This window comes from Urocitellus parryii, chromosome 2 (genome assembly GCF_045843805.1).
Source record: "Urocitellus parryii isolate mUroPar1 chromosome 2, mUroPar1.hap1, whole genome shotgun sequence".
In the NCBI taxonomy this organism is placed as follows: Eukaryota; Metazoa; Chordata; class Mammalia; order Rodentia; family Sciuridae; genus Urocitellus; species Urocitellus parryii.
In genome coordinates, this window is record NC_135532.1 from 68,715,073 (window position 1) to 68,859,251 (window position 144,179).

Sequence of the window (144,179 nt, forward strand, 5' to 3'; positions counted from 1 at the left end):
AGGAAACTTTAAGACATTTGTCCTCCTTAGAAAGAAATTCATGCTTCTTTATGGTTCTTTGTGCACATTACAGACTATTTTCCAAAAATGTTTATGCTTCAGGATTGTTTCTCTGGCTTGATGCTGAATGTAATACCAAGCCCCAAGGAAATGCTGAACTCCCAGCAACCCTGGCCAGGGGTCACTGTAGGTTCTGCCTGATAACCTTGTCCAGGGAACAGACCTGACCTTGGCTGTGGATACTGGCCAGAGACCTGAAAGGAAATCTACCTTCTAAGAGATTGTGGAAGCTCACTGCAGGACGTCTAATTCTACTGATAAGTTAACTTTAAAATAACATGGTTGACAGGAGAGAGCTCTATCAAGTCCCAGAGTCTCTCTGTCCATATCCTGTGCCCAAACTTGGAGAGCTATGAGAGAGGAGGAAAAAGGAATATTGGGACGAAGTTGTTGAGGATGGGTGAATTTCAACAGCTATTCTTCCTCCAATGAATCATATACTTGTTAAAATAAAACCTTTTTCTAAATTATTATTTTATTTCTTTAAAGGTAAATATCCATACGATTCAAAAATCAAATTATACAGAAATTACACAAAGGAATGTCTTACTCTTACCTTGTCCCCATATATCTTCTTCATTTCTTATGAAACCTCTAGAAGTTCTCAAATCAAATGTAAGCACAATAGAAAACACTGCCTTACTTTCTTCCTCTGTTATATAAAGGCCCACCATTTTTTTTTAAATGACATAGCTGATTAAGCCAACTCCAGGAATTTTTTTAAATAACATTGCTTTAGATTGAATTGAACAGAGGTACAAAGAAATCTCCTGCCCAGCATCACTGCCAAACTTGCCAAGTGATGAGGTTTATGGTTGTGGGAAGGAGGAAGGGGTGGAGCAGTTTTCTGCATCGTCTTTGACTTAACTGTATGTTAAGTCATGTTCAGCAAGGGCCTGGAAGGACACTTCATAAATTATATCCTACTCTTCATTAAATACCAGGGTAGGCCCATGCTGTTACTTTTTGATTACTGCTTATTGCAATTTTCTTTTCTGCTTTTCCTTTTATGACCCAACTGATGAGTCAGTAGAAATCTCACAAATACTTTAACACTTGAGTGAATGTTGTCAAATTCTGTCAAATATATTGAACAACTATTTAATATGTTTCCAACAGTGAGCTGTGGTACAATAGTGGTCATTTTATAAAGTTCAGAGGAACAAGGGGGCTGTTGTTTGAAATTCGGTTCTTTGATGCAGAACAGATGCTAATGACTTACCAGAAAATAATTCAACTCCTGCCCAGGTAACTCAAATTCCTTTAAATAAGTATGCATGTTAATCTTATTCCTTTTTTTATCTTGAACAATGGTAACCAGGAAATAACCTTTCTAATCAATGAACACCAACAATCTAAAGTGTGACAAATCTAGATTTCTGACTAAACTTACTGAGAGGTCTCATTATCAGACTATAGAAAAGAATAATATGTTTTACATTATTGATGTGTTAATAAATCTTTTTATATGCATGTGTACATTAATCATCAGTAAATACAGAGTCTAAATGCCTTCTAAGTCAATATATAAAAATTCTATCCCATTATCATATCTCCAGTGCTTATATTAATTAGTCTTTATAGTTCAAGCATGCCTCTGTTCTCAAAAAAAATGCAGACAATAAAATTGATATGTACTATTTTAGGTATCCCTGTCATTTGTAAAGAATGTATTTTGGCTAATGTTGTTCTTCTGTCAAACTTATTATCTATATAGAACTTTACTATAGGATTGGGTCCTCTTTTACTTATAGAGTATCTGAAACTTCCAACAATATTTAAAAGGCAGTAAAGGTAATGATACCTTGCATAACTGATGTCAATATTCATGTATAAAGGGTGGTGGCCATAATTATTATGATCTCTCATAATTAAGATGCCCATCAGAGAGATTTCTCATCAATTATACTAATACATGTTATCTACTGTTGGGACACGTATCCTTAGAGGAAACAAAGATAGGTCTTTGACCTTTGGAGAACTCACAGGCTAGTAAGAATACAAAATAAATATGGCAATACTGAACAACAGCGACAACTGAAGACCAGGAGTTGGGTTTGCTATAATTCTAATCTAGGGTTTTCCTCAATGTGATTTTAGCACAATATTTAATCTCTTCAGACCAGGTTCATATTCTAAAAATGAAAAGACTGGATTAGATGACTGCTTAGAGCTTTTAGAGTTCTCAAACGTCGGTGGCTTTAGATAACAACATAAGTATCTAAATCAGATAACTCATGCTAGGTGTGGAATATCTACAGATATTAAGTACTAAGGAAGTTCAGAGGAAGGGTCAGTCGCCAGGGCCCAGCTGGAGAAGACTTCTGGAAGGGAAGCCTGAATGATGGCAGCTGGACGGGTCAGACTTGAGGCTTCAACCCACCTACAGTGTAGGGTAGCAGCAGATTCTGAGAGCTAAGGACAACCCAGCTGAGAAACAACAGTGACCTGGTGGTCAGCCAGCAGCCCTTAAGCTTAATCTGGCCATGATCAGTCTCTGCCCAGACTCATGCTAAGGGAACCAGTGACCCCAGCCAAAGGGAAAGGAGAATTATAGAAGCTGAGCTCCATCTGCTCTTAAAGGGTTATTTCCATCATATCATAAATGAGTTAAAGCAACATAATTTTAAAGAGTATAAATAAAAAGAAAACTTCAATTTCACAACAGAGTATAAAACCTTCACTTCCTATTTAAGCAGTTAAACTATATTCTTCTTATTAGGTAACTGACAAAAATACATAACATTCAGGGAAAAATACTGATTTAGATATTAGATTCAGGATCTAAGGAAACAGAATATCTTTTTCCAGGCCCAAATAATCCCCCTGAAAAGCTGAGAATATGAATTGAATATCAGATTCAGTTCAAGGTTCTGTACTAATAGGAAATTTCATCCAGGATTTCTGAGTCTCTAAGCATAACACACTAGCTTGCATACAACCACACTCTACTCAAGGAAAAGTCTGGAAATTTTCCAAGCTGCATGCTTATGCCTAGCCAGTCCTGCAGGTAATAAGCAAGCCCTGCCATGCATAAGACCTTTAGCCCCACCCTCGTCTGTATGCACTGTGAATGTTATCCAGTTTATCCAAGTAGAACTTTGAGTATCTCTTTGGCTCCAAGCTATAGGCTTATGTTTAACTCTACTGTGTGTACCTAGTTCTTGTGATGGGGCTTCTTCTCTTGCCCTAGCTGGCACTTGCATCCCCATGCAGAGTCCTGAATTTTACCCTAAACTCCAGCTTGCCTGTCAGGAGCCACACTTAACCTAATCACTGGCAATCCTGTATTTCTAGAAATAGTGATATGAAAGCCTAGAAATTTCCAATTTAAAAGGTCTCTTCAACCTATATCCATTGCTTCCAGTGACAGCTGCTGTCAATATGTTTATTCTGGTACTATCAGGCAGGAGCCCTGAGCAAGGCTCAAGGGTGGCTTCAGGTGCCCATTAACAGCACAGCAAATTCCTGAATTGTCCCTTAGCTCTCAGCAGCTGCCAGAATCTGTTTCCACTGTCAGTCATAGCCTGTCCCCAAACTCTGATTGTGTCATAACTCTTGCAGGGTAGAGAATCCAAATGCCATTTAAGAATACCTCTGAATTCTTAACATGAACTCTAGAGAGTACCTTACAGCACTCAATACTTTTCTCTATTAGTTTTCTTTTGCTGTATTTAAAAATTGCCCACAACCTTAGTCATTCAATACAACACCATTTATTATGCCATAGTCAAAAGTCTGGGGCCCTCAGCTGGGCTCTCAGTATAGGCTGAAATAAAGAAAAAACACAATCTGAAGAGACAAAGTAATCATCAAAACTAGATGAAGATAAGACAGAGCTATTGAAATTATCAGAGGGGGAATTTAAAATAACTACAGGTTAAGGGCTCTAATAGAAAAAGTAAACACCATATAAGCAAGAACAAATGGGTCTTATAAGCAGAGGTATGGAAACTCAAAGAATCAAAAGGAAATAAAGTCCAACACACTGTAATAGAAGTGAAGGATGACTTCACGGTCTCATAAATCACTGGAAATGGCAATAAAAGAGTCAGTGAACTTCGAGATCTGTCAGTAGAATTTAAAAGCCACCACAAGAACAGATTATCCAGGAGCTATAAGGCAATATGAAAAGGTATGACATATACATAACTGGAATTCTGGAAAAATAAGAAAGGAATGAACATAACAGAAATCATTGAAGTGACAAATAATACAATCATAAACATTCTTGGGCTTGTCTCTTGGTTCACAGGCACATGCATATCTGTTGGAGTTGTAGAACTTTGACTTTAAAAGATAATGCCAAATTGTATTTCAGGGTTTACTGTAACCCTTTACAGTTCCCACCACATGGTAGAAGTTTCATTCCTTCTATATCCTCATCAAATCTGCTATTCTCAGTCTTCTTGATTATAAACTTTCTGGTAGCTCTGTGATGCTACTAAGTTTGGATATCTTATTTTGCAAAGTAACTATTCAACTCTTTTGCTTTCTATTTCATGGTCTGTCTTGAGCTTCTCAATTGAAGGAGTTCTTTATATATTGTTCTTTATATATTCTAGCTATAAATGCAGATTCAGTATTCTTGTTCACACTTACCTTTGATTCCAGCTTTGTCCCTTGGTCCCATGAAGCTGTGAAAAATGCTTTCATGCTTCTCAGCCTCTCTGCTACTTCTTTCATAATCAACCGTTAAGCTTTAGAAGGAAAACTGGTTCAGGAGCTGAGCTCATCCCTCTAGTCCTTTTCCAGAATCCCATCATTCTTTACTACCCTATTAGTTCACTAATGCTATCAAGCAGATATTTTAATGTTTTCCTAACTTTTCTAATTACTCTCAGTGGTAGAGCTGCACTGAATTATCTTATTGCCATTACTGGAACTGAAAGTCTCAGTCAAATGATATCTATTCACACCTCTTAACCTCTTTCCACTCAGTTATGAAGAATCTGAGAGCATACTCTTGGCTCAACATACAGACATAGCATAGTGAACGTGACACAAGTGTTTACTCCTTTTTTATATTAAGCTACAACATTTTTTCATACATTGTACTTCAACCACATTCATTTTACCCTCTAAAAACCCTCAATTACTACTTAATTGTATTATATACAGTATTGTTCTGAATTGGGTAGACCTAATCTTATCAATGAAAGTCTGCTTTTCTTTCAGCAATTTAAGCAACTGAAACACTTTTCCAACTGCATAAGTGTGGGCAATATTCAACCACTTGGGGCCTTATGTTACTCTTCTTTGAAGTTCAAGTTTACTCTCATATAATATCAAAAGTTTCTTCCTATTTTATGATTCTGTACTTCTGACTAAGGATAAAAAGCATATTTTAATAAAAGCATCCACAGACAAGAATAAAAATAAGCTCATTTAAAAGTCATATCCTGCATATCAGTGACATTGGTTAAGAGTAATGTGGTCTTATTTGTGGTGGATCCGATGGAAGGAAGTAAAAGTAGAATATAAATAAATCTAATAGAAAATAATATTAGTGGAAAAAATGCAAATGGCTAGGAAAAGGGAATTTTTTTAATTTAAGAGATGAAGCCATTGTCTCATTGCTTGCTTAATCTATAACCAACCTGATGCCATAAGCATAATGGATAAGTTCCATAATTAGACTGGACACATTTTGTTAGTCACTGTTCCCTTTCGGACCTGTTGTATACCACACCCAAGACTCAGCCAGACAGCAAAGGCTTTGTGGGCACAGCACTTCAGCACTCTGTAGCCTCCAACAAACTACTTAACCTTGCAGAGGTCATTCTTGTCCACAGAGGCCAATATCTCGTCATTGTTGTAAGGATTTAATGATGTTGGTTGTTGTTGAGTCATAATGTAATACTTGGAAGTTGGGAGGCATGAACAGATGACAACTATTATCAGAAAGTGCACCCTGATGCTAAAGTGCTCAGTATTTAATATAGAATGCAGAAAATGCCAAGGGATCATGTGTTCAGGTTGAAAATATGTGTTGCCTTACCAAAGAAAGTGGAGTGTGAGCTATTCTTGGTTCTGATATTCTATTAGCATACTATGATACAACCACTTCAATGGTTCTAGCAGCACAACTCACAATATAGTCAAGTTATGAAACTCATCAACAGATGAGTGAATAAAGGAAATACAGCATATATATCCAATGGAGTTTTATTCAGCCTCAAAGAAGAATGGCTTTATGGCATTTACCGATAAATGGACAGAACTGGAGAACATCATGCTACGTGAAATAAACGACTCAGAAAGTCAAGGATTGAATATTTTCCCTAATATACAGAAGCTAGAAAATAAGGAAAAATGGAAGGGATCCCATGAAAATGGAAGAAAGATCAGTGAAACAAAGGAAAGGAATTGGGGAGGGAGAGGAGATGGAAAGAGAGAGGAATGGTGGAATGAAACTGACCAAACTATGCTGAGTATGTGTGTGAATACACCTTGGTGAATTTCACCTTATGTGTATCTATAAAGCACTCATCTTAAACAATAACTATAAATAAAAAGAAGGAAGTGGAGGAGGAAGAGCTGGGTGGGAAGGGAAAGAAGGAGGGAAAGGGGAAATACTGGGGACTAAAGTGGAACAAATTCTATTCCATGCTTGTATGATTATGTCAAAACAAAACATGATATTATGAATAAATATAATGAACTAATAAAAAATAAAGAATCCAAACTCCAAGAAGACTCATGTGAATATTTCATTTGATGGTTTCTTATCTAAAAATGAGAAGCTGGGAAACTAGATACTTTCTTCACTATCAGAAATAATTCTGATTGTTAACCTTATTGTAGCTAAGTTATTGCTACAACAATAACTTAGTAACTCAGCCTACATAAAATTTATGCCCAAAGAGTTCTAAAATACAAGATTAAGATTTCTAGGAACAGGAGAGGTAAGAGTTTTGGTTCCAAGGAAATGATTTCTTTCTTTCCTTTTTTAAAAAAATTTTTGGTAAGACAGGGTTTCACTATGTAGCCAGGCTGGCCTTAAACTCCTGATTCTTCTGCTTCTTCCTCCTGAGTAACTACTATCTGAAATTATAGGTGAATGCCCCCATGCCTGGCTTGGGAATGATTTCTTGAACCACAAGACTATGAAAGTTATTAAAAATCATAAAAATACTTTCTTCTTCTTTAGTTGTAAAAAACACATTGCAAAACATTCTCATCTAAAGAAAAGGTAATATGACAAAAATAGTTCTTTAGTTTTATACAGTGGCAGTGATTTACTATAACTATATGAATATCTTCCTCCTTTACTGACACAGAATATGTATGCATCCCATTTGTCTTTTATCAAGCTGTTTGTTATAAATGAACCGACCTCATACTCTTTGAAGCAACCTATTTGACATCATTTGTATGATACAGCCACACAGAAAAAAAAAATTGCTATAGAAACAAGAGAACCACACATAATCTTCTATTACAAAAATCCATCTGAAAAGTGGAATTTTCAGTGAACAACTTTAATCAATTTTTAATCCTGATATATTGTAGCTATGAAGGATCTCAAGGATCATCCAAGTCAATCCCCTCATATGACAAATGAGGAATTGAACCCCAGAAAGGATAAGTGTGATATGCAAGGTCACATAACTAGTTAGAAACACAACAGGGACAAAAACCCAGACCTCCTGACTCCACATATGGTGCTCAGAACAGTGGGTGGGCAATCCACTTAAAGCAGATAGACCATGCTAACGAACTACAGATTCACAGAAGAACATCTTCATAATTATAAGGCAACTCAGTAAGCAAATAATCAGAATCTTAATGAAATCAGGATGAGCCTAATGAAAATTAAGAAGCCAGGCTAATGATGACAGGCAAAAATAAGTAAACAAATAGTTAATATATGATAATCATTTTCCCCCATTGTCTTTTTATTGGCTCACAGGGGAAATTGACATGGTATAAGAGTTATATATAGATGCCTCATCTCTTTCAGGTCAGGTCTTAGACATTCTGGAATAAAACCATGAACGTCAAGAAGCAGAAGGGGAAATAAATGAAAATACAAATGGGCAACCATATCAATTTGAGAAAACTTAGGCAAGAGCCCATGCACCAGAAATGATTTTGATAAGTAAGTGTTCTACAAACAGAAAAAATTAGCCCTTAAAATCCAATTTTTGTATTCTATTTTGTGTAAACCAGAGAAATTGTGTGCAAAGGAATTTGCAGTGAGATTATCTTTCATTTTGAGAACTTGTGTATTTATGCAAGACTCACAGGCAAAATCATGCCTAATATCATCATACTTCAAGAGGGTGCTGTCAATGCATTGGCCACAATAATAATTTTAATTCATTAAATATTGAGAAACATTTTAAGATATGAATTCTACTTCCCAAATTAAAAAAATCCTGTGGGATTGTGGTTGCAATAAAAGGAATGAAACTGGGCACTAAATGCCCCCAGTAGAAGAAGCCCAGGTACAAGTTCTAGTAATAATAATGTCCATGGCTACACTGATGTTGGGGTAAACTACATATGTTCCCCAAAAGCCAACAAAACTACTTCAGTACTGCCATGATCTATCTCTATGCATTTTAATTTTATTGTCACAACCTACAAAACCTGATTTCAAGAGTTATATATAAATTTGCAGATGTCAAGACAACATGGATGTTGCATATAAGTGGACATAAAAATAGAAAATCAAAATATAAAACTGCATATATGTACTGAGATTGGGGGAGGGGCGGTTATTGGTTTTCTTGTTTTATTCATTTATTTGTTGACCAAGGCACTGAGGGAATTCAATGGGGGGGGCATTTTTCAACAAATGGTACTGAATAACTGAATATCTATGTGGAAAAAAATAATTTTGACTTTTAGTTCACTTCACATATAAAAGTCACCTCCAAATAGAACATGACCTGAATATAAACCTTAAAAATATAGAACTTCTAAAAGAAAATGTAACCCTCGGTAACGCTGTGGCATGTAAAGAGTTCTTAAACATGACACCCAAAAAGAATCATTTTTAAGCCAGTGATTATTCAGATTTTAGAAAAATGTAAGTTTTGTCCTCAGAAACACCACTATAAAGTGAAAAAGCCAAACCAAAGACTAGGAAAGTTTTTTTGAGATATATATATATATATATATATATATATATATATATATATATATTTCCATTGAGAATACATAAAGAACTCTTACTATTCAATAAGAAGATAACCAAATTAAAAAATAATGTGGGCAAAGGATTACAACAAATACATCACAAAAAAAAGACTTGTGGGGTGGGGCTGGGGATGTGGCTCAAGCTGTAGCGCGGTCGCCTGGCACGCGTGCGACCCGGGTTCGATCCTCAGCACCACATACCAACAAAGATGTTGTGTCTGCCGAGAACTAAAAAATAAATAAAAACTCTCTCTCTCTCTCTCTCTCTCTCTCTCCTCTCTCACTCTCTCTTAAAAAAAAAAAAAGAGTTGTGGGGAGACATGGGGAAAATGGAGGAACTTTGGGCAAAGGGGAGAGAGTGTAGGGAGGAGGCGTGGGGGCAGGAAAGATGGTGAAATTAGATAGAATTCATTACCCTAGACACATGTAAGACTGCACATAGGGTGTGACACTATATCGTGTACAGCCAGAGAAATGAAAAGTTGTGCTGCAATTGTGTATGATGAATAAAAATGCATTTTGCTGTCATATAAATCTAATTAAAATAAATTTTTTAAAATTAATAAAAAAGAAGACAAGTGTATGGCTTATGAGTATGTGGAAAGGTGCTCAGTATTAGTAGTCACCAGGAAATGCTAATTAAAACAAAAATGACTATACTACTTCAAGACCACTATAACAGTTAACATTTAAAGACTGACAGCAGCAACTGTTGGTGTGACTGTGGAGGCACTAGAATGTTCATACATCTCTCTCAACCCCCTCTACTGTAAAACATTTCTTCCACAGTAGAGGGGGTTGAGAGAGAAGAGGGGAGGGGAGGGGAGGGGAGGGGAGGGGGGATAGTAGAGGTTAGGATAGAGAGCAGAATTCATCAGACACTAGAATGGCAATATGTAAATCAATGGAAATGTAATTGATGTAACTGATGTGATTCAGCAATCTGTATACGGGGTAAAAATGGGAGTTCATAACCCTTTTGAATCAAACTGTGAAATATGATACATCAAGTTAGATGTAATGTTTTGAACGACCAACAATAAAAAAAATAAAAAAATAAATAAATAGATTTTAACAAATCAAAAAAAAAAAAAAGAATGTTCATACATTACTCATGGTAGTGTTTCAGTCCACATCGGAGGATAGCTTGACCCTGAAGTTACACTTAGGGAATTATCAGAGAAAAAAGAAAACGTATTTTTACAAAGTCTTGCCATAAATATTCCCAAAAGCCTTATGCATAATAGCCAAGAAAAATTTTCACCAATAAAAAAAAATGAAAGGATAAGCGAACTGTGGTATATCATACAAGGGGACACTTCTCTACAATGAAAAGAATGGCCTGCTGAGACATACAGCAAGACAGCCAAATCCCAAAATCATTACACTAAGCAAATACATCAGAACCAAAGAAGACATACTGAAAGGTTGTATTTATATAAAACTTTATATTATGCAAAACTGATCCATAGTGACAGAATTCAAATTAGTGGCTGCCTAGGGCCAAGGGTCAGGAGCCCAAGCAAACTTTCAGGGATGATGAGGGTGTTCTATATCTTCATTGTGGTATTAATTACATCTTCCAAAACTTCAAAGTATAATAGAACTCCCATACTGATAATTGGCTAAAAAGAAAAGCCAACAATGTCAAAGAATGTAGGTAGGTACTTAACAGGTTCTGATTCCTATTTCACAGGACATTCTGATTTCTCTTCTGGGAAGAGACTGAGAAGGTTGGAGCAAGTTTTCTTCTAAGTGTTCCCTCCACAAAGAAGTCTTCCCTGGCTCCCTTATCTAAAGTAATCAAACACATCCCATTTACAATGATATGACTTGTATACATAGAAAACGTGCAAACAGATAAATTATTGGAATTAATGGAACATTATCAAGATTTCTGGGTTAAAACATAAATCTATAAAAATAAATTTTGTTTGTAAATAATAGATATGTAATTACAAAATACATTTTTTCCTAAAATAGCATTTATAACATCAAAGTATCAAATGCCTAGGAACAAATTGGTTCTAAAACTTATTAAGAGAAATTAAATAAGACCAAAAAAATAATCAAGGTGTATAATTACTTTAATAAGAATTTGCAACTCAACATCATAGAGGTGTCCATTCTTCAAAATTTGCCTGTGGATTAAAATTTCCACACCCCGCCCCCGTCAGAAACTGGCTATCTAAATACCATATTAAAATGCAAAGACCAAGAATTACCAGAACAAAGTAGGAGTACTTACTCAATTAGACAGACAACTATAGCATCTAAGGCGGTTTGCTGTTGCCTCCAGGATAGAGACCTAGACCAAAACAACCAAATAAAAAGCAGGGGAAGAAGGCTAGATATATAAAATCATTTAAGATAAAGGAGACCTTGCAGAGCACTACAGGAAAGGAAAGTATCAATAAATGGTTTTAGGCTAACTGAATATTCAAGTGAGGAAAAAATGAAACTAGATCCTTACACATCATTTAATATTTAAAAAATAAACTTTAGAAGAATATAAAGATTTAAATGTGAAATTCCAAAGTTCCTAGATGAAAATGTTTGCATATATCTTCAGGATAAGTTTGAATAAGTTTCAACAGAATACTAAAAATTTTAATGGAAAAGATTGATTAGGGCTGGGGATGTGGCTCAAGCGGTAGCGCGCTCCTGGCATGCGCGCGGCACCGGGTTGGATCCTCAGCACCACATACAAAGATGTTGTGTCCGCCAAAAGCTAAAAAATAAATATTAAAAAATTCTCTCTCTCTCTCTCTCTCTCTCTCTCTCTCTCTCTTAAAAAAAAAAAAAAGATTGATAAGTTGGGCTGGGGTTGTAACTCAGTGGTAGAACACTTGCCTAGCATATGTGAGGCACTAGGTTCAATCCTCAGCACCACATTAAAAAAATAATAATAAACAAATAAGATAAAGGTATTATGTCCATCTATAACTAAAAATATATTTTTAAAGAGTGATCAATTAAGTTACAGTAAAACTAAGAACCTCTATTAAAAATCCTCAATTTTTAAAAAAGTAAATAAATTACAGAATTGGAGAAAATATTTGCAACACTTATATCAATAAAAAATGCATGTACAGACTAAAGAGCTACTGCAAAACAATATTAAAAGGACAATCCTACAGACTTCAACATTCATTTTACCAAAAAAGATGACCAAATGGCCAATAAAATTATGAAAATTGTTCAACTTCAATAGTACATCAAGGAAATGCCAAGCTAAGATCACAAATTGGTATCACTGTAAACCCACCAGAATTTAAAAAATTAAAATGATTGACAATATCATCATGATAATTCACTAACCTGTATATTTATGACTTGAATATATACTGTCCTTCGTAATTAAAAATCAAACTAAATTTAATAATAAATAATCAAGGGGAGAAACCAATATTAGAAAGTCACTTAAGAAAGCAAGCAGGAGCTGGGCATAGTGGTGCACACCACTATGTAATCCCTGCAGCTCAGGAGGCTGAGGCAGGAGGATGGCAAGTTCACAGACAGTCTCAGCAATTTAACAAGGCCCTAAGCAACTTAGTGAGATACTGTCTTAAAATAAAAAGGGCCAAGAATATGGCTCAGTGGTTGAGCATCCTTGGGGTCAATTCCCTGTATCAAAAAAAAAAAAAAAAAAAGGAAGCAGAAATATTCTCATGAAGGCCCAAATATCCAAATACTGTTTACAAAATGTACAAGGTTTGTCAAAAATTCAACTCATCATGATAATTGAAATAACTGTCAATCTCAAAAACCCAAAGGCCAATGTTTTCTCTGATATGCAGATGCTAATTCACAATGTGGGGGTGTGGGGGGGATGATGGGAAGAATAGAGTTACTTTAGATTAGGAGAGTGAAGAAAAGCTTTGAAGATAGGAAAGATAATAGAATGAAACAGACATTATCTTATGAACATATATGATTGCATGACCAATGTGATTCTACAACATGGATAATAAGAAAAATAAGAAATTATACCCCAATTATGTCTGATATATCAAAGCGCATAAATGCATTCTACTGTCATGTATAACCAATTAAAACAAATTTTTAAATTATTTAAAAAATTCAACTCAACCAATATAAACCTATAATACCACATTATCTTGATGATTCTGTTCTTGTTTTTGAGGGAGAATGGAAAAAAAACTGTTTTAGGGTTATGAGATTTGAAAAAGTATCTACTACAGAAAAGAAAATTATAAAATTATGAACAAAAAAGAGAATGGTAAGGGCATATATATCTTATTAATTATTTAAATTAACCATAAAACTACTGTAATCAAAATGCTTTGGCATTGACACAGAAATAGACAAATGGATTTATAAACAAAATAGAGTCCAGAAATAAATCCACAAAAGCAGTATTTTAGTTCAGTGGGAAATAATTGGTTTGTTAATAAATGATCCTGGCATGGTTGGCTATCTGTCTGGAAGAAAACAAGCTAGATCATCTACCTCTCACCATATGCCAAAACAAATTCCAGATGGATAAAACAAATGCAAAAATATTTTTGAAGTTTTTAAAAATTAGAAAAATAAGATACTGTCATAACCACAAGGCAGAATAAAATTCCTTATATAAAACATAATTATCTGATGCCTTAAATTTTAAAAGAAATATATTTTGACTTCATAAAACTAAAATGTATACAATAAGCCCACTATAAACAAAGTAAAAACAAAAAAAAAAAAAAGACTAACAAGGAAAACATTTGTATATGACACAGGGCTTCTACATTTAATAGTCTAAAAGATTGCTTCTAATATAAAAACACGCAGGAAAAAATAGACAAAGCCTTAAAAGAAAAAAAAACTATTCACCAGAACATGAAATACAATTGGCCGATAAACAGGAAAAGATGTCCAGCCCCAAAACTGCCCGGAGAAATAGGAACCAAAGTTGTATTTTTCCCCCATATCAGCAAAAATTAAAATATTTACTACATTAGGAACTAATGAAGACATTGAAAATTGAGCAGTCTTTTATTTCATTGCTGAGGTGATGTGATGAGTTGCTCAAGATTCTTATAGTAAGCTTACATTAAGAGTTACTTTGAATTAGGCAGAGGGGAGTGAAGGGAAGGGAGGGGATATGAAGGTAGGAAGGGCAGTAGAATGAACTGGGCGTTATTACCCTATGTACATATATGACTACACGACCAATGTGGTTCTACATCATGTACAACCAGAAGCATGAGAAGTTATACTCCATTTATGTATAATGTGTCAAAGTGCATTCTACTCTCATGTATAACTAATTAGAACAAACTAAAAATGATTGGGAAAAAATTGCAACTAACACTCAAAATATGTGAGCCTTTGACCAAGCAATTTCACTTGGGAGAATCTACCCTAAAGGGACAAAAGCACCAGTGCATATGGATAAATGTAAGGATGATTGTTGAGATAATTTTCGGGAAGACAATGAAAAAGAAAAATACCCAGGAAATGAATGTCATTGATCCAGAAATGGTTAAAATAGATTGTGGAATATCCATTTTACAGGTGTAGCTCTTGAAAAAAAGAAAAAAGAAAGGGATGGGAGAGGAGGAGAGGAGAGGAAAGAAAATGAAGTAAAAGATAAGAAAGGAAAAAAAATGAATCCGTATTTATTCACCTTCAGGGATATCCAAGTTGCATTGCTAACTTGCGGGTGAATTGCCACGAGATCCTATATATGTGTGTATGTTTTCATGAACACTAAGAAAATCACAGAAGTTTAAGATTTAGCATGCATGTAATATTCATTTAAAACAACTGGGAATAGAAGGAAATAGGAAAAATTACCTTCCCAATGTGCCTTTGCATTGTTTGAGTAATTACAATCAGCATACATGTTGTAATTACAGACTTTTAGTAAAGGAATATGTTTTTCAGGAATATTTGTTGACTGAAAATGAAAATGAATGTTTGACTCTATTGACTCCACACATTCTAATATAAACTCTTCCCCAGTTTCTCTATAACTCTTCTTAGAGGTTTTGTTTTGGTTTAGTTTGTTTGGTTTGGTGTTTTTGCCCTTTTTCTAACCTTCTCCCCCAACCCACTCTCTCATTATCAGCACATTTTCCTCTCTCATTCTGGAAATAAACCTTCTCTCCTAATTCTTTCTCTCTGACGTTCCCATGGTCTCTTACTCGGTTACTTGTGGCACTGAATTCCTCTACAGATTCAGAGAAGTATAGGAGACAGACATGGAAGTAAAAAAATTTAAATTGGATGATAATCTTTATAATATAATACACACAGAATCCCTAGAGATAAATATGCAAAAGTATATTTTGAATATGAATAAATGACAAGTCACATGGGGCTAAAGCTTTGGAGCAGAGTTCTGGAGAAAGAGAAGTCACTTTGCCAGATGAACAGAGGGTCAGCATTTCTGACTCTGTAAACGGTAGTTGTATGTTGCCATTCATTCTTTCTTTTTTCCTAGAAATATTAAGTTTTTTTGATAAACTTCATAAATTGTAGATGACTGCCTGTGTTCGTCAGCTTTTCACTGCTGTGACCAAAACACTTAACAGAATAACTTAGTTTCAGAGGTTTCTATCCATGGTTGGCTAACTCCATTGCTCTGGGTCTGATAAGGCAGAGCATCATGGCAGAAGGGCATGATAGAGGAAAGCTGCTCAGCTCATGTCAGCCAGGAAGCAGACAGAGAGAAGAGCTCAGGACAGATATCACCCCCAGGGGCATGCCCCCAATGATTGACTTTCTCTAGCCACACCCACCTGCCTATGGTCAGTATAGAGTAGTCCATTCAAATTATTAAAACATCAAATGGATTAATCCACTGGTGAGGTTACAGCTCTCATAATCTAATCATTTCACTGTGAACATTCCTATATTAAAGATCATGCTTTCTAGTTTAAGTAAGTCCCATTTGTTGATTCTTGTTATTAACTCTTGTGCTATGGGTGTCCTATTAAGGAATTTGGAGCCTGACCCCACAATATGTAGATCGGAGCCAACTTTTTCTTCTATCAGACGCAGAGTCTCTGATTTGATATCAAGCTCCTTGATCCATTTTGAGTTAACTTTTGTGCATGCCGAGAGGAGGAGATTCAGTTTCATTTTGTTGCATATGGATTTCCAGTTTTCCCAGCACCATTTGTTGAAGATGCTATCCTTCCTCTATTGCATGCTTTTAGCCCCTTTATCAAATATAAGATAGTTGTAATTTTGTGGATTGGTCTCTGTGTCCTCTATTCTGTATCATTGGTCCACCCGCCTGTTTTGGTACCAGTACCATGCTGTTTTTGTTACTATTGCTCTGTTATATAGTTTGAAATCTGGTATCGCTATACTGCCTGATTCACACTTCCTGCTTAGAGTTGCTTTTGCTATTCTGGGTCTTTTATTTTTGCATATGAATCTCATGATTGCTTTATCTATTTCTACAAGAAATGCCACTGGGATTTTGATTGGCATTGCATTAAACCTGTAGAGAACTTTGGGTAATATAGCCATTTTGATGATGTTAGTTCTGCCTATCCATAAACAGGGTATATTTTTCCATCTTCTAATATCTTCTTCTATCTCTCTCTTTAGGGTTCTGTATAAATCTTTCACCTCTTTTGTTAGGTTGATTCCCAAGTATTTTTTTTTTTTTTGAGGATATTGTGAATGGAGTGGTTTTCCTCATTTCCATTTCAGAAGGTTTGTTGCTGATATACAGAAATGCCTTTGATTTATGCATGTTGATTTTATATCCTGCTACTTTGCTGAATTCATTTATTAGTTCTAGTGGTTTCTTTGTAGACCCTTTGGGTCTTCTAGGTATAGAATCATATCATCCGCAAATAGTGATAATTTAAGTTCTTCTTTTCCTATTTTTATGCCTTTAATTGCTTTCATCTAATTGCTCTGGCCACTGTTTCGAGAACTATATTGAATAGAAGTGATGATAAAGGGCATCCCTGTCTTGTTCAAGATTTTAGAGGGAATGCCTTCAATTTTTCTCCATTCAGAATGATGCTAGCCTGAGGCTTAGCATAGATAGCTTTTACAATGTTGAGGTAAGTTCTTGTTATACCTAGTTTTTCTAACGTTTTGAACATAAAGGGATGCTGTAGTTTGTCGAATGCTTTTTCTGCGTCTATGGAGATGATCATATGGTTCTTATCTTTAAGTCTATTGATGTGGTGAATAACATTTATTGATTTCCATATATTGAACCATCCTTGCATCCCAGGGATGAATCCTACTTGAGCAAGAGAAACAATAAGAGAGGTAAATAGGGAGCCTACATCATGGGAACAAATTTTTACTCCTCACACTTCAGATAGAGCCCTAATATCCAGAGTATACAAAGAACACAAAAAATTAGACAATAAGATAACAAATCACCCAATCAACAAATGGGCCAAGGACCTGAACAGACACTTCTCAGAGGAGAACATACAATCAATCAACAAGTACATGAAAAAATGCTCACCATCTCTAGCAGTCAGAGAAATGCAAATCAAAACCACCCTAAGATACCATCTCACTCCAGTAAGATTGGCAGCTATTATGAAGTCAAACAACAAGTGCTGGCGAGGATGTGGGGAAAAGGATACTCTTGTACATTGCTGGTGGGACTGCAAATTGGTGCGGCCAATTTGGAAAGCAGTATGGAGATTCCTGGGAAAGCTGGGAATGGAACCACCATTTGACCCAGCTATTGCCCTTCTCGGTCTATTCCCTGAAGACCTTAAAAGAGCATACTACAGGGATACTGCCACATCGATGTTCATAGCAGCACAATTCACAATGGCTAGACTGTGGAACCAACCCAGATGCCCTTCAGTAGATGAATGGATAAAAATAAATGTGGCATGTATACACAATGGGGTATTACACAGCACTAAAAAATGACAAAATAAAGGAATTTGCAGGGAAATGGATGGCACTAGAGCAGATTATGCTAAGTGAAGCTAGCCAATCCCTAAAAAACAAATGCCAAATGTCTTCTTTGATATAATGAGAGTAACTAAGAACAGAGCAGGGAGGAAGATCAGGAGGAAAAGATTAACATTAAACAGAGACATGAGGTGGGAGGGAAAGGGAGAGAAAAGGGAAATAGCATGGAAATGAAGGGAGACCCTCATTGCTATACAAAATTACATATAAGAGGTTGTGAGGGAAATGGGAAAAAAAACAAGGAGAGAAATGAATTACAGCAGATGGGGTAGAGAGAGAAGATGGGAGGGGAGGGGAGGGGGATAGTAGAGGATAGGAAAGGTAGCAGAATACAACAGTTACTAATATGGCATTATGTAAAAATGTGGATGTGTAACCGATGTGATTCTGCAATCTGTATTTGGGGTAAAAATGGGAGTTCATAACCCACTTGAATCTAATGTATGAAATATGATATGTCAAGAGCTTTGTAATGTTTTGAACAACCAATAAAAAAAATAAAATAAAGATCATGCTTTCCAAACACGAGTTTTACTGAGGACATTGCTAGATCCTAACCCCAACACTGCCTACTAGTCCTAAAACTGTGCTTAATATAAATGTCCTCTTCGGGGAAGCAAAGAGAAGTAAAGATATTACCTAGTTAGTAAAAATGGACAATAAAAAGAATGATGTTCGAATTCAAATTCAAGCTAGAAACAAAAACATTATATAGTGCTACCTTATTCTTTTCTAAATTATTGGTATATTCAGTTTTATTCATTCTACTAGAGAAATCCAGTCCCTGGCCTCCAAGACTCAAGTGCAGATAATGAACATAAATCAGAACATACACTTTTTATTCTTCAGTTTGGTTGATTGATTATAAAATATTTTCTTCTACTTGTTTATGTTCATGACTTATTTGGGGTAGTTTTTCTTCAAAGTTGGTTGGTTATTTTCCTTTAAGGAGAAACGAAGATGCTTAAATTGGGGTGAAAAGAGGTGGTGATACATGACTGCTACTTGCAATGGCTCTGTGGGGACAAAAGAACCTGGAAGACATCTGTTACCTCACCACAGAGCATGACTGCCTCAGAGACAGGAAATCAGGAAAGGGGAGAATGCATCAGCCTCTGGCAGATGAGCTTCTCTTGCTCTCTGGCTCTTCTTCTAGTGCATAGAAATTTATTTGCACAACATCGTAGAGAAAATTTTGTTATTTAGGAAAACAATTTGTCATGATGTAGGAGAATTATAGACCTGGATGGCAAAAAACTGGAAACTATCTTAGAAATCTGTCTCTCGGCATCCTCCCTTTACATATTAGATCAAAGCAGAACAATTAGATAAGATGCACAAGATATCACAGCTACCAAGTGACTTTCTCTTTATAATTCTACCTCCCTGATATCAACCCCTTAAAAAATCAACAATTTTTTTTTTTTTAGTTTCTGCAAGCATTTTAAGATCATTCTAAAAGTTTTACGAAAGAAATGCTACTTTTAAAACACAAGGTAAAGTTGCTATTAAAAGAAGCCATGAGAGGCTGGGGCTGTAGTTCAGTGGTACAGTGCCTCCCTAGCACGTGTGAGGCACTGGGTTCGATCCTCATTACCGCATAAAAATAAATATATTGTGCCCATCTACAACTAAAAAATATTTTTTTAAAAAGAAGCTATAAAATTAACTTTTAATATGCATTATAATAAACATTTAATACATAAAATGAACATTTTTTGCCAATATTAAGTTTGGATTTTTAATTACTATTATATTTTTCTGAGAAAAGGAAATGCTTGTATTATATTCTTAAACTATGACAATGAAAAATTCATGCTTTTACCAAGCTAGAGAAATCATTGCAATGACCCAATCAACTCCATCATTAGGTAATTATGGCAAAAAAGTATATAATATTTCTATTCCACTGCATAACATGCCCAAGTGTTTTTCAACAATAAAGAAATCTTGAAATTGTCCAACTTGTATATAACCAGCATTTTTAACTTAATTCAATTCCCCCTGGAAATCCTATTAGTTCTGATCTTCCTTTTGCTTCTCTGCCACCCATAGGTCTGTTTTCCCCACCCCAGGTTTGTAATTCATTGACTACATTGGCTTCAGGCCCCACCTGACTCTAAACCAGTGGTATTCGTGTCTGATAAATTGCTGAATAAATACTTGGGGACCTTCCTTTATAGTCCTTGTCAGCTTTTCCCAACTACATTTCCATTTTTAGTGCTTTTATTTCCAGTTGTGCCTATTTGAACAAAAGAATATTTAATTGTGGTCTGAGAAGAAGGCTCAATGTTTATAAAGGAGGATGAATGAAATTCTGTTATATTTTGGAGAAAGGATGTAAAATATCAAAGCACATATCTTTACCCAAGTTATCTGTTTTGCTTTCAGTGGTTACAGCTCAACTTCAACAACGCACTCACACCAATGCAACCTTTTATTTCAACAACTATTTTAGTGCCCAGTATGCTGCAGGTGCTGGAACATCACAGAAAAATGGGACATAGCCCTGTGCCCTAGGAGCACACAATCCAGCATAGCAGAGAGATGGTCCAGTTACCACGTGGTAGAGGTGGTTAGTGCTGTGTAATAGAGGCATTATCATATGATGGAAACTTTTAAGTTGCTCCTAAAATGAATATATGAAGTAAAATATGTGAATCATATATGGGTGAGAAATTAAATCCCGGAGGGAGGATAACACAGAGAGGGAGATGTTGCTTACCAGATGGTTTGGCTGTGGCTGTCTTTGGCCATTGAAGACAAAGTCTATTCTTGAATTAGGTTCCATCTTTGAACATCCCAAGGTGTTTAGGTTCCCTTCAAAAATCGAAACTACGTCTGCCCCACCCATAGGCCAGGCAGTTCATGTCACTTAGAAGTGCTTTGAGAGATATAGACAGAATCTTTTCTCCAAGTTCTTTGCTGTACTTCTCCCCAGCTATCCCACCTCAGAGTTTCTCCAGTCCTCATAGACTGTGCTCCCTTGCTCTCATCTCCAACTGGTTGCCAGAATTCGTGTTAGAATTTGGAACCAGAATGAATCACTGCTTTTACAGAATCCCATAGCACCTCCTCCGACACACCCCCACACAATAACGGACATTAGCAAAAAATAAGATAGCAGCATAGGAGATCGCAAACTCGGGGATGTGAAACCTACCAAAATAGAGATGAAAGAGATGGAAAAAAAAAGTAGAAAGAAAGAAGGAAGGGAAGAAAAGGGCAAGTCTATCAAGACAGGGCAGAAACAAGATTTCCAATAGACTAACCAAGTCTGAGTGGGCAGACTTTCATGGAGATCCCAAGGCCAGCCAGTTGATTGCATTTCTTTTCCCCTGATTTGGAGTTTTTGTTGGAGTTTGTCTTGTTTATATTTTATTTTGTTTTGAATGCCTCCAATAGCTTCTTCCCACATCTTGGTCACTCGCAAGGAAAACGATAGTTTTCTCATCATCCAGAAGCCACATGCAGCCACTTCCACCCACACACTCAGAGCCCTGAGATCCTGTCTGGAAGAGCCAAGGGCAGGAAAGAGGCAGGGCTCTGGCCCATCTGTGTGCAATCAGCCGCAGCAACCCAACAGGCACTTGAAAGAAGGAGGTTTCAGGCTTCATCATCTGAAGAAATCCCTCCAGCTTCCAAGGGTTGTTGATGAGAACCTTTCCTGAGTGGATTTCTGTGCTTTTCTGTGGATCTGGACTCTCCCTGGCTGGAACTCTGGGTCAAGAGCTTCTTCTGGGGCTTCCCATTTCAGCCTGAATTCTGGAACACACAACCTGGGTTCTTTTTTATTTATTTTTTTTCCTAGTTGTAGGTGAACACAACACCTTCATCTTACCCATTTATATGTGGTGCTGAGGATTGAACCCAGGGCCCCACAAATGCTAGGCAAGCACTCCTCCGCGGAGCCCCAACTCCAGCCCCACAACCTGGGTTCTTACTGTGGAAGAAGCTAGATCTTCCTTATTCCTTTTAGGCTCCCATTTGGTTACCCACTATTTTTCTTGAAAATGGAAACACATTTGGGATTAGACTATCTATGTGTTTTTTAAGCAAGGATTTAAGATTAGGTATTATTTAAAGGCAAGTTCTCCAGATTTGGGGACTCACAGAATATATAGGAATTTCAAACATCATCCAACCCGTTTGTTACCTTGGAATTTGCTTCCCAGCTGAAGCCTTATTTAATAATTGTTCAATATGACAATAATGTCTTTTTTTTTATTGGTCATTCATAACATTACATAGTTCTTAATACATCATATTACACGGTTTGATTCACGTGGATTATGAACTCCCCCTTTTACCCCGTATACAAATTGCTGTATCACATCAGTTTCCCTTCCATTGATTGACATATTGCCTTTCTAGTGTCTGATGTATTCTGATGTCTGTCCTATTCTCTACTATCCCCCCTCCCCTCCCCTCCCCTCCCCTCCCCTTTGTCTTGAGTTAAACTTGTGCCATAAACATAATACCTCATGAATATTAAACACTGAAACATTAAAAGGATGAGATAATTCAGGATTTTCCTCAGAAAGCCTCAACCTCTTGAATACTTTCAACATTTAAAATCTGAAAATGCTTACATGAGTCCTGTACGATTCATAAAAATTAAGGACTAATGTTGGTCAAAAAATTTCTTAAAAATGGGGCTGGAGTTGTGGCTCAGTGGTAGAATGCTTTCCTGGCATGTGTGAGGCTCTGAGTTTGATCCTCAGCACCACATATAAATAAGTGAAAATAAAGATCCATTGACAACTAAAAAATATTTTTTAAAAAAGTTTCTTGAAAATTAGTTGGAATTTAGTGAATTTCCTCGTGAACATAACAATATAAATTAAATTATGGGTACCAATCCTCATAAGCACATTTGATTCCCAAGGCATTCAGTCAGACACTGATTGTACTGTATCCATTATAGAAAATAGAAAACCTGCATGTACACACCTCTTCTTCACACACATTCTTGTCCCACTTCCAAGACTACATAAAGGGGGAAAATAACATTAGTATTTATTTGACAACTACTAGGGGCCCCAATAATGGAGTAAGTCTTACTTATTATCTTATTGACAAGACATTTGAAAATCCCATCATTAAAATCTGATTGAGTCAACAATTATAAAATCACATATTAATGCTGGAATCTTTGTAATTAATACAAAGAGAATTTCCTTACATTCCAATATAGAGATGAATAAGACATTGTTTCTACTCTCAGTGGAGGTTATACAAGAATATGCAAAGCATATGCCTAAGTAGACATGCCCTGTTAACAATACTGTATTCATACCTTGCTTCTAGAAGCAGCGTGGGTCTAATAATATTGACCAAGAGATTTGAAGTCAGAACCAGCTGTGGGAAACAGCTTCACCAAGTATTTCATGCTTGGTCGTAACACTTTCAAAAACCTAACTTCCACATTTATAATGAAGCTTCATTGGAGAATTTATGGGAACCACTATTTACTATGGCTTATATGGAATAGGAACTTGAAAAGCTACTGGCTCTCTTTCCTTCAAGTCATATGTGGAATTCTGGAACTCTTTTTAAGAAGATGAAATTCCAGTTTCTGAGCCACATAGGAAAATGTCCAAAGCCCAGAATATAATTGCTACTCTGGTGGGCATCCCACACAGTAATTGTATCTTACTGGTATCTTACTTCTTCCACTGTAAACAGTTTTTCATATGCAAAGGGCTGTGGGAATGTGGATTATTTACCAGGACAAACCTTTCATTATCACTTAGCATTGACCACAGCTTGCTTCGGAGTGGAATCCTATGTATAATAGCAAATGCTGTGTTACTGCAAAGGACTTATCTCCAAGCTCATCTGATGCCATTCATTAAGAATCATCCCCTCTCGTTGTTCTTTCACTTTCTTGCTTAGTAGTTTTCTTTTTGTTTAAAGTGCCTGGCAAATTGTAGTTAACAGGAACTTTCAGCCAATTTTAAAATTTAACCGTTCAGAAGGTTCAGTTCAAGGAAGGAAAAACCAAAGGTCTCCGAACACTTGAGGAAATGCCAGGGGCTTGTTCAGACCTTGCTTACTAAACCTCAGACCTGGTTAACAACAAGTTCTTCCCTTGTAGGTGAATAAGGAATGATCTCTCAGGTGCCTTCTGGCTCTCAATTTCTATGATTTAAAGTGAACTGGGGTTTCCTTAAAGAGAGCAAGTTTTTTAATGATATGAGAAGTCACTCTGAGCCCTTAAGCTCTTCTTCAGAAATTCATTTCAAGGGACTGATTTATGCTTTCAGTATTCATCAAAGCCCAAGCCTGTTCTTCCTCTGTGGAGGCGAGTTCTTTTACGAAACGTGCCTTTGTGTGATGTGCATTACCAATGCTGCATGCATTTTTAAACCAGGTTCACAATATTGGGGTAGGTCCATAGGAAATGGTTAAAGCTGATTAAATGTTCCCTAACCTCTCATCCCAGCCTGGGGCAGGGAATGAAGTGCAGTGTCCTGTGAATCTGACTTGTCTTTTTAATTGAAATTCTTAGTTGTCCTCCATCTAAATTCTTAACCTAGGCTCATCTTTAATTCTTTAAAACACAGACCCTTGAGCTTCTTTTGATAATCCAGTTCACACAAAAATTAACATTCCACTTCTCACGGTCTTCTCCAAGTCACCCAGCTATGAAAAAAAACTGAGCTCTAAGGAAGTAATAATAGCTAACAGGCTGGACATTGATTTAGGGGCTTTACGTAAACTCATTTAATCTTCATAATTGCCCTGTGAGGTAGGGATGATTAATATCACCACATTATAGCTGGAGAAGACTGAGGCCTAGTTTCACAAGGTTACATAGACATTAAGAGATGGAGACAGGTTATGATCTCAGGGGCCACACGTTGTCTTAAAAGGGGTCTGAGTGAGACAAATTTACCCTGGACTGATTTCTAGATGTTCTGATGAATTTCCAGTGGAATGGGCTGGTATTGGAGGCATCTCAGTGTGGCTCGCAAGAGCCAATTTTAAGATTTTCAGAAATTTCATCAGCCAGTTAATTTCACAATAGCACACTGGTAGCTTGAAATTGTCCATTATGAGAAACCCCATTATTAGTATGAATAATAAGCAATTGCTACAAACCAAGCCTTACCCTCACTGAGCCAGTTGTTAAACATTTAGTACCACACCACTGAGTAGAGTATTTTTGAAAATCCTCCTGTGACTCAAATATGGAGGAAGGGTTATTCCTGGTCAATTGTTAATTCCAATTTCTTCAATTTCTAAAAAATTTCAACAATTTAATAGCATTCCATAAATGCCAGCAAATATTGGGCCTCTTTGTTATTTTTGCTCCTTTCAAAGGCGTCTTTTCTCTTTTGCTCATATTTAGGATTTGGGGGGGCTTGGGAGGAGACAATTTATCTCACACAACTTTTATTTTAAATGTGGAGTGTTTAGTTCTGTGGCTGAGTCAAAAGGCCCAATCTTGGAGACTGGAGCTAGACAGTCAAAGAGACATGAATCACTCTTTTTTGTCTAATAATCTCCAATTCATTGACAAGTAAACTGCACTTGAAATGGATTCTCTGATAAGGAGTTCAAGCTGCTAGACAATGGACCAAAGATTAGGAAGATGAGGAATCGAAAGGATTCTGCTCTGGTCTCTCCATTCATTCAGTGTTTTGTCAGATTACTTGCCACTGTGACCAAAAGACCTGACAAAAACAATTTTAGAGGAGAAGACGTTTATTTGGCACTCACAGTTTCAAAGGTCTCAGTCCACAGATGACTAACTCCATTGCTTTCCATGTGAGGCAGGAAAACATGGCAGAAGGGTGTGATGAAGGAAAGCAGCTCAAGACAGGACAGCAAGGAGGAGAGAGAGAGAGAGAGAGAGAGAGAGAGAGAGAGAGAGAGAGAAAGAGAGAGAGAGAGAGCGCCAGAGAGAGAGAGAGAGAGAGAGAGAGAGAAAGAGAGAGAGAGAGAGCGCCAGAGAGAGCAAGCACGCTCCATTCACCAGGGACAAAATATATACCCCAAAGCACCCCACCAGTGACCTATCACCTCCAACATATGCTACCTACCTGTGGCTACCACTCAGTTATCAAGGGAATAATGCACTGATTGGGTTAAGGCTCTCATGATCCAATCATTTCACCTCTGAACTTCCTTGTATTGTCTCACATGAGTTTTGGGGGGGCACATCTTGTGTCTAAACCATAGCACTTTGGTTTCCACCACACGAAGAAGCTCCACTCAGATGGAGATTTTCAGTTCCAAAGGACACCAGAGCAACTCAAATCTCTTTTAAGAATTTCAGCATATTTATTAGTTTTTTTTTTAAAATATATCAATTTTAGGTTGCCACACATTACTACAAATGCAGCAGTTTATAGCACCAGATATTTATTCTCCCACAATTCTGGACAATGGAAGGCTAAAATGGTTTCAGGAGGCCAAAATCTAAGGTAAAACAGGGTCATGGTCTGCAGGAAAATTCATTTCTGTACATTTTCCTGATTCTAGAACTGCTTTTTTTTTTTTTTAAACATTCTGGACCCATTTTTTCATCCATGAAACTAACAACATAGATTCTGCTTCAGAGTTCAGGAGTTCATTGTCTGTATCAAAACTCCTTTTGTAATTGCATTTAAGGGCCTCCCAGATAATGCAGGGTAATGCCCACCCACCCCCAAATATCCTTAATTGTGTTACATCTAAAGAGTCTCTCTTTTATCATATAATGTAACATTCTTCAAGTTATATGGTTCCAGAAATGAATATCTTAGGAGCTATTAGTCAACCTATGTTACCATGCTTTCCATTTTTTAACTTGTTTTACAAGCACACATATGTGTGTTTTTTCAAAACCTCTATACCTTTGAATCTCAGTGATAAAGCTGTCATCCTTATTCATGTAGTTTCAATTCATGTCTTATTTCTACTAAGAACTGAGTACCACCTACTTTCTGCCAGACAAAGCAATAATCACAAGTCAACACAAATATGATTCAGATGTTGAAAATATTACAAAACTTAAGATAACTGGGAAAAAATCATCAAGGGCTCTAATGTAAAAAAAAAAGTGGGTAATAGCTAAGAATAGGTGGATAAAGTAAGCAGAGAACAGGAAACTTTTAAGAAAGAATCAGAAGGAGCTGGGCACTGTGGTGTATACCTGTAATCCTAGGAGTTCAGGAGGCTGAAGCAGGAGGATCATGAGTTCAAAGCCAGCCTCAGCAAAATTGAGGTGATAAGGAACTCATTGAGACCCTGTCTCTAAATACAAAATAGGGTTGGGAATGTGACTCCATGGTCAAGTGTCCTTGAGTTCAATCCCCAGTATCTACCCCCACCTCAAAATAAAGAAAGAAAGAATCAGAAGGAAAGACTGCAAAACACTACAGAAATGAATAAAGCCTTTGACAGGCTTTAGTAGACTGACATCAGTAGAAATTTTGCAAACTGAATTATTTTTTTGAAAAAGAATTTTAAAAATAAAGCATAGAACATACAAGTACTGAGACAATGTGAAAAGCTATAAGTACATGTGACCGGGTGCCAGATGAACAAAAAGAGAAAGCATAGAGCAGAGACGATATTTGAGGTCATAATGGCCAAGAACTTTCCAAAATTAGTGCCAGACATCAAACCACAGATTCAGAAAGCTCTGAGAATACCAAACAAGATACATGGCAAAAGAAGAAACAAAGCAGAAAAATCTACACCTAGGCTCATCACATTCAAACTGCAGAAAACAAAAGACAGATTCTTAAAAGACTGAATGAGGGATGGGGAGGGGGCACCTTAGCTATAATGAGAATTTCAGTGAACTTCTTGCCAGAAACCAAGAAAATAGGAAGAGAAAAGGATGAAATACATAAAGCTGTGCAAAACCCTCACCAACCTAGAATTCCTAATACAGCCAAATTATCCTTCAAAAGGATGTAATAAGCCGACAACATAACACAAACACTGCAGGTGGCTTAAGACAAAGTATTCCCAATTCCTCTTTTTATCCCTTGTAATATTGCTGTTATTTATTTCACTATGCTATGATCACCCAACATATATTACCATGTTGAAATAATAGTGGGGTTTTTTTTGTTTTGTTTTTTTGTTTCTTGGTTTGCTTTTTTTTTTTTTTTTTTTTTTTTTTTGGAGCGGTGTAGTACTAGGGATTGAACCCAGGAGTGTTCTACCTCTGAGCTACATTCCCAGCCCTTTTTTTATCTTATTTTATTTTATTTTGAGACAGGGTCTTAGTAAGTTGCCCAGGCTGGCCTCAATCGTGTGACTCATCCTCCTAGATTGCTGAGATTATAGGCATGCACCAACATGCCCAGCCTGCTCCCGCTTTCTTAGTATAGTTCCATCTTTCACCTCTGTCCCTTCTATTTTGCCTTGAAGAACTTATTAAAACACTCCTTGCAGGGCAACTCTGACAATGATGATTTCCTTTTGGTTTGTCTAAGAAAGTCTGATTTCTCATCACTTTTTAAGGTGAGGAAGAGACAAATTTCTGTACAGAAGGATTCCAGATTTATGCAGACACATAGCCCTTGAGGATGTGGGGTATAATCCCCTGTGTTTCCTGCACATTATGACTTCCTTACAAAGAGTACAGCATAAAACTGGAGACAAAGAGGAACTTCACTGTGGAGAAGCCCCACCAACACTGTGACCTCCAACACTGAGTCATATCAGCCACGATCAAGACTAATATCAACAGGGATCAACCATGTTGATAGCTTATGACTTATGATATAATGAAAATAGCTGTTTGCCTCCATGGTATGCCTCTCTGAAACACATAACCTCAGTCTAGTCACAATAAAAACATCAGACAGATCCCAGTCGAGGAATATTTTACAAAGTCCCTAAAAAGTACTCCTCATAACTTTCAAGGATATCAGAAACAAGGCAGGCAGAGAAATGTTCATAGCCAAGAGTAGCCTAAGGCTACATGGCTACTAAACATGATTTATCATCCTGGAAGGGTTCTTAGGACAGAAAGGGGGCATTATGTAAAAACTGAGAGAAAGATGAATAAAGCATGGACTTCAGAATAAAAGGTATATGTGTGTATGCACATGTGTACTTATGTATAATTGGAATTTAAATTTGAATCTCTTTAACTGTGAGTGAAATTGAACAAACAAAATAGGACTGGGAATGTGGCTTTCTGCATCTTGGCCATGTCCTGAGCCAGTTCTCTCCACCACACTCTTCTACCTCATCTCTAGCCCCAAGGAATGGAGCTGGCTCTATGGACTGAAATCTCTGAAACCATGTGCCCCAAATAAACTTTTCCTCTTTTAATTGTTCTTGTCAAGTCTTTTTAGTCACAGCAGCAAAAAATCTGACTAAAATACAGGTGCCTGGTGTATCTAGCACAGAAGGATACAATAAACATTTGTTGAATAAGTCAAACTCTTTTTACCTTATCTTTTTTCTGTGACTTCATGCCTGCATATTCTTCTTTGAATACTGACTTTGAATGGAAATGCCACTGGACCTTCTTGTTGTTGGTCAGCTCCTGTTATCTACAGGCTCAGGCTTAGCTCTATGAACTGTGACCTTAAGACCTGCCATACTAAGCTTCCCAGCCATTGCTCTAACACAGGCCAGCAGTAAAACACGGTTCCTCTAAAAGTCCCATCAGGCACTTCAAGAAAGAACAATAATGCATTTGAAAATTCATGGTCTCCAACATTTTCAACCAAGATTTGATAAAAGTCATGGCAGCGGCCCCTTGAGTCGGTTATGCTCAAATGATGTTTTACCTCACACAAATGCTCTTGGCCTATTTTATAAGGAACCAAGTGGTGCTAAATGCCATTATATGCATACAGGTAAGACCTCTGATAGAAGGACTATAGATGTGTAGCTGGGCTTATTGCATCAGTCTTAACCTAAAAAAATATATATATATCAATAATGGTTTCATCTATTCATTTCCTTTACCAATAGTATTACAGAAAATAGCCTGGATATTCCAATCACTACCACTATGTCCTTTTCTGCATTACCCATCATATTGGCTTGAATTAAAACTTTCCATAGAGCAGGAAATCTCAAGTTTAGAAGATATCTTAGCAGTTTATACTACTGATCTGATAATATCATAGAAGCAAGATTTCCAGTATACTTGCTATTTGATGATGCTTATGTGGTTGCAACATACTTAGATTTTGAAACATCTGATTTCCTATAAATTGAGATTCAGGATCATTTCCTTCTTATCCAAATGGAAGAAATAAATGAAAGCAGGTAAACAGGATAGGGAATCTCATTTCTTTCAGTCTCAAAGAGATTGTCATGGATCACTCACCCTAAGAGAGAACTCTTTCAGCCCTTCCTTTCTTTCTGCCATAAGCATCTGGGCAAATTTTGATCACCTACATCTAGCCATTAGAATTGGCAAAAGTAGAAAGTATTTATGTGATGAATAAGGCAAATGACATCGTGGAAGTGAAGATAGGTAATTCCTTCTTTTTTAAATTGATTTTTTTAAAAAAAATGACAGTGGAATGCATTACAATTCTTATTACACATACAGAGCACAATTTTTCATATCTCTGGTTGTATATAAAGTATGTTGACACCAATTTGTGTCTTCACACATGTACTTTGGATAATGATGTCCATCACATCCCACCATCCTTGCTAACCTCCCTGCCCCCTCCCTTTCCGCCAATATAAGCATAGACCACCTGCCCCAAAGTGTTTTGAGTCTTTGCCTCTGTGTGGCTGGTCTTGATAAGACTAGATATGACTTTAGTTGACATGCTTACACTGGACATAACATCCACTCATGGTTTCCCAGCTTCAGAATTGTTCAAGGCCACTCTGAGTGGCAAACATGTCCTATTCATACAACATTTACCCTTATTAATTCTGGAGATATAGTGCTATCTTAGGCAGCCTTTATTCCTGCCCAGTGTAGAGATGCACAGAAGTTCGATTGCAGCCACAGAAATCCCCAAAATCTGATAGTCAGCTTCAGTCTTGGCCCTGGACTGCAGAAGGCCAAAGGGCCAGAGGCATACTTCAACATCACTTCAGAAATTCATAAACTTGCAGTCTACCAATTTTTCCTATGAATGTTTGATCATCATCATAGCTATCCAGCCTAACAATATCTACTAATTTCTTGTTCATATTCTTGATAGTCTTCATTATATCTGGATCAGAGATGAGGTTCATAGATGTTGTACATTATTTTGAAGATGTTCCTCCTTTTAAAATCTTGAGTTGGCAGAGTTCATGTTCTGCTTTTAATTATTACTCACAAAGGTGAAATCCCCTAAAAAGATTTTTCTTGAAAGATTTAAGCCATAAGAAAATAAATAAAATTTAAATAATTCCCAAAGTTTATTTTGTTTTCCTTTGTGAGTTCTAATACCTTAAGCAATTCCACAAAATTTAAAATTATATCATCTACTTTCTATTGTTGTCATGTAAGATTTAAATATCTGAAAACCCACGTGTATTTGAAGTTTTTCCTTAACATTCACCTTCAACCTCCCTTTCCCAGAGCAGCGCCCTTCTAGACATCTGGGCTCGGCCTTCTCACCAAACCTCTTCCAGACTCCTTGCAACTTTTCTTTCCCTTGTAATAAAAACTTGTAACTTGAGATTTCTCTTTGTATTAGTCAGGCTTCTCTAGAGGGACAGAACCAACAGGAGATATATATATTCATCACACACACACACACACACACACACACACACACATACATATGATTATTTAAAAGGATTTATTAAGTTGGCTTATACAACCGGAAGCTGTATTGTCCCACATTGGCTGTCTGCATGCTGCAGGAACCAGAAACTGCTCAGTCCTAGAAGCTGGAACCTTCAGAACAAGAGGGATCAATGATGCCACCCCAGTCTATGACCAAAGGCCTAGAAACTCCCTGGAGAATCACTGAGCAGAGTCCACTTTGGAAGAGTGAAGGAGCTGGAGTCTGATGTCCTCACGCAATTGCAGCAGCTGTCAAGAACCGGTTTAGGAAGAATCGAACTTGCTTCTGCTGCTTCCCTATTCTTCTTACTTTTGTTCCATCCAAGCCTCCAACCTATTGGATGGTGCTACCCACACTGAGGGTGGCTCTCCTGTTCAGTATGCTGTCCCACATGCCAGTCACTCCTAGAAACCCTCTCACTGAGACACACAGAAGCCTTTTACTCTTAGGCAATAATCAAGTTGACAATTCAGATTAACCATCACATCATTCTTAACAAACTTTTAAATGTACAATTCAGTAATTCCTACTATAGGCACAATTCTAGAACATAATTATCTTGCATAACTGACACTATGCCATTGAACTGCAGTTTCTCATTTCCCTCACCTCAACCCTTGGCAACTATCACTCAACTGTTTTTATGTATTTGGCTATTTTATATACTTCATGCAAGTATTTCATTTAGCCTAATATCTTTACAGCTTATCCGTGTTGTCAAATACGACAGGATTTCCTTCTTTGTTAAGGATGGATAATATTCTATTATATGTATAACTTTCTTTCTTCTGTTCATTTCACCAAATCCCTGTTCTGTCAATCAGGCAACAAGAGAGAGAAGACAGAACAAGCATGTATCCTCTGAACATATTTGTATTTTATTGAGGCCTTCTAGAGAAGTCTTTCCTGAAGAAGTTATTATAACAATAGCAAGCTTAGTCATGGTAGCATTATTTACTGAGAGGAACATATTTTTGCAATAAGAGAACTTTTCTGTACCCCTTAGATTATATCACAGGTCTGAATATTAACAACCAATCATTAAGGGATGACTTCTCCAATGTCTCCCAGCCTTCTCCATATTCGAATAGCAGCCTGAATGTGTCCAAATCAGAGCACATGCTAAATATTACGTATTTCTATTTCTGTGTTGATTCTTCCAAGTTCCAAGTAACTTGGCCAAGAGTAACAACCAAACAGATAATAGAGGTGAGATTTGAACCTTGGCATTTCTAACACAAAAGCTTATGATCTTTGATTTTTATATTGTAACTTCTTTCTGGAAATGTGTATGAAAAAAATGTATCAAATTATCTGGAATCATTACTTCTGGTATAACAAATCTTATTACTTTTCATGTTAGTGTCCCTCATTTAGGTGAATTAGTATGAGCATTTGTTTCATTTTCCTAAGTCCAATATTTCTTAAAATTTGTTTAAAATTTATTTGATCAATAACTATGGATGTGCTTTTTACTTTATATGTACTCCAAAGTCTGCAAAATCTTAAAGATTAAGGAGAAATATTTCATTCCTTATATAGTCATAGCATGCAGCGGGTGCTCAATAAATGTAGAAAGATTCCTAGAACAGAGCCAACACTATACCTAAAAGAACAGTGAGATCTATTTTTAACTTAGGTGTCACTTTTCCTCTGTGAGTGTCACTCTGTTAGAGGAAGGAATTACAGGAATTAGTCCTATATTTGAAATTCTAGTGTAGAATAATTCACTGCTCATCCTGGAGCACCAAATCAAGCACACTTATATGGCTTTGCTTGAGAAAGTAACGTATTTCTTTGGAAGAGACCAACAGCAGATCTGTAAGAAGAGAGAAATATTCTGCTTACTCAACATATCAGTTTATATAAAAATAGAAGATCCTCAGAAAACGCTAAAACTTGATAAAGTATTTTAAATAGCTCAGTGAAAATAATATGCGTATGTAAAAACCCTGAAAGCAAAGAATAAACTTCCTTTGATATCTGGACGCCCCAGAAAGAGGTGATGGATTATTCATTTGCTTGTTTGGAATTCCATTTATATTCTATTCAGTACTGGAAGATTTAGAACATCACGGAAATGCTGCAGCTCTTAGAGAAGAAAAAGGAGAGGAGAGATAATAAAGTTAATCCTTGGATTAAATGAAAAAAAATATTAAAAGAAGATGAAACCCATCTCTGGATACAATAAAAACAGATACCTTTCAAGGAAAAAAAAGAATGTTTTATACAAGTAAATGCAAGCTTAATACAAAGAGAGATAAAATTATAGATTTGTCACATTGCTGAAGCATGCGATTAAACAAATACCAGAGCCTCATTCTGTAAATTGAAATATATAATTACTTAAGAGTCCTACTAACTAAATTCAAACATGTAATTGCTTAAGTCTCTATTGTAAACAAAGTTTTGCAAACTCTCAAATATGTTCAGAAAAAAACTTGCTACACTCAGCTGTGCCTAGGAAAACAATCAAAAGACATTCAATAGCATTTCTCCAGTTTTAAGAAAATATTCAAGGATGGTTTATTCTAATTTAGGCCAGCATCCAATTAAATTGAAATCGTGTATAGTTCTTCATTTGAGTATTAAAACCTATTTTTTATTAAAAACTTTTAAAAAACACACATTCATTTTAATTTTCTTAAGTATCTGCAGCTGGATGCATTATCTGTACTGAATTTATCACCCAGAGAAACGGTACCAGGTGGTCCCATAGGCTTAAGAAGGATTTGATTATTAAGTACAGTGGGGAAATGGGCATCTTCATTCTGGATACCTGTTTTTCTACCTTGTCTCAAAAAAATATCTTTTAGCTAAAGCGGAATCTTTATCCCTTCAACCAGGCTGAGGTAACATCAATGAGATGGCACTGTATTGGAATTTCACCTTTGTCTCACTTTCCCAGACTATATTCTAATGGAAATGGAGAAGTTACAGAGATTACACCCAAAGGTGACTGCTACTGATAAACAGGCTTCCAGATGGGTTGTGCCTTGGAGAGGAGTTTTTAAGATTTTTTTTAATTAGCGCTTTATAGTTATACATAGCAGTTGGGTTCATCCCAACAAACTCATACATGCATGGAAACTGATTTCAGTTAATGATCTCTCCCCTAATCCCTCCTTCTTTTCCTTTCTTTCCCCTTCCCTCTCCCATTCTCCATCTATTCAACTATTTGATTGGCTCTTTCTACCTATGTATAAAGATGACGTTCCCTGTGTTATATTTATATATGCATATAACATGACTTTTTAAAGAAGTATTGGGCATCCCTGCCCCTTGCCCTTCCCTGTACCTTTCCTTTATTTTATTCTACTTTCTGCATAGGAGAAAAAAAAATTGACTTTTCAGTTTCTGAGTTTGGTTTATTACTTAGCATGATATTCTCCAATTTCATCCATTTACCAGAAATGCCAAAATTGCGTTAATTTTTATGACCAAGTAGAACTCCATCATATTTATAAAGATGTCTTAATCCACTCATCTGTTGACGGGCACTTGGATTGATTCTATAATTTAGCTATTGTGAATTGTGCTACAATAAACAGTGAGTTGGCTGTATCACTGTACTATTCTGATTTTAGATCTTTGGGGGAAATACCAAGAAGTGGAATAGCTGGGTCATGTGGTAGTTCAATTCCTAGTTTTTTGAGGATTCTCCATACTGCTTTCCAGAGTGGTTGTACTAGTCTGCAGTTCTACCAACAATGTAAAAGTGTACCTTTTCCCCCCACAGCCTCTCCAGCATTTATTATTTGTTGAATTCTTGATCATTGCCATTCTAACTAGAGTAAAATGAAATATTAGTATAGTTTCAATTTGGATTTCCCTGATTGCTAGAGATGTTGAACATTTTTAAATGTATTTGTTGGCCATTTGTGTTTCTTCTTTTGAGAAATTTTTAATTCTTTTGTCCATTTATTGATTGGGTTATTCGATTTTGTTATTAAGATTTTTGAGTTCTTTGGTAATTCTGACTATTAATCAGAATTACTGTCAGAGGAGTAGCTGGCCAAGATTTTCTCCCATTCTATAGGCTCTCTTTTCATGCTTTTAACTGTTTCCTTTGCTGTGCAGAAGCTTTTTAGTTTGACGGCATCTCACTTATAGATTCTTGGTTTTATTTCTTGCACTTTGGGGGGTATTTAAGATAATTTTGATGGGAAAAAGGCTATAGAAGAAAAGAGAAAGCAGTTACATTGCAGTTATGTATGAGAAAGAAGAGCCAACAAGGTCAAATATGAAATATTTAACAGATTGCTGTGGGTTCAAAGTGATCGATCATTCTAGATGTTCATCTTCTCTGAATTTGACCAGAAAAACATTTGACCAGCTGTTATCACCTAAATAATTTTGTTATTTTAAAAATATACAAACAGAAACATTCGTAACCCAATGGCCATTCATTCTCCCCTATCTTCTCTACACTTATGTGTTTTTCTGCTTCATATCACTGCTATTTAAGGAGATAAAGCCTTCTTTATTTTTCTGAGCAATTTTATGAGTTTAGGTATGCAAACTGGGAAGAGGGAGAATATTTCAGTCCCACTTTGGAAATAGCAGGAAAATAATTTTGAATTCTCTCATTGATATGGGATAAACAAGAAAGGGAGAGAGAAAAGTGGGGGACAAGAAGTAGAGAACTCTGTGAACAAAAGCTTCATAAAATTAATCTAATTCATGGGTCAAGCTTTGGACTCTAAAAGCCATAGACTCGATAAAGGTCTTAGAAAACAATTGTTAGATATCAGGACCCTGAAAGACTTCATAGCAAATCTATGTTACGTATGAAAGAGCATGTGTGGGTCTAAATATGGAGATTGAAATTGCTAATATTGAATGAGGTAAATTAGAGTTATCTGCCAACAAAAGCTCTGAGTCTTTAGACTTGCAGAAATCAGTGAAGTCGTTTAGCCCATTCCCCAGACTGCAACCTGGACTTATTCAAATTATTATGAGAAAACAAATTTTTTTCACACCCTGTCTCATATAAGAAGAACCCACTGCCTCCATTAGCAATATCCCCCAGCTGTCGGTTTGGGGGCAATATTTGCTGACGAATGCCCTCGTGTTTAAGCTATACATGCCATCTAAAATCAATAGAATTTGCCAGATTTAATGAATTAATCCATTTCCCTAAGAAAGATTCTAATAATTTGGCTAATATGTTTCCAACAAGGAAGTAGCAATTATACCAAGGCTTTTAAATAAATAAATAAATTATACTTTCCCTTTTATGATTTCAAAATTGTCTTCTCCTAGAGTGAAAAAATATTTTATGGCAGTGTGCTGGCTGAAAAATAAGTTGTCAAGAGTCATTTATAGCTAATTGGGGTAGAGTCACTGTCAATTAAAAAAGGTCTGCCATGCTTTACTAAACCAAAACAGCTACAAAGTTAACAAGCGATTCAACACATCATTAGAACTCAGTGACTCTTAGGTTCAGAGGGGGCCTTAAATAATGAGGAGGAAAAAAACAGGATGAGTGCCTAAAATGTATTTCAAACAATATTATTTCATTTTGCCATCACAGTTAGTTCATTCTTTTTAAATCTCTCTCTATATATATTTTCTCAGATAAAATGATTAAAATGTAGGCAGGTTTTAAAAAGAACAGAAAATAAAATTAAAAAAAGATAATCCATGATCTCCATACACACCTACTGAGTAATGTAATATTTACCATAAAAGAAATAGCTTATTTCTTAACTCTCAGAGTTAGCAGTACTACATCAGAAACAGTACACCTTGCTTAGCTTCCAAACTTTTCTCTTTCATTCATCAAATATGAAAGAATTAGTTTGGGGTTTTTTTGTGTATAAATAACACTCATAAAAAATATATATTGTACTACTGTAAATAATGACCTATTTCAGTTAGTAGTTGGAAGCAACATTTTTTATTCTTTTATTTGTTTATTCATACATTATTGCAAAGTGTCATATTCTGATTAAATGCATATATGCATTTTTATGTCAGTATTTTTCTTCCTATGGATTTGTGTAGACTATATGCCACAAAATATATTTATCACCTACAAAAGCCTTTACAACAATTGTTCATTCAGATGACTCTATCTTTAAAGCACTGATAAAATAAAAACACTGCAATTTTGCAAATAAAGAGTTTATCAAGGGCTGGGGATATAGCTCAGGTGGCAGAGTGCTTGCCTCACATGTACAAGGCCCTGGGTTCAATCCCCAGCAACACACACACACACACACACACACACACACACACGAGTTTATCAAGGTGAAAAATAGAAAAAAAATAATTATCCGATTTTTCAAATATCTCAGCTAAACATTGGTACAAGTCTACCTCTTTGTCTATATGGATTTAAATTCTAGCCTTTCACTCATTTTCCTGAGCTATTCATGGAGGAATTCACCCACCTAAGCCCAAGAATGGAAAATCACCCATGTAACTATTTCCAATAGAATCAAGGGAGTTCAACAAACAAACAAAAAAGCCAGGATGCTATAATAGTCAGTTTTGCATTACTACAACAAAATACTTGAGAAAGGTCATTTATGAATAAAAGAAGGTTTATTCAGTTCACAGTTTTGTAAACACAAGTCCAATATTGGGCGGCCCCATGGCTCCAAGCATCTGATGACTATGATGAAGACAATGGTGAGAATGGTCATACACTTCGACAGAAAACAGAGATAAAGGATGAGACCTCAATCCCACAATCCCTTTTAAGGGCAGCCTTCAATCACTGAAAGATCTCCTGCTAGGCCCCAGGTCTTAAAGGTCTATAGCACCTACCAATATTGCCACCTTAGGGACTAAGCCTTTACATATGGAACTTTGGGGATAATCATCCAATAACAGAGGCCATAAGAACACTCAGCACTCTTAAATCTCAAAAATTAAGAAAATTGTCTTAAATTAAAATAACATAAATTAATAGAATTTGCTTATGCTAGGAAGGGTCAATTCTCTCATATCCTAAACTACTTAATTATGGTGGATTTTGTTGATGTTTATTTAATTCTGAACTGCATGTATTAGCTTAATCCACTTCCAATCAACAGTGCTCTTCTCTTCTCAAGCCCTAGAATTTTTTGGAAGCGGGTATGTAAGTCTGTTTGCTTCTGTAAAAAAGTTTCGGTTTCTCTTTTTTTTTGTTGGTTTTTATTGGGTTTCATTTTGGCTTTGTTTACATCGACCTTTAACTTATTTTACAAACTTCAGCTTTTCTGGTATATTAATGGCTTTGTGTCTTTAAAAGATAGTCTAACTTCTGAGAAATTCTATGAAATAGCCAGAAAAATGCAAAGAGAAGAATTTAGGAACCAGGAGAGGGTGTTCGCTTGCATATAAATAAATGTCCTCTCAGACTGATCCAGGCAGGAGATTAATTGCTTTGTCTAGAAGTCTATCACTGCCAGGGAAAGATTTAAACTTAAGATTTTTCAGCTTTTGAAAGTTCAGCAGATCACTTATAATCAGCAAACATTTTCTGAATCCCAAAATACTAAAGCCTAGGATACATAGAAGATATGTCCCTCACCTTATAAAGCATAACTTTTAGTTGACAGAACACCAAGGTAAACAATAGACACAGAATGCATAATATCGTGAGAAGGCCCGGGGTTCATGTCTGAGGACATTGAGTATGATGGCTTTGCCTTTCTACCTCTGGTTATATCTGTGAAGTTAAGGCATTTATATTTGCCCTGCCCAAGTCAAAAAAAAAAAATGTAAGGTTCTCAGACAAATTAAGTATTTTTACTTTTTAATTTAAAGATTAAGGATAATGAACCAATATTTTATTAGCTCTCCTACTTTAAATTTGAAAAGCATTTTGTGTATGAGTTTAAAAATAAATAAAATAATAAAATAAGTGTGACAAGTGCCAAAAATTCCAAATTAAACTTCTTTATACTAAAGAAATTTAGGATTTTTTTTTTAAAAATCACCCTAACAGGTTAGCAAGGAAGAGTTATTCCTTGGTATTTTCTCCTGAGCGATGTCAATAAGATACAACTCTCAGACAACTCTTTTTTACTGTTAACACCAGACCCTGAAGAAGTTCTTACATTTTTGAAGTCACTTATATGATCTTAGAAAATACACCTCTCCTCTTGGAAAGGGACCCCCACTTTCAGATCCAGAGGTGCAGCTGGTGGGTCCAAAGGGAATCTCTCTTCCCATGTTGCTGACTGATTCAGTCATGGCCTTGTGACTCAGACCAAAGGGAAGTAAGAAGATGAAAGTGTCCTTGCTGAAGAGAAAGCTGAAGATGGAATGGTGTCTCAGTCAGTCAGGGTCACTGTAACAAAGTACCATGAATTTGGTGGCTTATCAATGCAAACATTTCTTTCTCCCAGTTCTGGAAACTGGGAGTCTGAGATGAGGGTACTAGTGAGCACACATTCTGATAAGGGCCTCCTCATCTGCTCCTCCAGGGCCTGTAATTTTTTTTTTAGCAAAACATAATCTTCCAGCATATTTAAATAATCCCTTATTAGAAGTATACAAAAAAAAACCCTTCCTTTAAAAACACACTTGCTAAATTAAACATATGAGTAAAATATTATACTGCTTTTCAATCTTCTGTCTTTTCTTCACTATGACTAACCTAAAATTTGTTTAGAGACCCTACTTCTCTCAAGCTTTCTTGAGCTTCCCTGAAAAATAAAGTAATAGGACTATTTTGCAAAGAAGCCAGCACAACGTGTAATTTTTAATGAATTATCTATGGTTAATATTATTTCAAAAATCTTAAAATGGAAGCATGAACACTGCTATCATAGCACCTTCTGTCTGCAGATCTTCACCAAAAAACAGGAATCTTTTACCAGTTTTGTTGTAAAGGACATAGAAAAGATCAAGCCATATATGAATTTTTTTCCCTTGAAAGAGGTGCTGGCCCCACTCAGCTGAGGTGCTGAGCAAAGTACCTGATGGGATCAGGACCGGATTGCAAAGTCAGAACAGGCAAACCAAAAACCACTGGGGAGGGCTGGGATTGTGGCTCAGCGGTAGAGTGCTCCCCTAGCACGGGTGGGACCCAGGTTCGATCCTCAGCACCACATAAACATAAATGGCATTGTGTTGTGTTCATCTACGCCTAAAAAATAAATATTTAAAAAAAAAACACTGGGGAAAAATGAAATTCAGAGGCTCCAGGGACAGAAGCTACGTGTCAAATTCAAGAGTACTGGCAGGAATTGACACAAGGATTGAAGTCAAAATCTTAGCTGATCAGAACCAGCCCAGCTGGATACAGGCTCCCAAAAGAGATGTCTCAAATTCTTCTGGGTATTCCCAAACCTCTGTAGGGGCCAGCAGCTGTTGGATAGCCGAGAAGATGACAATGGTTTCCAAAGACAGGCAGGCAGACTGCTAGTGATCTCAAAATAAAAACCAGGATTTAAACACTGAAATGTGAACAACTATCGTGGCATATTGTAACGCATTTGTTGCCGTGGTGAAAATCTGAAAGCCGAATCTTGGTGCAGCAAAAGATATCGAGTCATAAACAATACGAGATAACACAGATGTTATTGTAATTATAAAAGATGACAATTCTTAAGTACATTCAAGGATTTTAGCTCCACTAATGTTCAATTGTTGGGCAAGAGTAGGAAGCGAGCATCTTTCTCCTTCCAACAAAAGGCATCAAGATCAACTGGAATTCACATCTAGACTGTAGAATAGTCATTGGAAAATGACACTGGGAATCTTCTACCCACAAGTAAGCTCATCTGCAAAGATAAAATGAACTATAGCCTGCTAAGGAGTACCTTGTAAACTTCACTCCACACCAACCTGTGTATGTCGATGACTGTCAATATCCAAATGTGAAATAATTTCAGTGATGGGAATAAATATTAAATATTTACCAGCTGGTGTGCCGCTGGATCAATGGGTTCATCTCCCTCCCCTGAGCACACACAATAATAAATGAATAGACTTGGGCTTCCACCAGCGAGGAAAGGTTGTCTGAAGATTGGAAATCGATGATACCGCTATGAGTACATCAATAGGTTAAGCAATAAATGGAGGCAGTTGTCATTAAAAAAAAAAAAAACTCTAATAACAAGGTGGGTGGAAGCTAGATGGAAATTTTTCTGATGTTTCCTTTATTTACTTAAATTTGCAAAATGAATTTCTACAGAAATCCTGGCCCAAGTGTACTTTTTAAAAGAACATCTTGTCCCAAACTAACAATGTCTCCTAATACTAAATCCAGTTCCTGTCAATCTGTCCCTAAAAATATTTTAGTTTCAGATTTTCAGCTCTTGTCTAGTGCTAAGAAAAAGAATGATGACTAAATTTCTCAAGGCGGAATGGGAGATGAAGTTACAATAAATAGTGTCATGGGAACCTGCAAAAGAAAAAAAATGGTGTTTTTTTTTTCCATTTAATCTCTACTTTATTCTGTTAAATCTCTTGACTTCTAAAATATGCTGAGCCCAAATCGTTCCCAAGTCATGACTTACTAAGGAAAATTCTAATGTTTAAGGTTGCCTCTTAGAAATAAAGATATTGGGCTCTCAGGGTAGATTTAATTTGTCTTGTAAGCTTATTTAAGGGAACAATTGATAGAAAATCTCCACTAAAATACTGAATGGACCCATGGCCCAGCCTTTCACGGAACAATGAGGCCCTCCCTGCCATCCACAGCATGTGAATATCACCTTCATGGCTTGCCTTCCCTTTATCCCAATGCAGGGGCTGTATGACAAATTCTAATCTAAGAAATGCCTGAAAAACATCCCAGAGCACATCAGCTGGAAGGCAGCTTTGCCCTGACTGGTGTCTTCTTTCTCACCTGAGTCAGAGACTTGGTCCCAGTGAACTAAGATGATAGAAGCACCACAGAGGATTCCATGGGATTGCTTTGGTACAATCGGAAAATTTGCATCTGAGAAGAGAATTGGTGCTAAATAAAGAAAAAAAAATACAAGTTACAATTTGGTACATCTAAGAAGCTCTAGAAAGTAGAGGCCATTTCAGGGGCCTAAAAATACTTTGTTTCTTCAGTTGCTATTTTGAAAATTGCTGTTCCCTGTAGGATAATATTCAGTTGGATTCAGAATATTTGACAGAAACAGAAAGGCTTGTTAGCTCTTTCCTCTATCATAAAATCTATTCTTTGTTATTTTACATATTCCATCTCTGTATTTTCTTGTGTGAGATTTTAAAAGGCCTCTGAAAAGTGATATTATTTTTCCATAGAATCTTCTTGTGAAAATTGGAAAGCCCATGCAGTATTGATTATAAAATGTGCTGAAGGCACATATATGTCAATAGTAGGAATTAGTTAATTAGTTCATAATATCCACATCATAAGTTTTTAATCATAAATATCACACATTGTAATTCCTGCAACTAGAGAGGTTGAGGCAGGAGGATCTCAAGTTTGAGACCAGTCTGGGAAATTTAGTGAGACCCTTTCATAAAGTAAAAAAAATAAAAGGGACTAGGGATGTAGCTGAGTGGTTAAGCACCCCTGGGTTCAATTCCCAGTACCAAGAAAAGAAAACTGTAAATAGATAAAATTCATTTGGTTTTTCCTTTCTTTTTTCTTCTAATCTATAGTCTCTGTAACCCTCTGGGCAAAGCCCAGTCAGTGTAACTGCTTCCTACAGCTTCTCGCATCAAGCCATATTTAAAATGTGGACACCGATATGCACCTCTTTTAGAAATGGTAATTTCTTTCCATAACATTCAAAATCCATTTATTGAGCCTCTTCCACATACCACTACTAACAGGCTAGGAGCAGGCTAGGAGGCAAAGTGACACAATAATAACATGGCAGAAAACCATGTAGTCCCCACATGTTTGTAACCAAGTATAGTTCAAGTTTGAAAATACACATGCAAGAGGATAGAGTTAGAGAATATTTCAGTTCCCAAAATTCCTTTTGGTGTAGGTATTGCACAATTTCGGAAGACAAAATACTTTGAAGAGTCATATTAGCGAGATCTGAAACATTTCCCAGGTTTGAAAACAAGCTCCAGGATTTGAAAACAAGCTTCATTAGTGTTTTCTGAAGAGCAGAGACCAGTTAAATGGTGCCTGTGTCTTTGTAGGTCTTATGTGAGCTGAGCAAACACTCTGGGGCAGGAGTCGTGAGAGAGCTGTATCACACTGCAGAGGGCAAAGGAGTCAGAAGACCTCTGGGGAAATTCAGAGGAAGAAAGAGGATCCAGAGAAGGAAGGGCAAGGAAGAAGAAGAAAAAGAAAAACAGAAGAAGAATGGGAGATGGGGAGTATGAGGAGGAGAAAGGAGAAGGAGAGGAGGAGAAAAAAGAGGTGCAGGGAAATGAGAGGAGAAAGGGAATCATCTTGGTAAGAGTCAAGGTCAAGAAAGAAGTCCAGTGAACACAAATATGTACTATATTTCTCTTAATGTATGACTCCACTCCTACATAATTCCCATCCCATGCTCCACCATTTCTTCCTAAAATGCTACCAAAATACCTGTATACACACTACACACATGCACACACACACACACACACACACACACGCATGCACATACCTCCTCCCTGCTCTTTGGATTTCTTGACAAAACCATTGAATGTAAAATGTTCTCAATCTGGGTTGGTGTAGGCTGAGAGTCAGTGTGTGGATGGGGGAACGGCTGACATTGGTGAGTTACATAAACAAAACCTGTAAGCAGGACAGATCCAGATTTTGTAGGGCCTAATGATGACAGAAATAGATGGGTTATCTTTAAGAAAAATTCCACAAAAATATATGAAGTTAGCTACAGGGGTTGGGAAGAGTGAGGGGTGCTTAAATTAAAGCTCCATCCATTTCAAAATAAATCCACCTCTATCAGTCAGTCAAATTGTGGGGACTTTTCCTAAATATTGTGCAAGATTATTCATTGCATAAGGTAAGAACCTCAGAACTCTCAGAAAGTGGGAGAGGTGATGGGAGTGTATAAAAATAAAATTGTTTATGAAGTCAAAGTTTATCATTTATTATCCACATCATTTCCTATGTGCCCATCATTGACACACTCTTTTAATTAACTGCAGGTCTGATATAGAAACCATCTCATTATGTTACTATAATCAGATAGGAGCAATTTATGTCATTACATTCAAATACATGGTAATTCCCAGTGTTGAGGTAAATATATATAGAATACTGATTGCACTTGTTTCTAGTTACTCTTATAAAAATTTGCCAAAAGTCTGCATGAATTAGAGAACACATTACTATTATTATAATTATGGGAGAAAATAGACAAAGTGAAAATTGGGTTCATGTGGTTGTTTAATCCTTCTGACAATGAGGGAATGTGTCTGAGTAAGAAGGAATACCATGGCTGTCAGTATGCTTTGTCCATAGATCAAACTTTCCTTAATTTATACCTCTCTGCCAGCTCAATGCCTTTTCTTCCAGAACATTCCAATTAGAATCCATACAATTTTTAAAAATATGTCAATGAAGTGGGTTTGTAATCTGAATCTTATCTTTCTAACTGCATTCATATGATTTTGTGTTTGGTGATGGCTCAAGGTGCATCAGGAAGAAAACTCTGATGGTTCTGCTTGGTTCCCTTTCCCTGTCTCCTGGTAACAGTCTCAGCTCTTCCTTTGGAGGACCTACCCCTTTTCTGTTCCTCTGGTTCCATGGGTGTCAAAGGCTCTGAAGGACACACATGTGACCCACACCAGACCAATTGTTCTTGGGAGATGGCATCCATCTCTCTAGCAGGATGAAAGACATATGGAAACTATTGTGTTTTCAAAGGCACTGCCCAGGGGAGACACTGTCCAGAAGCATGGTAGCTCAGCAATTCCTTTGAATCTGTTAGCTCTCCAGACTCCCTCCTTCAAAGTCCTTATACACTTCAGTTAAGTCTTCATATGCTTAGACTAGAAAGAACTGGTCTCTCTTGGTAGCAACCAATAAGCCCTAACATGGTAACAGAGGGAAGTCTACCACCAACTTAACAAGGTTTCACTTCTGATTTTCCAGTCACATTCATTTCTCATTTTGAAGAAAATCAGAATATAGTCTTAAAAGTAAAAGTCCTCTCCCCTTCTCTTCACCCCCCCAAAAAAAATCTTACATGCAAAATTTTTAAAACATTAAGTTCCTTTTAAATGTCACCAAATTTGCTATATCATGTCTAAAAATAAAGCAAGATACAATATGAGGATAATAGTGTCCCAAATGGAAATTTCCAAAAAAGGAAATTATTTTTTTCAAATGCTTATAAGGTCAGATGAATTTGGTATTAAGAAACTATCTCTTGAGGATCCAACATGGCGGCCGGCGAGGAAGCAGCGACTCCAACGTCTCCACTTTAACGGGATATGAAAGACTCATCGAAACAGCTGCAGCCTAGCTACGGAGGAACTTCTAGCATAACTTCCTTAAGAGGAGAGCTGCCGTGAACTGGTAGGTTTACTCTAAGTGACAGGTTGCCCCAGAGAAGTGGATCTTGGAAGGCCACGCGGGCACAGAGGTCTAGTCCCCCAACCATCAGCCGCTCCGGCAGGCGGCTCCCCCTGGAGGCCTAGCTCTCGCCCTGGGAGAAGCGGCCCCACCCGCCCGCTTCCTAACCAGGCGGCCACAGCTACTCAGCGATAAAGGTGCCCACGTGGCGGGTGCAGAAGTTAAGTCCTGCAGACGCCAGCCACCTTTGCAACCCCCGGGAACCCTGAGTGGCTTGGCCCGCCCCGCCCGAACCGGCAGTCCTCCGCCATACGGGCTCCCCCGGGAGGCCTAGCTCTCGCCCTGGGAGAAGCGGCCCCACCCGCCCGGTTTCTAACCAGGTGGCCTCAGCTACTTGGAGATAAAGGTGCCCTCGTGGCGGGTGCAGAAGTTAAGTCCTGCAGACGCCAGCCACCTTTGCAACCCGCGGGATCCCTGAGCGGCTTGGCCCGCCCCGCCTGAACCCGGCGGGTGCAGAAGTTAAGTCCTGCAGACGCCAACCGCCTTTGCAACCCGCGGGATCCCTGAGCGGCTTGGCCCGCCCCGCCCGAACCGGCAGTCCTCCACCATACGGGCTCCCCCGGGAGGCCTAGCTCTCGCCCAGGGAAAAGCGGCCCCACCCGCCCGGTTCCTAACCAGGCAGCCACAGCTACTCGACAATAAAGGTGCCCACGTGGCGGGTGCAGAAGTTAAGTCCTGCAGACGCCAGCCACCTTTGCAACTCGCAGGAACCCTGAGCGGCTTGGCCCGCCCCGCCCGAACCGGCGGCGGGTGCAGAAGTTAAGTCCTGCAGACGCCAACCGCCTTTGCAACCAGCGGGATCCCTGAGCGGCTTGGCCCGCCCCGCCCGAACCGGCAGTCCTCTGCCATCCGGGCTCCCCCGGGAGGCCCAGCTCTCGCCCTGGGAGAAGCGGCCCCACCCGCCCGGGTCCCAACCACGCGACCGCAGCTACTCGGCGATAAAGGTGCCCCCGCAGCGGGTGCAGGAGTTAAGTCCTGCTGATACCAGCCGCGTTTGCAAGCCGCCGGCACCCAGTGCGGCTTGGCCCGCCCCGCCTGAACCGGCAGTCGGCCTCCACCATCCGGGCTCCCCCGGGAGGCCTAGCTCTCGCTCCGGGAGCAGCCCCCTGCAAGCTAGGCGAACCTTCGACCCATCGGGAGGTTAGGCCCAGCAACCTGCGGAGTGATAGAGGTGCCCCTCGTGCCTGCTGGGTAGGCGGACCTTTGACCGACCAGCAGAGCAGACCTAGGGCCTGCCAGCGTGGTAGACGGATCACACCAATTGGAGGAGGATCACAGCCACTACATGCCCTGCAAGGGTGATTATTCAACTATACAAGAGCAATATAAATAAATAGAGGGAAAATTTCAAAACACAACAGTTTCACCAAGCAGAAAGAAACGCCAGCAGTATGAAAAGACAAGGAAAGAAAGGACCACAGGCAATGCAGGTCAACTCAACTTTAGAAGAGGTAATAGGTGCAACAGATGGAATGTCAGATAGAGAGATCAGGATATACATGCTTCAGATGATCTGGAGTCTCAAGGAAGACATGAGACAGCAAAATCAGATAATGAAAGATCACATTGACAAACAAATCCAGGAAGTAAAAGATCAATTTCACAGGGAGATAGAGGAAATAAAAAACAAACAAATAGAAATACTAGAAATGCAGGAAAAAATAAACCAACTTAAAAACTCAATTGAGAATACTACCAGCAGAGTAGATCACTTAGAAGAGAGAACATCAGACAATGAAGACAAAGTATTTCAACTGGAAAAGAACATAGACAGCTCAGCAAGTCTGCTAAGAAACCATGAACAGAACATCCAAGAAATATGGGACAATATCAAAAGACCAAATTTAAGAGTCATTGGGATACAGGAAGGCACAGAGCTCCAAACCAGAGGAATACACAGCCTATTCAATGAAATAATACGAGAAAACTTCCCAGACTTGAAGAATGAGACAGAATCCCAAATCCTAGAAGCCTACAGGACGCCGAATGTACAAAACCATAAGAGATCCACACCTAGACACATTATAGTGAAAATGTCCAACATACAGAATAAGGAAAGAATTTTAAAAGCTACAAGGGAAAGGAAGCAGATTACATTTAGGGGTAAACCAATCAGGATAACAGCTGATCTCTCAACACAGACTCTGAAAGCTAGAAGATCCTGGAATAACATATTTCAAACACTGAAAGAAAATGGGTTCCAACCAAGAATCGTGTATCCGGCAAAATTAAGCTTCAGGTTAGAAGATGAAATTAAAACCTTCCATGATAAACAAAAGTTAAAAGAATTCGCAGCTAGAAAACCATCTCTTCAAAAAATCCTTGGCAAAACATTGCAGGAAGAGGAAATGGAAAATAACATTGAAAACCAACAATGGGAGGTAGGACAGTAAAGGGGGGAAAGTAGTCAAAGAGGATAACAAATCAGGTTTAGTAACATCAACAAACAAATATGGATAGAAGTACAAACCATATCTCAATAATAACCCTAAATGTCAATGGCTTAAACTCACCAATTAAGAGACACAGACTAGTAGAATGGATCACAAAACAAGACCCAACAATATGCTGTCTACAGGAGACTCATCTGATAGAAAAAGATATCCATAGACTGAAGGTGAAAGGTTGGGAAAAATCATACCACTCATATGGACAGCGGAAACAAGCAGGCGTGTCCATACTCATATCTAATAAAATAGATTTCAAGCCAAAGCTAATCAAAAGGGATAAAGAAGGACACTTCATACTGCTCAAGGGAACCATAAACCAACAAGACATAACAATCATAAATATATATGCCCCAAATAATGGTGCAGCGGTGTTCATCAAGCAAACTCTTCTCAAGTTCAAGAGTCTGATAGACCACCATACAGTCATCATGGGAGACTTCAACACACCTCTCTCACCACTGGACAGATCTTCCAAACAAAAGTTAAACAAGGAAACTATAGAACTCAACAACACAATTAATAACCTAGACTTAATTGACATATATAGACTTTACCACCCAACATCAAGTAGTTACACTTTTTTTTCAGCAGCACATGGAACCTTCTCAAAAATAGACCATATATTATGTCACAGGGCAACTCTTAGACAATATAAAGGGGTAGAGATAATACCATGCATCTTATCTGATCATAATGGAATGAAACTGAAAATCAATGATAAAAGAAGAAAGGAAAAATCAAGCATCACTTGGAGAATGAACAACAGGTTGCTGAGTGACATATGGGATATTGAAGACATCAAGGAGGAAATTAAAAAATTCCTAGAGTTAAATGAAAACACGGACACAACATATCGGAATCTATGGGACACATTGAAAGCAGTCCTAAGAGGAAAATTCATTGCTTGGAGTTCATTCCTCAAAAAAAGAAAAAACCAACAAATAAATGATCTCATACTGCATCTCAAAATCCTAGAAAAAGAGGAGCAAAACAACAGCAAAAGAAGTAGAAGGCAAGAAATAATCAAAATCAGAGCTGAAATTAATGAAATTGAAACAAAAGAAACAATTGAAAAAATTGACAAAACTAAAAGCTGGTTCTTTGAAAAAATAAATAAAATTGACAGACCCTTAGCCATGCTAACGAAGAGAAGAAGAGAGAGAACCCAGATTACTAGCATACAGGATGAAAAAGGCAATATCACAACAGACACTTCAGAAATACAGAAGATAATCAGAGACTATTTTGAAGCCTTATACTCCAATAAAATAGAAGATAGTGAAGGCATAGATAAATTCCTTAAGTCTTACGATCTGCCCAGATTGAACCAGGAGGATATAGACAACCTAAACAGACCAATAACAATAGAAGAAATAGAAGAAACCATCAAAAGACTACCAACTAAGAAAAGCCCAGGACCGGATGGGTATACAGCAGAGTTTTACAAAACCTTTAAAGAGGAACTAACACCAATACTTTTCAAGCTATTTCAGGAAATAGAAAAAGAGGGAGAACTTCCAAATTCATTCTACGAGGCCAACATCACCCTGATTCTGAAACCAGACAAAGACACTTCAAAGAAAGAAAACTACAGACCAATATCTCTAATGAACCTTGACGCAAAAATTCTCAATAAAATTCTGGCGAACCGGATTCAAATACATATCAAAAAAATTATACACCATGATCAAGTAGGATTCATCCATGGGATGCAAGGCTGGTTCAATATACGGAAATCAATAAATGTTATCCACCACATCAATAGACTAAAAAATAAGAACCATATGATAGTCTCGATAGACGCAGAAAAAGCATTCGACAAAGTACAGCATCCCTTTATGTTCAAAACTCTAGAAAAATTAGGGATAACAGGATCATACCTCAACATTGTAAAAGCAATATATGATAAGCCACAGGCCAGCATCATTCTGAATGGAGAAAAATTGAAGGCATTCCCTCTAAGATCTGGTACAAGACAGGGATGCCCTCTCTCACCACTTCTGTTCAACATAGTCCTCGAAACACTGGCAAGAGCAATTAGACGAAAGAAATTAAAGGGATAAAAATTGGAAAAGAAGAACTTAAATTATCACTATTTGCAGATGATATGATTCTATACCTAGCAGACCCAAAAGGGTCTACAGAGAAGCTATTAGAGCTAATAAATGAATTCAGCAAAGTGGCAGGATATAAGATCAACACGCATAAATCAAAGGCATTCCTGTATATCAGCGACAAATCCTCTGAAACGGAAATGAGGACAACTACTCCATTCACAATATCCCCCAAAAAAATAAAATACTTGGGAATCAACCTAACAAAAGAGGTGAAAGATTTATACAATGAAAATTACAAAACCCTAAAGAAAGACATAGAAGAAGACCTTAGAAGATGGAAAAATATACCCTGCTCATGGATAGGCAGATCCAACATCATCAAAATGGCGATATTACCAAAAGTTCTCTATAAGTTCAATGCAATGCCAATCAAAATCCCAGCTGCATTTCTTGTAGAAATAGATAAAAGAATCATGAAATTCATATGGAATAATAAAAGACCCAGAATAGCAAAAACAATACTAAGCAGGAAGTGTGAATCAGGCGGTATAGCGATACCAGACTTCAAACTATACTACAGAGCAATAGTAACGAAAACAGCATGGTACTGGTACCAAAACAGGCGGGTGGACCAATGGTACAGAATAGAGGACACAGTAACCAATCCACAAAACTACAACTATCTTATATTTGATAAAGGGGCTAAAAGCATGCAATGGAGGAAGGATAGCATCTTCAACAAATGGTGCTGGGAAAACTGGAAATCCATTTGCATCAAAATGAATCTGAATCCCTATCTCTCGCCTTGCACAAAAGTTAACTCAAAATGGATCAAGGAGCTTGATATTAAATCAGAGACACGGCATCTGATAGAAGAAAAAGTTGGTTATGATCTACATACTGTGGGAGCAGGCTCCAAATTCCTCAATAGGACACCCATAGCGCAAGAGTTAACAACTAGAATCAACAAATGGGACTTACTCAAACTAAAAAGTTTTTTCTCAGCAAAAGAAACAATAAGAGAGATAAACAGGGAGCCTACATCCTGGGAACAAATCTTTACTCCACACACTTCAGATAGAGCCCTAATAACCAGAATATATAAAGAACTCAAAAAATTAGACAATAAGACAACAAGTAACCCAATCAATAAATGGGCAAAGGACCTGAACAGACACTTCTCAGAAGAGGACATACAATCAATCAATAAGTACATGAAAAAATGCTCACCATCGCTAGCAGTCAGAGAAATGCAAATCAAAACTACCCTAAGATACCATCTCACTCCAGTAAGATTGGCAGCCATTAGGAAGTCAAACAACAATAAGTGCTGGAGAGGATGTGGGGAAAAGGGCACTCTTGTTCATTGCTGGTGGGACTGCAAATTGGTGCAGCCAATTTGGAAAGCAGTATGGAGATTTCTTGGAAAGCTGGGAATGGAACCACCATTTGACCCAGCTATTCCCCTTCTCGGTCTATTCCCTAAAGACCTAATAAGAGCATGCTACAGGGACACTGCTACATCGATGTTCATAGCAGCACAATTCACGATAGCAATATTGTGGAATCAGCCTAGATGCCCTTCAATAGATGAATGGATTAAAAAAATGTGGCATTTATACACAATGGAGTATTACTCTGCATTTAAAAATGACAAAATCATAGAATTTGGAGGGAAATGGATGGCATTAGAGCAGATTATGCTAAGTGAAGCTAGTCAATCTTTAAAAAACAAATACCAAATGACTCCTCTGATATAAGGGGAGGAAACAAGGACAGGGTAGGGACGAAGAGCTTGAGACGAAGATTTTCATTAACAGGGTTGAGAGGTGGGAGGGAAAGGAAACGAGAAGGGGAATCGCATGGAAATGGAAGGCGATCCTCAGGGTTATACAAAATGACATATAAGAGGAAAGGAGGGGTAAGACAAGATAATTCAAATGGAAGAAGTGATTTACAGTAGAAGGGGTAGAGAGAGAAAAGGGGAGGGGAGGGGAGGGGAGGGGAGGGGGGATAGTAGAGAATAGGACAGACAGCAGAATATATCAGACACTAGAAAGGCAATATGTCAATCAATGGAAGGGTAACTGATGTGATACAGCAATCTGTATATGGGATAAAATTGGGAGTTCATAACTCATTTGAATCAAACTGTGAAATATGATGTATGAGGAACTATGTAATGTTTTGAACGACCAACAATAAAAAAAAAAAAAAGAAACTATCTCTTGTGTTTTGATACCTCACTGAGAATTTTCTCTCTATAAGACCTAATTTGAAAGCTTACATTCATTTTGGGGAGACTTTTAGTTAAAAATTAATTAACTTTAAATTAGTTAAAAAATAGCTTTGGCAGATCTGTGTTTGTGTGTGTCCATATAATTCCAAAGAGTTCAATTTTGAAAAATCGAAACTGACAAGCCAGTTACCCCAACAGCAGTCTAATTGCTCTATCTACTTAAACAACAAAAACAAGTAGATACAGAGAATTTGGGGCATTTTCCAAGCTCAGCATTTCCCTGGTGTCTTTACTATCAGCCTAAGAGGTTACCACAAGACATTCAAATACACACAAGGAAAGCATCCTCTGTGGTCTCACTTGTAAAAGGCCCTACTTGCCTGTCCATATTGGATCATGCCTGGAGGCCTGGGTCTTCTCCCTTTCCTGCCCAAGGTGGAAATTACATACTAGCAACTGCAAAGCTATCTGCTCTGTCCTCAGTATAGACTTTCCACAGCTAGGCCACATTTCTGCATTTACAGATAAAAGTACTTTCAAAACAGCAAAGTAAGTCTATGTCCAATGAGATATTATGTTAAATATTCATAAATTGCTAATATTAACATAATAACCTTTGACTTTTTCTGCCTGTTTTTCTTGATCATTCAAATTAGACAAGTTCTGTGAAGAAGTAGCTGATCTGATCTTTCAGACTACTCACCAACCATCCTTCAAGCTGAGTGTAGGAGAGAAAGTATATGCTTACAGCCACACCTATATTTATTAATGTATTTCTATTTTATTTTTAGTTTCAACTGGTACACAAAAACCTCAAAATCATACATATTAATGGAGTACCATGCACAACCAATGTATACATATTAATGGAGTACCATGTACAACAATGTATACAATACCAAGTATACAACCAATGTTGTATATTTGTATACACTGAGTAATGTTTAAATCAGGTTAAACATTTATCTCCTCTGATACGTATCATTCCTTTGTGGTGAAACTTTTAAAATCCTTTCTTTTCCTTCTAGTTTTTTAAAAATGTATAGTACATAATTGTTACCTATCATCACTATATGGTGCAAAAGAACTTCTCTCTCTTACCTAACTATAACTTAGTATTTGTAAATGGGCTTCTTTCCATCCCTCCCTGTCACTGTCCCTGGCCTCTGCTTACCATCATCTACTCTCAACTTCTATGAGAGCAATTGTTTTTTTGATTCCACATGAGTGAAATCATGTAGTGTTTGTCTTTTCCGTGCCTAACTTATTTCCCTTAACATAGGGATCTCTCGTTCCATCCACGTAGTTATAAATGACAGAGTGAATAGTATTCCATTATGTATAGGTACCACATTTTCTTTTTCCCATTATCCATTAATGGACACTTAGATTGCTTCCCTTTCATAGCTGTTGTGAAGTGTGCCAGCAGCACCTATAAACCAGTAGATAACATTCACTAATGCTGAGGTTATAGAGGTAATATAGACCATGATGTCAAAGAGAAATGCAAATGACAAAAGTTGTGGTGACCTCCATATTTGGGGTCCTGTCTAGAAATAAGAGTTGAAGTAGAATTGGGCTTCATTTGAAATTGGCAATGGGAGTTATGGAATAGGGTGGTGACTTCAGAAAATAACATTTTGGGATCATATAACAGACAATACACATATTTGTGTTTCCACGAGTCTGAAGGCTGAGGAAAACATCTCGGGTTGTTTCCTCTTTGAGTACACCAAGTAAAAGATAGGGACTGGCTCTCCCAGGCCCCATAGCCACCTGACTGTCAAGGGTCTAAATTTCTGTGTTTATCTGTATTCTATAGGTGGGATTTGGAGTGACATTGGAGCTATAAGTGTCTGGGTCCTTGAAAGGGAGTGAGACATACTAGGAATTCAGACAGATGTCCACTAGGACAGCTGCTGAGGCTTCCCTGTATAAGTTACTGGTGCAGGTCATGTGGTGAGGGTGGGCAGGCATTGACCAGGTCTCCATTCCCTCAGATAACGTCAACATGACAGAAGCCAGGCAGATGCTCAAGGCTCTGCTGCACTTCTCCATGGGCTCCCTCCAAGCCTGATCCCCTTATCATGTGGCCCACAGACTTCCTCACATGTCACAATTCATGCATACCCCTGCAGTACCTCCCATAATGCTGACATCCTCATCTTGTCTTCCAAGGCTCTTTATCTCTTTTCTTCCCATAGTTGGGGTAGTTGGGAGGTGGGGGTAGGGGGAATGCATGTGAGGCTCTGCTTCACATCATCCCCAATAAAGCTTTGCATCCCTCAAATGACATTTGCTAAAGTCTTAGTGTGCCTCGTACAACTGCTCTTCCCAGAAGGTGGGATCAAAGTCAACATCTGGAATGTTTCTTCAGAATATTAGGTGACTCAAGAGTGTGGAGGTTGGTCCTAAATTCCCAGTGACGCGCTCTCAGCTGTCCAGTAGAGAATCCTCTGTTGTTCTCAGAACGCTCTCCCTTTCCCCAGCATCACTAACCTCACCCATGACCACCCAACCCTGACTGCTCAGCCTCAAATGAGAGCATGACTTCCTTGGAGAGTGAAAATGCTACAGGTGGTCCCTGCTCAAGAGAGTAAGACAGAGAATGATTGGGGGAAACATCAACCCAGTCTCCTGCCATTCCTTCTTCTTCCCAGTCACTGAGCCTCTGCAGTGTGGTCTCCTAGTTTGAAGGGTGGTATTTGACTTGGCTTTCTGGCCCCTCTCTGCTCCATGCAGATCTCCCAAATCTGCTTTAATGTACCAAATCCTAACTTTAAAAGGATATTGTCCTTGCCCAGTTATGTAGTCCAATCCCTGCCTTCAAAGCAAAGACTCCCTCCTAGGCTCTAGTCCTCCTTCCATTCAGGAAAAGATTCACTGCTCTCCACACCAATACCTTTGTGTCTGAAGCTGGGATCTTTTTATTGTTGTTGTTTTTCCAGTGAGTTATACATGCCGGCAGAATGCACTTTGACACATCATACATAAATGGAGTATAATTTCTTATTTCTCTGGTTGTATATGATACAGAATCACATTGGTTGTATAGCCTCATGTGTACATACGATAATAGTGTCTGATGCATTCTACTATCCTTCCTTCCCTTCACTCCCCTTGACTGAATTCAAAATAACTCTATTCTTACCACCCTATTGTGAATTAGCATCTGCATATCAAAGAAAACATTTGGTCTTTAGCTTTTGGGGATTGGCTTATTTCACTTAGCATGATATTCTCCAGCTCTACCCATTTACCCACAAATGCCATAATTTCATTCTTCTTTATGGCTGAGTAACATTCCATTGTGTATATGTACCACATTTTCTTTATCCATTCATCTGTTGAAGGGCACCTAGATTGGTTCCATAGCTCAATTATTGTGAATTGAGCTGCTATAAACATTGATGTGACCACATCACTATAGTATAGTGCTGATTTTGACTCCATGCCGAGGAGTAGGATAACCAGGTCAAATGGTGGTTCCATTTCAAGTTTTTTGAGGAATCTCCATACTGTTTTCTAGAGTGATTTCACCAATTTGCAGTCCCACCAGCAATGTATGAGTGTACCTTTTCCCTGACATCCTTACCAACACTTATTGTGGCTTGTATTCTGATAATTGCCATTCTGACTGGAATGAGATGGAATTGTAGAGTAGTTTTGATCTGCACTTTTCTAATTGCTGGATATATTGAACATGTTCTCATATATTTGTTGATCGATTGTATTTTGAAGCTGAGATCTTGCCATGTTCATCCCTCTCTACGATATGCTTTCAGCCACAGGCTTATGACATTCTCTGTCAGAAGGGTTTCTGAAAATCACGTTTCCTGCACATAATTTTTCTCAGAGGGCCCCAAATCTGATTTCCTCATTCCAGTTCTATCTGTACCTTATACAAGTATTCTTCAAAATTCTAGACAAATGTGCATATGTAAGGGGCAGGATTGTTAGCAACCATAAAAGATGAATGTGCAAAGGGGGAGCTTTGTTTACATCTTCATAACTCAACATATCTCTTACACTTTTTTTTATTCATGGCAAAAACATAATCACTCCATGTGCCAGTATTAAAGGAAGCTAAAATAGATTGCTTCCATCTGAGTTGTGATGGAAACCTCAAAATAATAAATGCCAAATGCCCCAAATTCTGCATTTCAGTTCCGACAATGGAAGTAGTTTTTTTAAAAAAAATCTTATGACCCTTGGTCCCTAACTCACTAGCAGATATAAAGGGCAGGATGTGAAATTTTTCTTGTCACCTCTAGTCAATTGAGAAAAACTTCAATAAGACTAGTCACAAAGCTTCTGCGCACAGATGGGATTAAAATGGCTCAACTAATTTGTGTTCTCTCAAAAATTGATTTGCATAATATATTTATTCCAATTACTTTAGATAACTTCTCGGGCAGTCTTCACAGTTTATCTGACTTTTCTCAGATAATAGGATGTCCTCCGGTTCTGTTAGTGCCTAAACAGGCTGTTTTGGGTAATTCATGCATGCTCCAATGTAATAACCCAAAACACTCATTTCACTCAGTTGAAACTTCTGCCTGCCCTAGCTCAAGCCCATGTGGGTGGGAAGCCAGCAGTAGAAAAGCATAGAAAAGGAAGATTAGCCCTTCTTTATTCTGTCAGCATCTCCAAGAAAATGCTCTGCTCACTGGCTGCAGCTTCTGACCCTTCTGACCTTGGAAAATGGAAAGGGAGAGCCGTTAAAGGGGAGAAGGCTTTGCTCAACTGCTGGCAATCTGGAATGGCTTCCACAGATTGGCAGGTGATTAAATGGATTCAGTCTCTCGTGGGTGTTTCTTTATAGGCTCTGGCAGCACGCTCTCTGCCAGCCCTACATCTGTTCTCTCTGAGATACATCCCTTCCTCTTTACCACTCTCTGTATTACAACAGACGTGGCTTCTTCTGGGTTTGGCCAATTGATGACTGGCTGGAATGGAAGGTGAGAGGGCAGAGAGAAGCCAAGGCACTTCTCCCATCGCATTTTGGCTCAGGTGCCCTCTCCAGGAACAATGGTGCTCCCTCAGAAGCTCAGTTGCGACTGAAAAGTCCACTCGGATCCCAGTGTCTTTCCAGTGATCCAGGCCACAGGCTCCAGAAGCATACCCTCTTACTTTTTCCTTCCAGACTAAAGATATAGTGGCTTCCTGCTCTTGACCATCTCTGTGTTACCTCTCCACATCTTGTTGGTTCTCATCCCCTGGCACCTTTTATGCAGGTGACAATTCCCTGCAGTAAACTTCTTCCATGACAATTTAGGAAGATGTTTCTGCTTTTTTCATTAGAACTTTACTGATGTACCTCCCATACACACATTGCCTTCAATTACTGGTGAGAACCTCACCTTCCATGGCTTAGGAGAATACTCTGGCTTACCACTTACAGTTTATAGCTTCTCCCTGTATCCCTGGACTTAGGGACACTTGAGCATCTTTGAGTTAAGGTTTCCTTTCCCTGCCAATGTCCATCTTAGATGGAATCTAAAATGAACGAAAGTCACATGTCTGAGATTTAGTGCACAGGATAAATGCAAACTAAAAGCCGGTAGTAAAAGCCTTCTTATTTCCTGTCTTAGTCTGAGGATCCCTGACAGTTGATTCTGTGGCAAAAGCTTTTGCATGAGCACCCAGTTTGGGAATGTGATCTCAAGGTACAAGACTAAGGGGCAAGGAAATGAAATGTGGTTGCTGTTAGTTTCCTACTACTGCTCCAGCATATTACCAACGGCAAGCTTAAAACAGCACAAATTTATTAGCATATACTTCTGAAAGTCAGAAGTCCAATTTGGTCTTAAGGGCTAAAATCAAGATGTTGACCTAGCTAGTTTCTACTGGATCCTTGCCCTAGCTTTTCCAGATTCTAGAAACCAGTAGTTTCTAGCTCCTGATTCCTGTCTCACGTCGCTCCACTTCTTGTCTCTCCCATCTCAAAATCCTTAGATTACTCACACTTGAAAAGTCTAACACAGTTATAGATTTCAAGGATTAGGACATGGCCACCCTTGTGGTTTCATCATCCAGCCTACCACAGATGCAGTGGCTCCTGCTGTAGGCAATTCATACCTGCAGAACATACAAACAGCTTTACGAGTCCCATCTCAGAATACTCACTAGAGGAAGAAAGGGATGGAAAGTATCTGAGAGCACCAGCCCCATCAGTCCAGGAATCATTTGCATTTGGGCCATGTGGAGTCCTGTGGCATCCTATAACTACAGCATCAGTAAAGCCCCAGAATGGGAGGGGGGGGAATTCTTCAAGCTAAGGTACAATCAATTTTCACCTCCCCAAATTTGCTGAAGCCTGCAAGGAACCAGTTGCTGGAGCAGTGGCTGGAGCAGGAAGTGAGGCCCAAAGAACTTAAAGAAATTCATAATAGGTGTCCAGTTCACTTCCTTATTCTCATCTGAAGTCACAGACACCTTCAGCCAGTTTACATCTCTAATGACTACTCTAAGGAACACACACACACACACACACACACACACACACACACACACACCTCCCAGTGGCTGAACAAAAGCACCAAGAAAGGCAGCTGAAGAGACTATTTTCCCTATAGCTTGAGACAATTATTACTGAGAAGCAAACTCTTCTCGTTGAACCCTGTGGAAGAGGCACCAGGGACAGAACCTTTGAGCCCTGACCTGGCATATTTCTGGGATGCTACCAAGAGTGACAGAACCAGGATATAGAAAAGTTAGATAAGCTATTCAGGTCATTGATGTTATCAAGGACATCCGACCTCTAACGAACATGCATCTGGACTAGCTAAAAACTCCAGGGCTGAACAAGTCACTCTTCCACCATGTATCAGAACTGGGAGGACAGTGCCATTGTCTGTGCAGGACAACAGGACACAGAGAGACTGGTGCTGCCTCAGTGGCAATCAGCAGAATGCAAACCATGACCGTTTTCTCCTATCAGCTAAGCAAAGATGGAAAGGAGAAAATAAAGCCAGTGTTGAAGAGGGAAGGAAAACATGGGCATTCTGACACTGAACTGGTGGGAAAGCATCAATTGGTGGAAGCGTTTTGAAAAGCAATTTGACCTTATCTATCAAAACCTGAAGAGAACAGACTCTTTGACCTAGAATTCTACTTCCAGGAAGAAAAATCTTATAGAAATATGTATACAAATGATCAAAAGTGTCCTTCAAGTCATGTCTACTACAACACTGCTTTGAATAGTCAAAAAAAAAATGAAGAACAATCTGGAAATTATGCTTAAGGAAAAAGTAAAGGAATGAGTTAGTGCTATATATGTATTGACATGAAAAAGTCTCATGATTTGTAAAGAGAAAAGAACAAGCTATAAAACACTTTATCTTTTTAAAAAATAATATTTGTATGTGGGTGCTTACATGTGATGTGAATATCACATCCTACCTTTGATTTGATATCATATCCAGGATCAAGTTCACAGGAGAGAAAGGCAGCCCACAGCTGCTCCATCTGTATGACTTCCTGTTTTGCTCATCATACTTATGGGGAAAGGGAGTGAGTGATCACAGTGACATGAAGATGAGCCAAGCTGTATTAAGCTCTGTGTTGATAGTGATAAGAAAATAAAATCCATTCTCTTAACAAACACCGTATAAAATCAAACATTAGATTCCTCCCAGTGATGTTTAGGTTTTACTACTGTTCTTAAACCTATAAGAGCTATTGAGATCCCTATGGAGAAAAAAATTTTTTCTTTAAAAATCTAAACTCTCTAGCTCAACCTCTCTTTTCTATTAAAATAATGAGGTAATTTTTTAAAGCAAGATGAGATTCCCAAAGAATACAATTATTGAGATATAGTCTCACAGACACACACACACACACACACACACACACACACGTGTGTGTGTGTGTGTGTATGTGTGTGTTATTTGTATGTTGATTACCTTCTGTGAACTTGATCCTGGATGTGATATGATATCATATCAAGGGTAGTATGTGATATTCACATCACATGTAAATATAATATATACATATATATGTACACACATATATGTGTATACATATATATGTATATATAAATATTTGCATGTGGGCACTTACATGTGATGTGAATATCACATCCTACCCTTGATTCGATATATGTATATATTTGTGTGTGTGTGTATATATATATATATTCATAAAAACCTAGAACATCTGAAGAGCTCAGACCTTGTAGCAGATGAAACATGAATGCTTCTGTTTTACAAAACCCACTAAATTGGAAAAAAAAAAGAAATAAAATTAAGACATAAATCTACAAGACCCAGTGGAATGTTAAGTAGACAGGATGGGGAGGAAGAAATGTCAACACATTGATACAAGAGTGGGAAGAAATTAATCAAACTGCACACCAAGTGTGAGAACAAGGAAGCCAATGTGAAGAAAGTCACTCCTTCTCCTAACACCCAGAAAGACTCACGCACCAGCTACCTCAGCAAGCTGGACAGGGACTGCAAACCAGGGTGTCTGAAAACCTGTATTAGGGAGAGAGACCTCTAGATCCTCTTCCCCAACTGGCACATCCAGGCAACTACCCTTTCCCTGCCCCAGCCAGAGACTAGACATTCATTCTATGAAGAAACTCCTCCGTCAGAAGGATTCCAGAAAAGCCCTTCTCAACAAATGGTCAGGAGAAAATCAAGCCCTGATGCTGTAAGGCATAGGTTGAAATGTAATTCAACTTCTCCCACAGACTTCTAAAACAGTACTAGTTGTGTGCCATTTTGGGGAGAACTGAGAAATTAGGAATTTGAATCATTTTCTACAGATCTGATTGTCTCATAAAACTCTGTTTTAAAAAGGCTGCTCAAGACACTGACCCAGGCACAGAGGAGGACTGGATGGAAGAGGAGGGGATGAGAGGCAGAGGCAGATGGCTGGGAGTAATGAAGAGAAAGGGAAAGGAATAACACTTAAAGTCTCCCACGAAACAGACGCTCCCTGTCCCTTTAGCCCCAGAATATTGTCAGTACATATATTATCTTCCCTTCTACCCAATGATCTGGCAGGAACTTAAAGGATTCTTCCTTGAACAAGCTAAAGAGCTCCAGAGAAAAGACCCGTACACAAAGACTTTTGGAGAGACCTAACCCAGCATCTGAGCCCCACCGAATTTCTCTCTGTGGTCTATAAACCCTTTCCCACATCCATGAACACAAGCCTTCCAATCATCTTTAGATGCTTTTAATTAAATACAGCCAAAATAAGATGCACCGATAGTTCAAGACTCCTCCTTGAACATCAGAGACAAAAACCCACAAACAGATAAAGAAATGACCTCTGAGAACTGGAACTTAGGGGTGGGGAGGAGTGCAGCAAAGGGAGCCTCTTTTTTTGTCCAAAGTCTTGCTGAATCTTCTGACCTTTGAATCTGCATACATATACTATTAAAACCACAATATGTAAAAATTTTAAAGAAAGAATGTTTGGAGACTAGACATTCAACTATACAGAATATTTCCTCTGGAAAAATGAACTATTTCTGGTATATATTTTATATGCTTCTAATATGTTTGAGTTTTTATAATGATTAAATGTCTTCTGAATTTTTAAAAACAAGATGCAACAATGGGGGGGAGGCAAGAAATGGAATAATAAATCCAGAAAAAAAATAGTCTGATCTGCTTAAACACATAGGATGACAGGGTTTAGGGACAACCCTAGCTCCCTCATCTCTTTCAGATACTGAAAGGCAGAAGTGGCAGCATTAGTGAAGATCTAACATAGAAAGAGCCACACAAAAAACCTGCAGATTCCAGAAACAAGTGCCAGAAGTCTTGCATGCAAAGAGGCAAGGTTTTAAGAATTTATTCCAAGGAATCTAAAGAAACACACACACACACAGGAAATAAATGCTTAATTTAATTAATGTGTTAATCTGCATCTGGTGGAGGCGGGGCACAGGTGCAAAGAGCTGTAGCTAAAAGGAGAGCCATCCCAATGTTCGCCTGGAAAAGACCGAGGATGATGAAAGGATCTTAGATGTGTACCATCCCTTGTCCTGTGGATAAAGCAGCCTCGGGGATATCATGACCTTTGTTCTTTTGAGATAAATAGGTATCAGGGAAGATGTGATAACAAGTAGAACAGAAATTTTCCAAATTTAATGATGTCCCCTGTGTTTAAACTTCTCAAGAATTATAATTCAAGCCACCTCTGATTTTTAGAATTAAAAGGACTGGGATTATACCAGTTGAATGCGTAGATAGCAGACATGCAAAAGACAAGGGATGCAAAGGGCTGCCAGATGGACAGAAATCTATCAAAAGCATTGGTCCTATACCGGGCAAAATGCTGGAGCATTGTCTATGTTCCTCCCAGTCACATGCTAGGGTCAAGTCACAAGTCTTTGATGAAGTTATCAAATCAACTGACATTTGAGGTCTCAGCAACATACTTCCTTAAGTTTTGCTCTTAATAAATACTGATTCCATCAAATTCTTCATTAAAAATGAAAACATTGAGCTGGGTGCAGAGGTTTATGCCTATAATCCCAGCAATCTGGGAGACTGAGGCAAGAGGTTCTCAAGTTTGAGGCCAGCCTCAGCAACTTGGCAAGATCTCATCACAAAATAAAAAATAAATAAATAATAAGTCATAGAGTTGTATAATATCCCCCCTTACAACTGATTTTGTACCCAATGCAGCATTCCACAGTTTTGAGAACACTTCTATAAAAACAACATTGGTTACCCTGGGAAAGAAAAAAAACAAAACTTTTTTTTCATTTTTTTTCCTTCTTTTTAGCTCTAAGATGGTTGAAGACATCAAATTTAAATTCCAGACTTGTACCCTCCATAGTCAGCACAAAACCCTGCCAGTACAGACAGCCTATTTGGAAAATACCCACAACAGCAAAGTCCAAGAGCAAATAAATGTAAATTTCTTGTCCTTAGAGAGAAAGACACCTGGGGGCACAGGGTGGCAACCCACTGCTGCCATCCAACCCACTGTGCACAAACCAGTCACACCAAGGGTTAGAAAAGAACTCAGGACTGCCTGGTAGGAAAAATAATTTTCCATGGCATGGGTTTTCCACTCAAATCCACTCAGATAAAGAGATATGGCTCCTAAAGGAACTAGTCACTTAACTTTGGTTACCAAAGTCTAAGACCAGTCCCCAAATGACCCACAATCTTCAACAAATTTACGTGAACTTGTTGGCAACAGTGCATCCTGAGCCACCAGATGGCCAGGACCAGAATCTACCCTGGCCCAGCCTTATCAGTATCCATTTGGTACTGTCACATGAACACAATCACTAAACCTCCGAGCGTAGCAATAGTAAATATGTATTTTGCCCACAAGTTGACAGTCTACCTGGTAGATGTGCTGCTCTGGGACAGACTTAGCATATCTACAGTCACCTGGAAGTTCAGCAAGGAGCTGGCTCTAGATTGGCCTCCGTGTTCAGCTAGAATATTTCCTGTCTGATTTATATAGCACGTGGGTCAGCAGCCTACCTCAGCCTTGACCTTGTCAAGGAGGCTGGGATCCGAGAGAATGAACTGGGCTTCTTGGGACCCAGGTTCTTCCTATCTGCTTCATTTTATAGGCCAAAGAAAATCACAGGGCAGCCCAGATTCCACACTAAGGACACAAATTTCACCTCATCACAGGAAACACTAAAATTTCACATTGTGTGGGGCATGTTTACAAGGCTGATAAATCCAAACCACTAGGACAATCAATCTACCACAGGGACCAGAGAATTAGTTCTGTGAATAAAGCAAAAGAACTTGGTTAAAGGCAATGTGGTATCCCGAGAGGAAAAAAAAAAAAACAATAATAGCAGAAAATTGCTGACATCTGAATCAAGTCTGCAGTTCAATAAATAGTAATATTAATTCCCAAGTTTGACACAGTCATCGTAGTTTTAGGTAAGACATCAAGATGAAGAGATGCTGAGAGAAGGATATGTGGGAAATGTGTATAGTTTTTGTGACTTTTCTCTGAAGTTAAAATTAATTCAAAATAAGAAGTTTATTTTTTTAAAAGACAAGCCAAAAGAGAGAGAGAGAGAACAAACTTGGGATATAGACTCTTTTGGCGGCAGCACCTTGACTGGGTATTTCACTACATCATGGCTAATCCTCTCTCCCAGATTGAGACACCCCTGTGGGCTGGGAAAACTTGGCAGTCTGTGAGACACTGAAAGGCTGAGCAGGTGGTTTGGCCGAGGCCACATCTCTGCAGACCTCCAAGGCAACAGCACGCTGAGCCTCAGCCTGCAGCAGGGGAGGTGCCAGGATGAACAGGGCCAGGGCTGTGCCAGCATCCTGGCTCAGCATGGTGGTGGAAAGGGTGTTGACCCAGCTGGCCTTGGTGGTCACAGCAAAAGCCACATGGCCACGAGGCTGCAGCACCTCTTTTCTTCCATTTTGAAGGGAGTGAAATCTGGACTTAACCGTCTCCTTCTGACTTTGTGAGAGTGGCAAACTGTGATCTTCTTCACCACGCTGCAGCTCTGAGTCTGATGTGGAGGCCAAATCTGACACATTTTATAGGCCAAAGCAAATCACAGTGCAGCCCAGATTCCACACTAAGGACATAGATTCCACCTCGTCATAGGAAATGCTAAAAGTTGACACACAGACACACGATGACAGCACTTCACAATAACGTCTGTGCAGTGGACAAAGGTTTCTTGTCCGTTCTGCCCTCTTCCTTTGGGAAAAACCTCAGCCTCCTTCCAAGGTGGCTCCTAAAGGATCTTTTCTCTTCTTTTACCCCTGTGTGCTCAGGGTAGACACCCAACAAATGACCCAGACCTGGCCGCTCACAGCCATCCATCCTTCCGGTCCCAGCAATTTGTCAAGGGATATTGATGGGGGGGGGGGGCCCAAGATAAACCAATCAGACATTTTCCATCATACTTGATATGAGGTCTCTGGGCAAAGAAAGATCCTTCTTTCTCAAAGTTCCAGTAGCACTTATAAAAGTATAGCCTGTCTGAAGCTGAAGATCACCAGAGGAAAGAGCCACAATATGGAGAATGTCTCCATCAGGCAATGTACACCCTTGGGTACAGGCAAGCCTATGGCCAAGGGGCAGCTGTTGTTAGATTCCCAGGCATCACTTAGATTTCCAAGTACTAACCATAATCTATGTTGAGCTGAATTTCTCTTGCTTTCAAACAAAATAACCCTGCTAATGCAGAGAGCAGTACCCTAGACTTGAGGTACTGGGGACTAAACAGATTTTAAAATGTGGATTTGACTGAAAATAGGTAGGGTGCTGGTCAGCCATTACTGCCTTCCCTGGTGAGGAAGGTCAAGGTGCTTGTCTAAATGGTAACAGCTAGGCAGATGGTTCCTTCTTGTGTTCACTTCTGTGTGTCTGGGGAACCCTGGTGACAAAGCTCAAATGAATTGACCACAATTCCCCAGTCTTCCTGATCATCCTAGAAGCTTTAGACCAAGCTGTCCTTCTGAAAACCAAAGAACAGGGCCCACGTAGCCTCACCACAGAGATTAGTTCTTTGTCCAGCAGTTCTTAGGAAGATTTAAGTCTGAACTTATTTATTTATTTATTTATTTATTTATTTATTTATGTACCGGCAATTGAACTCAGGGGCACTCAACCACTGAGCCTCATCCCCAGCCCTACTTTGTATTTTGTTTAGAGACAGGGTCTCACTGAGTTGCTTAGAACCTTGCTTTTGCTGAGGCTGACTTTGAATTCACAATCCTGCCTCAGCCTCCCAAGCTGCTGGGATTCTAGGCATGTAACACCGTGCCCAGCTTGAACTTTCTGTTTTGAAAAGATTTAACATCAGGATGCAGAAAAAGCAGGAGCATTGAGGAAAACTTAATATCCTAGGTCCTGAGTAAAAACTTCTGGCTACCTCCTTCCCATCTTAAAAATCAATAAGTTCCCTGTTTTAAAGAGGCATCCCTAAGGATACATAGAACTCACTTCCTCATCCCAGCCCACTATTTCATGTGCAGAAGCCAAGTGGCAAGCACGTATAGAGTCACTAGCAAGAGAAAGGAAATCTAAATCCAAGTAGAACTCCAGGACCACATTATGGGGTGATCACTGGCCTGAATGACTAGCCCACTGGATTTCCAGAATCGAATGGGTTTGCCTCCCTTTGAGATTTAAAGATGTATTATTTCTAGAGACAACTCAAATCTAGCTGACAGTGTTGTGATTGATTATTCCACTCTCAAGCAATTCCCAGAACACCAAGCCTGCACCAAAAGGAAATGGGGTACAGTTCCCCAGCAACTCTTTCTGAAGTTGTGGATTGCAGTAGCATAGTTAGCCTGCCTCTGCCCCAAGCCCCAAATTCAGCCTTGTCAGCACTGAACGGTGTACTGAGTTTTCATTCCCATCTGACTTACATGTCTAATTCATATGCAATTCTGAATCAAGAAAGGAAGAAGCGTGAATAATTAAGCTCTACTTTAAAACCCAACCCCAAGGAGTTGGTATGTTATCCTATAGACCTTAAGACACCAGTTTCAAACAGGTTTAAGGCAGATGACACTTGTGATGTGTTCTATAAAGTGGGGTGGATCAGCAGGAAATGGGTAGGACTGAAAATGAGCCCCTAAATTATTAAGCAACAATAATAGGAAAACTCACAAAGACTGGTGCTAACAGAGTTGCAGTGCGGATGAAGAAGCTCTGAGCACACCGAGATCACGCAGAAGTTGGAAGAGCTTGCAAAATAGGAAATACAGCAACAGGAACACATCCTGTAAGATACCACAAAGATTAAACTCTGCAGACTGTAAACGGATGCAAAAGCTGGTCTTCTTTCCCTTGGAGGGAAGCAAGAAGCAGACAGCTGGAATTCTGTCTGGAACAGAAGGAAAGATTTTTAAATCCTTGTTTATTTTTCACTTGAAAAGGATTTGTCCTGAAAATCGCCAAGATGTATAGATGTTCTTAAGGGATTTGGGCAAGGTAGACACAAAAGAATGTCTTGGTTAGCTACTAAATTGCAGCCTCCTGGGGCCTTAAACCATGGCAAGCTCTTAGGACCCTTTAGGCCCACTTCACAAGGTTTTAGTTTATAAAATTAGGCTAATGACTTTCTTCCCGAGTTCCCTTTAACCTGGGTGAGAGTATAAGTGCTAAGTGATTCTAAAAGACTCTAAAGACCTTAGAAGCATGCAGACCAAAAAAAAAAAAAAAAAAAACTTAAATCAAAACACATTTTGTATTTATAAAAGCTACAAAGAGATGCCCAGGGAATTGGGCATCTGTCTTAACATTCTTTCAATATCCCTTCTCTCCTGGGCTTCTAGTACATACAAGATTCCCCTAAGAGCTGTACCTTTTCTCCTTTGTCACAGTCCCTAAATAGTGGTAAATAAGTGCCCTTTGGTCTCTTATGAAAATGTAGATCCAATGTAGCAGTTATAGTCCATCCATCATATGGGACCTATGAAAGAAATGAATGAAATTTTGCAGGTTAAGTACTTAGCTTAGTTCCTGAAATATAATAATAAGCACTCAAGTATGACAGCTATCCCCAATTACATATAACATTGAAAATGCTAGCTTTAGCTACAATAGAGTTTTCAAAAAAAAAAAGAAAAGTACTTTTTCTTTGTATAAGAGTCTGGTAATCTACCTCTATTTTCATTCTGCTCTGTACTTTTACTTCCTTTGATCCTTGGGCAAAATTTTAATATAAAAGAATATGGGTACTTAAAAACTTAAACTTAAAAAATACTTTCTAATGGCAATCAAAGTAAACTTTCTTTAGCCAAGCTCAAGGTTATTATTTGCAAAACATATTTTTGCTTCTAAATCTCTGCAAAAGAGCAAAACTTCTTCTCATCATCAGTGGGAAGACTTAAAGTTCTTTCCCAGAACTGGCTTGAAGTTCTTTCCCCAACTTGGCCAGCTACACTTGGATTCAGGGTTTCCGCCCTAGAAAGAATGTGGTTGTGTCCAAGTGGAATGAGTCACTGAATTCTAAGCAGAAAGTTTTCATCTCTTTTAAGAGGAGCAGTGGAGAGTTCCATTTTTATAGCCCAATAGTGCTTGAATCAGGCCAGGATGAGCACGCAGTCCCGTCTCATTTCCTCTTTTCCCTGCCTTGCAACAATGAGAGGGAGAGAGGAATTGACAAGAGAGAAAGACTATTTGAACTCTGGCAACAGGCCACTTGGCTTTGTAGATTTAACCAAGTAATTTTGGCCAAGAAAAAAAAGGTTCTTGAGTAACAGTATGGAACATTACACCCCTCTGGGATGCTCATTAAATGCTCGTTGGCTCTCTGTAGAGAGTCTTAAGACTCATCAAGCAATGCTGTCCTATTTGTTGCTGGAAGTTCTATAGTCTCCATCCTACCTCCATCTTTCTTGGACTATGAAGTCGTATCACAGTTTTTGAGGCTTGCAATAATTTATCATTTCTCCAACATTAACCATGTGAACACGAGTTTTTATTGAATTGTTTGTTAAGAAAATTATATTTCCAGATGTATTTATGAACATATAAATCACCCAGGCTTTCAAATAAAATAGCATTGCTAAGGATGGACTCGTCTAACCTTGTCAACACTTTTCTATGTATTATTTGGTCATCATATTCACCTTGAGACAGACAAAGTACATGATATTGGTTCCAATTCATAGAATCTCATAATAGGCATTTAGTGAACATTTTAGTATGCAAGCCACTCTGCTGCATGTTTTGAGAAATACAAAACTAAGAAACACATACTCCCTGCTCTTTAGTCGCTTTTATTCAAAGAGAAAAGACAAAATAAGAGCACATAAACTATTATACAAAGAGGGCTGTGAAAGGATTTGGGTTGTTGGCTATAAACTCATGGAAAAGCATTGAAGGATTGTATGTAAGAAAATGATGAGATTGTAACTGCATTTCAGAAAGATCACCGTAATGGGAGGATGGAGGACAGATTGAAAGGGAGCCAATGGGGGTTGGGGTTGTGGCTCAGCAGTAGGGCGCTCACCTCGCAGGTGCAAGGCCCTGGGTTTGATCCTCAGCACCACATAAAAATAAATAAGTAAATAAAGTTGTTTTTTTTAAAGAAAGGGAGAAAATGAAGCCCAAAGCATTAGGAGTTATATTAGTCAGTGTTTTCCAAGAAACAGAACCAAGGACCAGTAGAAGATAGATATATAGATAGATAAGATAAAGACAGACATGAGATTTATCATAATTAATTAGTTCATGTGGTTATAGAGACTGATGAGCCTCATGATCTTCTATATTCCAGCTCAGAAATTGAAGTCCAAGGATGTGGAAAATTTGAATTTCTCAGTTTAGGTCATCAGGTAGAGAGAGAGAATTCACCCTTGTGCTTTTTTGTTCTATTCAGACCTCAGTGGGTTAGATGATGCCCACCTGTACTGGAGAGGGCCTCTGCTTTACCTAGTCTATCAATTCAAAGGTTAATTTCCTTTGGAAACATTATGACAGCCACACCCAGAAATGATGTTTAAGGAGCATCATGTGCAGCCAAGCTGACACAAAGTTAACCATCACAAGTGCAGTAACCTAGGCAAGATCTGAAAAAGCCACACCAAAAGAGGGACATTCCAAGAGTGTTTTAAAAGATTTTGACCTGCAAAAATGAGTAGGTCTGGGTGATAAATGAGGGACTCTGAGGGAACGTGAAAGGGGGACCTCTGTGTGTGGCAGTTGGGTGGGGAGCAGTGCTGTCCACTGTAGGTACACGGCAGAGATGGAGGAGGGCGTTTGGGCCAGGCAAAGACAGAAGAGCATGGGATCCCCTTGGGGAACAAGAACACCATTCTGCCAGAGTATGAGGTAACGTGCAGCAGCAGCATGGTGGATGAGGCTGGGAACGCAGGCTGAGCACTCGGGATGGTTGATTTCCTGTGTCAACTTGAATGCCTAGAGCAGTCTAGCGTTATTTGTGGGTGTGTCTCCATGTGAGCAGCACCATCCATCTGGGAGCCTCAAGGGAACAAAAGGGTGGAGAAGGGGCAAATTCTTGCTTGGTTCTCCTGGGACCCAGACATCATTCTTCCCCTTAGACATCAGAACCGCAGGTTCTCCAGCTTTTGTATCCCAGGGCTTGCACCAGTAGCTCCTCCGCTTCTTGTGCCCTCAGCCTTAAGCTGAAAGGTACATCATCACCGTCCCTGGTTCTGAGGCTTTTGGACTTGGACTGAGCCACACTACACAAGCCTTTCAGATGACCCATTATGGGACTTCTTAGCCTCCATAATGGTGTGAGCCCATTTCTCTAATCAATCCCTCTCATATGTCTCTCCCTATATACAAACATAGATACAGTAGATACAGATATAGATCCTGTTTACCTCTCTGGAGCACTGTGAATACCATGCATTTAGTTTGGACATTAATTTGGTGAGCAAAGGAGAGATTTTAAGCAATAAACAAATGTTATTAAAGCACTTCTCTGGGAAAATTATCCTTCAATAAGGAGATCTATATTCCAGAAGGTTAAATGGTAGGATATCTAATTAGTGTTAGAGATGGGATTCGTGGTCCATTTTATGTGATGAGGAAGAACCAAGAATGCTTCTTGGAATTCTAAAAATGTGCTCCTCTCCCCAAAAAGTCTTCCTCCCTTACTGAATTCCACACCTTCATATTTAGCTGGGGCAGAAATTTAGCACATTAAGGGAATAGATGGGTGCTTCCAGTAGTTTTTGCTAACACAGGAAGAGCCCAATCCTATGTTGTTCCATTTACAACATTAAAAAAAAAAATTGTGATTGCTGAATTTAAATAATGGCAATCGCTGGTGAGAGTCCTCCAGGGGTAGAAATCTAATGATAATAAAAATAAATTAAGCTGAGCACCTGTAATCCCAGTGGCTCAGGAGGCTGAGGCAGGAGGATTGCAAGTTCAAAGCCAGCCTCAGCAAAAGCAAGGCACTAAGCAACACAGTAAGACCCTGTACAGAATAAAATACAAAATACGGCTGGGGATGTGGCTCAGTGTTCAAATGCCCCTGAGTTCAATCACTAGTATCCCCTGCAAAAAAAAAAATTAAAATAAGAAATAGGCTAAAAAAGATTAAATATTTTAAAGATAATAAATTAGCTTGCAAATACAGATTACTATTATCAAGAGAGCAAGAATTATACTTTACCAAAGTTTGTTTTTTTCCATGTATTATTTCATTTTGCCTTCACAGATGATTAGTTGATACATGAGAAAACAGACTTAGAAAGATAAAAATATGTGATGCCTCTACAGTGAACCGTAGAGTCAGGTTTTAAGCCAGATCTCACTCCTGAATCCCAACCCATAAGTGGTCTGCTATTCTGTCCTTCAGCAAAGTTTTCAAGAGAAAATTCAAAATAAGCTAGAGAGAGAACAGCAGAGTTTATTTTAAAAAAAAAAAATAGGGGGATAAACAACAATTTTCTTGTGGTTGTACAAGCCAGTGTAGCAGACAGTTGTCTTTTTCCCAGAGCCACAAGAAGAACTTACTAACTTGAATTGCAACTTCCAGTTGTAACTGAACTGTTTGGGAAGAAGAAGTTCCTATTACACTGGAAAAAAAAAAAAAAAAGACTGGGGAAGAGGACAATAAAAGGGACGTGACATTAGCCTCACTCATTTTAACTGAGCACCTTGATTAACAAAAACAATCAGGAAGTTAAAATAAACCAGATTCTAATCGGTGTGTATGCTCTGTGCTCTGTGTGCTCATGGGCCTGTGGGTACTCACCGGAACAGGAGGGGCGGCACTGAAAACCAAAGAAGCACATCCTACACAAAGCAGGAGTCATTCCCCAAACTTCTGAGCTATTGTGTTCCCCAGCCAAAAAAAAAAAAAAATGCTGTGTTGGCTCTTCATTTTTGTAAAAGTACTTAGCTAGATGTTTTTTGTTGTTGTTGTCATTGTTGTTCTTAATGAGTGTCCCTATTTGCTAAAGCCACTCTAATAGAGAAAATCCCACAGGAGCAAAAATGATGAAGTTTTTTTTTTTAATGTTTTTAACATAACTTTACATTAACATCTTTCTTTGTCATGTTAATTCATGACAAGACAATGAATTATAAATTGCTCCTTTTATAATCCTTCTCAGGAGGAATAAAGATTGAGTTTGATGAGAGAAGCTCACAGGAGAGGAATTCCTAAGCTGAGCTAAACATTCATGCTATTTGAGAAGAAATTAAAAGACAGAGAAAGTATTAAAAAGAAAAAAAAAACACATGTGTAGAAATGAGTAGAGAAACGAAAGAGAAAAAGGCAAAGTGACTGTTCTGGTTGAAATTGGGAATATCCTCCAAAGTTTCATTGTTGAAAGCATGGTCTCTGGAGCAGCAGTGTTCAGAACAGGGCTTCAGGAAAGTGATTGGATAATGAGGCTCAGACCTCCTCAGTGAATTAATCCATTGGTGGGTTCCATAACCCAATGTAAGATTGGAAGGTGGTAGAAACTACAGCAAGTGGGACCTAGATAGAGGAAATAGATCACTGGGAATGTGCTCTTGAAGGGCACACCTTGTCCCTGAAACCTCTCTCTCTCTTCCCCACCCCTACTTCCCAGCTGCCAAGAGCTGAGAAGCTTCCCTCTGAAATACTCTTCCATCATGATGCTGTGCCTCACTTCAGGCCCAAAGAGATGGAAATGGCCAACCATGGTCTGAACCCTCTGAAACCATAAGACAAACCAAATCTTTCCTCCTTAAAGTAGATCTTATCAGGCCTTTTGTCATAGCCACAGAAAGTTGGACAACACCGTGACAACAGAAAATAAAAACAACATGGTTAGAACAGGCAAAAAAAAAAAAAAATTCCTGGTATAAATTTTTTAATTTTTTGCCAACATTTTTTTACTTCTATGCTCAGTTTCAGGGTATGTCTGGAATATATAAAAATGTTGGCCTATTTTAATATCAATTTAGTTAGCAATAGGGTTTATTCAATTGGTTGCAAAGCAATCAATTCTATATGACTTCTCCAGAAAGAAGTATCATCGATTCAGAAAGAAGGTAGACAGAGTTAAAATATGGGAATTGAGAGGGAGGAAAAAAGCTAGGAAAGGGAGAGAGAACCACTCGTAAACACAAAAAATGGTTCCCCTATGGGGACACGTGTTTAAATTTTTTATTCACTTTGATAAAAGTACAGAAAACAACTCCAGTAATATCAGAAAGGAGAAATGAGTAGTAAACCTCAAAGATGGTGTTACTCTGGGTATTTCTAACTAAGTTAGAAAGGTATAGTACACCGTGAAACTAAATCAGTTTTTACAAACACACACCATGAAAAATATAGCAAAGCCACATGATAAAGTGCTGCCTGTCCCTTAAACTTTTGTGGGACTAGATGAAGACTTAAGAACAGCTTTCTCCAGAATACCCAAACCTAAAGGAAAAATGACTTATTGATGTAACAGAATTCTCTGAGACCATCTGAACATCATTATCATATGCTTTATAACTAAAACAATTTTCATATTCAGTATGTTAAATGAGTTGTTAAAGAAGGATTAGATTCAGGATCACTAAATATATGAGAAGAAATTATTTACAATGGTTCTTCCTTCCCATTTTTTCTATAAATAGTAGTTTTCCATTAGAAAACTTGGATGGGCTAACTTCAAGAAATTGCCTAAAAATTCACATTCTGACTCCAAACCATGCAAAACTTATTCCCATTTATTAACTTTTCTTACAAGGCTCAGAAAAGGGACCGCCACAATCAAACTTGAAAATGCCTTTGAGTCAAGTCTTCACAACCATTTTGAACTCCAACATGGGACCAAATAAAGCAAAATTATCAACTTTTAGAAAAGGCCTTTTTCCTGAATACTCATGTCATTTGAGGTGACATTAATTCGTTGCATCCATCTTTTGATTTATATATATATAAACAAAATTCTTTGTAACCTATTTAGCTAAACAAAAAAATTATTACTATTAAGAAAAGAGACCAGCTGTTCTAAGGCAGAGATTGTGAGAGACCCAGACAAGCACCAGTGTGCCTTCAGCTGTAAACAAACTAGAAAATGACTTATTTGCTTAGTGAATCACCACAGCTAATCTATGTCCAGAAATAGCAATGCAAGAAAAATGTGAGAGTGACTCCTGTGATTATCTATAGTTGGATCTCCAGCCCCAGACTGGTAAAGGCCCTCCAGAGTCCAGGTTCTCTGTTGGAGATCAAAAGCTAAGAGACATCTCCCTCTCTTTTTAATGGATGCCCCTAAAGATTTCAGCTTCAAGGTTTGGAAAATGCAAGAGCTGGTACCCTATGGAAGTCACAGCCTTGACAGCCTCAGTGCCCCTGCCAAATCCCCCACCTTTCCTTTCCCTCTCAGCCTCCTTGAAAGTTCCACCCCAGACCTTCACATCCATAATTAATGCATAATTACTGTGCATCTACAATGTTCCTGATAAGGTGCTGTCACTAAATCTAGTATAACAGCATTCTTGCTCAGCTTACCATCCTAAAAACCCACACATTTTTTTAAAAAAAAATCTAAAACTTCAGCAGAAAATCTCCCACTTCAGGGAAAGATGGAAATTTCCACAACTTCAAACCCCACACCTTGAGGCCAGCCTGGCAGGTGCTATGCAAATCTGAACTGAGTCCCCCGTAATGTGCCTTGGAGGACGGCTCCTCAGATCCAGGGAGGATGAAGACATCTCCTGCAAAAAGTTGGAGGTGTGGCCAGAACCTTGGAACTGCAATCTTGAGTTCTTAGTATAGGACAGACCATGAGAGGCATGGAATATCCTGAACCCATCTGAACAGAGCAAGGGGAGCCTCAGGAGAAAGCATGACACCTCGTCTTTCCTGTGAGATGACCCAGCCTCTTACCTAAGAGAAAGAGTAGAAGAATTGGAGGAGAAAAAACGGATGGGCAGAGATCAGCAAATCTGTGGTCCACATGGCTTGCTCTTAGTTATGCTGTCTTCCGAATTCTGAAGAGCAAAATGAAATTATACCTCTAGCAAAAAAGAAGAAATCTGTGGGGGACAGAAAGTTCTCAAGATAAGAAGCCATCAGTGGGGCTGGGGATGTGGCTCAAGCGGTAGCGCGCTCGCCTGGCATGCGTGCGGCCCGGGTTCGATCCTCAGCACCACATACAAACAAAGATGTTGTGTCCCCCGAGAACTAAAAAATAAATATTAAAAATTCTCTCTCTCTCCTCTCTCACTCTCTCTTAAAAAAAAAAAAAAGAAGCCATCAGTGAACAAGGTATGTCCACCACTTCTAGAATCCCTCCTCCTCCTCCTCCTCCTCCTTCTTCTCCATTTCTCTCTCTCTCTCTCTCTCTCTCTCTCTCTCTCTCTCTCTCTCTCTCTCTCTCTCAATTATTTGACAACAAATGGTCGGTCCCCTTCCAAAAAAGAGGAATCCCTATGGGAAAGCAAACAGATGAAAAGATAAGAAGCCAATAGCTTTCTTTGGCCTCATAGAAAAGAAAGGCAAATTTATTTAAGGGCAAAAAAACTCCTCAATGGACTTCTGACCCCCCTCTCAGGGGGGAAAAAAAAGCTTATTGGACTACAGAAGAATATTATATTAAATTGGGCAAAGCTCAGAAAAGAAATAGAAGAGAAAAACAAAAACATTTCCAAGATGAAAGCTATATTAGAAGACATGAAAAGAAAAGAGTAAGCACAATGGAAAATACAACTAAGTCTGAGAAGATTGAAATAAAATGAAAAATAACAGTATGTAAAAAAAGAAAAGGTAATGGATAGTGAAGGTAAACAAGACAAATTTAGCCTATGGTTCTTGAAGAAGGAACGGAACAAATTGAACAGAAGAAAAAATACACAGAGGTTATCTCTAAAAGTTTCCCCACCTCTGGAGAGGGGATGCAGAAGGCTAAGCAGGTCAGGAGAGGAGAAGCTTCAGGAATAGGATAAATTCCATGATCAGATAAGGATCAAAGACAGGTATGACAGAGAGGTGGAGCTGGGTATTTATCACATACACTAAATCGTGGTTTCTTCCTTTAAAATAATAACTCCTTTTAAGGTAATGAAGTAAAGAGTGAATGAAAAATCGCTTACAGCAGCAAAACCATCCTATTGAGACATCTGCTACTCACTAATGAGAAGGGGATGAAACTCATGAGCAGATAAGGATCAAAGAGAAGGTATGACCGAGGGAGAGAGGCGGGCACTTACTGCACACGTTTTAACTAGTGATCCCAGTGAAAGGACCATGGCTCAACCCTTCAGTTCCACAGAATGGTCTTAATTGTCCAGTGCATTCCTTTACCAGGGCTGCCATGCCCCGAGTACAGGGTGGGTTCCTTCTGAAGGAAGGATGGGCTCCAGAGCTCTCTCCTTGGTTTGTGGATGGTCATCTTTTCCCTGTGTACCTTGTCTTCCTTCTCTCTCAACCTTTCCCCTTTATAAACATCGCCTCTCTCAAACTTTCCCTTCTATAAAGACCTCAAATTGGATTAGGATACACCCTAATGACCTCACTTTGACTTAATTACCTCTTTAAGTATCTCATCCCCAATTATATTGTACAGTACTTGTACTTAAGATGTCAACATATGAATCGGAAGGGACACAGTTCAGCCCATAACACCCAGCATGTGTCGCATGCCTTTTGCCAAAGTCTATCAAACCAGCTGTTGGTCTTGGACCAAACTCTGGAGGGTTGGAATCAACCCCATTCAAACCTCACAGACTAAGACTTTTGGAGGTGGATTCTCTAAAGACATATTAGGGAGAAAAATGATAACCTTGTTTGTGTCATAAATCTAGTCAATTATTTGTTGTTAATGTGCAAGAAATATTCCTTCAAGTATTAAGTGCCATATAGTAAATAATAAATACCTTCTAGGATTTTCAGGTTTAGGGAGGATATTAATTGAGATTAATAGCTGAAGTTACTTCCAGATATTTAACTGTCAGCAACTACCTTTTACTGAGCAACTACTATGTGCAATACAATATGCTATGCACATTCAGTTGTACATCTTCAATTAATTGTACTACTTTAGTATTCATTTCAGTTGTACTACTTCAGTTAATCTTCATTGAAACACGGTGAGATAAGCTTGTTTTTTCTATTTTAAAGAGAAAATTGAAGTTTTTACAAGGTTATTTAATTCGACAAAGTTTGCACACTAACAAGTGTCAGCACTGTAATTTGAATTCAGTTCACTTATGTTCTTAGGGATTCAGAGTAGGGTTTGAGGCCCATATCCTGTTTCTCTTTTAGAGAGTAAGAAGAGGACTACTTCTTTAAAAATGAACAAAGAGTCAACATCTAAACTGGAATTGGTCCTGCCCTTATTATCAGGTTGGGAGGGGAGCCAGTGTGAAATCTCTAAGAAAAAGGTGGGAGAACTACATTTAAGTCTGAAGACTCCTGGGGCCTCCTTTTGCTCTCTGAACCAAGGCTTTGAGGTCCACTCTAAAGGCTGGGGACCTTGACCAGCTGCTGTGTGGACAATCATGGGCCAGCTTCACCTCGAGATGCTGGTGGAGTGGCAAAAGGAAGAGAAAAATGGCTGTGGACTTCTGTCACTGCAACCGCAGCCCACGTCTGTGCTGACCTTAATGGAAAAGAGAAGTTAAAAAAAAAAAAAAAACAACCTGTCCTCATACCAAGTGATTGAGGCAGACGGGAAAAGGGCCTTACAACCAAACAAAGGCCTTACCCCGTGTACCAGCCTCCCGTGGAGATACCAAGCTGAGCCTCTATCCTACTGTTCCTTCCCTTCTCTTGGGGCAGCCTTAGTGAGGAATAGAAAGAAGCCAGATGTCCTCTTCCTGAGCTTTCCCCAGAGGGTATGAGTGTTAGAAGGCAGAAGTAGTAGCCCTCTTCTGTTCCCCTTCTGTGAGCCAGCGTAGGAGTGTGGGCCGGGTTAGAGACGTGGGTGGATTCAGAGCCTCTGGGTTGGGAGCTGGGCAAACCCTGTTGGTGCCACACCACATCCTCTCCATCCATCCACGGGGTAACCATGGACCATTTGTGTTTAAATCCCTTTCTGCCTCTCTCTGCTGTGCAGGCGGCCTCTGGCAGTGGGAGACTAATGGCCCCAGTTAGAGCCCTCAGTTAATGAGGGGTAGAGTCTGTGAATAAATACTCCGCTGTAGGAGGACTCTGAGATGTTCCACAGTCTTTCAGGAGGTTCCTCCCAGGATGGAACTCCAAGTCCTCACCACAGCAGCCCGCTCCTTACCACACGACACATTGGTTATCCGCATTCCCCCGCATCTCCCCTCCCCACTGTCTCATGATGCTTCATGGGGTTGCAACTCAAAAGAAATCATTGTGCTTAAACCCGGGACTCAGGTTCAGTTTTTCTGGGAAGCCACCCTAAGACATGACCTTGCAGGAAGGAGATTCAATGCCACTCTCCTCCCCCAAGTACTACCCATTACATGTGTCGGGGTTGCTTTAGTCAACAGGTCGAGGGAGTTGCCCCCCTGTCTGACCACAGGACTTACCCAGGGTTCAACAGTGTCCTCCTCAAGAGCTGTAGGTAAGGTTCAGGATGGCAGGAACTATGGCTAAGAAGTCTCCAGCCCTTCTTCCCATCTTACCAAGAGGAGCAGTGTCCAGGGCATAGCAGGGCCAAGGCTGTGTTGTGAGAAGTGGCAATTTCTGAAAAAAAAAAAATCTCATGGGTTTGCAAGGTGAGCCGGAGAAACATTATGTTTGAATATGAACCCCGGATAACCAACGAATGGAGAACATAGTTTTTAAAGTTATGACCCATAAGTTACAGTTAGATTGAAGCAAGAAGTTCTGAGGTGCCTTTGCACAGTAGGATGACTACAGATAGCACTAGTGTACTGTGTTTTACAAAACCTGGAAGAAAGGATTTTAAAAGTTTTTGCCCTGAGGAAAGGACAAAGGTTTGAGAAGAAGATTTGCTTAACCTAATTTAAATATTACACAGTGTATATACGTACCAAAATATCACACATTCTCCCATTAATAGGTACAATTTTTGTGTTCTTAATATGTCAGTTAAATCTTGAAAATATGGTCCATATTTTCCATGAAATAGCACCTTTCCCCTTCCCCAGGAAGCAGACTTATGCTGGACTTTAGCTCAGTTTGAGTATATCATCACAGGTACAAGATTATTGTCACCGCAGGTTTTTACTAACTAGGTAGTTGTGTTTCAAATCAAATTCTGCGTAAGTGAAACAAACAAAAAAAAAAACCCTGTTCTTTCTCATGGACTTCCTAAGCTTTCCAATTTCTACCAATGTGAAATTTTAGGCACAAAGCTATCTTTAACTGATTTTTAAAATCAGTCTACTTTGGGTATCTATCCTAGTGACTAAATCATCTAGCTTCTAGATTGAAACAAGGGATTTCAGAAGGGCCCCCATCTGGAACTTGGAGGTTGGAGATAGGCCAGATAAGGTACAACACAGCCAGAAGAGGTACAGGCTCTATTTTCCATGAGACAGGATTATTTCCATTGCTTCTCCTCTTATTTAGTCAATAGGGACTTCTATTTCTATGAGTCAATCTTCATTTTCTAGTCTGAGTTCTCTGCTCCGTTCACACACAAAGAATATCTTTTCCTATTTCCATGTTTTGAATTCCCATCCTACAATGATTTCTCTCCTCTCAACACATCCATGTATTTCTCATACCATGTCTGTCTTTCCCAGGCCCACCCTTGCCTTTTCTTGTCTTCCTGTTAGCTTGATACACCAAAGTCAGGACAGGAAGAGACCCTCTCTATCTGCATTAAAAAACGCAGTTAAAACTGCCACCACAGCTATGCCCCTGGATAAGATGCCAGGTCCCAACTGACGTTTTGTATTCAACGAACCCTATACTCAGGACCTCCCCCAAGGATCTAAAATAAACAAGAAGATGACTCTTGTGATCCTAGTGGAAGAACAGCACAGGCCTGGTTGCTGAGCCCAGCCTGGGTGCTCCTCCAGGTTCCCTGAAGCCCCACTCTTCCTGTGCAGTCTTGCAGACTTCCCTAACAACTGCAGGGACCACAACCTCCCAACACACAGCAAACAGGAAGCAGGTATGCGGCCAGGTGAAACGAGGTCAAAGCCACAAGGAAAGCTGAAGGCCAGATTTCCATCATCAGCCCCAATGATGTCCTGCACCTTGGTTAGGTATGCAAGGCAGATTCGTCGCACTGTATAGTGGGCAGAATGTGGTTATCATCTGCTCCACACCCTCCTCCAGCTGAAGCATTCTGCTCGCAATATTCTGGAAGTTCAGTCATCCAGCTTCTGCTAGATTCTTTCTAGAAGGCCTTGAGCAACAACGTGGACAGGATTGGCTCCCTCTTTCATGTCTCATTTTTTTTCTCCTCTCTGCAAGTTCCACCACTCTGGCTGCCTCCCTGGCTCCCAGTTGAACATGCCTTGGAAGGTCTTTATTCTCTCAGTGGTAAGCTACTCTTTTCACATTTGAGTTTCAAAGCTAGTTTCAAAACCAATGATGTTTAATATTCCAGCTACCATTACTGATCCAATGCCAAGGCATATTATTCTTTATCATGGTCTCTTATGGTAGGAAACGCCCGTGTCTTTCAGAGGGACTGCTTAATATTCCTCCTTACTTACTGTAGTGTATACTATCCACTATCTAGTTTCCTCTTCCTGATTTTCCTCAAATAGTTGGACAGGGGAATGAAAGGGCGGGGGTGGGGGGAGTATATAAATTTTCTTTCAAAATCAAAACATATTTTAAAAATGTCAAACTATTTTCCAGATTTGCTTTTCGTTTCATCTCATGCCATTTTTGAAAAAGAATCTTCCGCAAAGACTGGAGAGCAGTGAAAATTAATTCAAGGAGGACTGGAGAAAAATACATATTAAAATACATGGAAAATCTAAGTGACACAATAAGCCAGACATTAAAGAGAATCACGCTGAGTGTAACTAGAATGGGAAGCAAACTGTTTTAAAAATTCTGATGATGTGTCCATAGGGAAAATGCAGCTGGATAAGTAGATATTAAGGAAAGCAGCAAGACTCGGCCAGACACTGCTTCCTGTATTGACTGGCCAAATACGAGACACTGGAGGGTCATTACACTTTAGAATGGATAGCAGACTGAGAAAAGGGAAGGAGGAATAGGGGGGAAGAAAGGAAAAGAGGAAGGCTGAAATCAGTAACAGAACCAGCCAAACCTATCTGCCTAACTACTACTTCTGCCAAGAGAATCACAAATAATGATAGACTTTCATTTTCAATAATCCACACAGCAGTATCTTTTATTGTGTAGCCAATGTGATGATTTATGCAGTATTTATCAGAAACCTCCAGATTATATGATGAAGATGTGCAAAACAAAAGGAACATGGTCTATGTAACTCTAAAAACAAGAAAACTTAAGAGACATGGACAGTCAAATCTTATCATTGGACATGCAGAAATACAAAGAGAAAATAATTGTTCTCCCTGATTTCAGAGCATGCCTTGTCTGCTCTGAGCTGGGAGAGTTATCTGTGGGCTTATGCTGTTCTGTTTGGTTTTGTTTTCCAGGAGATAGCATCTGTTGAGAGTGCAGGTTTAGCAGAGACAACAGAAAGAGCTGTCTTTCCTGAATCACAAACAGAAGCAGAGAAAAAGGAGAAGCCAGCTAAAAGGTCATTTAACACTCTGGACATTCTGGGTTTGGGGTTTTCCTTTGGCCACTACATTGCATTCCATTGACATGTTATTTTCTTTGTTGAGTCAAGAAAAACAGGCAAATAGAAAGGGATTCGTTGCCAGAGTTCTCCTTGCTTGGAGTCCTGAGAGTTGGAGGCCGTTATCCAGTGCATGTGCTATCAACAAAATCTCAATGAGAGTTTATTTTTGAGTTTGGTGTTTTACCACCTTTCTGCTTCCAGATGGATTTCAGTTAGACGGAAAGATCCCTGCTGTATGTAAAATTAGATCTGATGTGCACTCTGAGACCACTCTTCATTAACACAAGAATAAACAAAGCAGAAACATTTTAAAACATAAGAAACCTAGATGCCAGACATGTTTTGAAAGCAGTACAAAAAAATAAAAGACTTGTCAAATTTTTCTTGTTTTCTGATGAAGTCAAAGGAAGATTTTTTTTTTTCAAACAGAATGTATTCAATTTATACCTACTGTGTGCTCAATATGCCCAGAACTATAACCAAACTCTGCAAGGGGTATGGCATTTTTAAAGTATAAGGCATAGATTTTGCTCCTACACAAGTTTAAACTGAAGCAATGTAGAGAACATTGAAGGTGCTCGCAGGAGGAAGGAAAGTCTCAGGAGTATGAAATAGTCGGGCAAGCTCATGAACAATTAGGGATCCTGGAGAGGTTGAGAGAGAGGACTCCAGTCTGGGAACAGCACCATTCATAGTGTGAGAAAGGGAATCTTTGGAAATTTTCAAGAACACCATGTAGACCCAAAAGGAAGCAAGCAGAGAAAGCCAATTAACATGTTAGAAGAGTTTTCATTATTCAAATTCAATGAAGAGTTCATTTGTCTCCTCTTTAGGACGTAAATGTTTTGAATAGACTTTTTTTTATTTCTCATTTATCTCAGGCTCTATTTTCTTTTCTTTAGACTTCATTTTTAAAGAGCAATAAAATTGAGTGGAAAGTACAGAGATTTCCCTTATATGCCCTGTTCCCAGACACGTGCAACCTCCCCCCTTATTAATATCCTTAGATATTAGATATTAATAAGGAGAGCCACACACAGGTTACTACTGAGGAACCTGCATGGAGAGATGGAAACACATGTCATCCCCAAGTTCACTCTTGGTGTTGTACCTTATACAGGTTTAGACAAATATATAGTGACTTGTGTCTACCAACATAAAATCAAATCAAGTAATATTATTTCCTTAAGAATCCTATTCTGTTTTCCTTAACGCAAAAAAAAAAAAAAAATTGGTAGTCAATTACATGCATGACCTAAGTCGTATTTCCTAATAACCAAGTCATGACCTCTCTACTACAAAAACTACAAGATAGCAGCACCTCTTTCTCACACAGCCCATTCTTATTGCCCAGGCTAATGATGGAGATGTGGGTGGTCAGGAGGACCTAGGACTGCCTCAAGGCCAAATGATTAGCCAAAGATGAACTGAACTTGAATATTTCTGTCTTGGGAGTTTTGTAGGGGTTGATTTATTTTAACATTTTATATATAAGTCATTTCATTTAGATTCAGAAAATTACATTTTCTACTTAAATAAGTGATTGAAATTTTTGCTATTCCCTCATTAAAATTTGAACTTTCTCTGAATTTCAGAAGATTGAAACTTCAACTGAAATTATGAAAGGACTTTCTATTTTGAAATCATAAAAAGATCTTAATTTTCAATGTTTACATTTATTTTAATTGATACTGTTTAAGGATTCATTCAACCTTTTATACACTCCAAATAGAACCACCTCTTTTTGTCTTTTCATTCTTTAGGTTGATATTGAGAACAAACTAAAATTATGATAGGAAATATAAAATGAAGTTTAGAAAAGTAAAAAGCCTAAAATTTTAAAAATAGAAATTTTGTTGTAAGGAGTGAATATTTATCAAAGGAGAATAAAAAATGTTCTACATAACATTATATGTTCACTTGATTTATGCACTCAAGTATTTAGAATTTTTCCCTGGGCTTCAAAAATGTTTTGGGCAGGACTATCTATGAACCTTAAGAAAGGGAGAAGTATTCACAAAAATATCTTTAAATGTGCAAAGCTCTAAATCTAAGACTGAAAGTCACTCTGCCATATGAAATTTGCCACTTTGCCACTGGAGAGCTGGTAATATAACTGAAATAGCCATACATTTTGGGGGTGTGTCTTATAAGACACCTCCCACCCCATCACATCCCCTCTAACAAGAGAACTGGGTTCTTGAATGAGAGGCATTTTCCTACTTATTAAAGAATCGAGTACCATAGATTAGAAGGCAGAACTCCAGGCCAGGGCATCTCAGGGGACCAGTATCAGCCAGAGCATGGGGACAGTGGCTCCCTAGGCAATGATGACTACCGTGTACGTAGGCCCCTCACATCTTGTCTTCTGGAGGATTCTCTGAGTAATGCGGCCATCATGTCAAATCAGGCCTGCCCCTCACCAGAGAAGGTTGTTGAGGCTGGACACAGTGGCTCACTCCAGTAATTCAGCTCCTCAGGAGGCTGAGGCAGAAGTTTTGCAAGATCAGGGCCAGCCTGGGCAACTTAGTGAGAGCTTGTATCAAAAATATGAAGGGCTGGAGATGTTGCTCAGTGGTAGAGTGCTTGCCTAGCATGTGTGAGGCCCTGAGTTTAATCCCCAGCACCGCAAAAAAAAAAAAAAAAAATTATTTGAATACCATTAACAAGCAGCCAACATTCCCAGTATAGCCCTCAAGAATATAATGATGGGCGCTGGGGATGTGGCTCAGCGGTAGCGCGCTCGCCTGGCATGCGTGCGGCCCGGGTTCGATCCTCAGCACCATATACCAATAAGGATGTTGTGTCTGCCGAGAACTAAAAAAAGTATAAATATTAAAAAAAATTTAAAAAAAAAGAATATAATGATGAAAGTAAAAAATAAAATAAAATAACTAAGATAAAGTCATTTAAAAATTTTTAGCGCTTGCCTAGCATGTAAGAGGCACCGGGTTTGATTCTCAGCACCACATACAAATAAATGAATAAAAATAATATATAAAATAAATTCTAAAAAAATTCCCTGGATAGAATATAAAACTATTTTAGGATGACTAAAACTCTGGGGTCTCAACATTTTTTTTTTTACCTCAAATGTAAACCATTTCACATATGAGCTAGTTTAAAAAGCCAAAAATTTCTTGAGAGAGAATTTGTTGAGCTTCCTGTGGTTGATTTCTTCAAGACATAATAGATGTGTTTTACTCTCCTGGGCCATAAATGTCAGAGGCACCACTTAACCAAAAGGAATAAACACACTTGAGATAGACTCTGCCTGCTCTAAATCAAATCCAGCAAAGGGAGAAAATGTGCTGGGAAAGGGTGCTTTTGCAAAGAGCCATAAAGCCTCTTACAATTCGCTCTCTCTAGGGGTGGGAAGGATGATTGCATCCTTTCCAATAGTCAACATGTCCTCAAAAATAAGTAGGAGTTTGCCTCCCTCAGTGGGGTTTTTGCTGCCGACGGGCAATCCTATGAGGAAATTTATCTGTCCAGTCCTTGGTGAAAATGTGAGAACTTTGCAGAAGGACACATTCTGGAAGTCTACCAGGAGGAACTTCTAGCTCCCTTCAGCCACACTTGGGTCTTTGCCATGATACAGGAGTTCTCGGAGAAGGCGGGCTTCCTGGCTGGGTCCACCTTCGGCTGGCAAGGGGACTGGGATGGACTCAATGCATTGGAATTGTTTGAATGGTTAGTAATTCTCCTCTGATACTCAGGGGGATTTGCTTCAGACCAATTAAATGGACATAATATTTATCACACATGTTAGCTCTCCTAGAACTGTATTAAAAGGGACTTTTCCACTCCTCTCCCTATTTTGTTGCCTCTTTTGTGTTAACAGTGTCACCTGTTAGAGGGGAAGCTATTTCGAGGGCAGGAACCCTTACTTAAAACCATGAGAACTTAACATTTAATGAGCACTTACTGCAAATTTATAATTTTGGGCTAGAGCTTCATGTGAATTAGCTTATTTAATCCTTTCACACTCTGATACAGGAGAACTAGCATCCTCTTTTTGCAAATGGGAACACTAAGGCTAAGAGAGATAAAAGACATCCCAAAAATCCGCGCTCCAAAATATTTAATTATATTAATTCAGATATATATAGAATTTTTAACACTTAAACATCTTTGAAATTGTTAGCATATCTGAAACAAAATATTTATTACAATTAAAACTGGCAGTGGCTTTCTTCCTTGATAAAATAACTAGATCCCACCACTGTGGCGTCTTCATCTCTATGACGTTACATAATTCTTCTGGTCACGTCATATGTAATTCTCCTGTGGACCTGAGCCCCTCCTGACACACAGCAGATAGTCAATATTTCTTACACACACACACACATATGTGTGTGTATGTGAATGTGTGTGTATATGTATGTGTGTGTGTGTGTGTGTGTATATATATATATATATATATATATATATATATATATATAGAGAGAGAGAGAGAGAGAGAGAGAGAGAGAGAGAGAGAGAGAGAATTTAATGCTACCAAGTAGCAAATGATGGAAAGAATCACTGGCTGTCTAAAATATCCATTCTCCCCTACTGTCTCAGTCACTGAGCACTAGGGTTCAGCTAAGCCCAGAGCTGTGGGCATCAGGACTTTAATTTCCCCCCTCCCTGTAGCTCAGCATGCTCAACTACTTAAGTTTCTGACCAGTTAGGGGTAAGCACAGGTGTTATGTGCAACATCTGTGAGTGTCCTCAGAGGGCAGAAGCATGTTTCTTCCCTCTTCCTCCATCCTCCTGCCTAGAACATAGTAGTGATGGCTGGCAGTTTTTGTGGATCATGAGAATAAAGACATTTTGGGGAGTTGTGAAGATGAAACTCTGAAGGGGCCCATGCCCCTGAGGACTTGGGGATTCTCTCTACTAGCCAAAAACTGGTTAAGAACTCCTTTTTAACTTTTTAAATGAGAGAAAATATTCTGTTTGTTTAAACAGATTTAGTTTCTCTGTCACAGGCAGCCAGATGTAATACTATCTGATACAGAATTTAGTACCTAAAATTGGAGAGCTACATGACAATTTAAAAATATTGCAATGGCTTCACAGATGTGATCAAACAGTGAGCACAGAGGGCATGAGTACTGAAGACTGAAAAAAAAAAGGTGGCTTTTATTTTGCAGTAGCAAAACATTTGGTTCAAAGTAAAACACTTCTGATCTTAAAAGGCAGATGACCTGCTGACTGAGGCTGCGGTGTAGGGAAAATAGTGTTTGATAGCTCCTTCTTGCCACCTTTAGCAAAATTATTCAAGGTTAGCATTAATGAATCTGCAAGCAGAGATGGAAGGAAACATCACTTGGCTAAAGGTAACACTCTCTGCTTGTGGCCTCACTTACAAGTTGACCAAAATCACAATCCGAAATTTGGCAGGGTTGAAAAAGCAAACATATGTATCCTAAACTGAATAAGGATTTAGCAGTGGCAGTAAAGCAGTAGCTTTCTCAGGAGATGAGGACAATATCCAGTCCAACAAACTTTATGAGCCTACTAGCCAAAAATAAAAGTAAGGGTGTTGTTTTACCAAATAAATCCACTGTTAAAGCCACTGCTTAGTTAGGTAGAAGGGGGATAGGATGGGCATAGCAAAGAGATTAAAAATTAAAGACCAGAGACTACAAGCTTAAATGTTACCTTTTAGCATGAGGGCAAAGGTAGGATGCAAGAGAAGGTAGGCACAAAACTTAAGAAGGCCTCTGTATTAGTTAATTTTCCACTGCTATAACAAAATGCCTGAGACTAAAGGATGTATAAAAAAAAAAAAGGAGTAATAGGTAACTCCCATCTGTGGAGGTACTAGCATCCACTTGTCTCTAGATCAAACCTGAAATTGGATTTATGTTCCATACGCCTGCCCCTTTGGGGTGATTCTAGGTGTCCATTTCCACTAGCCAAACTGCCCTGTGATTCAGACATCAAAACTAGGAGAGCCCCGGTAGTGAACCATACTAACTTGTTATCTGGCACAAGGATGTACAGTGTGTCACATTCATAATTCAGACTCTGTTAAATGTAATATATATTGTGCAACTCAGGCAAAAAGGTCAAAAAAATTGGATGACATATGGTCTGATAGAAATGGGCTTGTCATCTGTGCCCAACCTGTCTGCCTCTGTTCCCTTCCTGAAGCAGTGGAGAAGACAGCAGCCACAGCTCTTTCCATCACCAATTTCTCATTCATCACTCACCCTGCACCTCCCAAGCAGGCAAAGATCCCTCACCAGTCTATGTCACTCCCTAGCAGCATCTCTTCAAATAGGTCTGAGAAGATAGACTTATCTATTCTAGTGTCTTCTCTAACCCCCATAACTTCCTCGATGCCCCGACATCTCTTCCTCTCTATGCCACGGATGATCACTTTGGTATCATCCAGGTAACTTTGTTTAGATACATTTAAAGTATAAATATAAGAAATACCTGGTGCCTCTTATTTACATATCATAAACCAGGATGGAGGGACAAACAAGAATCATTCTAACAAATCTTTAACACGAGACAGCAATTTCTGGGTGGAGTACAGTAGCAATGACATGCAATTGAGTTGAAGCCAGACATAAATATCCCAGGATGTCCTGATGTAAATCTGTCATGACTCTGGGGAGTTTCCATTTTCAGTTCAGGGTTATGAGGTTTTAAAAGCATGGAATGCTTTTAAACATGCTCCAGAATCTCAAAACGATCCGGCTACATTCACATATAGGAAGACTTGTTGCCGGGCGAAACTGCTGCCAAAAACATAAAGACAAGCAAACAAGTTGACCCAACAAAAAGTTGTAAAAAGTAAAGGGGAAAACAATCAGTAAAGAGAAAATGAAAAGCATCTGGTCTCAGGTGTCTAAACTCCAGACCCTTGTTGTGCTCAGACTGACCCATGGGGTAAGTGATGGACACCTGAGGCTGTGAACTGTGGTGCCTGACATCACACTCCTGTCTGGTTCATGGAAGCTCCTCTCTTGCCTCCTTTCTGGCTTAGTCCTTGAGACTTGCAACTTTCATCCCTCTTCTTGCACCTTCTCTTTTAACTGATAACTTTTTAACTTACAATTTCCAATAGCACCCCATCCCTCAAAAGGGAAGCCTTTGGATCATGATACGCGCTATTTTTCCTGTCACACCTTCCCTGATACCTACTAGACAGACTCTTGTTGTGCTGAGAGAGCCACTGATCCTTGAGACAGAAAGCAAAGATGCCAGGACATTATGTTCAGGGTAGGTCAAATAAAATTCAAGGTAACATGGTTTTTACCAAAGGACCATTAAACCGTCTAGCGTCTAAATGTAAATATGAGCAGCCAACCTGTCACCTGTGAGTACTGGAATCCAAAGATGAATGAGCCACCACAACCCACTGACCTATATGTCCAAACCACAGGACAACCTGAGCAAACTGGGCACTTGAGGCCATCCTGAAAGAAGCAGCCACACTTAGAATCCATATAGCTGCCCATGGTTCCAGGCAAAGTTTCCTCCAGTGACCCCAAGGACACATGCTAAAGTCCCAACAGAGTCCAGAAGAGTCCTGTTGTAGTTAGGCCTTCCCAAAGAGACCGAGGCAAAAGAATGTGTATAGATAGACAGAAGTTTTGTTTTGTTTTGTTTTTAAGTCATTAACTCATGTAATTGGGGGAGCTTCCAGGTTCAGATTTTACAGTCTGGTAGGTTGGAAATTGTAGCAGTAGTCAATGTTGCAATCTTGAGTCTGTGAAAAAAAATGTGGAAATTGTCAGAATCAAAATGGAGTCATTGTGTCGACACTAGCAAAAAATAAATTAAACCAGGAGGTTATAAAGGAAAGGACCTTATGCATGACTGCCTGAGAGTAGCTGTCACAAAAGACTCTGCCAGAAGCTCAACCTTGCACAGAGGCCACTGTGACCTTTTACAGAAAGTCCTTCTACAGGACAGTTGTCTGTTCAGCCTTGAACTTTCTTGTTGTTCATTATTTTGATCCAAGATAGTTGTTGCCAAATAGCAGATATAAATCTCCTCATTTTTGTCTTTCATATTTCCTCTTTCCTCAACCTCTTTGTATATTCCCAGAGTTTACTATGGCTCTGCTATTCCACTGGAATACTCTGCTAGTCCCAAATAAATACCATTATTTTTTAGAAAATCTCCCTCTGATTTTTTTTTTTTTTTGAGGTTGACAAGTCTGAAGTAGTCTAAAGGCAGTCTAAAGGCAGAATACCTTTCTCTTTGGGGGGACCCGAGTCTTTTCTCTGACAGCCTTCAGCAAATTGGATGAGGCCCATCCATATTTTGGAGGACAATCTGCTTTACTCTAATTCTGCTGATGTAAATGTTGCTATAATTTAGATTTAGAATGTCCTCGGAAGCCCATATATTAAAGATTTGGTCCCTATCCAGTAACTATTAGGAAGTGGTAGAAACTTTAAAAGGTGGAACCTAGTGGAAAGCCTTAGATTATTTTGCCCTCAAAGATGATCCTAGGAATCCAGCCCCTCCCTATATTCTTTGCTTTGCTCCAAAATGTGCTCCTTCTATGATATACTGCCTCACCACAGGCTCCTAAAGTAACAGGCCTGATGGATCACAGACTGAAATGTCTAAAACTGTGAGCCAAAATAAACTTTCCTCTTTTTAAGCTGATTTATCTCAGGTATTTGTTATAGTAACAGAAAACCAATACAAATGTCAATCTCATCTAAAAAATACCTTCACTGGAACATTTAAATTTATGTTTGACCAAACTACTGGGCCCCATAGTCTACCCAAATTAACATAAAATTACCAATCACAGGTGACAAGAATCCTGGATCCTCACCTCCACCCCCTCATCTAGAATGTTCCACATGTTATCTGTCATTCTCTAGGTCACCATGCCTGTCACCTCCCATGGCCTCAACCCAAATATCTGTGGAGGACGCCAATGCCCAAAAGACCACCTAGCTACCCCTAAACCCAGGGACAGACCTCTGTCTCTAGAGCATAATTCCTCATAGGAACATGGAAAGTAGGGTGCTCCTCATCTGCACCCTTGCCTGGATTATAACAGAAGCCTCTCACCTCAGCCCGGCCCTGAGGAAGAGAGTTGAACTCGATGATGCATGGGATCACAAACTCTATCTTCCCACTTATTTTTAGGCTGTGCCTCTTAAACATTCAAAGAGCATACTCTGAAATACTTAGAGATCAGTCAGACAGTCCTAGATTGGTATCATTTCATTTTAAAACTGAGCATTTTAAATATTGTGTATTTACACTTACCAAGAAATGTGTTCACTTCATCTCTAAGCTTACCCTTAGTTTCAGAAGTAAAGCCTTTCCTGCTGCTTTTGATAACAGAAATTACAGCCGGGAGAAAATCCAGATATCAGAAGATTTATCCCAGGCTCAGAAACCATGTGAAATGGGGTCCCTTCAACCCCAAGTTAAGTCAAAAGTCAGAGAACACCTGAAACAAAACAAGAGGAAGGCCAGAGAAGATACTCACTTCCCTAGAGTCTGCACCACTTTTATCCAGAGCTGGGGAGGCCCAGGGAGAGGAATTTCACTCAGAAGAGTTAAAAACAAAATAGGAACAACAGATTCGGGGCAGGGGATCACAGTTGCCAAATTGTTCTTCATTTTCTAGCAAGACAATTGCAGGTAACTGTATCATCCTAAAGTGAGTTACTGCAGCTCCTAGGAGCCCTGTAGAAATTCAATTAGTTCCTCTATTCTTAGTACAATGGATTATTCAAATTGTAATGGACAGCTGCAGACAGCACCCAAGGAGCCCTGCATTAAACAGGGAAGTGGCCACCCTGTCTGCTTCAAGCTGCTCTGGCCCCTCCCCTAAGAGGGAAGCTGAAGAGCATGAAACATGAACAGCTGGTTTTATATGCCTGTTGTCATCACCGGTAATTAGCATTTACCCAGCATCCAGGGTACACTAAGTGCCAAGCAGAACCCAAAGCTTCCCAGTGGGCTCTCAGCCTAATTTCATCTCTAGAACATCAACAAAGACCAGCCATAGAAAGAGGGTTCAGACTTGTCTCATCAGACCGAGAGTTGGGTTGATTGCACAACAGGAAAAAGAAGTGGCCAGAAAGGACTTGAAAGAGGAAAGCAGATCTTTGGAAATGTGTCATTTCTTTCATCCATTGACCTCTTTGGCAGGACTTTTGCAAAGAGAGGATGATGATTTACAGAAACGGCTCATAACATGGTAGAAAAAAAAAATACAAAGGAAATTTCCTCACCACAAACAGGACATCTGATTCCTGCTTTGTAGTGGGTCACTGAGCCAGAGTCCAAGTCCTGGGATAGCCCTAAACAGCATGACCTAAACAGTTCGAGTAATTTTTGTGTCTCAGTCTCCTCATCTGTAAAACAGAGATGAGGCAAGAGATGGATTATCTATAGGCAGATAAAAATGAGAACCTTGGAGAATGGGATTCCACCATCCCAGATTGAAACCGTTTGTTTCTGTTTGTGTATTTTGGTCTGCATGACTGGAAGGCCCCAATCATGCTTGGGAACCTATACATTCTGTTATTGCCCCCAGAAAGGCAAGGCCACATGGGAAATGATGTTTTCTTGACTACTCTAACATTCGTCAACCCCAGTTAGTTTATTTTGAATGCAAGCTTTTGTTTTAAGGAACAAGTACAGGATGAACTCGGGTTGACAAGGGCATTAAACCATCCCTTTATGGGAATGAAAAAAATCAAAATTGTGTGCTTTAAACTTAGTCCAAAAAAGAGAACAATCAAGAGAGATTCTCCAATGAAAGTTTAGTTCCTCATCAAAATTGTATAAAGGTCCTAGACAGAGAGCCTCGAAAGATAGGTACCCTCTCAGGGACCCCTCCCATGCTGTGGGGTTTTCCTTGCTTGCTTCCAATAAATCTCACACTGAATTTTCACCCTCTCTTTCTGTGTACTTCATTCTTCAGGTGTGCGAAACAAGAACACCCCAGTGCTATAACACAGGGTTCTGTGTTATAGAGATAACAGTAAGGCCAATCTCAAAAGGTGGTCGTTAAGTATGCAGTGAAATAACATGAAAAGTTAGTACTTAGCACATAGTAGGTGGTCAATAAAATAGCCTACTATTTGGCACACAGTAGGTGGTCAATATAAGTTAAGGTAATGTCATCACAACCCGAGAGCACTTTGCATACTTCCAGGTATGACACAGAGGCAGTTCATTACATTGGCCGTCTATGACACAAATGGCTACCTGTTCTCCTTATAATTGCTTCCAAGTAGCATGTTTATGTCATGGTGAGTTATCCACCTGCCAAGGGGACAAGAAAGTATCAAGGAGATGCCCTTTGGAGCTGGGAGGAAGGTGAGGGAGGAGATGCAGTTTTCAAACTCCTTCCATACCAACCAAGTGAAGGTTCTTGCAATGTCACTGTGTTTGCTTACAGTCAAAATTTTCTTCTTGCAATGCATCATAACCCTTCAAATTTTTTGAGAGTTAACTGACAGGAAGGAAGATGTCAGCAGCATGAGGTATTTATCTTACAGTATAACTGCAAGAATGATGTGCTCCCGACCTTCAGCCTTCTTCACCCAGCTTCTCTTCCCTTCTACCTGTCACCTTTGCCCTCACCATTTTTCTCCCTGAAAACCACACATCACCTGCTCTTCCCTCACTCCCTCTGTAAATCTCAAGTCCAGCCTTCCTACCTGAGCATCTTTCTGAGCCACGCCCACCTCCCTTTAGAGTGGGCACTTACCACACTTCTTGCATTTCTCCCCCTCACCTTCTAGAGTTCATCCCTGACATATGGTGCCCAGCCCAGTACTAGACTCTCAATAAATACTGTTTGAATGAATATAACACAAATATCCAAACTATCCCATTTAACTTAAACTCATTATTTGCATGCTGATGACTTGAAACCCCTTTGAAGTTCTTTAAATGATGAAACAAACGACTGTTCTGCTTCTGCTCTGCTTCTGATTTCCACACCTCTTCTCATTAGATGTCCCTTCCCTCACCTTTTTCCTCCCCACACTCACAATTTCTAAATAACCTCTCAATTCAGGGGGTTAAAAGAGACTCAAGGTCACAGCAGTTGCCTGAATTGCCTAGCTATTGGCTCAACAGGAAAGCACAATTCTTGCAATGACAGCTCTCCCCATCACCCACTCCACTGGGCGCCTTCTACTGCCCTCAGACCATACTGAGCTCCCCTCGTGCATTCTTTCCTCTGTGTTTCCCCGCGTCCTCCTTTCTCCAGGAGCTAGCTCCCAGCCCCACCTACCCATTCTCACCCTCAACCACTGAGACCTTGCTTACTCTTTCACTGGAGAGACAGAATGCAGCCAGATAGAACTGGAAAGATAGAATCTGTTCATCCAGAGCTCCACAAGCTTGCACCTCCCCGCCCAGCCCCACGCACCCACATCACACCCTTACACATCTTCTGAAAGACACCTGTGCTTCACCCATATCCTGGGTCCCAGCCCTTCTTTCCTCCTGGAGTACACCGATGCATTTATTCTCTCCTCTCTCCTGCAGCACCAAATCTTCCTTCTAGACTGGAGTCTTTCCATCAGAACAAAATGTGATCTTTCCCTTTCATCTTAAAAAAGCAAAAACAAACATCTCCAGGTTTCTTCATGAATCCTCCTCCTTCCCTTTATAATAAAGCAATGCCAAGAGGAATCTGGGTAAAGATGTGGGACCCCTCTGTGCAACTTCCTGTGAATTTGTAATTCTTTCAAAATGAAAAGCACAACTAGCTGGGGTGGGGGGTGGGGGTGGGGCAGGAGGATGCAGGGGATGGGGAGGGTTCTGAGAGGCAGGCAGAGTCCTGGCTATTCTTGGGGTCTTTTGTATGTTTCCTGTTTCATTCTTGCTGTTATCTCTTATCTCAGATTCCACTCCAGTCACTTTTCACCTTCAAAACTCTACCCAGGTCTCCAGTGCCCTTCAATACTGCCACAGCCATGGTCAGATCTCCATCTTCTTTTTTTTTTTTTTTTTTTTTTTTTTTTTTATTGGTCGTTCATAACATTACATAGTTCTTAATACATCATATTACACGGTTTGATTCAAGTGGATTATGAACTCCCGCTTTTACCCCGTATACAAATTGCTGTATCACATCAGTTACCCTTCCATTGATTGACATATTGCCTTTCTAGTGTCTGATGTATTCTGCTGTCTGTCCTATTGTCTACTATCCCCCCTCCCCTCCCCTCCCCTCCCCTCCCCTTTTCTCTCTCTACCCCTTCTACTGTAAATCATGTCTTCCATTTGTATTCTCTTGACTTACCCCTCCTTACCTCTTATATGACATTTTGTATACAGATCTCCATCTTCATCTCGTTGACATTTCAGCATTTCAGGCAGATCCTATCTATCTTCCCATCATGCCCCCCTCACTTGGTTTTCCTCCCATCGGTCTGAACATTTCATCTTGTTTTCTTTTCTGGTTTTCCCTTTATCTCCCTAATCTCTAAATGTTGGAGTGTCCCAATCTTAGTCACAGATTCTCTTCTCTATCTTTACTCACTCCCTGAGAATCTCATCCAGGTGTAAAGCTCAGAATACCATTTTCATCCAATGACTTCCAAAGGTGTCAAGTAGGCTTCAGGGTTTATCACAGCTAAGACTGAACTCTGATAGATTTCCCCAACCACGCCTTTGGTGGTTAATTACAACTCCATTCTTTCAGAAGCTCAGGCTGAAACTCTTGGAGTCATCTTTAGATCTTTCTCCCACATCAGCGCTGTCAGCGAATTCGGTTGGCTCCATGTAGTTTTTGCCCTCATCAGCATCTTCTGTTATCATTAAAGAACTGTAAGACTCACACAGCTACAGGAATTCAAAAGGAGACACAAATACAATCACAAATGCCAAAGAACACAAAAGACCACAAGAATAGCCAGGATTCTGCCTGCCTCTCAGAACCCTCCCCATCCCCTGCATCCTCCTGCTCCTGCCCCACCCCCCACCCCAGCTAGTTGTGTTTTCATTTTGAAAGAATTACAAATTCACAGGAAGTTGCACAGAGGGGTCCCACATCCTTTACCCAGATTCCTCTCGTGGTTAGATCTCACATAAAGATAGCACAATGTCAAAACCAGGAAACTGAACCTGGTGTGCCAGTGACCGTTAGTTACATGTCACCCACATGTGGATTGGGGTAACCTTCTCTGCAGTCCAGACACAGAACTTCCCCCACCATTCCCTTGCGCCATGCCACTCCCTTAGCGCCGGACCTTCCTCCTCTGCCTCCCTAACCCTGCCAACACGTTTTCCATCTCTGTAATTTCACCATTTCAGTCGTGTCATTGAAGGGCACAATGTATATATAAAGGGAAACAGACAGTACGTGACTTTGAGATTGGCTTTTTTTCCCCACTCAACATAATACCTTTGAGACCCATAAAAGTTATTAGAAGGAGATTTGTTTTGTTTCGTTTCAGTTTAGTACTATCACAAATAACACTGGGATGAATAATTCTATACAAGATTTTGTATGACGCAAAGTTTTCATTCCTCTGAGGTAAGTGCCTGGGAGTGACGTTGAAGAATGGTACGGTGGGTGGAAGTTTAGTTCAGTTTTGTTTTATCCGTTTGCATGTTTTTACAAAGTGCCTTCCTGCTGTCCTGAGGGACTATACTGTTGGACCCTCCAGAATGTTTCCAGAATCCTACCACTTGTCACCACCAGGACAGCACCCTGTTTCCAGTGCTGGCTCTCCTCCCTGGGATCACCATGATAGCAATGGAACAAGGGTCTTTTCTTCATCTCTTGTTCTTTCCCCTCTCCTTCAGTCTAGTTTCTACTCAGCTGCCAGACTGATCCTGGCAAAATGGAAGTCAGATTGTATTTCTCCTCTCTCTGAGGCAGCACAATAGTTTCCCTTCTGCCAGGAATAAAGCAGAACTTCTACCCTGGCGGACAAGGACCTCTATAATTTCTCTCTGTCCTGTTCAGTGACTCTCTTTCCCATTATTCTCTCCAACACTCACTCCTCTCCAGCTGACACTGTGGTCTCCTTGCTCTGCCCTACACACAGTAGGCATCCTCTTGTTCTGAGCCTTGGCACACCCCTCGAAGGCAGAGATTGGTGTCTGGTTCATTCACTGCCAAATTTCCCCAGTGACTGAATAAAATTTCTGTCACATATTATTCATTGAGTAAGTTTTAGGTGGCTAAGAGGTGAATAGATAAATATAATGTAACTGCTTGGAAAAATATGATTGCCAGCATTTCACGATTGTTCACCATGTCCTTGGGTTGAAAGAATGTTCAGAACACATGAGACAGAGGCCAGACGAAGCACTGACAGCATTTAAACAGGTTCCCAGAAAATAATAAAAAATATGTATTGGAAAATGGGCACGTCAGCAGTGTACTAGGCCATGTGGCTAGAGTCCTGGTCTTTTGTATCACCAGAACAAAGCTCTGGAGCAGCCCCAGTTCCAAAGCTTTACAACACAACACACAGTTTAGGAAGCTAAACAGGAAGCCACTAGCCTATTTGCAGATAATCTGGAGAACAAGGCCACATACAATTTACATTCCCCGCTAGGGTGTCACTCACTCTAAACAGAAAGATGGACTTCTCGCCTACAAGGACAGATTCTCTATGTCTAAAAGAATACAATCTTACCTCATGACTTAACTGCATCACACTGCATTACACAACCTCATGCTTGGCAAGAGAATTTAACAACAACAACAAAAAAAAAAAAAGCTAGACAGTTTACTGTGGATATAAGAAAACTCAAAAACAACAACAAAAATCTTATTTAAAAGCTGGGAGTTACCAGCGTGTGACCTGGATATGCTGGAAAAAAAGATTAAGTAGGTTAATATTTATTTTACTCACGAATATCAGTTCTATTTTTTTCAGTGTTTGGTATGAAGAAAAAAAGTAACAATTATACTGCACATACTGTATACTAGAGTCAGTTTTAAGCACTGGATGCCAATGCTATTTGTCTGAATGTGTCCCCCAGAGTTCTTGTGTTAGAAACAATCCCCAGTGCAGCAGTGTCAGGACATGGGAACTTTAACAGGTGCTGAGGTCATGAGGCCAGAGAAGATTAATGCCATTACCACATAAGGCACTTAGTTATCATGGAATGAGTTCCTGATAAAAAGAATTGAGCCCCCTTCCTTTGTTTCTCTCTCATACATGTTCTACTGGCCTTCCACCTTCTACCATGAGATTATGCAATAGGAAGACCCTTGCCAGACACAGCCCTCCACTTTGGATTTCCCAACCTCCAGAGCTCTAAGAAACAAATCCCTGTTATTATAAATTATAAATTAACCAGTCTCAGTTATTCTGCCACAACAGTGAAAAATGAACTAGGAGAGCATATTAGCTCAGTCAACCCCCTGCAGACCACACTGTGCATTTGATACCACAAGGCACCCAAATGATAGAGAATTTTAGAAAAACATATCCAAAGACACACAGCTAATGAGAAAGGCCCTGCCGGGACTTGTACAGGTAGTTTGGAGTTGGCTCTTCACTTTGCTTCTCCGATAATGTGCTAATATCTACGCTAAAATACCTTTCCCCCATAGCTGCATAAAATGTTTAGAACTACCCCAGGAAGCAATCGAGGTGAGAAGTGAGGATTACAGAAATGAAGAAACTAGCTTGGGAAATGGTAGAGGAGGTTTCAAACCTACAACTACCTGATGGGAAACCCTGTTTCCTGGGCTTCTTTCTGCTCCCTCTTCACTCTGCCATGCCCTTGGTGGGAGGGTATGTTACTGTCCCTAAACTGCCCACCCTCATTGTTCTCCCCAACCCAGAGGCTCCGTACACAATAATGAACTACTGCTGAAGCTTTCCTTTGAATGTAGTATATTGCTTAACTCAAATGAAGTTTTTATTGGTTGGACTCCAGACCCTAAGAACTCAGAGGGCATTTTGGAAAAATATATTTTATTAAGGGATCTCCTGAAAAATACAAATCACACCCCCTCACTCTTGTCTTTTTCTATAAACAAAGCCACATACTACTTGTGTGGTCTCTAGTCAGTCCTACAATCTCTCTGTACTTCAGTTTTCCATCTGCAAAAAATAAAAAAAAAAAAATCTACCTACCTGGTGGGATAAGGAAGGAGCCACAGAACTATCCTTAAAAATTCTGGAGAAATTTAAGGTCAATGTAAATGTGTTTGCTCTTATTATCACAATTATTACATCCCCTGGTCCCTGCCCTGGCATGGAATGAGGAAACAGGTTCCCCTCCTCCATTCTCAACCTCCTTTCGATCTAGCAACATTTTCCACCACCAGTTTTCAAAAAAACTTGTTTTCTGCCTCATAGAATGGAGAATTGGGTTGACTTAATAATACTTGCTATTTATATACCGTTTTTCTTCCTTAAAAGCCCTCTGTGCAACCAATATTTCTTTCCGTGAGACTAAACACAGGAAGACTCTTTAAAGAGAAATTTTTTAAAGAATTGTCGTGGGCCTCATTTTCAGAAATGGCCATGCTGGTTTAAGTCTGCCTACCCTGAGAAACGTTACACAAACTACCACAAAATGTACTCCACTCAAATGCAAAAAAAAAAAAAAAAGTTAAATCTGTTTTACATTATCAGCATGCAAGGGTAAATTTACATTATTCTGGAAGCTTTGCATGCTGCTTCTTAGTTTTCTCTTAAGAGAAATTTAAGAGAAGGAAAAGAAAAGAGAACAGTGCAATAAAAAAAAGCATCCTTTGCTGATGTAACCCCTACCATGGAGATTTAGGGGAAATAGCTAAGCAATGTGATCCCATCTCATCGCACAACCCACTGTCAATTTTCAAGACACTTGATGGAAACTTCTTTGCTTCCTCCTACATTTTCAGGGGACTATTGTTAATCTTCCTCATTCAGAATCTATTTCCCAAGCTATGTGAATTTTCAATTGTTCACATTGACCTCTTCTCTCACTTCAGACAATAAGATAATTTCTGAAATGTAGAGGCAGGAACCATTTGCTGCTTCCTACAACTTCAGAAATACCTAAATGCATGATCCATAATAATTCCCTGAAGTGTCTCGCAACACTGCAGCATATCCCTCAGTTTTGAATGAAAGGATAGTTACTCAGAGATTTATGCAAGAAATCAGATAAATGGCAAAGGAGTTGCATAGCCAGAGGTGCAGGGCTTTTCTTAGACTGGATGTCATGATTCACTCTACTTCCTGTGAGCCCAAGGACAAGTGTTCTTGTCCCATGGGTCAAGAGATCTATATCCAGCCAACAGGGACTCTCCTCCACTTAGCAGTTTGATTAATAGAGGGGTTTTTGTTTCGACTTGCTTTTCCTTTCCAGTGCCTGGTCTGTATTTGACAGAAAATATATGGGGCTACTTATTGTTGAGGGCCCCAGGATGCTGCCTCACAAGTAAGATACACTTAGTTGATGGCCTTATCTCAGATGACAAGCCAGCTGATCCCCTGACGTCAGGGGCTCCCACACATGCCTTGACTGTTCCTTCTGTCTGCCCTGAGCATGCTGCCCTCCTTCAGCTGACAGTGCAGCAACTGTTTTGACGTCTTATTGTCACGCATTCTGTTCACAGGCATGGATAAGGAGAGCCGTGTCCAAATAAACCCAAAGCATTTTCTTCATTGCAGCGATGATGAAGTTATCCAATTCTGAGGGTGCTTAAGCCCGTGGTGGAGTATACAACTGAGCAAGATTTGTGGTCCTGGTTGAATCCAGAGAAAACACATACAAGTTTTGCATGTTATTTCTCCAGTTCTCCTTGCTTCTAAGCTTTCTCCTCGAAATCAGTTCTCTGGAGTTTAGATGATAAGCACATTATTTCAATAATGTCAGAGTCATGGTTTTAATCTATTCATTTGTCAGTTAATGTCATACAGTTCCATGACCACAGACTGGACTAGTCCTGGTCAATTTTCTCAAAACAACACATACCAAGAACATCTACTTCAGGAAATAAACAAACAAACAAACAAATAAAAATATCTCTTTCATTACCTTCATTTCTACAATAATATTTTAAAAGAAAAATTTGCATATTTTTATATGACATTTTAAATGTTTTTATGCTGAAAGATACTGCTCCGGGTAAGAGACTCATACTCTACCTGCATTGTTAGTTTTACTGAGTTAATTGCCATAAAAAGAGAAAAAAACATCATTACATTACAATAGACGATTGACATATTACTCTTCCAGTAAATCACATGAATAGATTATTTTGGTGCTAAAACAAGCAATTAAAATATATTTGAGAATGTAAAAAAGAAGAAAGAAAGAAATTGTGGCTCAATCAGAATGAATCCACACTCTCCCAGGATATAAAATAATTCACAGGCACTCACCCTTAAAAGATGGGTCATTTTCTTGTGGAAACAATACACTGAATGTAGAGGAGTTCCCTTAAGAGTACTATTCATCCAGGGTTTATGTAAACTCCAGACCAGCATCTGCTTAATACCTAATGTCTATAATTAATACATATAGTGTCAAAAGTTCAAAATCTAATGTTCACACAAGCAAAATAACAGCAATCAAAGCTTTTGTGGATTTTTTCCCTGTGGTCTTAAAACATAAAATGCAATTAAATTGGCTCTACCCCTAGAGTAATCTTGACAAAGTTTGGCATGCCATCAGAACATATTATACAGATAAACTGGGCATTAAGGTTGTTCATCAGTATCGATCATTTTTAACATGAAAATATGTGAAAAGAGTTTAAAGTCGGTATTTCCCCACATCAAAACATCTAGAAGAATGGGTGTCTTAGCCCAAGGACATGCCCTATCTGGTCTCAGAGGTAGATGCAGCCCTATAACTAAGATGAATTAATCAAGTTCCACTTGCCAAATGCCATGGATTACTCAAATCACATAACTAATTCTTCTTGTTCCAAGTAGAATCTTTGGGCTTGTCTATCGGGATAAAATGCACTCATCTGTGGATGCTAGCTCTCATTTATTAACTGAGTTCAACAAATAGGCACTAACCACCTAATTCAGGCTAAGAAATATACTATCCTCAAAGAGCTTGAACTTTAGACAGACATTAATCAAAGAATTACATAAATCCCAGTTGTGATAAATGCTATTAATGAAAAGTGTATAGTTGTAAAAGAACCTAAAATAATCTGAAAATGGCAGTATTGTAGTACTGATAAAGTAGAAATAAACATAACATCTCACTTTCAGAGTTCTTATGGAAATAAAATTTCAATTTTATGCAAACATATTTAGAGGCTGTACATACCTATATAAAATTAGGGATCATTTTACTATAGTGAATTTATTCATTATGCTGTAGTAATGAGTAAATAAAATCTAAGTGACCCCATATATCAAAGATTTATTTCCCACTTGGGCAAAATCATCTTCACATCTGACAATTCTCTAGGGCAAGCTCTCTTAGGTCCACTTGCATCCTGTGGCACCGGCATCTCAAACTGTTTCCAGGTCACTGTGGCAATAGACACCAAGAAAGTAAGCAAATGGACATTCAAGTCCTGGCTCTTAATGCATGCTCCATCTGACCACAGGGCTCAGATAAAAGTGGGACAGAATATGGATGTTCAATAAGTATCTTTGCCATGAGGATCAAGAGCAGGTTTTTGAGCAATTTGTCTAAATTTTCTGTGACCATTTTCTCCTTAATCAAGTGGAAAGGGTCATTCGATATGTCACTGGGGTCAGAGGATTCATGTGATAACTTTATGCACTGAATGGTGTAGAGAAAGTAATTTCCATTATTTCTACCACAACTATCAATGACACCATCACCTAAGAAAAGAATAAAAATTGAGTGATAAGGATAACAGGGACAGGCTAGTTTCTTTCAATAGAATAGTGCAGTGGTCTCATCAGACACCAAGGATATGGCAGCATCCTATACCATGGCCCTTGGGGGAAGAGAGACATGGGTGGAAACCCCAAATCAGTACAGACCCTGGCCCTCGCCTAATCTGCTGAAAAGTCCAAGTCGACTTATGGGTCACTACATCTTTACCCCAATTTCCTACTGGGCTGGTCTAAAATTGTCTAACTGGGTTAACAGACCCAATTTTTTAAAAAGGCTAAATATATCTAGTTATATAAGAACGTTCTCATTATCCTGGGTCAGAGACGAGGTATATTACTTGTTTAACTGGCATTATTAATCCTTGTTTTCTCATTATGGAGCCAATGGACCTGATCTAAATTACATACCCTTCTTTACCTAACCAAAAACCAAGAAAGCAATAAAGAAGCAATTCCCGGTTATTGTTATGACTCCCAATTGTCTTTGGTAAGATGAAAACTCAGGTGGTGCTTATGTATTTGAGAAATATTTATTTATTCTCTTTGAAGCGAACATACCAAGCACCAATGCATCTGCTTAATGTGCTCCCTTTATTGCTTCAGTGTTAGTTACAACCATTAGGTGCGCAGCATGACAAATGTATATTTGGAACCTTGTACAAATTAGGTTGGACCCTTTATCATGTGTTTTAGTCTCCTACCCACTCATACAGGATATTCACAGGCACAGCAAAAATGACCGAATACAACAGTGTAGAAGGCAATATTAAAATAAAGACAGTCTCCTACAAACAAAGAGAAACGAAAGAAAATAAAATGAGAGTAATCGATTGTAAGGAAAACACATCACAGATTTTAACATCAAGAATAAAAATCCAAAGACTTGGGAGATTAATTTAGCCACCACAAAAAAGATGATTCTAGGAAAAACAACCTACAAGGCCAATTGAAAAATAAATGGCTGTTCCAGAAAATAGAATAAAATTGAAAATGTTGAGAAGATTGAAATAATATATTCAATAAAATTGCACTCATTTATTTTAAGATTTGTAGCTATGCCATTAATGCCATTATTAAAGTGCTGATGAAAACCCAAAGCAAATAAAAAGACATCCCACTATGGTTTTCAATTAAAAGTAGTCATAAACTCTTGAAGCTGTTTCTCACAAAAATAAAGCTTGAAATCATACACACACACACACACCACACACACACACACACATTTCAGTTGTTATTTTGGATTCGGAACTTGGTTTTGTTTCTTAATAATGGCAAGAATAGTGCAACATCAGGAAAATTCCAGAAGATGCTGTTGATTTGACTTTAAAACGAGAATCTGATGTTTCTGTGTTTTATTGTTTTTAATAAAATTTCTGAGATGTATTGAAGGAAAATGGTCATTCTCTATTGTCATTGGTAGAGATCATTAAATAAACAGCAGAATACATGACGACTTTTAATGTGTAGAAGTGTCTGTATGTTGATAGTATGTCATATCGTCATGAAAATATGTTAGGCTACTTCAAAAGATGTTCATGCCTATATTTCTGCAGATCTGTACAGTTGAAGGATATGAGAGTATGTGTGTAACTGCTTGTGGGGGGTAAGGTATGCAGGCATGAGGTGGCTGTGAAATGTATGATTGTATATGTGAATGTAATATTTTTGGTATTTTTAAATTTTTTCTATTTTATTTATTCTAATTTGTAATATATGATAATAGAATTCAATTCATATTACACAAATAGAGCACAATTTTTCATGTCTCTGAACACAAAGTAAAGTCACATCAGTTGTGTTTTCATACATGTACATGGGGTAATGATATCCATCTCATTCCACCATATTTCCCACCCCCGTGTTCCTCCCTTGTCCTCCCTCCCCTTTGCCCTATCTAAAGTTCGTCTATTCTTCCCATGATTCCCACAAATCCCCATTAGGAATCAGAATCCTCATATCAGAGAAGACATTCTGCATTTGGTTTTTATGGAATTGGCTAACTTTGCTTAGCATGATATTCTCCAACTCCATCCATTCACCTGCAAATGCCATGATTTTATCCTCTTTTAATGCTGAGTAATATTCCATTGTATATATATATATATATATATATATATATATATATATATACCACATTTTCTTTATCCATTCATCTAATGTAGTGTATTTGTGTGGTGTGCATGATAGCATATGTGTGAGTGCATATGTGAGTATGTATGCATATGAAAATGTGTAAAAATGCACAAGTATATAAGTGCAGGTGTGATTCTGAGTGTGCATGTGGGGCACAGGTGAGCATAAGCAGGAGCCGTTGCTGATGGTAGAATACTTCAAATAAACCCAAAGGGTAGAGCATTTGCGTGGCTTAGAAGGAGACAAAGAGTTGAGCTATCTACGGGGTAATTAGCATAACTACTTGTTTCTTATGAATTCACTTATACCAGAGCCACTTTCAATGCCAATGTCATTTCCTAAATGGTCCCCTAGAGCCTGGGCCTGGCTTCCTTGTGTGTCCTTCTGCTGTTCTTTCTATTCTCTTAGCCAGAAAAGAAGAAATGAACCCTAGTAAGGTCCCCTATCAGCTTCTGAACATGTCTCTTTCAAATTCTAGACTCCCCATCCCTCTTTAAGATGGTGCCAACCTCTGTCTGTCCATCCTGACCCCTGACTTCTCCCAAGCCCTGATTGACAACACTTTTGTCAAGAAACCACCCCTACCCGCCATCCCCCACAGTGATCTCTCTCAGCTCTTAAGACCATCACTTATCCTTTGGCCTCATATATTCTGGCTGTGTGCTATCTGTGTAGCTACAAAGTCTCTTCCAGTTCTACAATTCCATGATTCAGTGCTATCGTCTTCTCATTTAGAGTAAAACTTTGTAAAAGGGAGGAGGCCTGTCTTCCCTTTCTTTAACACATCTCATAAAACACTATAATGCCATGCTCAGTTGCTTAAAAAGTCTTTGGTTAGGGGGAAGTTTTTTAAGTATTTATTTTACTTGTTCTTGGCAATTTTCTGTATGCTTAAATTTTTTAATAACAAGTTGGGGGAAAGAGCATTTCATAAAGACACTTTTGGAAGTGTTGGACATTTTATAACCTTGATTGTGATAATGACGTGACAGCTATTGGCATGCTCCAAACTCATCAAACTGTACACACTGAATACATACAATTCTTAGTATAGCAACTACAAGACTGTTAAGAATATTTAATAAAAGTTAAAACATTGAAACTAGTATTTTCTCCCTCTGTTATATACCAGATATCTACTTAATCCTTCTAGATGGATGGTTTTGTCTCCATTTTATAGATGAGCATTAGGAGTCTCAAATTATGTCTAAGGCCCCCCATTGGTAAGTGGCAGATTCTGGAGATGAATCTGGTCTTTGTGAGTTCAAAGAGTATGCCCTTTCCACCAGACTGTGCAGGCTAAATGCTATTTCTCACTGGTATACAGTTAGTAAGGGCATATTGAATTGAATCACATTAAATTGAATTAACTGTAAAAGAGGTACAAGCACATGGCTATCTACCCAAGGTGAATACAATAGTTAACTTGTATTGAGAAATTAACTGTGTTTCTGGCACTGTGCCAAATAATCCCTTTTATACATCTCAATTAATTGCCACAACATTCCTTGAGTATAGCTATAATCATGATCCTCATTTTAAAGATGAATAAGGTCAAATACAAAAGGTTTTAGTAACTTATCCAAGGTCTCTTTAATGCAGTCTGTTTTATCTTTGTTTTTCATGTTAAGCAAATTCTATCTATCTTCAAATTCACTGATTCTATTCTATACCATCTCCACTTTCCTACTAAACCCACCTGTTTTTCTTTGACCCGAAGATCTAAAAAGAACAATTTTAGAGAAGAAAAACTTTATTTGGGGGCTTGCAGTTTCAGAGGTTTCAGTCCATCGACGGCCAGCTCCATTCCTCAGGGCTCAAGGTAAGGCAGGGCATCACAGCAGAAGAGAGTGGTGGAGGAAAGCAGGTGAGGACATCACACCAGAAGCCAGAGGGGGGGGGGGAGATAGCTGTGCTCACCAAGAACAAAATACATACCCCAAGGCACAACCCAGTGACCCACTCCTCCAGCCACATCCTACCTGCCTCACAGTTAATACCTATCAGTGAATTAATATGCTAATTAGGTTAAGGCCATCATAACTCAGTCATTTCACTTCTAAACTTTCTTGCATTTTCTTACACATGAGCTTTTGGGGGACATCTTGCATCCAAACTATAACACCGTCATATCTTTCTTACTGAGCAAGGTTTTATTTTGGTAATTGAATGTTTCGGTTTTATAATTTCAACATGAATTCTATAAGATAGATAGATAGATAGATAGATAGATAGATAGATAGATAGATAGACAGATAGAACGAACTTCTATTTCTTTGCTGAGATTTCTTAAGTTTTCATTTGTTTCAAAAATATGTGTAGTGGTTCCTGGAGCATTATCATAATGACTATTTTAATATTCTTGTCAGATCATTGCAAAATCTGATTCATCTTGGGGCTGGCATCTGTTGATTGTCCTTTCTCATTCATGTTGTGATTTTCCTGGATCTTTGTATAATAAGTGACTTCCTACCATATCCTGGGTATTGGAGGTATGGTTTTATGAGATTCTGGCAGTCCCTGTGGTGAAATGCAGTGCAAGGGCTGGGGGGTGGCAGGTATATATCTTCAAGGTCCCACTGGGCCCTGGAGATACCACCTTGGCAAGAGTAAGGCACCAGCTCGCCCTGCCTCACTGCAGACAGTGGACTCCTTATTCCATTTCCCCTCATGTTCTATTGACATCTCACTAGTGAAAGTGGGACACCAACTCCCTCCCCACTGGGCTCTGCTGCCAGCAGGGAGGGGGAGAGAGAGAAGCAGACAGCCAAGTGGCCCCGCCTCCATCACCTAATTCTGTCCTGTTGCTCCTGGGTGGGAGCAGAGGCTTAGCACCTGCTGAGTCCTGCTGTCACCGGGAGATGTGCCGTGCTGACTGCCTCAGCCTGCACCTCCCATGAAGTCTCCTTGCTGCTGGGTAAGGATATAGACTCATGTCAACACTGGATCCCACTGATACCCAGCCTGGGCAGAACAGGGACTATCAGCTGCCCAATTGGTCCTGTCAACACCACCCAGTGGGAGAAATGAAGCGCTGCCTGCTTCTGCCATTCTCAGGGTAGGGATGAGCTTTCCGCATGACCCTACTGATACATCCCCGTGAGACAATGGCAGCATTCTGCACGCTTTCCCCCAGCAAGTGGCGGAGAGAGGAAAGGATGCATTTCTCCCTTTATATTTGGTATTTTGACTAGAGTAGGGTAAGTATTGCCAAAATATTTCTGGGGCCTTTGCTTAGGGAAAACAGTCTTTTCTCAGAGCTTTTCATGTCTGTACCTATTGATGACTGGTTGGAAGGTTTCTGCAGCATCTTTACAATATATGTAGACAGCAAGGAGGTCACCCGGGAATTCACCACCTGCCATTCCTCAAGTCCCAAGTCCTAGGCAGCCCATTCTTCTCTCACTTTTCTGACTTCCTGTGCTTATTTTCTGTTCTATGCCAGAGATTTTTTAGTGGTGGGGAGAAAGACCTAGGAGCAATGGGCTATTCTCTTGGCGGAACCAGAACGATCCAAGGTCTTATAAACACACAAATGGTGAGGACGAATTGGAACCCAGGAAGTTTAGTCACATAAACTACTTTAATTGTCACATCAGCTCTGGTCATAAAAACAATTATACGCATATCATTTGCTAGGGCTGCCCTAACAAATCATCATAGATGGGGTGGCTGACACACATACATTCATTGTCCCACAGCTCTGGGTGCTGGAAGCGATCAAGGTGACAGCAGAGTCCGTTTCTTCTCTCAGTGGCTTACAGATGACTAGTTTTTCACTATGTGTTCTCACAACCTTTCCTCTGTTTCTGTGTCCAAATGTTCTCTTCTTATAAGCCAGCCATATTAAATAAGGGCCCAAATCAATTATTCCATTTTAAACTAATTAACTCTTAAAGACCTTGTCTCCAAATACAGTGACCTTCTGAGGTACTGGGGCTTAGGATTGAAATATTTGAATTTGTGGGGGAACACAATGCATCCCATAGCAATGTTATATAGCAATATAATATATAAAGTACTATGTTACATGAGGGTATTATAGATGGGAACTGCATATCATGTGAGAAGATTGGCCTGAATGTTAAGTTGGCTCTTGTCATCAAGGTGAATTTGCCAATTTGCACATAACCCATAATTAATACTCACTTCTGTGGTCATTCTCTTTAATAATAGGCAGGCATAGATTATAGCTGATTCAAGTATGGAAAGGCAAGAAGTAATTGTCCCCTCTGAGCTTCTGTGATTGAGAAACAGGAAATCCATTGACTAGGCCTCCCCTTTTCTTAAAAATAAAACCCTCATGTGGCTTGTCTCCTCCTGCCCTGGCAAGAAAAGGTGGCTGGAGACAGTCAGTCCCTCTTAGAGCTTGCTGGAGTAATTGGTGAGCTCAGTTCAGCTCCTAGTGCCCTATAACACAGTTACTCCTAAAGTTTGGTGGACTGAACTATAGTAACACCCAACAATATAGTAGCAATGTGGTGTTAAAAAAGTTCAAAAGCACCACCAACAGCGTACTGCTCTTATTACAAAGTCAAAAACAACTTCATCAAAAATGCATATGCTGAGTTAGGTGTGGTGGTGCATGCCTGTAATCCCAGTGGCTGGGGAAGCTAGGCAGGAGGATCACAAGTTCAAAGCCTGCCTCACAACTTAGCCAGGCCCTAAGCAACTCAGTGAGACCCTGCCTCTAAATAAAACATAAAACAGGCTTGGGGATGTGGTTCAGTGGTAAAGCACCTCTGGGTTCGATCCTCAGTACCAAGAAAGAAAAAAAGCATATGCCTTTTGGAAACACTATATAAGTACATAACCTACACCAAGAAAGAAAAGCAAGAGAACAAGGAGATGGGATTCAGAATGATGGTTCTGAACGACGGTAGTTAAACACCCAGACAATGAGGTGAGGGATGGAGGCCAGGAACAGATAGGGCTAAGTAACTGTCAGGATCCCAGGTTTGGTTTTTAGTGGTGGATTCAAAGATGATCCTTAACATTATATAAAATAACTAATTAAATAAACGAAAACAGAGGGAAACTAGATCAGTAAGAGTTGCCCTTAATTTTGAATTAGTTAAGATTTAGGTTTATTTATTATTCTCTTCTGTTCTTTCATTTTTCTAATTAATGAAGAATTGACTGTACTTAAAAGGACAATATAGTTTTTCTATTCATAAGTTTTAGTTTGGAACTGCTCAAGCTGAAAAATAATAGATCAGCAGTCAGGCATATCCTCTGCACTTTTTTACCTGCGGAATTTTCCGTAGACACTCCCAGTCCTCACCTCGGAGATTCTGTCTTAATACTTGGGTGAAATCCAGGAATTTGTAATCTGTTTTGTTTTGTTTTGTTTTTGTAATCGGGATTGACCTCAGGGACACTTTATCACTGAGCCACATCCCCAGCCCTTTTTATTTTTTAATTTTGTGACAAGGTCTCACTAAGTTGCTTAGGGCTTTGCTCGCTCAGTTGCTGAGGCTGGCCTCAAATTTGCAATCCTCCTGCCTCAGCTTACCTAGTCTCTGGGATTACAGGAGTGCACCACTATGCCTGACTGGGAATCTGTATTTTATGCTGAACTCCAGGGCAGTATCCTAGCAAGCTGTGCTGCCTCAGTGTCTTGGTAATTTAGTACATCTTACACATTGTGACTACGCCCACCCTCTAAAACTTCAATTTTCTCATATCACTTTTTTTTTTTCAAAAGTGTTACCTGTTTCCCTCTTACCAAATCTACACCCTCTGCCCACCTTTCAAAGTCCTCTACGATCTGGAATCACCCTAACTATCCAAATTTATCTTGCACATCTCCTGAAAGCAGATCTCCACGCAATCAGGCCAGATGCCCTTGCCACCAAGTGGGAAGTTCATCCGCCTGTCTGGCCTATTTTTCATACAGCTCTTGTCTGGGAAACTGTCTCTCTCCTATATCTCTCCAGATCCAGCCATTCCCCTCAGGACAGATTCAAGTCTTTCCTTCCTGCATAAGCCATTTCTAAGTTCACCAGCACATTATAGCCCCTAATGACCTCCAGTGACCTCCAGTGACATATTTCCTTACATCTCTAAAAATACTAAGCCTACCTGTGATTAAAAAAAATTTTTTTCTTCCTCCTTATCCCTTCATAATTAGGGTTACACTGAAACCAGAGGACATTTTAGGTATCATTAGCTTGGTGTCACCTTCAAGGAGTCATACCTCTCACTGTTCCAAGGGCCTGAGCCCACCTTTCGTAGCACCATACTCAACAAACTGATCCTATTCAACTGACCAGGGTGCTTCTCTAATCCAAAGAGGCCAACAAGGTCTTCCCTCAGGAACTTCAAACTCAGAGCCCAGAGATATGAGGCAGGTTAAAAAAAAAAAATTGGCCAGGCATGGTGGTGCATGCCTATACTCCCAGCTGGAGAGGCTGAGACAGGAGGATCGCAGGTTCAAAGCCAGCCTCAGCAACAGTGAGGTGCTAAGCAACTCAGTGAGACCCTGCTCTAAATAAAACACAAAATAGAACTGGGGATGTGGCTCAGTGGTTGAATGTCTCTGAGTTCAATCCCCAGTACAAAGAAAAAAAAATTGTCAAAAAGACAGAGAAGGGTAATGTTCAAATAGAGAAAAAAAATACAAATAAACAAAAACAAGCAGAATCAAGGACTAGAAAGAAAGTTCTGGTGGGGGTTGAGTCCCCTCTAGTTCCTTGGTTCTGACTCAATTCTTATCCTTAAACTTAATAAGGTCCCCCTCAATATTTGATGAATAAAATTTACCCTTTCAGTTTAAGTATTTTAAATAGGATTTCTATTACTTACACACACACACACACCAAAAAAAAAAAAAAAAAAACTTCTATGGGCTGACTCACTACCTGCCTGTCAATCTGTCGTTCTCCACCTTTCTGAGCGCTCTTCCAATCTGCCAGTCACAGAAGCAATTCTATGAAGGTGATGAGCATCATGAACCAACTCAAGTAAGCTTTTATTGAGAACCCCGTGTGATGATACCCGAGATACCAGACTCCAATACCCAGGAAAGGAGACAATAGGGCACAGAGTTCTCCACAGGTTCTCAAGGAGAAGTGAATACTCAACCCTCAGCTCAGTGACCCAGATTCTCCTGTGCTTCTGGAATGGACATTCCCAACATCTATGGGACCCCTTTTCTTGGTCTCAGGAATCACAGTTATTAACTTTAAAAAATAAGCACACAGTCATACATTAATGCATTCTCTCATGTTTACCAAAATGGAGGAAGCTCTCAACCCTATTCTTTTCACAGGGAATTCACACTTCCAAACTTCAGAGAATGAACTATTTCAACATGGACTTTCAAAGAACAAAGCATTCATCCACATACCGCATCTCTCACTGCTTTGGCTCTTTTTTACTTGGAATCTACACAGTTCTATACCATACCTCCTTCTTCAAGGGTGGATTTCACAAAGCAGTGAGAATTCTGAGCACATTTCAAATGCCTAAAATAAGTTAGTTAATGATTTGCTCTGTAACCAGGGCAAGGATTTTGCATTGCTTACCAACCTGGCTTTCACAGATAACATTGTGGCTGGTGTCCCCAGCCACACTGTGACCATGAAGAAATGTTTCTAGCTACTTTGCACTGGATCTACAAAGTGCACATATTTTTGCCTGCCAAGCATGCAAGCCTTTGAAAGACTCCCTCTCTGTCAGTGCTAGGAATTCTGTGGTACCAGTGGTATTTTACCACGCAAGATAAGCAGTTAGTTGTGGTAAATGGTTAGCAAGGGGATATTGCAGGTCCCATGGAAAAAAACTAGAACATCAGAAGGTCAAAAACTGGTCTCTTGGACACTCCCAGGGTCTCTCCCTGTGGGCCAATTAAACAAAGCATTCAGATGCTGGCAGTCCTTATTTTCAGAACTGCAGGCCCAATTACTGGGCTCCGAACAGCTACATTTTATAGCTAAAATGATTTACAGCCAATGTTTTCATTGCACAGTACGTGTTCCTCTTTGTTAAACAAAAGTTCACAGAGAAGAACTGCAACCAAGGAGGAGGAAAAAGGGAAACGCACATGCAAAAAGGATCTAACTCACAAAGCCAAATGCAAATTAAAGAAAAAACAGCAGTCTTTGGACTTCAGCTGCTATTCTTTTGGATTCAATGCCAAAAGTGTATTTAGAGACACCGTGAAATATCACCAATCTAGAATTTATTTTTTGCCTGTTGGAAGAGCTGTTCCGCCATAGGGTTTGTTGAATAATAAACCTAATTCAGTTACTAAAGAACAAAAAAAAACTACCAGTCAGTGTATTGTGCTTTATTAATGACCAGTGAACACTGACTAGCAGAGACCCTTTTGGCCGTTGAAAGCTCACCCATTAAAAATATTCAGAGTAAAAGGTGGGAAATAGACCTCAAAATTTTAATATGGGTGTAGATGAAGCCTTAAGCTTTTCTCAAGCCAGACGCTCAAGGGAGATTTTATTTGCTCCAACAGAAGCTATCTATTTGGTAAATAAGGGAGTTATCTTCCTGGCTGATATGATTGCCTTGAGCACAAAAATATTCTTCCTTGACCTATATTTTATAAATGACTTTTTTTTTGTAAAGAGTTCTGTCTTTGGTAATTAAGCAACTACAGATGATAAAAAGGAAAAACTAACTCATACTCAGGGAATGATGCAGATTCAACTGTTGTAAAACCTTCAGGTTGTTCTCAGTGGGGAAGGGCCTTCTGGGATCATCTGGTAATGTCTGGAGATGTTGATTGTCAATAAGGATGCTATTGACATCCAGTGGGGCAAGGTCAGAGATTGGTTTAAATATCCTTTGATGCACCCAGAACAGGTTCCCGCCACCAAGAATTATCAGGCCAAATGTCAATAGAGTAGAGGTTGAACAACCCAGCTTCACAGGTTTATGTGAATTAGTTATCAGATCCTTTAAAAAATTCAGCCAACTAAAAAGCAGGCTTCAATAAGGTTTTATCTCATCTGAGCCAGGGTGAGGAGGAATTCAGAAAAGGACAAGGAGTCCCTCAGGGGAGAGAAGAAAACTGATAGAGCAGTTACTGGAGTTGATCATAAACCTTTCCCTCACTTCACTTGGGCTTAAAAACCAATTACGACCAGAGCCTTGTCACTCATCAGCCTTATTACTTTGTCTTTGTCCTAAAAGATGACTTGGCTCCAATTCCCTGGCAATATGTGCTAAAATTTCTCCACGGATTTCCCCCTTCCATAAGGGAACAAATTTATCTTCTTCCTCCCTAACCTTCTTAGGGCTTCTTTCTGGACATTGGCATCGCAGATGCCAGAATTTAGTTTTTCATATTCAAGACAGAAAATAGGCCGGGCTCTAACAACCTTTGTGCATCATATTTCAAAGTCAATCTCATATTATTTATCAAATATTGATTAAGAGGTGGGGCCTTGAGGAGGTGATTAAGACCTAGGGCAGAGCCCTGGGCATAGGGTTAGTGACCTTTCAGAGTGGCACAGGGAGCCCTTCACCCCTTCTGCCCTTCGGTCTCTTTTACCTTCCACTTTTTCTGCCATGGAAAGATGCCTTAAGAAAATGCCACCTATCTGGGGATTCTCAATCACCAGAACTGTGAGAAATAAAGTTTCTATTGGTTATAAATTACCCAATCTGAAGTCTTTTATTGTAGCAGCAGGAATAGACAAAGACAAAAGTCTAAGAAACTCTGGCATAAAGAATTCCTAATTAATTCTGCTTATCCCAGAAGTAGAGCACAACATTTAAGAGCACCAGGTTTGAACATAAGACAGACTTGGACTCAAATCCCAGGCTTAGTATTAGCTATGAAACAGGAACGAGTTACTTCCCTGTACGATGTAGATTCTCTGTGTATCATTTATGCAAAGGAAATAATGAGACCATCCTTATAGTCTTCCAATGGAAAGCAAATATTATAACATACAAAAAGCAATTGGCAGAGTGCCAAGATCATAGTCCATGATATTGCTCATTTTTAGTACCATATGACCATATGACTTTTGGGAGCAATATTCAAGAGAATACCTACTAAGGAAATAAAATGAGAAATGCTAGTCTGAAAGACAGATTCATATTATTACTTTGAAAGAACTGAGAGGGACAGGACTGGATATGTCATGTGAATTCTCTCCATTAGGTTACCTGATACTTTTTCACAATGCTGTTCCATGGACCAAAAGCAAACAACAAAACAAAACAAGCAATATTTGATAAATAATATGAGATTGACTTTGAAATATAATGCACAAAGGTTGTTAGAGCCCGGCCTATTTTCTGTCTTGAATATGAAAAACTAAATTCTGCGATGCCAAGTCCAGAAAGAAGCCCTAAGAAGGTTAGGGAGGAAGAAGATAAATTCGTTCCCTTATGGAAGGGGGAAATCCGTGGAGAAATTTTAGCACATATTGCCAGGGAATTGGAGCCAAGTCATCTTTTAGGACAAAGACAAAGTAATAAGGCTGATTAGTGACAAGGCTCTGGTAGTAATTGGTTTTTAAGCCCAAGTGAAGTGTGGGAAAGGTTTATGATCACCACCTTGGTGATTAAATGTCAGTGTGAATTTGGGGGGACACGTTCAGACCTCAGTACCTTGGCTATCTCTAAGTTCTTAAACTCATTTTCCAAACTTATTGGGAAAGGAGTCCCATGCACTCATTTTGCCATGATCATCCTTCACAATCTGCTCAGGACAGACCTGATGAGAAAGAGAACCAGAGAGTGCCTGACACCTGCTAGCTACTCACTAATAACCTGAAATGGTGAGCAAAGCATCACCCCGAAGAGTCCTGAGAAGCAGTGCATGTGGCATTGGGCCACTGAGAGAAGAAACAGGTCCTCAGAGTGGAGGTGAGAGCTTCAGGCCTTTTGTAGAGTCCCTTTTACAATTTAAACCCCAGCACATTTCTCTCCATAAGCCTCATGTTGAAGTCTTCACCAATGAACAGCTGGAGAGTATTAAAAGCTGTACGAATATTTTCTTTCCTGCGAGAACAAACGCCATTAAAATATATTGCGAAGCGGGGGTTGGTGACTTACGAAGTGACCTGCCTTATGAGCTTTGTGGTCTGCTGCAAGATTTGCTCCTAAAGACCCAAGATGAAGTGTTACTGGTGAATGAATTTCCACATTTCCATAACATCATTAGCTTATTATGCTTTTCAAAACGTTCCTGTGTGTTCCTGCTTTTATAGTCAATATTGAAGTGGGACCATAACTCTGGAAAGAATCAGAGTCTGGGAAACAAGGCAGAGCCAAGTTAAGAGCATTGCATCCCACAGGTCACATATACTTGAGGGAAGCCAAGTGGAGAAACAGGAAAATACAACCAGATGTGAGTTGGATTTGATTATACCATCCCTTCCAAAATGAAGAGCACATTCAGATTCAAGTATTTCCCCCTTTGGAATCAGTTGCACCACTAAATTCTTTCAAATAAATGAAACCCTGAGCATCACTTGCCCAAAAGAATTACGTGAAACTCACACACAAATCTGAAAATTCATTTGCATTTGAATGATGCAAATTGTAATTTAGTAGAATAAAATCCACATTAAGGAGAAGAAATTATGTGAACAACCCAACTTTCAGTCAAGTCTACTCCTAGTTCTAATCCTGACATTTGAATCCCCATGTCCCACATCAGAAATGGGTTGTTTTTTTGTTTTGTTTTGTTTTTCCCCTATAAAAAGCAATAGACTTCCTGGTCCTAACACACTTGGCTGCTGTGAAAGAATCAAATGTGGCCAGCACAATTGATTATTTCCCTTTAATGAATTCTCAAGGATTCCCCATGAGTAATGGATGTCTCTGTCCTAGTCTTCTTTGGTACATCAGATATGGCATTTTAGTGCCACCTTAGGAGTGACCCTATCTAGTCTGCGTTCAGGTTCTAATTGTGAATTAGCATATTAACCAATCTGCATTATGATAAGTCATTTATTTGCTAGAAAAATATTTATAATTTGACTATCTGACTGCAAACTGTTACAAACTTGTTTCCTCGTTTTCAAATATGGATACAGTAACAGTACAAGCAAAATTGCCGAGTCCTTCCCTAGAATGCTTAATTCATGTTATAAGCCTGAATATCACAATGCAGGGAGAGGGGGACTGAGGTGTCACAATTTGGAGAGAACATGGAAGGAAAACTCCATCTCCTCACTGTGCTCTGTCACTATAGCTTGGTTTTTACTGTACCCTTGAAGATGAGCTTAATTTTTTCCAAGCACTTTCACAAAATCATAGGCTTTTAGGCTTCAAAGACTCTTGGAAGTCAGCAAGCACCCCACCAGCTCTTTCCAATCAGGAAGTACTTCTTAAGTGATGGGCAATAAGCTCTCTTTTAATAGGGAGGCAGCTGAAGACACATTGAGGTAGCTGCATCGTCCGTGTGTGTTTCTACTCTTAGAAAGTGGCTCTATCAACAAAAGCAGAATCAGCTTTCACAAAGTTGCTCAGCACCCTCAGGAGCAAATCCAAAACTAAATCTTGTGCCCCTTAGAAAAGACTGCAAAGTGCCCTATACCACTCCTGAAAGGATTTGCTTCCCTAAAACAAAACAAAGTATCCTTCATGCACACAACCATTTCCCGTGTGAGGGGGAGTGGAGGATCAAGTATCCCTCCAACTCTTCTACACAACCACTTTTCCTCTACCCACCTTCTCTTTGTGTTTTCTTATTTTCCTTCTTCACCTCTTTCTCACTATACCCTCTTCTCTGTCAAACAGACGGAGGACTGCCAATTCCTAATGTCCAATGCAGATTCCTCTTTTGGCCTCCACACCTACCTGCACCAACCCTGTACATGTCTCTGAGGCATCTTTGTCTGCACTTCTTACCTCGAGTAATGAAATTTACCATCCTCCAAGGAAGATACTCTGAAGTCATAATATCTAATAAATTCACTTTTCTCCCTTGACATACCCTTTCAAAACATCTAGTTCCTAGAACATTCTTGAACTCTGTTCCCTCTTCCCCATCTCACTTCATCTGCCTCATTCTGAGCCACTATTATTTCTCCCAGGGATTGATGTAGCACTCAACTTAGGCTCCCTGACTCCAGTCTCATCCTATCTCCCTCGCTGCAAGCCAGAGTGATTTTCCCAAAACACAAGCATGTTCATGTCACACCCATCTTAATCACACTCAAAGAAACCAATTTCTTTTTCCTATTCTATAAAAGGCATCCATACCAGCCATGTTTTGAGTACAAAAATATACAAATAAATTGTCTTCCCCTTAGAAGCTTGAGTTAAATAAAAGAAGCAGCAGTCAGAAAGGAAAAACTGCAGCTTCACAGAACATTTCTACCAGTTCATCAGTTCTAAGCTGTTAGTTGACAATAAACATATGGAGGAAACTACAGTAAAAGACAAAGATTTAAAAGGCCCCACAAAAAACTTGTCTGAATAAAACATTTTCCAGACCCTCATACCTGGGTAAAATCAAAGGACATGTTCTGAGATGACTTTCAGTTTCTAAGAAAGAAGTTAATCTTCCATTCCACCATCATTAATAACTCCATAGTATTTTTATGGCTATCTACCCACTCAGATAATCGGGGTTTTTTGATAGAGCCCTCTTGTAAGGATAAATGCACTGGAGAGAGAAGTTTGAAAGGGATAGTGATTCAGGAACAGAGACAAAAGCCTTTGTAACCTTTTTTTTTTCTTTTCAAGAGACTGAGTAATTTCTATATCCCATGAATTATCTCTATCATGAACTGCATCACTCTGGAGATAGAAATGAATTCCAGTAGTCTTCAGTCACTTTTATGGAATAAAGCAGGCTGACTCAATAATATATTCTTATGTTTCTAAAGTAAACTCACTCTCTCTCTCTCTCTCCCTCTCTCTCAGCTCTTGTGGTTTTCAATAAATACAACTTTGGAGTGTCTTAGCAAATTCCCAAACTACTTCAGATTTGTTAATTTGCCCGAAATTAATTTTTTTTTACATTTAAATGAGGGATGTACTGGTGACAGTGCAAGTGAGCAGGGTATCTTAAACAAATTTTCAAATACTGTCTGAATTGTTTTTGATAAAATCCATAATATAGTCTCGTTTGCAGTGGGGTAAATTTAAAGGAAAAGCTCTGCTTTAAGAATTTTATTTTTATTTAGCTTTGAGGAATAATGAACCCTGGAAAAATAGAAACACTTAATCATGAATAACCAATGAGTCCAACTGGGTTCCAGGCCAGAAGTCTGAATTTTCTCACCTCAAAGAACTGACACATAATTCTCAAGGCACAAACTGCTATTCTTGCATGTTTATAAGTGTGAATGCACATGTGAAATAGCAAGTTTTCTCCTTCTATTCCTTCAAAACTAGAAACAGTCCAGTTCAGATTTGCCTTTTTCATTATCTTTTCTTGCTTTCAAAACTTATCAAGACATGATGCAAATCTGCAAAGCCATAGTTCAGTGTTGCTAGCAGTCCCTGAATAAATTTATTTTTACTTAATGTAGGTTAAGAAAAATGTTTTCGAGTGGGTGTATCGAACATTGTCTGACTCGAATTTTTATGTTTGAGTTAAAAATCAAATAGAACACACATTTTTCGGGTTCTATTATAAGCCCAGAGTCTTGAGAGAATGGGCATGTTCTTAGCCTGACCACTGCCCTGTTTGTCTATACACACACGATGATTTGGCTAAAAATTCTGTAGAGAATATGAGACTTAATTCTGTATTTTAAATTACAAAAAATAATTACACTATTCTTTTTAAATTCTAATCTCTGCCATAAAATGACCTTTCTTATCCTCTCTAGGAACTTAGAGGTTATTTCAGATGCAAAAGAAAACTTGAAAAGAATGGAAAGGGAAGAACATTCATAAACATGACATTTGCACAACACCTATCACCAACCTAAATGCAGCAAATGAGGATAATATCTCTCTGTGGTGGATAAAGAAAAAAATAAGACTTCTGAGTGAAAAACAAGAGCACCCTGAGAAGATATGTTAACAAAAGATTAACCTTTGAAATGTTAATAAGATAAGGGAGGAAATGATAGGAAAATCAGACCAGTTCTTCAAACTGAACCAAAGAGATAACAGTGCATCATAAACCAAGAATTTAATGTGTTACCTTTATAAAAAATCTGTGTACATTTTGTTCTATTTTTGTAATGTGTATAGAACACAAACATTTTTAAAGACCTCAAAAAAACCACTAATTGCAGATATTTTATTAAACTTTACCCTTTTAACAGGACTTGCACCTCACTGATTAAGAATTCATCTTCCTATTTTAGCTCTTGGTTTAAGGGCCCTAAACCATATATGTCAACCCAGGGGCTATCTGGAGTATTAACTGAAAATGTCAAAAGTGTAATTCTTCATTACAGCAGAATAGAATTATAAAAATTAGATCCTTCAATTACAAATGACATTTACTGTCCCAATCAAGGTTAGTTTTACATGTGGTTGGGGTCAGAGGTTGAATGAGAACAATATCCTCCAAAATAACTCTTGCATAGGTCCAACATTGAGGTTTTGTTTGTGTTTTTTGGAAATATTTCAAATATCTTGGTTCTGAGTTATGGTAGCCATGATAATATGTATTTTATATGTAATATATTTTACTGAGGGTTTTCTGTGTACAAGATACTGGGTTCAGCTCTTGAAAGTTAACGTAGTGAGGGGCTGGGGATGTGGCTCAAGTGGTAGCATGCTCGCCTGGCATGTGTGCGGCCCGGGTTTGATCCTCAGCACCACATACAAACAAAGATGTTGTGTCTGCCGAAAACTAAAAAATAAATAAATAAATATTAAAGTTCTCTCTCGTTCTCTCTCTCTCTCTCTCTCTCTCTCTCTCTCTCTCTCAAAAAAAAAAAAAAGAAAAGAAAAAAAGAAAGAAAGAAAGTTAACGTAGTGAAACACTTAAACATGAACACTAAAGTCAGACACCATGTGTTGGAACTGGGCTTTTGGAAAAATTACCTAACATTGTTAAACCTCAGTTTTTTCAAGAGTAAAAATGACTATAATAATACCTATAGTATAGATTGTTATTTAAAAGATGATAACCAAGAAAAGTGGAGTCATTTTTCCAAGATCTCAGGCAGCTAAGTCATGAAAGAACCAAATTCAAACCTAGTTCTCTTATTCCTAATTCTTATTCCTATAACTACCCACTATTCTGAAACATGATTGATTGATTGATTGATTGATTGACTAATACTAGGAATTAAACCCAGGGACACTTTACAACTGAGTTACACCCTTAATTCTTTTACTTTTTATTTTGTGATAGGGTCTTAGTAATTTGCTGAGGCTGACCTTGAACTTGCAATCTTCCTGCCTCAGCCTTTCAGTTTCTAGGATTATAGACTTGTGCCACCATACCTGGTAAAACATGACTTTTGAGGGCATTTATGATATTGTGATGGTTTGGCTCTTTAATGTCAACTAAAAAGCTCCTCTGTTAGCATGCAGCAATATTCAGATGGGAAATTATTAGATTATGAGGGCTGTGATCCAATTGGTGGAGTAATTCATTTGTTGGCTTAATAAACTTTGATGGATTATTGGGTGGTAACTCTAGGCAAGTAGGTTGTGGCTAAAGGAAGTAGGTCATTAGGAATATACCCTTGGACTCTATCTTGTTCCTAGCATATCTCTCTCTCCATCTCTCTCTCTCTCTCTCTCTCTCTCTCTCTCTCTCTCTCTCTCTCTCTCTCTCTCTCTCTCCTTCTCAGCTGCCATGAGCTGAGCTTTCCTTCACCACATCTTTCCACTCTGATGATTTTTTGCCTTCCCTCAGGCCTAGAGCAATGAAGTCTGCTGACGATGGTTGAACCTCTGAAACCATGAGCCCAAACAAGCTTTTCCTCATCAGGTATTTTGGTTCAGAGACCAAAACCTGACAAGCACATGGCGTATAGGTAGAAATGGACTTTATGGTCCATTGCTTCTATTCCTGGGAAGATACATAGACCATTAGGACTTAGGGTAAATTAAAGAAGATAGATTCTGTTTGACTCTCAGAATCTTAGGAAACTGTGTTGGTGACAGGTTGTTCAACTGGGCAACATGGGAGGTAATGAAGAATTTCAACCAACAGTGCCTGGCACACTGTAGAACTCAGTGTTAAGTGAACCAAATGAAGCAATTAATGAATTCTAAGAAATTCAAAATTCATAACTCTATCATTTTGTGACAGAAGATGAAGGTACTTGGCAGAAAAGTAGGAATGAGTTATCCTGCTCTTTGGTTGTCAGCTCCACAAGGGCAGGAAGCCCATTCATTTGGGTGACCACTCTATTTATACCACTAGACCCGCTGAATTAACACTTAGTAAGTGTTTCTTGAATTGAATTAAATCAAAATGCCACTGTGACCTTTATTCATAACTCAGAGATATTTGACTCTTGCCTATTTTCTCCAAAAAGCTCAGTATGAAACATACTTGAATCTTCCCCACATAAAGTATCCACAAAGCAAAAGGCCAAGGCTACGCAGATCAGACATATCAATTCGTGAAAAGAGGAAATATTCCACATTTTAAAATACGTGGATTGTTCCAAATGTCTCTGTTGAGTACATAAGATCATGCAGACTGAGAGAGAGATGTAATACTACACGATACGGACCCACATATAATGCAGACTTGAGACCTCCACTGTGGAACCTAGGAAGAGTCTCACGGTGATTTTCATTGTAAGAAGTTTCCTTGAATCAATAGCACTACGATCACCTCATTTTCTCTGGGGTTCTTGTTTATTTGCCTCAAACATGCTGATGACCTGAAGGAGCTACTCTCCCACTCAGAATTCTTACACACACACACACACACACACTCACACACACACCCTGAGAGTCAGTCTTCTCCGTGGTCCACTCTGCCAGAGTGGGGACTTTCACTGTAAAAGTCAAATGGTTAGAGGTCTGAGCCTAGGCAAGCAATTTCTCTGGAGGTCTGTCCTCCCTCTCTGTCCCTGAAGGTGCAGGTGATGAGATGATCCTGAGGCTACTCCAAGGCTACTCTGCTTTAAAGCTGCCTCCAGTCCACAGAAGCCTAGAGTCAAGAGGTTAAGCTTACTTTTCCTTACAGAGAAATGCTTTACTTTATTTAATGGGCATTTCCATAGGATTTTCTTTCTCTCCAGCTATCTTATTTAAAGTCTATAGGACACTCTTATTTAAAGGCTACCTCTGTCATTGCTTCTCCACCTCATCAGAAACTCCATCCCTTCACTTTATTTCCTACTCTTCATTTCCTTTCTTACTTCACATCTCAACATAAACTTTGTGGCCCATTGGTCTAACCACTCCTCTGGTTTTTAAATTTTATTTATTTAATTATTAATTATAGTAGAAGTGGTGGTGATTAAATCTAGGGGCACTTTATCACTGAGCCACCTCCCCCAGTCCTTTTTGCTTATTATTTTTTTAATTTTGAGACAGGATCACACTAAGTTGCTGAGGCTGGTCTTCAATGTGCAATCTTCCTACCTCAGCCTCCTGAGTTGCTGTGATTACAGGTATGTGCCACTGCACCTAATTTTCTCTAATTACCTCTTACCAATTCTTTGCCCTGATGCTCCTCTGTTATACCTGTCTGTAAAGACCCAGCCCTGCAATAATCTGCTTTCTCCATCTTTCTCCATCCCTAGATTCAGTCCATCAAGTATGGTCTATAAAACAGCCAACAGTAGATTTGTGTCTCTAAAAATCATCATATTATTTAACCTCAACTGGGTGACTCTGCTCAGCCTCCTCTTTTTTTCTAACTCAACAATATTATTTCAAATCTTCTCCTTTGTCCTTAAATCTCTGATCTTCTTTGCTTTCAAAAGTAGCCTGAGAGTAGAAACCATCAGTGGGGATATTCCTTCCACAAAACCACTCATTTACTTTTCCCCCCTCCTATTGTAACAGCTAATATATTTTAATGCCTTCTGTATTTCAGGTGAAATGATAAATACCTATGGAACAAATATTGACATGACACTATATTCCAGGCATGGTCATGTGGCTTATAAAACCACGACATGCATTTTAAGTATAATAACTCATATCCTCCCAATGAACAGCGTTATGAGACTCACACTGTCCTCATTCCTATTTTATAGATGAGTACACTGAGGCACAAAAGGGTTAAGTAAATTTCCAAAGGTCATCCTACAAGTCACCCTCTCAAAAATAAGTGCTCTTAACCATGTTACTCTGTGGTCTTTCGTCATGGTTTATATATATTTAGGAATTACATACAATGCCTTAGTTTTTGAGTAAAACAACACAAAATAGGAATTCTTATTTTTCACAGTTTGCATATGAGGAAATTGAGACATGGTGGGCTTCAGTGGCTTGCCCAAGGTCTTACATCTGAAAAGAAGCAAAACTGGGACTTGATGGAGGACCAGTGTCAGGACCTCTGCTTTTACCACTACATCACCTTGTGACCTCCTCACCCAAGGTTAGACTGCATCCCAATCCATCCTGTTTCCTCGGGAAGTTTTCTTCTACAGCTTCAGCATGTTGAACAGGCACACATTTTCCACATCTTTAAAAAAAGCCCTGCTGCTACTTGAATTTTCATAATGTCTTATAGGCCATGTGTGGACAGAGCTCATGTCTGGCTTATCGATCCCTTTCCAATGCTTACCGCAGTGCCTGGCATGTAGTAGATGCCTAATAATTTCTGCAGAATGAATGAATGTGTAGGTGTGGGTTTACAAGAAAGAGGGGAAATGAAGGCTAGCCATATGATCCAGCCCTAGGGAACAGAGAATGCAATGACTAGGATAGACTCACAATGTCACTGTATAGCTCCTAAATTTTGATCTCCGTAAGCCATATTACCTATTCAAATTAAGTAAAAATAAATTAAATATAAATAAACAATATAGACTTACTGGTGCTGTAATTTGGATCTGGAAGGTCCCCCAAAGCCTCATCTGTTCAGTGCAGCAATGTCCAGAAGTAGAGCTTCTGAGAAGGGATTGGATCATGAGAGCTCTGACATTAAGAGTGGATTAATCCATCTTATGGGATTCACGGCTGAATGGACTACCACCACAGGTAACCTAATTGGAGGAAGAGCCCTTGGGGACTTTATCTTTTTCTTGGCCCCTTTCTTTTTCTCTCTTTCTCAGCCATGAGGTAAGGAGCTTAATCATTTTTTTCTCATTTAAATTGTTTTCTCAGGTAGTTTGTCTTAGTGATGAAAGTACCTGGGATATGTTCTATGTCATTTTATAAGATTTTCTTTTACAAGGTTTGAACCCAGGGGTGCTTAACCACTGAGCCATATCATCAGCCCTTTTCTATATTATATTTAGAGACAGGGTCTCCCTAAGTTGCTTACAGACTCACTAAGTTACTGAAGGTGGCTTTGAACTCATGATCCTCCTGCCTCAGCCTCCTGAGTCCCTGTGACTATAGGCATGTGCCACTATGCCAGGTTTATAAATATTTCTTTTAAATTTAAAATATGCCTATGAAGGCCAGGTATGATGGAACACACCTGTATCCCCAGTGAATCAGGGGACTGAGGCAAGAGGATTTGCAAATTCTAGGCCAACCTCAACAATTTAGCAAGACCCTCAGCAATTAAGCAAGACTCTATCTCAAAATTTAAAAAAAGAAATAGAAGAAGATCTTAGAAGATGGAAAAATATACCCTATTTTCATGGATAGGCAGAACTAACATCATCAAAATGACAATATTACCTAAAGTTCTCTATAGGTTTAATGCAATGCCAATCAAAATCCCAATGGCATTTCTTCTAGAAATAGATAAAGTAATCATGAAATTCATCTGGAAAAAATAAAAGACCCAGAATAGCAAAAGCAATTCTAAGCAGGAAGTGAGAATCAGGCAGTATAGCGATACCAGATTTCAAACTATACTACAGAGCAATAGTAACAAAAACAGCATGGTACTGGTACCAAAACAGGCGGGTGGATCAATGGTTCAGAATAGAGGACACAGAGACCAATCCACAAAATTACAACTTTCTTATATTTGATAAAGGGGCTAAAAGCATGCAATGGAGGAAGGATAGCATCTTCAACAAATGGTGCTGGGAAAACTGGAAATCCATATGCAACAAAATGAAACTGAATCCCTTTCTCTTGCCATGCACAAAAATTAACTCAAAATGGATCAAAGAGCTTGATATCAAATCAGAGACTCTGCGTCTGATAGGAAAAAAAAAAAGTTGGCTCCGATCTACATATTGTAGGGTCAGGCTCCAAATTCCTTAATAGGACACCCATAGCACAAGAGTTAATAACAAGAATCAACAAATGGGACTTATTTAAACTAAAAAGTTTTTTCTCAGCAAGAGAAACAATAAGAGAGGTAAATAGAGAGCCTACATCCTGGGAACAAATTTTTACTCCTCACACTTCAGATAGAGCCCTAATATCCAGAGTATACAAAGAACTCAAAAAATTAAACAATAAGATAACAAATAACCCAATCAACAATTGGTAATGCTTTTTGAACATGGCCCCAAAAATCAAGACAAGGAAAGCAGAAGTGAATAGGACTATATCAAACTAAAATGCTTTTGCACAACAAAGGAAACCACAAAATGAAAACACAACTTACAGAAAGGGAGAAAATATTTGCAAATCATATAAGAGGTTATATCCAAAACACATAAGGAATTCACATAATACAATAGGAAAAAACTGATTAAAAATAAAAGGACATGAATAGAACATGTTTCCAAAGATGATCACAGATGACCAATTGGCATACTCAGTATCACAAATCATCAGGTAAATGTAAATCAAAACCACAATTAGATATAACCTCATCCCTGGCAGAATGGCCATTATGGAAAAAACAAAAAGAAGCAAGACATAGTCAGTGTTGGCAAAGGGTGTAGAGAAAAGGAAACTTTGGTACACCGTTGGTGGGAATGTAAATGAGCACAGCCATTATGGAAAACAGGATGGAAATTCCTTAAAAATTTAAAAATAGGACTAACATATGATCTCACCATCCCATACCTGGGTATATAGCCAAGAAGATGAAATCAGTATCCCAAGGAAATTATCTGTTCCTCTGTATTTATTGCAGTATTATCACAATAGTCATGATTTGGAATCAACTTAAATATCCATCAGTGGATGACTGGATAAACAGTATGATCATTAACTCTGATTCACACACACACACTATGATTTAGCCTTTAAAAAGAAGGAAATCCTTTTATTTGCAGTAGCATAAGTGAACATGGAAGTCATTATACTAAGTAAGGTAAAAAGTACTATACTATCTCACCTACATGAGGAATCTAAGGAAACTGAACTCAAAGAAATAAAGAACAGAATGGTGGTTTCCAGGAACTGGGAGCTGGGAGAAATGGACAGATGCTGATCAAGTTTGACAAACATTCACCTATAAGATGAACAGGTCCTGGAGATCTAACCCACATCAGGGTGGTGAGAGATGTGTTCATTTGATTGTGGTAGTCATTGCACAATGTACACATATGTCAAATTAGCAAATCATACACTTTGAAGATGTTCAATCTTTGATTAAAATTTTAAAACAAAATAAAATTCCTTTAAGAGTAACACAGTGGTTCAACATGGAGATGAAAAGTTACTGTGCACACAAAAAGGGTGGTAAACAGAGAAGCAGTAGGTAAACTGTCCATTAGTGAAGCAAATGTTCATCCTGAGAGGAAGGAGAGCTATGTCAAATCACATGTTTTATGGCATAAATAGATCATACTGTGTTACTTTTTGTTTTCTGAGGAATAGACAAACAAACAAACAAACAAAAAAACTCCTACATGCTAAGAATACAACCAAAGCTGTCAAACCCCTGTACTAGATGGAAGAAATATCAAAATCAAAAAAAGGCCAGTGTGGCCAACAAATGTGTCACACAAGGCCATCATTAAGGCTTTGTGTCATAGTTTAATTGGAAATATTTTTTCTTTCCTAGCAGTATATAAAATAATCAATGTTGTAATGTTGGTGGCATCATAAAATCATATTTCAATTAGTTTGTGGAGACTTGGAGAAATGTTTGGGCTTAATAAAAGCATAAAAGCAGAATACAAAATTGCAAACAGTCAAAAACATGTCACATAATTTTTAAATAGTACAGGAAAAATGCAAGTGAATACATCAACATGTGAAGTCTGTAAAATGAGATTATGATTAACTTCTATATTCTTTTTCCTTTATATGTGTTCCAAATTATTGATGAAAGAATATATTTTAAGCAATTAATAATACTTAGAATATTAGAAACAAAAATGAAAATACATTGTTCAGGCACTAATAAACTTCATTTTTAATTCATTATTGTTATTTATCTACACTTAGTTTTAGTGTGTTTGTACTTCATATTCTTCCCCTTCTATGAAAAGTACATTCTACAGAATCACAAGTTTTAAGTGCTACCTTTATTCTGATGTTCCTGCATTAAGCCAGTGCAGGTCAACCCAGTTGATATTCTTTGTTGTTGTTTGTTGTTGTTGTTGTTGGTCAACCCAGTTGATATTCTTTGTTGTTGTTGTTGTTGTTGTTGTTGTTGTTTTGTTGTTTCGGTATCAGGGATTGAACCCAGGGGTGCTTAACCATTGAGCCACATCTCTAGCCCTTTTTATTTTATTTTTTTTCATTTTGAGACAGGGTTTCGCTTAGTTACTAAGGCTGGCCTTGAACTTTCGATCCTCCTGCCTAGCTGCTGGGATTACAGGCATGTGCCATCACACCCAGCTCCATATTCTTTACTTTCATAATCTTCAATAAAAATTTTCTCAATCTTGGCAATTTCAGCCTCAAATGCTTATTGGTTTACTTCTTCAAATATTAAAGTTCTTTCAGAAAAATGAAGTACTTTTCCAACTTGCCTTTCTTTTGTTTTAATTTTTAATGGGCACATAATAATTGTTTGTATTTATGGAATGCAGTGTAAAGTTTCAATACATATTTATATATGAGGTGCCGCAGTCTGGCTGGGCACAAAATCATGAGCCACTCAAGCAGGAACAAACTTTATTTCTGAAACTCCTGCCAAAACCACCCGCGGTCCCAGGAAATATGCCGAACTACACACGTGGCATTCTCCCAGGCCACACTACACCAACAGAAAGGTCCCTCCTCCGGAAATCCCTCCTACCGCATTTCCCCAACCAATGGGAACTCTCCAGGAGTCCTGCTAGAGCTCCAAAGTAGCAGGCCGAGGCGGACAGCAGGGGTCTAATCTCCAATTGAATGCAGATCTTAACATAATCATATCATCTCAATGGCTTGCTGGCATCACCTTTCAACCAAAAATGCCATGCGTCATTCCTACTTGGGTATGGCTCTCAGCAATGAGGTATAATTATCAGGTCAGAGTAACATTTCTTTATTCTGAGAACACTCAAAATTCTATCAGCTACTTTGAATTATACAATTATGTCTTTTCTGCCATAATTAACCTTTTATGCTGTAGATTGTTGGGAGCCACACCATCTACCCAGCTGCACACCTATACCCATTAACATTCTACCTCCAGCCTCACCTACCCACCACTAGTTCCTGCCTCTGGGAACCACTTTTCCACTCTCTGTTTCTTTGATATCAACCTTTTTAGCTTCCACATATAAATGAGAAACATGTACACTTTGTCTTTCTGTGCCTAATATATTCCATTTAACATAATGTCCTCCAGACTCATCCTTTTTGCCTACAAGAGACAGGATTTCATTCTTATTTATTTTGAATAATATTCCTCTCTGTGTGCACGCACACATACAACTTTTTCTTTATACATTTATCCACTGATGGAAAGCTTGATTGATTCTGTATCTTGGCTATTGTGAATAGTGCTGCAGTAAACATGTGAGTACAGATACCTCTTTGATACAGTGGTCTTTCCTCTGGATAAATGCCCATCAGGGAGATCCCTGGATCAAGCAGTAATTCTATCAGCCTTTGAGGAACCTCCATCTTGTTTTCCATAGCCCACTCAGCTTCCTGGGGCTTACACTTATTTTGAGTTCGTCACTCTTAGATCTATACCAGACCAAGTATATTCCCAAGTTATTTACCCAATTCTAGAATCTTTTGATTTCTTCCTATATGACAAGGGAAAAAAGGAAATACATCTTTTCCTAGGTAGATTAGTGATCAAAGGATGTTTATTTTACAAAGTAGACTTCAGATGGTAACTTATATCAAGCACTAGAATTTCTGAAGTCATTGAAAAGATGAAAAGGGAGAGCAGAAGGTGAAGATGGAACATAAATAAGGAGACAGGAGCCCTGAATTAAACCTCAGAAGCAGGGGGGCTCTGAACAAGCTGGATTCATGGTGAAGATTGTTTGCCCAGGTCCAACTTTCTCTCTGGCCAGGATCTTTCTGTTTTATAGCACTTAAAAATCCATCCTTTTCCTCTCTTGTCTCTCTTACTCTTCTTCTCTTGAAATAAGCTGTTCAACTGCCACAGGCAACCTTATGTTGCAAGCAGGAAGTGGGGTGAACCCCAACTCCGCATGTGTAGGCTCTTCATCTGCCCCTGCTGACAGAAGACTTCCCCAAAAGCAACATCTCTGTCTCTGCAGCTAGCAAGCTTCTGTTCCCCCTGCTTCATGCACTTTTCTGTCTTTCGCAGCACCTGCAGGTAAGCCCTCCTGCAGATGTGGCCAGAGTATGAGAACACCATTGATCAATTCCACAAACAAAGGACACCATGCCCCAAATTAAATTCCCCTACCAGCACTATCAATCAGCCAAGTTCCTCAATTAAAATTTGAATACCAGAAGCTCTGTTTTCACTCTGGACCTCCTACAAGTCAATTCATTTGATGGTGTAATTATAAAATCATTTAAGCATTTAACCTGCAGCCCATAAGCATGTTCGACCCCTACACATGCCCTATTGCACCTCCAACTAGTTAAAATAACAAGGAGTGTAGCTCAGTGGTAGAGCACCTGCCAGCCTGCTAGAGGTTCTTAATTCCATTCACAGCACCGCAACATAATAATAATAAATAATAAAAAGAAATAATATTCAGCTTTACTGCTACTCATTTACAATTGATAACAAATGCCTGAATTGGTCTGAGATTGAAGTTCAAGACATTTATGGCTTAGAAAGAAGCTTTTCCCATAGTCCTGGACAGAACTGCATAGCGGAAGAAGATGGGATGCAGACGATGTCACTGTAACATAGAGCTTATCTCAAATTAGTGACACATGAGCTCAGCACAGGGAGAACAGCTTACAAAGTACAAATTTGGAGGAGGGGAAAGAAGGGTCCCCTGACAGCATCTTGTCACTGTTACATTAAGACCTAGACTTTGTAACTTAAGAATCTGCCAAAAATAGCAACATAAGGTTTCATTCCATTGCTCTGTCATGTGTAAGATGTTCATTAGCATTTCATGCAGCAGGCAGAAAATTACTGGAGAAAGGAAGAAATCACATTCCAACCTCGTCCCCCACTATGAGCTGCAAATTTGGCATTTCTGCGCAGGAGAAAACCAGACCATGTTGGCAACAGACTCACCAACCCAACCCACAGTGAAAACAAAGAAAAAGCAAAGGAGTCTTGCATCATTACTGCTGTCAGTATCTAGTGAGTATTTATCAGATTTAGGGACCTATCGTATCCTGGAATCATTACATAAGCACTCTCCACCTGAAGAACTGTGCTCTCTGAATGCTGTTTAATTCCTTAGAATAGAGGTCTGTTGCATGTCTTTAACAATCGGTATACTAGAAATGTGTGGAAATGGGGAAGGGAAACAGCTGAGCCCAGAGCATTAGTGGGGACTCGGTTTCATGTCTGTCTTAGCCTCACATTCTCAGCATTTTTCAGAAGTGGACCTCTTTCTGATCATCCAGCTGACTCACAACCCCAGAGGATAAACAGGACTTGACAGGACTTTGACTTTCAATTTTGAGGTGATGCTGGTTCTTCCTACTCTGCAAGTTCCTGATTATTGGGGGCAACTAGTCATGCATGAACTTCAAATACTTGACTTCATTCTTCAACAACCCTGATTAACAAGGAGCAGAATGGACTGAGTCACTCTCCCTCTTCCTTTTTTAATGGCACTCGCTTTGGTGAAAGTGTAATATGCAGCAACTTGGTCTAAAGCTCACATGTAGAAGGAGATCAAGGTGGACTGAACCAATGCCTGAATTCTGAAAGGTACAGTTAAGCAATTGAGTAATTTTCACTCCGGAGCCAAGGGTTTTATCAAATAGCAGCCTATTTATCAAATAGCAGGGACCATTCTGGGGCCTATATCCCATTTTGCACAGCAAATGTTTGTTTAATATGAGAAAACAAAGTAAGAAACTATTAGGTTTTCATAAGCATGTGGCTTTGAATTGACTTTCTGGCACCTGTCTCTAAACCTTGCTGAGGACTGACAGCTTTCCTAAATATCAATCTTTATCATTTCTTCACATTAGAATTAAAAGTCATTTTTTAAAAATTTTTTTGATACTCTTAGGAATTTTCTAAATTGAGCCTGTGTTTGAAGTCATCTTTTCAAATTACTATACATATGTTGGATATTCCTCAGTTCAAACCTGCATTTTCTTGTCTCTTTCACCACATTCTACTCCACTAACTTCACTTCCTATCTTCCACATTCCCCAAGTCTCATGTTGTTCAAATTTGTTTCTGGCTTCCAGAATGCAAAGTTAGCAGGCAGGCTGGATTCTGGAAGACTGCTACACATCTTGTTGCAGGAAGCAGAAGGAGCCAGAATTGGCTCCTGGTCCCCATCCTACCCAGAATAGTAAGGCAGGAACCCGGGAGATTCCTGAGCACCCTGAGCCTTCTTCTCTCCATGTATGAACTGAAAGGTGGGGCTCTATGACCTCAAAGGCCCTTCCAGCTTGAAATTTCTACTTTCATGAACTCCAAGAGACAACTGAAGCAGAAAGTTTCTAATTTCCAGGAATGTGAAGTTTCTGCAAAGTTCCATTTACAAGGCAAATGATTCTCATTCAACAGGAAGGGAAGAAAGCCAAGAGTCATAAATACCAAGAGAGATAACATGCTGTTTTATATCAGAACAAATCTCTCATTCAAAATATTCATTCCAGATGTAAATACAACCCAAATATCTGCAGTCTGAATATGAAAGTGGGGCTCAAAAAAGAGGGAAGCAAGGTAGCCTTTCAGAAATATTAAATTTTACAAAGCCCCCAACCTGCAAAGGGAGTTAGCTGTAGGTCCAACATTTAAGTTGAAAGGAGTCTGAATTCATCTGAAAGAGTACCTCATACCTGGAATAATTACAATAATCTGACCTTGGCCTTAAACAGTAGAACCCTTATGTGGATGAAATTACTGACATTTTAGAGTTAATTTCTTAATGACATTAGAAAGAATCTGAAATAATTTTCTTCTGCACATACATGAATACACCATGGTGAATCCCACCAAGTACATCCATAAGAATGGGGTATTAATTAGAGTAAGATATATCCCATGCTTGTATAATTATATCAAAATGAATTCTACTGTCATGCATAACTAAAAATATATTTTTTTAATTTTTTAATTTGTTTTAATTAGTTATACATGACAGTAGAATGCATTTTGATACATCATGTATAATGGAGTATAATTTCTCATTCTTCTGGTTATACACAATATAGAATCCCACTGGTTGTACAGTTATACATGTATATAGGGTAATAATGTCTGATTCATTATGTGTCCTTCCTACCCCTATACCCAGTCCCCACCCTTCACTCCCCTCTAGCTAATACAAAGATAATACAAGTGACACATGGATTCACTGCAAAATAAAATCCAAACCATAAAGATGTACATAAAGAAAAAATAGAGGCTTTACTTCACCTCTTAACCTCTCTCACCTGCTTCTCTACCCCCAGGTACCTGATGTTCTAAATGTAGGTATCTTCACATTGAACCCATCTCTCACAAGACACTATAAGACGATCTATAAATATCAGATATCCTTTTTTTCTATCAAGTTTGATTGTAAAACTTGACCAAATTTAGAATTTCTTACTAAAACTGAATGGTGGCTTTTCAAAAGAAAATCCATTATTTATATTTCTGGAATTGATTCTAACCATTGCTGCCTATCTCTATTATTCTTATTATCTTTAATATAATAAGTGAATAAGCACTAAAGGATGAAATGTCACTAGAACGGCAAGAACAATACAAAAGCCGCTGTATATCCCACCTAGGTTTCTGCAGACCTCTGTTTGCTGGGACTTTTAAGGAAGCTCAACAGGGGCCCCCCAGGTTAATCACATTTGAAAATGCACACACTCTGTGGACCCCACCTTGGGAGCCAGTATCCCAACTTACCCTTCTCATCCTCAAGGTCCTAAAACACTATTCCCAGACAGAACTGAGGTTCTGAGAGGAAGAATCTGGGTATTTTGGAGGTCATAAAGTCCAGAAATGGCTCTTCAGAAATCAGACTCCTGATGATGATTTTTTTCAAGTGCTAGCATGACTATGAATTATTGGAAAAACCAGTTCTGTGGAAAGTCTCAAAGTCAATGACGATTTTGCAGAGATCACTGGTGTAGGTAGCCAATAGGGAAACTTTTTAATTCAAGGAATTAAACACAATTATTAATCAGGCATCTCAGGTCCAAAGATTTGTTATATTGGACATACAAGGGTTGGGGGGGAGCTTTTATTATTCATGAGAGATCACTATGCTAATTATCTTACAGAGCTTGACCAATTTAACTTCACAAAACTCATGGAAGGAAATACTCTAACATTCTCATTTTAAAGTAGAGGAAACTAAAGGGCAGAGTTTGTCAGCTTCGTCATCACTGTAGCCAGGTTCTCCCTCCTAGTTGCAAGATGGCTGCAGCAGGGTCAGCTTTCGCATCTTCTTACCACACCATCCACAAGAAAAGGGGAGGCTGGGATCTCCTGATTAGTACAGACTCAGGCCTGGAGGCACAAGCAGCATCAACACCACCTAAACTTTTTAGCTGAGAATGAAGGAGAAGTAAATGCCCCAAGCTGGTAGAAGAAGGAGGTAATGGATGCTGTGGTAGTCTACTATAGCACTCATCAGCCAGAAAAATGGGAATGGAAAACTTCTCTAAAAATATAATTACAGTCATGCTCCAACTTGAAACTATTAATTCCTATTGGCACTATTTGTTCTGGAACAGTATATCCTCCATGTAGTTGCTTTTTTAAGAAAAGGCAAATTTTTATTCTATCCCCTCTCCCCTAGTATCCATTTCTCACAGGAACTGTAACAGGTTTGCAGCACATGTTGGGCACTCTCAGGAATGGATGTGATAATTTTTTAAATCTGGAAATTTTATAGTCCAGAATTAAGACTACCTTATACTTTGTGATTAGAGGAAAACTGAAATTTCAAATGTGAAGGTTCTTTCTACCTAGTCATCTTTTATAAATGTGTTTCTTCTCTCTGAGTTATGGATTTGGTATTTTGCTTACCCACAAGCAAAGCTCACAAGTGAAATCAAGAACTGTATACATCCTTGTAAAGCATTCAGAATGACTCCTCTGCTTTATTCTAAACAGATAATTAGCTATCCAATTTAAAAGATGCTCTTGAATGAAGACACCGTGGTGTTCCTTGGAAACACATTGTAAAGTTTAATGATCTTCACAATCAGCTTGATGCTTGCAGGGAATCCAACATCGAATTCCATTTCATCAAAAGGAATATTTGTTAAATGTAGAGTACCTACCATGTGGCCATCTTGAAGCTCACACCAAGTGTCTCCTAGAACATTCTCTTCATCAATTAGAAGACCACAATTGGTTAATATCAGTTGATCAGCATATCTGTGAATGTACTTGAATAGTTGCACTAAGAAAAGTTGCAGGGAGAAGAAGTATAATTCTAATCCCCGACCTTGCCTCTCCAGGGGTAGGATCTCATTCCTTTTCCTGGTCCTCTCATGATTCCCATGGCTTTCCTCTGAGCCTTCTGCTAGTTTTCCACAGCTATGATAGATAGATGTCTCAAAATTGAAGTACACGAATAGAAACAACCAATGAACTCTACAAAAACAGTGTTTTATTTGGGGACCCATTTTCCTGTGGTTAAGTTGCATTTGAATGGAAAAGAAAAATAAATATAAAACGGAAAGAGTCAACATAATAGATGTCAACGAACAATCAAGGAGAAACACTTCATATCTTTGTTACTAGGGATGACTAATCCGATAAATCCCTTAGCTAACACCAGCTGCCCATAATCTAAATATACCAGCAACCATTCCCAGGCCCACAATGTGCATAAAGGCTGCTGAGAAGCATTCATTCTGTCAAAACCTAAGAAGCTCCAAAGTTCACTCAGTCTAGAGCCTGAACAGTCTACAAAAACATTTCCAACTTCTCCAAGATGACTTGAAACTCCCGAGAAGATCTCTTATGGGTTGATGGAGTTTCTCTCATTTAATGCAGGAAACCCATCTACAACAGTATGTATCCATGGATCCCGCACTGGGGAGCTGGTCATGGCTACTGCAACAATCCTTGTCAAGTTTCAAATACTGGGAAGCCATTCCTTACACTAAACCAAACCCTCTCCCTGTCATTCCTACTAGAACATGTCTCATCCTTCTTCCAGTGACAAGCCTTCAAACACAGGAAGACAACTAGCATGCTCCACGATTATCATCCACTGTCTGCTCCATAGGACATCCTACAGTCTGAATATATTTTGCATCTGTCTTTCTCCTTGTCACTTCTGTTAAGCAAGTTGAGTGATACAAAAATCTAGACTTTTCAGAAAACTCATCTGCTCCCTTGTCTACCCTATTTCTTTTTATTACAGATGTTTATTTCTTTTTTTTTTTCATTTTTTAAATTTTAATTTTTTTTAATTTTTTTTATTGGTTGTTCACAACATTACAAAGCTCTTGACATATCATATTACATACATTAGATTGAAGTGGGTTATGAACTCCCAATTTTACCTCAAATTCAGATTGCAGAATCACGTCGGTTACACATCCACAATTTTACATAATGCCCTATTAGTAACTGTTGTATTCTGCTACCTTTCCTATCCCCTACTATCCCCCCTCCCCTTCCCTCACATCTTCTCTCTCTACCCCATCTACTGTAATTCATTTCTCTCCTTGTTAATTTTCCCATTCCCCTCACAACCTCTTATATGTAATTTTGTATAGCAATGAGGGTCTCCCTCCATTTCCATGCAATTTCCCTTTTCTCTCCCTTTCCCTCCCACAGATGCTCAGAATTGAACAAATATAGAACCGGTATATCCCATGATAAGCGCGCAACCTGAGGATGTTTTTGTGGGCATGAGTTAACATTTACATTGCACTGTGTCTATTTAAACGATGCTCTCCTGCTTTCCTCTACCTTGGAGTCTCTGTATTCAGTTCTCCTCCATTCAGTCATTCCTGCCCTGTGGATTAAGGTCAGGTCACAAATGCCTTCTTTTCTGCGTCATCTAATTGATCATGCTGATATGACATTTCAATCTCTGCTTCATCTAGAGAAGCAGGCTCAGTGATGCTATAGAGGAAAACACAGAAATAGAAAAAGCTTGTTAACCTTCAGAAAATGATAGTATATTTTCTGCTTCTCTTAACACCTGATGGTTTTCAAGCAATAAAACGTTCAATTTATTAAGGCCCATGTGGATAAGTGATGCTTTTACAGACAGAGAACATGAGATTCTGTTCCTGAGTGGTTTGTGGCAATCATGCAAACTTGAAGAGACTGAAGTGATGACCAAATGTGAAAATGCAGATCTGGATTCCCAGCACCATTAGGACATTTCGACATTATTATTTAGGCAGATGGCTCTATCATGTAACTCCAAAAGGTGGAATTCTGACATCACCTGAAAGGCTTGGGTCAAAATACCAAGTCAGACCTACCTACATATTAAATATAGATCCACCTTCTACTATACATAGCACCTTCACCCATCTTAACTCAATTATTCTTCAAGACAATTTACCAAGTCTAGGAAGATGGGCTCCATTTTACAGGTGAGGTCACGGAGGCATGGAGACATGAGATCAATGTCAAATGGAGTAATAATGGGAAATAAATCAATAATTGATTCATTAAACCACATGCCTCAGTATATATTATAGTTCCTCTTCTCTGAGATCTGAAAAGTAGGAAAGTAATTTCTGAATTTACCTGCCCTAGATTTTAACAAACAATATGGGCAAAAAAAAAAAAAAGAAGAAGAAGAAAAAGAAATGGCTGGGGTCAGGGGAGATCCTAAGAAAGCTACAAATATTGCTAACATGTACCTGAAGGAAGAACAAGCTACTATGGCATTTTATGGCAAACAACCTTCAGGTTGGTCTCATGACTCGTGATGGAGAGAAAGGCCAATGTATACTGCTGATTCTGTATGAATAGAGCAAGGTTCTTGGTATCTCCTAATGGCTACCCTTCTTTCTGCTCCTTGGTGCACATACTCAACTCCAAATACTTGTTTCTTCCAAAACACTGGATCTCAGGACAGTACCCAATATTCCACTCTCTGGGTTGAGATATGAAAATCTATTTTTAAAAGTTTGGCAGGGGTAGATGGAACAATACTTCTTTTTCTTAGAGCATTGGGAGGCTTTTCACCAAGATGTTTTTAGAATAAAAGAAGAATTCTTTGGGTTATGGGGAGAATCTTTTTTTTTCCTCCTGAGATTTTCTGCATATTTCTGAACCTTTACTCTGGGATTAATCACATGAATATCGTGAACCTTTTTTAAGTAACTAAGCATGGAACAATTTTCTAATCTCTGCTTTGCCATTTTCTTTGTAATTGTGGGCTACCGACATATGTTCCTTCATCTGTAAAATGGCGATAATATTAGCCTACTCCAGGGAGATTTTGTAAGAATAATGGAAGAAAAGGCTTTAAGCCCAGTTATAGCAACCACCTCCACAGATGAAGGCTTCTAAGAGGAGGTGGAGGGAATGCAAAGGAGTGGAAGGGTAGCAGGAAACAAAGAGGCCCAGCCACAGCCATCCAGGGTAAGCATCCCAGCTTATCTTTCTCTAGCACAGGCTCCCTCCCGTGATCTAGTTCTCCTATGGCCCAGCTGTTTCTTCACCAGTCCTCCTCCCGACCCTCAGAAGCTATTATACCTACATCAAAGCCTTTGATTAAGATTTTGTTTGAAAATTCCACATTTCTAGTTATGCACTACTGCTTTCCAGACAGTACAAAATGTACTAATGCCAAGGCTAATGATTTTATCTTTTAAGAAAATTACAGTAATGTGGAGTCTGTTGACTTTTTACCTTAGAGACCAACATTACCATTGACTTCCTGTTTTCCGATGGTTGGCAAGATCATAAAGTCCCATATCAGTAAAGCAACAGCTGTGAATAGACCATCCTGTAATTCTTACATCCACAGCCTTGGGGATAATAAAATAATTCTCTCCATTAGACAGCTAAGGAAAGCAAGAGACTAACCTCAGCTGAACACCATCAGGGGAGAATTTTGAAAAAATAAAGTCACAATTTTATTGGATCTAAAAGAAAATTACATAGAGGAAAACAAATGTCTTTTGACCCAACCCATTAAATAACTATGAACTCTCCTAGTAGCTCTGAAATGCTCATCCTCTTTTACTGAAAGTAAGCTTAGTTGGCAGAGGATATGTATCAGTAATTAGAGATCAAGCTACTAAGTCGGGATTCAGAATGTAACAACTTAGAATCTTTTTTAAGACCTTTTTAGACGTCAGTGTTTCCAAGTTCTTAGGACATACTTTAATGGCAATCACTTTTTGATTAAAAAAACTGTTCAGCCTTTTAACTGTACTTGTATATAGACTTAAAACAATAGGATATCCCCACTTTTTAATTAAATAAAAATTCAGTATCTATTGAATTTGATCAAGATATCCGTCCATAGCTAGTTATCTAATAAACTCTTTTCTCTATAAGCAACCAGAGATGTACAATTGAATAATTTTTAGTTTATATGTTCAAATCTTAAATATGACCTAGACTGGATGATTACAAATCAATTCCCTTTTTGCTTTCCAGTTTCCTGCCTTGTCTCATAAACCGGATGCCTCTTTGAGATTCTCTCCCTGAACATGTCAAAAGGCTAGTGATTCTGCTGTAATTCCAGCCCACCTCTAGCTGTGCATTTCCACCCACCTTTTCAATAATTATCAAATTAATGATCTGTTCATCTTTGATACTCTAGTGAAGCACTCCATAAATCAACAGATATGCTTCTGATCCAGTGCATTACCCTCACTTCTTGATGCTAGACCTTAACGAACAAATCACTCAGGTTAGGGAAAATTATTTCCAAAAGAAATTATTCAAAGAAGTGTTGCATTACCTTCAAAATCTACTTAAAATCTGTAAAATTTTGATTGTGATGTATTAAGGAAGCACCATCTCTGCAAAATACTATGGAAAAATTGAATTGATCTATGTATACACACAAGTCAAATGTAAATACACAAGTACTTACTATTGTAGTAGATAGTTATATGAACATGTTTAATATTTTAGCAGCTGAAATCCACTCTTCTGTCTAATAGAACACAAAGAATTGCCTCTTTCTGGTTGGATTGTCTTTATGAGCAATAAATCTAGGTGCCTACTTCCCATTAAGAATATCAAATAAACCAGTTTTCCTTACACTTTCTCCAAAGAGCCAGGAACTCTGGGAATTGGCTGCCAGGATTTTATGCCATGATTTAAAAAAAAAAATTGTTGGAATCCCACATTCTCAGTTATGGTACCTAAGCATGATTGTTCCTGGTTTAGTAACATTTACAACCTTCCAGAGCAACCTCAGGTAATAACCATTATCAAGCTCTTCTCAGCTTTCCAATGGATTTGCTGAGTTCCTGGTAAATTTCCAGGAGATTCCCTTCTTCCTAAATTACCCCAAATCAGTTTCTGCTGTCTGCAACCAAAGACCCTGACAATTGCAATTAGTCACATATGAAATAAACCCCTAGAAAGAACACACATTAAATATACTATTTGTACTCAAGGCAATTAGCATATATAGGGAGATGCATTCTGTCAATCAGAAGTAAAGAGGATCCAGAGTGGAAGGTCGTCATGAGCTCCTGCCAGGAGAAGAGGAAGACCTGAGAAAACTTGTTTGGGACATATCATGGGTTAGAAGGGAGTTAAAAAAAAAAAAAAAAAAAAAAAGGTCAAAAAGAAGGAAGTTTCACAATTCCACAGGAAAACCGACCAAGACCTAAGAAGCAATTATAGCTTATTTTTATAAAGGAAAAAAATTCAGGATTTCTTTATGGGGAGAATGACAGCAAATATATAATATGTTACATATTTATATTAAATTGGCAATAAGGCTGTTCAGCAAGAACACCAATAGGAAATAAGTGAGTAGCCTCTTGCTGTTGAGGAATTTTGTATTTTAGGAAGCAAGTTTAAAGAATATTTCATCGAACATTTAATATTTATGTAGCTTATTAGGACTTAAAATATTTTTGTTTATCCTTTGTGATCTTTTTTTAATAGCACCTAACTCTCTTGATTCCCCCATATCACCCAGCAATGAGGACATTGCTTTGCTTTGTTGATGAAGGAGCATTAACTTAATGTTGCAGAATTTAAGGTCTCCTCTTTTATAGACTGGTAATATCCTTTCTCTCCCTGTGCAGTAAGTCTGATTTAATTATCTCCCAGAAATCAGTAAAGGTACTATTTTTGTCTCTGCTTGCCCTTAATCCTTATTTGATTAAAGTACCACATGCTTAATTGGACTGAGCTTACCTCAACCTCCTCAATTCTAAATATCAAAGGCAGCTGTGGGACTGCTGGGGTCGTTTTAACAGGCTCCTTGGATTCAACAGATGGTTCTGGGATAATCAGTCAATCGGCATAATCCGCAGAATGTCAGTTTCTGTCCCTGCTTGGTGCTGCCCTGTACCACCACACTCTGTACATCCCTCTGAGCACAGGTCTTCTTTTCTTTCATAGCAAGGCAAGAGAAAACTCTTAGAGGAATGAAGAGGGAATGTGAAACCTATTATTCCTCTTTCTAACATACTGGAATCTTTTTCAATCGTATAAGTCTTTGAAAAGACCTCAAGTGCTATTAATTGAAGTCCCGCAGTATTGACAAGAAAGGACTTGCTGAAAACTACAGTATTTGAAAAGGAAAATGAAAAAGCATAGTCCCCTGTCAACACATCTTTTTAAAGAAAGTGCAGGTATCATTGGGATGCTTTTACCAGAAAGTGAGCTTTTAAGATGCCAGGTGAAAGAGAAATCAAGAAAGAAGAAAAGGAAACAGAAAGAGCAGTTCTCTTGGCTTCCAGTGAGATCAATGTTACGCTGAAGTATTTTCCCCACCACTAGACATTTCCTAGGTCTCCATGATGCCTATTCAAGGCAAAAGTGTAACATTGGCTAAGTTGATGGAGAAAAGGACAGATCTCAACGTGACTCTTTGGAGTAGTTTCCTAGGACTATCATAAGAAGGCACCAGAAATTGTTGGCTTCGAACAACAGCAATTTTTTTTTTCTTTCATAGATCCAGAAGCTACAAGTCCAAATTCAGGGTTCTGGCAAAGTTGGTTCTTTCTGGAAGCGCTGAGAAGGAATCTGTTCCATGTCTGTCTCCTAGCTCCTACTGGTTGTGATAATCCTTGGCATCCTTGACTAGCTGCTACCCTGATCCAGTCTCTACCTCCAGCATTGAATGGCATTTCTCCCTGTGACTCTCTGTGTTTCTGTGTCCAAATGTGCCTCTATTAGAAGCACTGAATCAGGGCCCACCAAATCCAGGATGACCTCATCTTGACTTGATGCAAAAGCCCTATTTCCAAATACAGTCACAAGCATAGACACCATGATTTAAGACTTCTGTTTGGGAAAATCCAACCCACAAGATCCTCCATGACACAAAGTACCTACCTCCTGCCTGGCTGCTATTGTTCATCTCTATGTGTTCGACCCTTCCTAGAAGTCCTTCACACTCTATTTTCATAAACACTTCCTCAAGTCCTTACTCCCTAGGGGAGTTATTCAAATAAATCAACAGGTATTGAAAGGTGGGCGCGGGGGCGACTACTCACAGTATACTGCAGCCTTGTGTAGGTGTGGTTCACATTTTATTTTGGATTTATAGAGCAGAAGACAATTTACCATGAGTAAGAGGCAAGAAATATAATCCATTTGGATCCAAAAAAAGAACTGTTCTGTTCACTAAAACACAAAAGAACTTTCCCTTCTGACAAGGTCATGGCCATCAATGGATATTCAAGACGAACAACACTGGAACAAGCTATCAAGTTGTGAGGTGCTGACGAAGGCTTTTATGACCCTCAAGCCTCACTACAGCATGGTAGGAACTGCACTGTGATTGTTGGCTACTTGTTTCTGCCATTGTGACACCCTCCATCTCTTTCAATGTACCGTCAGATCCACTAATACCAGAACCTAAATGTGTTAAAAAATCTCTGTTTTCATTTTCAAGTATGGATCAAATACTTAAAATCCAACCCAGCACCGTGCCCAATAAATAATACCTTCAACGTTTATTTATCAGTTGCTGAACTCAACTCCATGTGTAGTAAAGAGAGATTTGGACCTGTCAACCGGTACAGGAAATTATTTGGGATAGCAGAGACATGTTTTAAATTACCCAGGGGTTTGTTCCATGTGATAGGAAAATGGACCTCACTCAGGGCTGAGACAATTATCACCCAACTTCACCTGAGAAGACTGGTTTTAAGAA